Raw genomic sequence first — 144,179 nt, 5'->3', positions numbered from 1 at the left:
GGATTCCTTCCTACCTGACTCTGGTGACACCCCTAGACCAACACTCCAAGGTGGCAAGAGGGACAGAATTTATTCTAGGTGACACATCTAGTTTAAAAAAGGCAATAGCACAACCATAAACAAATTATTTCAACAGTGCACCAGTTAGCAATAAAGCAAGGTGAGATATGCATGCAATAAAAACATACATTCACCCTCTTCCCCAGAACTCAACAGAAGAAAGTCTTGACATTCAAACATGCATAAAGAAGGCAATATCAATGAGCAGTAAAGCTTTACAATGCAGCAATACAAACATGGGATAATGCAATGTTATTAAGCAATAAAAGAGTCATAATACAACAATACAGATATGAGAAAATGCAATGTCATTGAGCCACAAAATTCTTGAAGACAGCAGTACTAACACGAGCAAAATGCAATGTAATTGACCAATGAGGATTTATAATGCAACAATACAAATATGAGAAAATGCAATGTCATTGAGCAGTAGATTCTTTAAGGCAGCAGTACTAACATGGCAAAATGCATTATCATTGAACAATAAAGATTTATAGTGCCACAATACAAATATGAGAGAATGCAATGTCATTCAGCAGTACTAACACCCTCTACCTGATCAATTCTAAACAGACCAACTATGAAACACTCTATTATACCCTGTTCACTAGTCAGTGTCTATTTACAGTCTTGCTGCTGGCATGATGGGGCCCAAGTTGGAGCTCATATGGATCCCAGTTATGTGTAATCCACAAAGCATTTTTGGGAGGGAGAAAACTACAATCTTATAAAAATATAAAAATGACAGCCAGAGCCTCTTACCACTTCATCGAGAATATCCTAGTGACCAGGTGATGTGGTTCCTCTGATGAGAAAAGTAAAAAATCACCTAACAGAACTCTGGTAATCATCTATGGCTTCTCGGTACTAGGCCCAAGGGAACTCCTTTTCTTGCTGAACCATAACAGGCGTGGAGCTACTGGTTTCAGACTTCTCTCCTGATTCCACAAAATACCATCATCCAGGATTTCAGCCAGAGACAGACAGAATCTGCTACTTCACTTCCCTGTCTCAAAGTACTAGAAAAGAAAATCCAGTCATGCTGCAAGGCCCTTTTCCCTTCAGCTACATGTTTCAGTCTTCCCTCCTTCAGCTAGTGTTCCAGTCCCCTCTTTCACTTTTGAAATTGTCTTTTATATTCCTGAAAAGGAGCTCCACCTTGTGATGTAATGGGAAACTACAGTCTATTAATTCTACATGAAATACAGTGGGCCCTACACATCAAAGATTGAATCAATACTAATTTCATGAACTTTAATCATACCCTTACTTAGGAATGAAGTTCATTCCTATCATAGAATTAGAAACTCAAAAGACTTGGAGAAATTAAAGTGGAGATAGGGTTGATTAAATTGTTTTTTTTTCTTTTTTTCGCAGAGAAGCTTTTTTGTTTACAAGGCACTGACCAATTTACCTTGCTGCTCTGACTGCCACTACTGTACCCATCCACCAATCAGTTTTCCATACCTTCAAAATAAAATTATCAGTGTTTAGTTTAAACAATAATCCTTAATAATCCTTAACAGTCCCAAATTTTAAAAGATTTAACATTAACATTGAATGACACAGATGTAATTCTTTCTCTTTTTCTTTACTTTGTAGGATGCATTTCTTATCACTTCCCTTTTTTGCATCAGAAACATTTATTCACCTGTTGCTGTCTTCTTCTGATCTACATTGTTCATGTTCAACAGTTTTGAGCAAAATTGTGAACTTCTGTACTACAGGAACCCCCAGTGGACATTTATTTCCTTTCACAACTCCACTTTTGCATGTTATAGCTATGCTTTCTTCTTTACATAGTACTATAGAAACTGCATTATCTTGGGTCTTGGGAAAATTGTTACTATTCACTTACTCTTCCTTTGCTACAACCTATTCCTGCATCTTTTCTATAAGAACAAATTGTATAATTCTGCATCAACATTCATGTTACATTCATTTTTGCACAGTATTGAACTCAAGTCCTTCTATGTTGCATGAATTACACTACACCATTTTACAGTGATCCTTCTCATCATGTTCTTCTCTGCACCACAGAGACAACACCTGTAACCTTTTAATATTCCCTGCTTTCCACAATAAAAGCAAGATTTGGGCTGACAAGCACTGAAAAAGACACTTGTCAGAACAAAAAATAAAATTACTTACAGGTAAATACTTTTTAGCACACCATCCCTAATTTTACGTTTTCATTTAATTTTCCATTCATCATTCCTATACCCTTTGGTATCAAAAGTAGATTTGAGATCTCTTGGAACATAACATGAAGTTTACAACTAAACTTTAATAGCAACAGTTAACACAGACTGTGACTGAAAAAAAGAAGATTTACTTGATTTGTCAAATTACCATAGTCTTTCTAGTCACTCCCTTGGGCATGAGAAAGGTATTGAAGAGAAACATACAAAGCAATCTTTGTCCTGAAATTTACTTAAATGCATGTTCTTCTGATATATGCAAGACTGCCTGTTTATCTGTAGTCTTCACATCCCAGTCTTCTTTTAAAATGTCTCCCCAAAAATAGTCTATTTTATAGTTCACTCACTGTCTCTTTGTGGAAGAGACTAACAATGCTTTACCTTGTAACAGTAGAGTTCTTATTCATACCAGATGATTTACAATGTCGGCACATAATATAGACATACAGTCTTTCTTTCTGGATACCATTATACATAAGCAAAGAAAGACTGGCAACAGCCACACTTGGAATTTGATAGGTTATCACTCCAGATACTTCTTTGTCTTCTGCCATGCTTAAAGATAATTAATCTCCCCAAGAAACAGTATTGTCAGCAAATCAACCACTTTTCTTAAAAAAGGCAGCATCGATTGTTCTAAAATATTATGTAGTTTCTGTTGTAAAGAATTAAATCAGATTGAAAGCCTCATCCTTTCATCCCTCTGTTAGTATCTCTTCTGGTATCTTGCCTACAGACACCACTGACAGGAGGAAGGAAATAGTGATGCAGGAGGAGACAGCTGGCATTGGTGGTATCACACACACACGGGGTAGTGGAAAGATGGAGGTGAATAATGAGGTCTTGACATATTGGTCATTGAGTAATGACAGAGAGGAAGGGAGAGAATAGTGGTCGATATAATGGAACAATCAGATGTTAGGGCTATTACCAGGAGAAGGAAGAGCACCACCCTATGAATGGGGACATGCACACCAAGGATCAGAATCTACTGCACCCTCCCATACAGTTCAGCTATTGAGAGAAGGGGGATGTCCTGGAGCAGTGGTACAGTGTATCAGACCCCAAAACCTAGAAGGATGATTATAATGATGATAGGCTGAGAAAAAAAGAATGGGGTAGGAAGACAAAAGTTGGTTAATTTTAAAGGAAAATACTCAGATATCCCATGTTCCAAGGCAAAGAAGAGGTGAGTGGTAATTGAGATGTTGGACCATGAGGTGGTTCTGCTCAGTCAGCTAGTGCAAAATTGGTCTAGAAATAACATAATTATCTGCGTGGTCCTAACCAAGGGATTATAAAATGAAAATGCAATTAGCCAAAGTGATCACATTACTGTGTATGTAGGAGATGGAGGAGGGTAAGAAACCAATGTCAAGGATGGTGATGTGTGATTTCACAGGTTACAGTATGCTGATCTGCAGTAGGAGTGTGAGACAGGAGACAAGGCAAACTGAGAAGGTGAAAAAACTTTAAGAATGGGTCAGTGGCATAGTTTTTAGGGATATGGACAAGGCTTTGAGGAAGTGAGAAAAAGAACATGATAATATGGCCAAAGAGAAATGCAAGACTAGATATTAAGGAACAGACAGGTTATGCAAGAAATAGAATGAGGAAATGGTGCAGAGGGGAAGGAGAAATAGTACAAGAAGGCAAGTTGAAAGGTGACACAGAAGTAAAAGCAGATGTTGAAAATGAGCTGGAAAATGAAGTCAAGAGAAGGAACAAATGCTTTTAGGTCTACTTTCTAAAGGAGGAAGGAAGAGACACACCTATCCAGGCTGAGTATGGATGGGAAGGTGATCATGGAAGACTAAGAACAAACAGATATATAAAATGATTTGTTTGCTGTAGTCCCCATAGCAAGTGAAGGCTGTATGAGAAGGACAGATGGCAAGATACAGATGGAGAAGATAGAGAAGAAAATAGCTGCACTCAGAGACAATAAGGTATAAGGATCAGACAGGCTACTTTCCAGAGTCCATAGGAAATTTAGCAAAATGCAGGTAGGTCCCCTGAGTACAAAGACAAAGGAAGATGGGAAGCATGGTATCTCTGGACAAGGGGTGCAGCTAGGATATCTGGGAATTGTAGACCTGTCATCTGTTCTGGAGTGACAGGTTAGGTCTTAGCGAAGGATGGTAACATTCTTAGAAACAATCATAAGGGCCTCTGCTCATTGCCAAGAGGAGCTGACAGTAAATCTAATTCATTTTGCAGCTGGGCTACAAGAGAACTTGACAGAAGAGCATCATTAGACACAGTTTACCTGGGCTTCAGCAAGGTGTGGGCATGTTTGCAGTGAGTCTAACGTAGGATGAAGACTGATGAACTGGAATGATACATGGTGTTGTCATTACAGGGTAATTGGTAATAAAGGAAATAACAGGTAGAGAATTAAACATCAGATCAGGTACAAGTACTTTTTAGTGGATTCATTATAGACCTATAACCAAATTCATGAAATATTTATGAACAATTTTATATGGGTAATTAATAGTCTTGATTATTCTTGTCTAACAAAACTTAGTCACCTGATACATTTATATATATATGTTAAATGTGAGCTGTTAATCATTTTGTCAGTTCTGAAGAAGTCCCTGATTGATGGATGAAAGTTCTAAACTGACTGAATAAAATGTTTTATTTTGTCAAATTATGGAGTGCCATGTGGTCCTTGTACATTATCATGTGAGGTGTAGAATAACCTTTTATGTTTTTTCATCCCAGATATATCTGAGGGAACAGAGAACAAGATCAACCTACTTGCAAATGTTGCAAAATAATTGCAGAGGAGGAAGATTGGAGGATAGTCCGATGTATAATTTTGAAACATTGACCATGTGGTGAAATCTGCAGGTTCAACATTCTGTTTGGTTGCTTCAAACAGTATTGTCTTTTGCTTAAAACAGCTGCAAGGGTTACTGTCATTGCTCCTGTGATCTGATTCCTGGCCACGCTCACATTCAGACTGATCCATCTGGATTTCTCCGTCCTTTTAGCCAATAACTCATAATCAAAGCATGCAAATCTCCACTCCACTCTTGAGGACAAAGTGCTGTTACTATAAAAAAGCAGTCCTTTGAATTAGCTGCAAGGGAAAGCGGTATAAGCAAATTACACCATCCATTCTGCACTTGCTTCTTGTTGAAATTAAAGCTCAAAGGTACTATACAATTTTCAGGGCAAAAATAGTTATACCTTACTAATTCCAATGAATGCCACAGCTTTGGTGATATTAGTGAAACCCAGAGTTCTTTAATAAATATCAACGTCTGATTTATGGTGATCTTTGTGAAAATTTTTATATTAATCTTACGCTATTTTTTAAGAAAATATCACATTGTAAAATGATTAATTATGGTGTTGTCATGTTATAGTATTATCTCACCTGGCTTTATTTTTCTCTGATTTTAAGAATGTGCCTTAAGAATATAATCATATTTTTTCAGAGTAATAAATTGTATTATTGTACCGCTCAATTAAATGGCCTACACTATGGCTGGCGAATGTCAGATGATACAGAGCAGAGAGCAGAGTGCAGAGTATAGAGCACAAAGTACAGAGCACAAATCACAGAGTACAGAGCACAGAGTACAGAATACAGAGTACAGAGTACAGAGCACAGAGCACAAATCACAGAGTACAGAGCACAGATCACAGAGTACATAATATAGAGTACAGAGCACAGAGCACAAATCACAGAATACAGAGCACAGAGTACAGAGTACAGAATACAGAGTATAGAGTACAGAGCACAGAGTACAGAGCACAGAGTACAGAGCACAGAGCACAAATCACAGAATACAGAGCACAGAGTACAGAGTACAGAATACAGAGTATAGAGTACAGAGCACAAATCACAGAATACAGAGCACAAATCACAGAGTACAGAATAGAGAGAACAGAATACAGAGTACAGAGTACAGAGCACAGAGTACAGAGCACAGAATACAGAGTACAGAGCACAAAACATAGAGTTCAGGATACAGAGTACAGAACACAGAGCACATAGCACAGGGTACAGAGCACAGAGCATAGAGTATTTGCTATACTGTAAGTTGTAGATGAGTGTTTTCCAAATGTAACCATACTGCAGATTTGTGCATTCAGTGTATGACCTTTTTCTTTATACCAGTGGTTTGTAAGGATTAGTTCTAGCTGTAGTGATTTCACAGCTGGAAGAGACTGAACATTAGCACCCATTTTAAAGTTATTGGCAAATGTTTGAGTTTATGGTATGGAGGTCAAAACTGTATATTACAAAAAGGAGGGAACACAACACTGAGCTCTGATATACTTTGTTAGAAACTTTATTACTTTTTGAAGTGGCATTTGCCATCTTAATTTTGTGGTTCTGTTTATTAGCCAATTTGCAATCTATCTAACCATATAAGGGTCTACTTTGAGGTCTCTTAGATTATATACAAGGCAGTATAGATTACACTGTCCAAAGAATTGGCTAGATCCAGATAAGCAGTATGCACTAAGTGACCCCTTTCCACTGTGAACAGTTTGAAGAAATTTAGTATAGTAAGTAGTCACAACTTATCTTTGATAAAATCAAACTGTTGTGAGTCCTTTTGCATGGGGTTTTGAATATCTTACTTTATGAAGTCAGAAACAATTCATTCCATGGTCTTGAAAATTAGGCAAGTTAGGCTGATGGGTCTATAATTCTTTATATCTGTGGCATGGCCCCTTTTGTGAAGTAGCATTAAAAGAGCTGTTTTATATACCTCAGAGATATACTCTGTAACTAGGCTTAAGTTAAGCAACTACAAGAGAGGTATGGTGTGTACTATTTATTAGGCATTCTGATAAATTGTCTGAGCCCAAGGTATATTTTTCTTTTTTTAGTCTTTGATAGCACAGGCAGGACCTGCCATGATGAACTTGTGGATTGTATGGGGCACAGGGAGTCGTGGAATATCAATGACTGTTTATGGGGTAACGTTAGCAGTAAATTTGTCTGTAAGATAAGTTAGCTATATCTTTATGGCCAGCATGGTTAATGACATTTAGGTAAGTTCAGAACATTGCTAGATTTTATTTCTCTTATTTTATAATGTAATTAAACAAGTATTTGTAGTTATCCTTGTCTTTTGATGGTAGTTTTAATTCCTGTTTAGTTTTGACCTTCCAGATTGTTGCTTTTAGTTACTCACTGAGCTTTTTGATATAGAGTCTTTATTGTAGGTAGCTTTTAATTTACTATAGGACTTTATAAGTCATTTACTTTTGCTAAAGATAACAGACACACAAAATATCATGACCAAAGGAGTCCAAAATATCAACCAAAAAGAAATATGAAATACAAAAGGATTCCAAATCAATACTTTTGTATTTCGTATTGCTTTTGCCAAAGAGCTTATTTATACCATTGTACCACTAAGTGGTTTATTTTTAATTTCCCTTTGTATTTGATTCTCGTGGGACTGTTAGATCTATACATGTATGTAGGTGGGAATATGAATCAGTTGCATAAGTAGCAGTTGAAGCTACATGGTGAGGGTTGATGAAATTGGAATTAAACTTAGAGAACTCATCACAAAACTTAAGTAGTTTCATTTATTTAGAGTCCTTCAATTTAGAATTGTTTACAGAAGTGAGATTTACAGCTTTAAAGGAGAAGGATACCAATTTGTCACCTTACTTGAAAGAATGAGATCCTATAGGCACTGTATACTTGGGGGTATGTCAGTAAGGACTAAATCAGGAATGTTCTGATCCTTACTGCGCTGATGAACTATTTGTTCTAGGCAGTTATCATTTATTAGGTCTGGAAATCTTTGAGCATAATACAGTTCTGAGGTGTAGGTCACCAGTTAGTTGAAGGATAATTGAAATGTTCTAAAATACAGTCATTTTTCCTGAAGGTAGTTCAGTGAGTATCTTTCAGAATGACTAATGGTGTTCTGAGATATGGGCATTATCCAATAGAAGACTATTTATTGATAACTTATATTGTTAAGGGTACATTGTAGTTCAGTAAGTTTAGTTTGTGGATCTCTGGTAATCTTCTTAAAGGTGAAATGATGTCTGACAAATGTTGAAGCACCCATGCAGGTACCTTCAGGTCTGAATCCATGGTAAATACTAAACCCAGGTAAGGAGGGAGTTCTATCTTTACAGGGAAACAACGTGTCACTTATGATGCAGACATGAATATGTTCAATTTGCAAGAGAGCTTCAAGGTCAGACAATTTATTATTAAGATGTCTGATATTGAGAAAAACAGCCTTGATGTGATTAAAAATTGAATTTGCTGCTGCTGTGCCTGCTATGGAGGTTCAGTTGCCAGTTGTAACCTAAAAATGGGCATCAAGGGCTTTGTCTAGTAAGCTGAAGCCATGGAATGAGAGGACCAGGCAATCCCTTGCAAAGATGACACATACAGGATCCTCTGAAATGGCATCAACTACTTAGACAATTATCATATGCTTGCATTTAGGTATCATTCTGGGAGAAAGTAGGATTCCATGCAGGATCAGTGTCTTGCCTGTATTTAATGCATGCTTGGTGAAATCCAAGATGTCTGTCTTCATGGCCCTCAGTACTGAGCACTACAGGTCATTCATACTCACATGAACTGTCAACAGCTTCTACACATATGTGGCTACTCTAAGTCACTGAAGAACCCTCATAGCACCACAGATCCTGGTGATAAGACAACTAACTGTCACTCTATCATTGTCCAGCCTCATTAGCATGGAGTATGTGTACATGACATTGGAGTCAACAATTACTAAGGCATTTCTGTTTGCATTCTCCAAATTAGACAGTGTAAGATTTACAGTCTACAGACTGGTGACTCACACTGATATACGACATGGTGGTGATACTAACATTCTGCTGTAGAGATTGAGCTTTCCTTACTCTAGGAGGCTTACGGGTGGCTTTCTAACAGCTTCATTATATTTTGGCTTGGTAGGTTTATGAAGAAACATGAGTAATGTAGTGCTCAAAGACCATCTTTCTAAGTGAGTCAGTTGCCTCTGTTGTGAAGATACTTGCACTTCTTACAAGTCATGATATGTATGTCAAGATTTTTGACCAAGTCCAAAAGCATAGTCACAGCAGGAGATCTGTTGAACAGCTCAATGTAAACCAGCAAATTGGAGCCCTGTAGTTTAGACACAAGGCAAACTAGCTAGACAGCCAGTCAGTTTAACCTCCTTTGTTTCATGGCTTAATGGACCTCCTTTGTTCCATGGGTTAATGAGACCCCTCAAAGTACCAACAAGTTATTTCCCCTCCCAAAACAACTTTTAAGCACAAAAAGAAGACTTTCCTCCTCATACAAACTAATTAAAATACAATTATTTATTTATCTATTGACATTTGTTTACCTGGATAGTCCAAATGGGTTGCAAGTGCTCATTATGTATTTCAAAAATAAATAATATTGTAAGGCATAGAGGTATACTAAAAATATGTTACAAAGAGAACAATGTATACTAAAATATGTTACAAAGAGAACAATGAGAAAAAGCAAATTAAAACAGTAGATACAATTATGTAGAGCATCCTTTTTGGCAATTTACAGTAGTAATAAATAAAAGTCCTATGTCTGGTTTAATTGTAACTTTAAAGGGGGAGAGAAATGAAGACAGATTAGTATAAATGGGGAGGAGGTGATAGGAAAAGGTTATCTAAAGTGGTAGATAACATAGGATAGCCAGATGAAGATGAGGAAATGTTGATGAGCAGGGAATCTGTACAGATAAGGGTGGAGAAAAGTAGACAAGATTTATGTTCAGCTGGGGGTATAGCATGAGTAGAGCCATGAGTTTGTTAGGTGGCCTTTCAGAAGATGCTTGAAGGATGGTAAGTTGCAGTTCTTATAGCCTGTGGAATAAAATTCCATTTTTTGGCAACAGAATATCCCTGACCTAAAATTTATGGGTTTTTTTAGACATTCAGTTACCTATCCAACAAATTAGATATTAAAACAAGAAGGATGCTTCATACTGACCAAATGATCTATAAAAATCAGTGCATACCAAGATTATATATTCCCCGTTCTGAAGGAGGGATGGGCCTCCTTGAAATTGATTACATGTACAGATCTGCAATCATGCAACTTCACACACATCTGCTGACCTCACAAGACCCAAATGTAGTGAAAGTTTTGAAACATGAGGCGAATAAGATGACTTCACTGCTTAACCCAGCAGAAGCATATCGCCTTCAAGCAGGAATGGAAATCAAACCAGAAGTAGATAAAAATCAGGCAGCAACTGAATGTGCCAAAAGACAAAAGAAAGAATATAAAGTGAAGGACCAGATGAAAAGGCAAGAATTGTGAAAAACACATAAATATAGTTGCAAAACCTCTAGAAGAACCTCATGTTGATCAGGAACAAACAAAGGAATGGTTAAGGAGAGGTGAATTCAAATCAAGAGATGAAAGGTTAATATTGGCAGCTCAAGATAGTGGGCTACGTACATGCTGGTTTACAAAGTCCATTGAATGTGTGGGAGAAGCAGACAAATGTAGGTTTTGTAAAACCGAACTGGAAACAGTCGCACACCTCATTGCTGGTTGTGACATACTAATGGCAGAAGGACTGTATACTGAAAGGCACAATAATGTGGTGAGACTGTTGTACTGGGGATTGTGCAAACATTAAAGTTTTGAAGTGGCTGAAAAGCACTGGAAACAAGACCCACAAAGCATCATAGAAAATGATGAAATCTACATCACATGGGATCATCCATTACCAAGAATTCAAAAGATACATGCTAGAAAACCGGATATAGTGGTTCAGGAAAAGAAGACAAGAGTAGCATTGATCACTGAAATCACAACACCCAGTGACTACAGTGTCCTGTGCACAGAGAGAGACACAAAGTAATAAAATATCAGGATTTACAAGCAGAAATGAGAGCAATGTGGAAGAAAGATCCCTAAATAGTTCCAATAGTAGTAGGAACAATGGGTCTTATAGAAAAGAGTCTAAAATCTTATTTAGATGTGCTACCGATACATGTAACTCTGTATGAATTTGAGAAGGAGTCATTACTTGGCACATTGCGGATGCTGCAAAGACCAATTTTGGCTGACATCAAAGAATGAAACAATACTAATTTCATGAACGTTAATCATACCTTGACTTAGGAATGGGGTCCATTTCCATCATGATATCAGAAATCCAAAAGATTTGGACAAATTATGTATGGGTTAAGGTTTACTATCACATTGTCGATCACACTATGTGCGAGCAACCAATGTGCGAAACTCAAGTAGCAGAACCGGAATTGTGATTACTGCATTGTTGAACCTTACAATAGCGAACATTCACTATAGCAAGGTTCAACAATGTAGTGCAGATTGCACTATAGTGGGGATCAGGAAATGTACCCTTTCCTCAGTGTAGTGCGATGTTGGAGTTTGTATATATAAGTGGGGGGTGGGGGTGCGGGCTTGCCCCCTGCAAAAACTGTCGTAGAATGTTAAGACGTACTACGTGGTCTTTCCTGTTTTGACTATGGCTGTTCGAAAATGTCGATTCGATGTCTACAAAAAACACCATTCAACAATTTTATTGTTCGGTCATCTGTGTTCCGTACAAATGCATTGGCCATATCATCTTCCAACTAATTTACACTCGGACATGTGATAGTAAACCATGGGTTAATATTATCTTTGGTGAGTTGGTCAATAATCCTAACATGGGAGACAGTGTCAAAGTCCTTAGCAATGACCAGATGAGCAGTATGGACTTTATGACCTTTATTCATGATTTCAGTAACCCTTTCAAATAACTCAACAAGATAGTGAAGGCGTAATCTGACTTTCACAAAGCCAAACTGGTGTGTATCCATGGATATAAGGTCACATCTATCATTGTTTATTAGTTCAGCTATAGTATGTTCCATATGCAAGTAATACTAGTGAGACCTGTAATTCTAAAGGTCAGGAGAGGGACCACCTTAATGTTAAGGGCATCACAACTGCCATTTTTCTCCTCATGAACATACCTAGTGGTGAGAATCAGGTTGAAGAGTTGATGTTACTTTATAGTTCTCAGCAGCTAACTAGGGATGGAGGTTTGGTATAATGATGAAGGAGTTTACCTCACAAACAAGAAGTACAGGGTGCAATTCTCACCAAGGGAAAATTGGCTAAGCTTAAAATGATCCACAACGGTAGTTAGCCTAGTCCTTCCCTATGTTTAAAGAGTTTCATTGCTTCTGTTTCTAATTCATGTTTGGAGGAAGACTTAGGTTGGGGGTTGGTATAATGGTTAAAGTGTTTAAAGAGCTAAGGATAAAAGATAAAGATAAAATTCCTTTATTGTCTTGCACAGAGTACAACAAAATGTGTAGCAATCCTAAAGGTGCCTTCACATATGTTGTTGTCTTTCGGCTTTTCCCAGTTAGGGGTCGCCACAGCGGAACTCCGGTCCGCTAATGATTGGCAGTAGATTTTCACGGTGCTGAGTTGCCAGCTCGACACCCAACCTTCAAAGAAGGCACGCCCATTCACGCATGTCTTTTGGAACGCCTTCACATATAATGGACATAATTAAATAGAAAGGAACAATACAGTACAATAGAGTAGCTGAGTTATTGCACTTGAATATATTGCACATGTAGAATTGAGATTGCAGTTGCTAGTATTAAATAATGAAATAAGGTGCAAAAGACTGTAAACGTACTTTGTAGTACAAGATTAATTGTTGTTTGTGCTGGTCAGAATCAGTCAGTGCAAGCGTTTGGCATTATTCAGTTCTCGTATCTCACCATCTCAATATACAGGGTTTGATTCTCACCTTGGAAGGAAAATTGGATAGGCCTAAAATGGCCCACAAGGTTAGTTAGCCTAGTACATGCCTATGATGTTATCAGGGCCAATGGAAGGAATGATTTTACTTTTGCAAAGTGTGAAAATTACTTGGTCTAAATTGATCACAAGAGGTGTGCGGAGGAAGGGAGGGGGCAGAGGAAAGGATGTGTGGAGAGAATTTTGAAGAGAATTTATCTACAAGAATATTAGGAATGTCCATGGGATTGGAGAAGGTGGTACCATTGAAGATAAGTTCATAACAAATCTTGTGACCTCAACGAACAGATTTTGATATATTTTTGGATCTTTTATTTGCCTAGGTAGTGATGTGAAAAATTAAGGTAATAAAAAATTGTCTTCTTTGGTTTAATTCTGTCCATGAATTTGATAATACTCTCAGTAATTAGGAAGTGTTAATATGGTTGATTGCAATGCTTACATTGAGAAAACAAATCAATTTACAATTCACAGTCTGATATTAGTAGCACTTTTCAAAATATTATGGTAACAGAGCATGTTATCTAAAAATACAAATTTGTAAGTGTTTGCTTTGAAAATGCAAAAAAATTACATCTGCATAACATTTTTGCCTTTACATCTACTAGACTAGACTGAGGATGCTTACCATTTTGGAGATGTCAAGACATCAAGGGAAATACATGAGATGAGATCTGTTGCATTGTTTTGTTATGCTCTCATTAAATAGTGGGAAACAAGATATTCATAAAAGAAAGAAATTCTACAGAAATTCATGTCAATGGTGCCAGAAACCAAAACAAGCCTCTGATGTCTGTCAAGTTTACAGTTATAGATAATTAGCTCTAACACTAAAATGTGTTTAGTTACAAATAATGAGAGACTTTTGGAAAATATGTAACATTGTTCATGTTTTGTGTCCAAATTTCACAATACTTAGCATAAACTTTCAGCCCCAAATACAAAATTAACTCAAGATATTGTTACTAGAAGAATATTAACTTTGTTATATTAAAATGTTTTATTAAATAAACAGATTTTGTTTAGTATCTTGAGGAATCATCTGTTACACCCAGCTAAGGCAATCTGGAAGGCATTGTGAATACAGTTCTCAAAGCATTTGAACACCTAAGCTAACAAACAAATTAAATTCAGATGCTGATTACATGTCATTTGTCTTTCTTAGAGTAATGATTATAAACATGTGTCTGCATTTTCACAGTAATGAAGAACACTGACAGCAATTCAGTATCTGCCTTCCAAGTTCAGCCATTTCTGTATTATTAAAAACAGCAAAGTCAGTTCCCAAAAGAAGGTCTCTTCAACATTTTGCAGACTTATGCATTTATATTATTAATAATTGTATTTTTTTAAATATTATTTATTATTGAAAAAACAGCAAATGGTAAGAATGTCTTTATATGTGTTATGTTACAAGTTCTAGCAGTCTGCCACAAGCAGCTTTATTTATTTAGTTAGTTTGGTAGTGCACTAATCTCAGCAGACCGTTTGGAGGCACAGTACAAGTAAAGAAATTCATAAAAATATTAAAATGGACCAAATTCAGCATAGAGTAATCACAGAAGTTAGGTAATTGCATAGACAATTGAAACAATGAGCAAATATTATTAATAGATGAGACAAACAAATGTGGATTAATTCTAGTAGTAAATATGAGAGGTAAACAACAGGTAAGAACAGAGGGTGGAAGTAGAAATGATGTAGGTAAGGTAGAGTTATTTGTTCTGTCCAATGGAAAATCACTTACAGCCAGACGTTTTCTGTAGGTGTCGTGAGTTATGCTGTGAAAGTGGAAAAAAAAGATTTCTTTAAATTGAAGATGGTCGGATTACCAGATTTTGGGTGCAAGAATGGAGAAGGAGTGATAAGTGCAGTGCAGTTCAGTTTGGGGGTTCAGGAGTGGGAAATGTAGAGGTTGTAGGGGTGGTTTTACTATAGTATGGCAGCAAGGGGCAGGAAGGCACCTGAAGAGATCCCAGGAATAGCTGAATCTGTAGGAGACTGGGAGTCATTTGGCTTTGGAGAGGGTACTGCAGTGATGTTCTGGTGTGGGGGGGTGAATCAGTAGATTTTGTTTTCAATGGACTTCAGAGTGGATTACTTTTTTTAACATATTCTTAACATGGTTCTTAACATGACTATTTGTGCAGTTGGTATGTTATGCTGTATCAGTAACACACTGTTTAGAAATGATTAACTTATCAGTTAACTTAACCAAGATCAGGCACAGTTAGATTTTTTTTACATGTACTTCAGTACATACTAGTGAACAATAATGCATCTTCTAAATTAGAAGTGCAAAACCAAATATCTTAAATGACAGTTTATACAGGTGAAGCTACTTAGGAATTACTTTATTGTTAAGGAAAATATATTGAATTGTAATAAATCTGCCACCTTTAGATCCTCACCTAAAGAGCTGTTCATGGTCATGAAGTCAGCCTGCTGGAATAAGTGTTTTGCATTTGAACATGCCGCCCATGAATGAAGTTTGATAAATAAGATACTGCCTGAATGGCCCATCTATGGTTGAGTGGGACTGAGCAACCCCTAGCCAGATCTCCATGTGGGGATAGTGGTTCGGGGCTGTAGGTGCTCCTACAACTTTAAGGCAATGTGTAGGCCAAGGGTACAGCAGTGTACAGATTGAATGATGCTACAGAAGTTTGTCATCATACATAGACATATCTAAAATGAATTCAATCTAAAATGAATTCAATCTGCATCATTATAGCTTTAACGCAGTGTGGACTACCAATAATTCTGGAAAATAATTGGTTGTCATTATAACCAGCTACCACAACTCCTTCCAAATGGTGGCAGGTAAGGCAATCTTTGTGCTGCAAATTACAGAGAAGAGTGGCATTCAGAGAAGGGGTAGCAGGTTAGATATAGAGGATATCGCAGAATATCACAAGGAAGACCTATCTCTCTCTCTTGCTCTCTCTCTCTTTTTTTTTTATACATTTGCTAACCAGGTAAGTGAATTGTTTCTAGGACTCTTTTTATCAAACCCCAAGCCAGAAGGTAAACACAGACATTTGTATTATTTTGAGCTACATGACAATCAGTAATATTTATAGCATGCTTACATGCATATTCAGGATGCATAGACAGTCATACATGATGCACAGCACATTTGAAGGCACCTTTAAGCAATGCACTGTTTGCAATACAGTTGAATATCCAAGTTGTGAGCCACAGGATAAAGATTTTCAGTACTAACCTGAGTCACAAGATATTTACAATGTATCCAGATTGTATGCCAATTAGACGTCTTGCAGTAAACATGAATAAAATTAAATAATTCATTGATAATCATGTAGTCATATAACATATTACAGGTTTGCTTTACAATCTACCTTACCTTCCACCAACTCAAGCAGATATGGCCTCAGTTTAACATCTCATACAAAGGACAACACACACAGGAGTGCAATACCCCCTTATACTGCACAGCAGTGGCAGCAGCACATCTCCCTGGAGTGGGAATAGAACCCAAAGCTATCTGTTGTACCACTAATACTAATGAACGATCCAATTATGGAGCAATATCAAAGGGTGTCTAGCTTCTTTTTGTGTCTTTGTTGTAGCTTAACATCTTACAAAAAAAAAAAAAAAAACGCAGACAAAACATTTGCTTTGGCTAGGCCTATTATCAAATATTGCTTCACAGCCTCTCTTAAATTACTTCTGGGAGGACAAGTTTGTCTTTCAGTTAACTTTCTGTAACTGATAAAACTTAATGAGCAAATTATAATATACATATCTCCAAAGCGGATACTGCAAACACTCATATTTACAAAAGTAAGTAGTGTATGTGTTGTAAAAGATAGATATTGGGAATTTGTGAGTGTTAGCTGGGATCATCTGTGTGGCTGCAATGGGAGTCTTAACTTCTTTGCTCAAGATTCATGGACAACACCAAAAGAAATGGGGGACTGTTAGAAAAATGTGTATTTGAATATATGAGAAATGCTAGTTTAAAAGCAAAGTAGTATATAATGCATTTTATTCTATTAATCATATAACAGAAAGGATTAATTCATGTGTAAATGTAAGTAGTTTTGGAACTGCAGTGTGGCTTGAAGCAAGCTGACATTCGACCCTGGCAGATGCTAGCTTAGCAAGTTTTAATGTTTATGCTTTTCACAAATGATTATCTGCTGGGTCAGGAAATTAAATGTGTGAAATAATGAAATCTTCTGCTCTTTCCTGCTGGGATGATTTGGCCTTGTATATGTGTTACTAAGATAGCATGCAGCTGGTGGGAAAGTGTAACAGTGAACAAAGATGTGTATTAGAAGACTGAATCTGCTATTGTATTCGAACTGATATGAAACCTTGAAAAAGCAACTTTACAGAAAAACATTATGTCTGACCAGGTGGATAGCAAGGCCATATTGTTACCAGAGGAAAACTTTTTTTTTTAAATATACAGCATCAGCAGTTTTTATGAATAGAGGACTGTAAGCTAAAGTGATGTAGATGCCCTGTGGCATACCACGTCAGTAAGGTGGGCACAGCTTGAATGTTAGAACTATATAAAATTGAGTGCTTCCTGTTTCATGTTAGACAAAATTCTGTACTTGCACGTTTTTTGCCTCCTGGTGTACACTAATAAACTTTTAAACCTGAACCTCCTGTGTATTGAATTCTTGATTTTATTTAACAGGGACAAAGACCCAAGATCAGGGACATTTTTTAAATATTACTCTAAATCACTTTAAAAAAGTTAAGGGAACAATAGCTTTTTCCGAACAATAAAAGGTATGAAACTCTAATATCCGGCATTATGATGATCTGTATCTCTCAGTGATTTGCAAGAAAATAAAGCATATTATAACAGACAGGGCAAAAATATGAGGCAAAGTCAGGGATATTCTGTAAAAATCAGGGACAGTTGAAAGCTATGACAGGGACTGAAATTTAAAATAAAAATAAGAAGCAATGCTTGCCACGAGCCAATCCAGTCCAGTGACCATTTGAAATGTTGGGACCCATTAAAGTGAATCCCAAAACACAGAGACTGAATGACCAAAAAAACTGTCTTATATATATTAAGTCTGAGATTGTCTTTTTCTGGCATATTCCCTTTTCTCTGAGGTATGATGATCTTGGGGTTAGTATATGTAAGTTCAGGAGGGTGTAGGGGTTTGCCTCCTGCAAATAAGTTTGAGACTCACTCTTCTCCTGTAGTTTTATTCTTTTTTTCTGTGTATTGTCACTCTGCATTTCAAGTGCTGACATTTATACAGTATAATGAATAACCACATGTGGGATTCCAGTTTACATATAAAAAGTAGGTTGAAGATATATTTTGCTTAGAGAACTACAATTGATTGTACTGAACACAGTTATAAGCACTGTCTACCCAGGACTACAGGAATGCCTAACGTTCTCACTACTTTCATCAATATTATGTTTGCTGCTGAAGTGAGTACCAGTGCTCTGTGGTTTATTGCATAAGCTAATACAATTGAGATTATGGAATTTTGCAAGTGTTTTTTTTTGGGGGGGGGTGAGAATCCAGCCTTTGTTATTAAGAAATGTTCTGATGTTCCAGAAATGAGCTCTAGATGTCTTGTTAAGACTATGGGGGGAATTTAGTAAAGCCTACATGGTTGTTTTTACCATGTAGGCAATGTGACAAGCTGCTTACATGAAAATAAGCATGTTTGCGATCCAGTAAGCAGTGCTGAGCAGTGCACACGAGCGCGCTAACAAGGGAGCTTCCATGGCATGCAAATCACCTCATAAGGAGGTGAATCTTATGCAAATGAGGCATGTAGAGTGATCCAGCAAGTAGATAGGCATCCCTGCAGACCCTGTGTCAGTGTCTGTAGTCTACATGGAAAAATTCCTTGTACAGGATATCAGACAGACATCTGAAAATACTTTATTAATTTACTACAGCAGCTTAGTTCAGACAAGCAAGAGATACAGCCATACTGGGATTACACAGCTTTATTTCTGAATCATCAATGCTGATGCTCACATACTTGCTACTGAGTGTAATATTCTGTGAGATCTAAACACAATATCTTCACATATGGGCTAACTCACCTATCACATTTTAATGTTCGTGGGTAAAGAGAAATTGTGAGCATTACCTGACTGCTACTGAAAACATAGTGCTGCATAGCACTGGATTCGAACCCAGGACTGTGTGTGGCAAAATGGACTGTGTATAAGGAATTTAACGGACTGAGCTACTGAGGCACTGTTGACTAAAGGGTGACTGATACTTGCTTGGAGACCTCCAGGAAGCATACTATGAATTGTACAATACACATTACAGGACTTTCTTCTAGCATTCTAGTACTATTACAGTGTTTTTCTAGACTGCAATGCCAATAGAACACACATGCATGGTATACAACCATACTGCATATATTACTAAAGCTTTATTTCACTTTCAACAATACAGGTGAACACATATTACTGTTATTGGTTTTCAGTATCTGTGAAGTCAGCACACACAATATCTGGCCATGGAGTGTGCTACCTCACCCATATACCTCTATTACCTGATGTCTGTGGAAGACAGACCATTATGTGACTACTACTGGCCTAGAGAAAGCCTTGAACAGTACTATGAGTTAAGCAATACTGTTTGCAGTCATTAGATTTGCACTCTACAGCTAATACAGTGTTATATTTGACTGCAGCAACCTTACTTTACTGACTCAATGCATACAGCTCTACTGCAATGGTTATGACAATACAGTTATGATGTACACCATTTTCCTTGCTGTTATTGGTATTATTTCTTGTTTTTTTACTGAACTACAGTTGTTATTTATTGCTCAACAGCTCTAATTTCAACTTTATTGCACTATAGACTTTATTGTATATACTTTATTGCAGTTAATGCTTTACTCTTTCTTGCTTATTCCACTTCAGTTGGCATAACACATCCATACTCACCACGTACACCGTGCAACTTGGCCAGGCGCCCAGCAGGAGACTGTACATTGTGAGCCCTCTCAGCTACAGCTGTTGGGAGAGAAGCACACCATTATGCATTCCAGTTTTGCAGACATTCAGATTACATATCGGTAAAACAGAGGAAAAAGTACTTACATACTTGTGGGGCATTCCCTGCCCTCGCTTCTTGGACCCAGGTGTCAAAGGTTCTCCTCTTTTGTCTTTTCAGGTCATCATGATGGTGACAACACTGCTCACCTGTGTGGGAGATACCACTAACATTGGTAAATTCTCTGGTCAGCCGGTCCCGGGCCTCCACCTTACAATCCAGGCCCTAGAAACCATTTTGCAGCAGCCTATCAACATGTTTTTTCACAAGGAGCCCAACCATGACCTTGGACTCCAGAATTCCCCACTGCTGCACATGAAAGTGCACACCTTCTCCAACACCACCAACCATATCGACAGATGATAGATTCCAATGGTTTCTGAAAAATTCCCACCTAGTGCACTTTATATAGGCTGTTTTCCCACCCTTACACATCATTGAGCAACATTCAAAAAAGTGCCGCATTGCTTAGCAGTGGGCAAACCAACCAAAGAGAGCTGAGCAGTGTGCAAACATGCACAATCATGGCTTTAGCGAAGCTGAGCACTACACAAGCATTGGCAGCCATTAACATGTTGATGTGATGCTTAGCATGAATGAACAGTGCTTAGCAGAGCACAGTGGAGCCATATTTTAAAAGTTTGTCCATAACGTGTGCAATAAAAATACAGATAACTTCCATGTATTCGAACCCTGGACCTACTACACATACAGCCATAACTCTACCCATTAAGCTATGTGGATATTAAGAAATCCAGTATACCTTCACATATACCACTGAGCTATCTGTTAGCAGTGCTGAGCACCATGCCACTCCCCACAAACATGCTTAAACACACCAATAAATAAGTAATTAATTACATCCAGTTTCTATTTTTAGATATCTGGCAGGTATCTGCCATTTATGTATGCGATCCACTTGGCTTAGCTGTGCTCCATGTCATGCCATGCAAATGCCAAATTTAAAAAAAAATAAAACACAAAATATCTTTGTGCTTATTAATTACATTTGGTTTCTATTTTTAGATGTCTGGCAGGTGTCTGCTTTCTACACGTGAGTGTAGCTTGGCATTGCTGCACTCTGACCCGTGCTGCACAAAACATGCATTTAAAAAAATCAGACTATACTGATTAAATATCTGTGTTCCACACACCTTTCCCTCAGGAGTGCACCATCATTAATATGCATGTGGTGCTACTAAGGGGGAAACGTGGCCGTGTACATGGATACATTCGGTATAGGGTCTACACTGTGCCTACACTGAGTTTATTAAATCTAGGGTATGTGTCACATTCACAGTTATCCTTATTGGTTCATAGGTTCATAGATAGGTACTAGGCTATTGGCCCAAGGGCTTAAGTAAGCCTAGCCAACAAGGTTCCCCTGGCTTATGTCACCAAAGAAAGTTATTTTCCTGTGCCCCTGTCAAGCAGAGCCACAGAAGTGATCCCTGGGGTGTATTTCCTATTTCGGATCTGCTCATCAAGAACATTGCTTGACATAGATGGGTAGCTTGTTCCAGAGAATGGGAAGTCTCTGGGACAGGAATCTATCCCACCAGCATGTCCTGTTTATTGTGGTGACAAGGTTTAGGTCCCTGGAGCGTGTAGCTCAGAGGGATTGGGATTTCTTTAAGTGCAGCATGTCCAACAGCTCTGGGTTTTACATAGCTTTATATGTTAGGCAGAGATCACCTCGGAGTATGCAATATGCTACGGAGTAAAGCTTGAGTTTTTTGAGACAGTCGGTGTAGGGCATCTGCTTGAGGCCAGTAATCCTCTTTGTGAGGTACTTTTGTGCTCTTTCCAGCTGCTGTAGATGTCTTGTGAGGTACATTCCAAAAGGGGCGCTGTACTCTATAATGGGTCTAATGAGTGTCGAGTAGAGGGGGACAATGACCTCTTTTACCTGGATGAGAACCCTTTTGTGATGAGGTGTGCCATGTAGAAGGATTTCCTGACTACTGTGGCGATGTGATTATCAAAGGAGATACTACTGTCCACCTGTGTCCCAAGGTCTCTTATCACACATTCAGCATTAAGTAGACTGCCATCTATGTGGTAGTTCATGGGTACAGAGTTGTTACCAAAGGGGATAACAATGCACTTTTTGGCATTGAGCTTGAGGCCATGGCTCTGACACCAGTCATCTGTCTCAGTGAGGCCCTTCTGTAGGATATCTACATCATTTGGGGACTCGACTATGCCTCCTAGTTTGCAGTCATCTGCAAACTTTGTTAGCCAAAGGACTTCTGTTAGCCTGTACTTCAGAGTCAGAAAAAGGATTAATAAAATATGTCACTGATTTGCTGTGGAGATCATTACTCAGCCCTATAGCAAATCGTCTCTGGCTATCTCAAACAAGCACAGCCAGATCATGAGCAAATGTGGTCATAAGCAGGGGGATGGACCAAGCCCCCCCCCCCCCCAGCCATTCTGGTGTCTCACAACTTGTCTCTCTCCTCTTATTTATCATAAACACTGCTCATCTGGCAGCATGCATATTATTTTCTTCTTTACTTTTGAAATAAAGACAGAGATATGGGTTGAATTTAAAGCTTTAATTTAAATATACTTTGTTGACCAGATTAGTCCCACTAGGCTAGTAGCATTTTTCAAGGGAAACTCTTGGTGGTATTTATTCTACTAGGGGAAATTTGGCCGGGCTTTATGGAACTTTTGATAGTTCAGGTGGATATAAGAGCTCTCACAGCACCTACCACTAACACTGAGAGATGGAGCCTCAGTCATTGAAGATTGTTTGCTAAGCGTGTGCAACAGTAAACTTCTCTTCCCTTGAATCTCACATTCCTTAAAAATGCCATGAAGCTTACATTCCTTGAAAATGCACTGAAACTCACATTCCATGAAAATGCATCCCTGTAGTTTTGAAGATTTTTTTCACTTAAGCAGTGAAACAAAATGTATGAATCGATAAAATACAAAATTACCCATTTCAGCCTATTTCAATCAACTCTGATGACTAAGTGAGCAGTCTGGTAGTTGTAGAGGATTAGGGCTTTTGCTTCCTGTAGCCAAGGTACAAGGTTTGACCCTGAGCAAGCTAAATAACTAACCTGACATTCCTAACTAGGCCATTACACACACACACACACACACACACACACACACACACACACACACACACACACACACACCATTCCATGCATTCCAAAAGGAAAGCAACAGCATTTCCAACAAACTGGTCCAATGTTAGAGAAATTACAAAAGGATGGTAGCAAGCAGTTCAATGCATGTTTGAGGAAATAGGAAGTTCATGTTAGACAAATTCAAAAAGGATAGTGGCAAGTAGTCCAAACTGCATTTGAGAAATAGGAAGTTCCAACATGTGTTTTTATCTTGTGCATTGTTGTGCCTATGTCGAACTAAAGTGCACACACAGATGTGGAGTATGTCCTTGCAGAAAAAATGTAAAACTGTTTTGTTTCATTAAAAATTAAATGTTGTGGTAACCCCCAGCAGACCATCCCCCAAGCCAGCAAGCCCTAGGCAACTTCCTAGGTCACCTACTACTGGATCCAGCTCTGCAAACATTTCCTTCAGAGTTTCAGCACTTGTGCATATAATGTGTAGTTTAAAGGTCACAAAAAAATTTAAAATGAAAATAACTGCTTCATTGAAATCCAGCATATCCACAGCTAGTGGGGTTTGGCTTTATTGGCCTGAAATTGTCCATTAAAACGATGAAGCAAGTCATGGGCATTCAGAATCACCAATTAGCTGAAACACCTGATGTTCATAAGGGTCATTTGCATATATCCCATGTGCCTCTGATACAAGAGGTTTGGGAGGTCACTCAGTGGAAGTTCTAGCTTTGCTGGAATTTTCATTTTGTTTTTACCGATTGTTTTTAGTGACCTTCTCACTTATTGTTTTAGTTTGTTATTTGGGATATTTTTGTAGTGACCCTAATGAGAATGGACATCAGCTGGGTATAACAGCCCTGTGTTTCTTATGCTTAGTCAAACACTCTGTTTGTGCTGTACTGAGGAAGTTATAACAAGGCTGAAATATGCATATCCACAGCTAGTGGGTTTTGGCTTTTGGCTTTATTGGCCTGATATTGCCACTTAAAATTATGAACAAGTCATGGACATTCAGAATTGCCAATTAGCTGAAACATCTGGTGTTCATAAGAGTCATTTGCATATATTCAATGTGCCTCTGATACAAGAGTTTTGAGAGGGTACTCATTGAAAGTTCTAGGTTTGCTGGAGTTTTCATTTTGCTTTAACTGATTGTCTTTTTAGTGATATTCTCTCTTATTGTTTTAGTTTATTTTATCTAAGAAAAAATAGTATGCGTGCTCCCTTAGATGCCTATAACTGATCTGACACTGCTTGGGTTATGCTTGCTTTTCTGAATTCAACTATAGTCATAGAAATGAAAAATAAGGACAGTGGAAGAAACAATTTATTTTTGACTTGTTAGAATGCACAGACTTATTACAAAAGGTTGACAGCAGAATATTTGGTGGGACTGAACAGTTTGTAATTACATACGTCTGAGAGAACAGTATATTTGTAACACAGGTGAGACAAACCTATTTGTAACAGGTTTTTGGAGAACATAATATTTGTAATATATGTGAGACAGAACTTTGATAATATCATATATCTAAAAGAGCAGAACTTTGTTATACAGATAATACAGAATTATTAGTAATTACATATGTCTGGGAGAGTTACAGTTATGTGTATCTAAAGCTCATTTCATCAGCAACAAAAAAAATGTGGCACATTTCATCAAAAAAAATAATTTAATTGAAAATTGTGTAATGTGTAGAAAATGACTGCTGGTACTGTTTTGTATCATAGGAATTACAAAACAAATTAGTGTTAATCAGTATTTGTAACCTGCTAATGCCTACTGTTACGTTGTGCCACCATCCCTAGAAGCATCTGTATGTGAACCAAAGTGATCAGTGTGTGTGGCGCATTAGCTTTTCTTATTGGGTGTGTGTTTGTAGAGTTAGTATATTTATGTTAGGAGGTGGGGGTGAAGGGGGTCTTCCCCTACAAAATAAATTGCTGGTGTAGTGTATACAAAATTTTCATTGAAATGTGTTTCAGTGATTTGTGGTTTTGATGAAGTTTGTTTTTAGTGAAATGTGCCAGTGTTTTTCCATGAAATGTGCTTTACAGGAAAGAAATAAAATTATCTGGGGCACATGCTGTTATATGTAAGGCAAGACTGTTGTTGTACATAATACGCATATCCCCTTCTGTGTTTCAAGTTATCTCTATAAATAGTCTCTCGTGGTAAATATACATATTCACTTGTCAGAAAAATAAATAAATAAATGAGAAATATTTGTGCAGACCATTTTAGTAACTTATATGTTATGGCACAAATGACATTTAGGGTATTGGCAAATTAAACTATGGTTAACTGGTAGGTTAAGGTAAAAGGACTAAGTTAAGCCATGACAGTTGCAACCTTTATTAGGCTGTTAGCTTTATTTGTTCGATGATATACCTAGTCAAAACATTTAAAAAGCATTACTAAATCTTTATGAGATTCTTGTTACCCCATCACTGGCAAATGTTTCACAGCATGTGAAAGTTTGGAGAAATTATTAGCAGTTTAATGCTTTATAAGATTTGCATCAGTAACAACTTTGCACATAATTGGAAGAAGAATTAGTTAAAGTGAAACAACTGCTTTGATCTGAGACTCGCAATTATGGTAACCTATCAAAGGACTGGCTCAAATTTCAAGGCTCAATATAATCATATGTCATAAAACAATGAATAAAATGTCAAATGCTGTGATAAAGTCTTTGGCCCAATGATTTTTTTTCAGTAAGTAAAGGTTTAAACCATGAGTGGCTATTAATGCTTAAGATTAAGGGTTGAAACTATACCTTAACAGAGTTAACTGCACTCAGTAAAAACTAGGAGGACTGCAAAGTTAACTACTGAATTTTTACACTGGTCAGAGTTTGTACTCTAGCTGGAAGAGAATCACAGGAGTAAGCTTGCCTTGTACTAAATTAGTTTTGTTAGGCTTATAAAGCCAAGTTAGGTCATGGTAGTGGTTGTAGTTCAAAATCAAGGCTAGTGGATAATAATGTTTTGCCCTGGAGAGCTGGTTTCTTGGAATACTGAACCACAGCATGCTAAACCAACCATCTAATAACCTCAGCCAAATAATCAGTAGGTTGATAGGGCTGTTTTTTAACAAATGTTGAAATAATAGATGCAAATGAGAATAAATGCAGAGTTGGGCACACATTCATTGCAAAAAGATTGCTTAATTGTGAAGGTAATACTGTTTTATTAATTTTTCCATTTGATTCCTGAGTGTTCAAATTAAAATGCGTCAATTCATTCATAGAGCGGCATATATTACAAGAAAATAAATGCCTTTCTCATTGTAACATAGTATGTAAGTCTGAGATGAATAAAGTCCACATTCTGTGATATGGAACATGGTTGATTTCCAGATTATTGCCAAATTGCAGATCATTGAAATGATCTGATCAAATCAGCAGTTCAGCAAATTTTGCAGCCACACATGAAAGCATTTTTGTGTAGTTCTGGGCTTGTATGCTTCTAGTTTGTAATTATGATTTCTTAAAATAAGGTATTGTCTTTGATTTACTAAAGTGTGCTAAGTAAATGAGCTAAATAAATGTTGGGGTTTTACAAACTATAATTGTCGTCATAATACTTGGGATACTACTGAAATTAGCAACATTTTTTTACAAAAGTTTCTTAACCGTTTTGTAAAGAAACAGGTTCAGACTGTGATAACAATCCACATTTTTTAAATAAATAGTCTCAGGTTGTGAAAGAAGATTTTCATTTCAAAAATAATTTGTTTCAGACAATGTAACAGTTTCTTACATTACTGCATATACATTAGATTGAAATGTGAACAGATTGCACAACAAAGATTTGTACTGGTATCTTTAGTCAGCTCACAATGGAACACCACATTATCCTTCCATAACAGTCCAGTGGAGTCTACCTGATTAATCCTTAAAGGCACTGAAGGTGATTGGGGTGTCGAAACTAGAGTAATATCATCCATTGTTCTCTAATTTGCCTTGTGGCCATTTTATAGAAATGTGACACTCTGGTCTGCTTATGCAGGTGCCAAGTATGTGCAAACCAAATGTAGGTGAGTAGAGGAATACTCTTTTAGTATGCAACCTCTGCAAAATATAAGTAACCACAAGCAACTAGTTCCAAGTTGTGTACTGCTTTTATCGTTTCCATATGAAAAATGAGACATTGTTAATATTTGCTACATGAAAAGTGCAGTTTTCCTATATAAATTGTGTGTGTGTGTGTGTGTGTGTGTGTGTGTGTGTGTGTGTGTGTGTGTGCGTGTGTGTGTGTCTGTGTGTGTGTGTGTGTGTGTGTGTGTGTGTGTGTGTGTGTGTGTGTGTGTGTGTGTGTGTACGCACGCTCACACGTGTGCATGTGTGTGTTTATGTGTGCTTTCATGTTTCATATGCATACTCTCTGCTGTAGACAATTCTGTGCTTCCCTGTTCAGTTGGAGTGCCAGGACTATGTCTCATATCTTCCACAGTTTAGGAATTTCTTATTTAATGTCCACTTGTACCTCTTCAATACCTCTTCATCTGTCCTAGTAATAAATAATTCCCAGTCTGTGTCCCTTATATCATTTAAACCAACCCAAACTTCATACCCAAAATTTTAACATAACCAGTTTTCTCTCTAATTTCACTCTGTGCACTGCTTTGAGTCATAAAAATATTTCAGTTTTATCTCTGTTCTTTAATTCTTTCATTTTTCTGCTCAGTCCCACAAACATCTTTCACTATCCTGGCAGAATCTTAAAATCCCAAGAACACAGGCATGTCATTCACAGAAACTGCTATTAATTTTTCCAAAAATATAAACACATCATCCATACCTTCCCCCTTTTAAAATACTGTACATTATCTAAATGTTCTATCTTTTCTAGTAACACTTAATGTTATATGTTTAAACACCACAATGTTTCCAGGCTTTAATGATAGCATTTCACTGCAGCCGTTCCTTAAAGTTATAAGCATTAAGTATTTAAGTATATGGATTTGTTAATACATTTAGGGCTGGATTTACAAAAGCTTGCATGGAGTTGTAGAGTAGAGTAAGACGTCAGACAGCCAATATGTCTGCCGAGCGATCCAGCAACACCCGGCAGGGGCGTTCATGAGAGCTTCTAAAGCTAGTCTTGCACGGACAATGTCATGGTATGCAAATTACCTCATTTGCTGCTGAAAGCTATGCAAATGAGGTAAATTTGCAATCCAGGAAACACTAACCTGTCTGTGGAAGAGTAGTGTTATCTGCAGAAATGTACTCCATTGGTAACAGAGTACCATTCTGCAAATAGCAAAATGGAGCTATGACAGCTCCAAATAAAGGATGCATCCAGTTGAGGAAGCATGCCAATGGCCAAATATAAGGCCATTGGCATTTTAAAATGTTTAAAATTATTAAAATCTACTTTTTTCCCCGATCTCCGATGTTTAAGCATAGCGCAGCACCGCACAAACGTGCGGCGCTTAAAAAAACAAGAAAATAATTAAAAAATAGCCAAAAATAGGCATTTTCACTAAAAAGCTTATCCTGCCATGCAGGTGAATGGCAGGCTGAAGACAGCATGGCCACTGAGTACTGGTTGCTAAGGGGGGAAGCTCAGTGTAAGAGATGTAACCAAGCATTAGTAGGCAATCCTATGCAAATGAGGATAAGGATAGTGAATCCCAATTTTCCCCAGCATGTGAGCCAAATCCCAAGAGTGTAAGTGTAGGAGTAGGTGAGTAGTAGAGTAGAAGATAGGTGACATCATGAGGGGGTGTGTCAGAAAGGCTGTATGCTTATTGGAGCACAGTGTCTTGTGTTTGCCCTGAGTTGCTCAGGATTGCAAGAGGCATGTCTACAGTTGTCCTTTTTGAAAACCAGAAACCAAAGGTGTACGCTGTGAATATATCTGAAATTTCTTGCAAACATGCACACAGCATGTGCATGCGTGTGCGCGCGTGTGCGCTCATTTGCGCGGCGCTTCCCCAGGTGGAAACAGAAAGGGAAAAGGAAGGAAAAGAAGTAGTAGGAAGTTAACCAAGGAGAACTAGCAGAGCTGCCAGGTGAAGTATATCAGAATTAGCTAATTACACAGGCAGCAGACTAGCCCAGCCCAGCACTTTAAACTCTGCAAACAGCAGTCTCCCCTGTTTTTTCCCAAGAACTCTGCAACACTGCAGTATACAATGAGGGAAAGCTTAAAAAGCTTAAGTCAGACAAAATGTTAGGGGCTGCTCTTGCTATTATAAACCAACATGTGCAAGGTGCTGAGGGTGGTGATGTTGTGAATGCTGCTGAGCAACCCACAGTGAGGAGACGGAGAAGAGTGTACAGACCCAGGGTAACCTACCAGGGGCTACATGAGCTGGAAATAGTGGAGCACTATAGGGTGGACAGAGACCTCCTGCAGCAAATTGTTGAGCTGTGCCGGCCACGCCTCACACACAGAACCAACAGAGGGGAACCCATCCCAGTGGATACCAAGGTATGTGTTGGCCTAAGAATACTAGCTACAGGTACCTTCCAGAGACCAACTGGTGATATGATGGGGATTTCACAGGCATCAGCATCCAGGATACTGCATCAGTTCCTGGATACCATGTCAGCACATGTCGGTGAGCACGTATATTTCCCCAATTCCCATGAGGCATTGGCCAGCAATATGCGTCTTTTCCACCAAATAGCAGAATACCCTGAGGTAGTGGGTGCAATAGACTGCACGCACATACACATCAAAGCACCACCCGGTGAGTGGGGTAGGGTCTACATCAACTGCAAGGACTTCCCCTCCATCAACTGCCAAGTCGTGTGCGATGCCCAGGGCATAATAATGAATGTGTGTGCTGGCTGCCCTGGAAGCTATCATGATTCCCACATCTGGCATCTGATGCAGCTGTACCAGAGATTTGCCAATGGGGACATCCCTGACGGTCACCTAGTGGGGATGCTGGATACGCACTGGAGCCGTGGCTGATGACACCCATCAGAAATGCACACACACACGAACAAGAACTCCATAATGAGGCACACGCACAAACAAGAAACATTAATGAGCATGTGTTTGGGATGCTCAAGTCACAGTTCCGGTGTCTGGACACATCTGGTGGAGCCTTGCAGTACTCACCAACTACATGTACCCAAATTGTCATGGTATGTGCCATGCTACACAATATGATCCTGCGAAAACAGCTGCAGCAGGAACAGCATGGGGCAGTCCCAAACAGCCCCCCACCATTGCCAAGGCCTGCACAGGCACAGCGTGACTCAGAGGAGGAACACCCTGAGCCTGCCCCAGTAGGCAGAAGGAGGCGTGCCCAGTATGCCCTGGCCTTGGCAAAGAGGCAACGCATAGCACATACACTGACTCAGTAGGAACTCTGGAAATGACACCTCTCTCTGACTCGCACATACAGTAAAAGGGATGCCTAACTTGACACTACCTGTTTTCAAACATGTATAGGGAGTGTACTATGTGCATCCGACATAGGCAGCCCTGCAGCACCACCTGAGGCATGAGTGCCCTATTTTAAGCAATATAAAGCACTGCTAAGCACATTTTACCAGCATTGAGCATATTTAAATACAATTGCGTGTAGCTGTGCACCACGCTAACCAGCGCAACGTTGTGCAACGTCGGGCAATGTTGGGCAAAGTCGGGCAAAGTCGGGCAAAGTTGAGCAAAGTCAGGTAAACACGCTTACACCTACTTTAGTGTTCCTTAAGCAGTCTGGTCTGCCCAGCAGGAAAATAAAAAGCAGTGACAGGGCTCGAACTCAGGATACTGTGCACTATAGTCACAGTACTGAACCACTAAGCCATGACAGCATTTCACTGGCACAGACACAACTTAACTCACTCACACATACCAGTTGGGGGGGGTCACATACCTAACAGTCACAGCCAGCAAGACAAATGTAGACAAACGCAAACACAAACAAATGCTGTATCATACCGTCTGAAGAGGCATATGAGTAACCTCCACCCAGGCCTATGCAGACAGATAACAGCAGGCCAGGCAGTGTGATGTGGGTTGGGTAGGCTATGAAGTCATAAACTAATATGCGTGTAATTGGAAGCTAAGGTCTATAGTACAGTGGTATGCCTCAAGCCAGTACGACAAGCAACAGTACAGACTGAAATGGAGTACCTGACATAGCAGTGCAGGCCTAGCAAATGTGTATAAGTGTCGGGTAAACCCTTCATCTTATGTACACCCACAGTAACAATCAGGTGTGCCCCCCGGGTAGAAATGTACAAATAATAGCTGCCCCCACTGTATGTAGAATGACTCATGGAAGCCCTGCAGGCACACTGTGCTTCCTGTCGATGTACAACACAAAGGTGAGCCCTGAAGTAAAAACCAACTTGATTTTCACACACATATAGTATATATGCTCATAGTGGGCATGCTCACACACTTAAACAAATTTAGCAAATTTCAGTCAGCGACATACTGAAAGGTCATACTGGGCATGCTCACACACTTAGGCCATGTCTGAGTACAGCAGTGGGCCATACATATCTGGCAGTTGCAGTTCTTACTCCAGACACTTGTCACTATTCACCAATCCTGCCTTGTGCACACACTGATATGAAAACAGACCCATATAATATATTGGACACCTTTCATAATCAAACTATGTACTCCAAGTATTTAAGTTGTTCAAAGAAAGTGAAAAACCAAAGAAGATCAATAATTCCCGATCAGTATCATCAAGAAAAAATGAGCACTACTAACATTATCCAAGCCATGGTCAAAGAGTCCATAGAGAACCATGAAGCTTTCTTTCGCTATGTCATAAATATCAATGTAAACTCATATACGTTCTGAGTCAGTGCAAATTGTAAATGAATACATGTACATGACTGACATTGCCAACATCTTGTCAGACAGGTTCATACATATTTACCCCCTTCTCACTGACAAAAGGGCCCATTATCATACCTGGAGATTGTGAAAACCCAGAAATCACATATACAATGGTTAAACAGCTCTTTCCAAACCTAAAAACATGGCGTGTATGGGATAACATGGTTTCCCTGGCTGTGTCATATGTGAACTCCAAAACAAACAGACCCTGCACCTGAACAGTCTGTTGAGACTCACCGTCTGTACAGGATATGAAACTGTTGAATGGGTTACAGCAACATTTGGCACATTTGTGCACAACAGACCATGGGAACTATTGTCTTATAAGCCTAATAAGCCTGATGTGCAAGACCATGGAGTCCATCATTATGGAACTCATAAACAGAGCTATTGAGAGCCTACAAACACCCAACCCTACCCATTTTGGTTTGGTCAGGGGCAGATCATGGTTCCTAAACCTGCTAGACAGTTTTCAAGGCAGTCACCCAGGACATGCATCAATGAAATGAGCTACACACGGCCTACATAGACCAGGCAGTCACCCAGGACATGCATCAATGAAATGAGCTACACACGGCCTACATAGACCTTGAAAAGCCCTTTTCCAACATCCCACACACATAGTCATATCCACAAAATCAACAACCTGTGCATAAACACATATGTCATCTGATGGATTGCCAACTGGGGCACAGATAGATCCCACAAGGTAAGAATTGTGGTCTCCTGTTCAAGCTGGTATCAACTGCTGTCCCCCATGGCTCAGTTCTGGGACCCCTCCTGCCTGGTGTATACATGTCAGAAATACAGTCAAACATGAGGGCTATTTTTAGCAAGGTTTGTGGATGACTGCAAAAAGGTTGTCATAATCGATGTTTGGGACAACAGAGACATCCTTAAAAAGGGTCTTAGACACACAGATGTGGTGTCAAACCTATGGGCTCGAGCTACAGTCATACAAATACCACATAGGTGCCAACACCCTAAATATGGAGGTAATAATAAGGGATCTATGGACACATGTGGATAATCATCACTACTTCCAGAAACACATTCACAAAGTGGTTAGAAAATCATGCTATATGTTCCCACAAACTGCCAATGTCTTTGCATGTAGGTTAAAGGAGGTTCCCTCTACTCATCTGTCATCAGACCCATCATAGAGTACCACAACACACTTGCGATGAATCTGACTAGGCACCTTCAGCAGCTGGAAAGACCACTGATGTACCTCAACAAGAGCATTACTGGTCTCAAACAGTTGCCCCATGCAACAAGACTGAATTTAACTCAGTCTGTACTCTGTTGCATACTGTCTACTCAGGTGATCTCTGCCCAACAGACAGGTCCATGTCCAATGCAGAACGGATGTACATGTGCTATCTGAAGTAACCCCAAGCTCACTGTACTACATGCTCTAGGGATATCATCATCACAACAATAAATAGAACATGTTGGAGGGATACATTAATAACTCACAGACTTTCTTTGGAACAGGCTCCCTCCCAACCTACACTAAGCTGAGTCCCTCACTGACACTCTTCCAGAGGAGCCTTGATGAGTGTATGTGAAACTGAACTGTCACACCATGGATCACTTCATCAGCTCTACTACACAGAGGCCTAGGGAACTAACTCCATGGGTGGTGATAGCTGCACACTCTGGCCATACTAATATATGCCTTCAGGCAGATAGCCTATTACCTACCTATGTACATATATATATATATGTAGGGGGAACACAGTATAATAAGCCAAAGATGGATGGGTAGAAATGTGTATAAGAGGGTGACCATGACAGGGAGCCATCCAGGACCGTCCCACGCAGCACACATCCCAATGGCACAAAAGACATGAGGTGCACATCTCACCCAGTGTACATAACAGCCACCAGTATCTGTAAGCATTACAGTGTATGCGGTCCATATGCCTGCTGTACAACATGACGGTACAATGAAGTACACATCTACTATCTGTAGACATGTACCTGTCACATAGTCTACTACATATCTATGAACCTATCTTCAATAAGGCATATGTTAGCCTAGGCAAGTTGTGCAGCTTTCACCACCCCATTGGGTAGTCTCCCAAGCCCTCATTCTAATATTTAGTACCCTAAGCCCCTTTCTAGTGGGGCTGCTGATGTGATGGCTGGTGTGAATTGTCTGTGTCCCATCCACTCATCAAGGTTCCTATTGAAGAGTGTCAGTGAGGGGCTCTGTCTTATGTACATTGGGACTCTGTTCCACAGTAAGGCAAGTGTCTGGGATGGTACTCTATCCCACCAGCATGTTGTATTCATTGTTGTGATGAGGTTCATATCCCTGGAGTGTGTAGGGTGACTCAGTTTTGTTATCTGTAGAAGGAGCATGCTCAGCAGTTATGTGTTGGACATGGCTCTGTATGTTAGGCAGAGTGTGCCTCTGAGTAGGCGGTACGCAATGAAGAACAGATTTAGTTTTACCAGTTATGTTGCATAACACAACTGTTTGAGGCCAGTAATCCTCTTGGTGAGGTACCTCTGTGGTCTCTACAGCTGCTGGATATGCGTAGTCGAGTACATCCAAAATGGTGTATTGTACTCAATGATGGGTCTGATGACTTAAGAGTAGAGGGCCACCACTACATCTTCGGATTCTGATGCAAACCCTTTGTTGATTAGGTGGGCCACATAGGATTTCCCAATCACTTTGGCAACATGGTTGTCAAAGGAAAGATGACTATCTACTTGTGTCCCCAGATCCCTTATTACCTTGTCAGTTTTAAGGGGGTAACATTTATGTGGTAGTTTGTGTATACTATGCATTCCTCCACATTGAGCTTGAGGCCATGATTCTGACACCACACATCTGTCTCATAGAGTCCCTTCTGGAGAATATTTGTGTCATCCAGAGAATCTATTATGGCAAACACTTTACAGTTCCCAGCAAACTTAGTCAACCACAACCCTCCTGTGTTGGCATGTACATTTGAGAAGTCTATACCAAATAGCAGGGACCCCAGGACTGAACCCTGGGGGCCACCAGTTGTTACCGGTGTAGAGTCTGACATGTAGCCAGCAACTCTTAATTTGTGGAATCTATCTGTGAGCCAGTTTGCAATCCATCTTGTGATGTATGGATTCAAGCCCAGGTTGGTAAGTTTATCTATGATACCTGACTGGGGAATGGTGTCAAAGGCTGTACTGAGGTATAGGTAGGCTGTGTTGAGCTCATTTCAATCATCTGTAGCCTGGGTAATGGTCTCAAAGAAATCCACCCAGTTCAGGAGGCGTGATCTGCATATGATGAAGCCAAACTGGGTGTGCTCAACTGTGTGAAAGTTCACAATCTCTTTATTGTTGACTTCCATTATGATTGGCTCCATTGCCTTAAAGATCAGACTCATCAGGCTCATAGAGCATGAATGCCAAGGGGTTTTTGTGGCCCCACCCCTGTGGAGTGTGAAGAATGTTGCTGTGCAACATTCTATGGGTACATATCCTGTACAGAGCATGTAGAGAGAGGTGTAGGTATCCTCGATGAATATGGATACATCCTCACCCTATGTGCTATGATCCAGGTCCTGATGCTGGAAGGTATGGAATGAGTAGTATTCTGGTAGTGCTGGTGTGCTCTCTGGAACCTTGAACTAGGTTTCTGTTACTGCACAGATATCAATATTCTCCATACTGAGATGTGCCTCGAGTGTGTGCATCTGGAGGCTGAGACTTCTGGCAATGAGTAGCATTTAGCTAACTTTGTGGTTATTTGTGTTGGTTATGGGGTTTGGTTTGTCCTGAGTGACCAGTGTTCCACACCTGAAGTCAACACCTCATTGGTCCCATCTGACCATAAGCTAATTACCCTACATATCCACATTCTGGATCCACCCCCCACCCCCCCATTAAGGAAACCATGTTAAAAATGTCTCCAAAGCCAACTTCATGCTTCTTAAGACAGAAGTGCTGACCTTCAGGACACCCATGCAGATGAACAATACTGTTACAACTACTGAATCCTTCACAATTGCACTTTATAAGCACTTACATGAGTGTATGCATCATGCTATCCCAAACAGAACCAAGACACTATCCTCCAAGAAAAGGAAGCCAATCTGGTGGTCCCCTGCCATAAACAAACTGCACAACAGAAGGAAGAAACTGTTGCAAAAGAGGGTAAAATCCCATGAGTGGAGGAGCTCCCTGGTCAGCCTCAGACAAAATCTGCGATTCCTGATAAAATCCTCCAAAGCTAGTTATGAAAACAAGGTTGACACTGATTCTAAAGACAACCACAAAGCATTCTATAGCTATGTCAAGAATCTCAATGGCAACACTCAGATCTGCTCAGAGTTACAGCACAATGGCACTAAATATACAGAACCAACTGATATTGCCAACAGCCTGGCAGATAGGATCCATGCTAACTTTACCCCCTCTCTCACCCATGAAAGAACACATCTCTATACCGGAAGAATGCAAAGTTGCTGTCATCATGGCTGCACAGGTAAAAACCACTCTCCAAAGACAGGAACACAGCATCCATGGGACTAGATTACATCCAAGGCTGCGTTTTACACAAACTACAGAATGAACTGGCACCACACCTACGTACCATGTTCAATCATAGCCTCACCTCAGGCTCTGTGCCTGCTGAATGGACACAGTGATGGTTATCCCACTACACAAGGGGGGAGCCACCACAGACCCTGGGAACTAGCACCCCATTAGCCTGATGAGCCTGGTCTGCAAGGCCATGGAACTTATCATCATGAAACTTATAAACAAAGACATTGGTAATCTCCAAACTCTGGACCACAACCACTTTGGGTTTGTAAAAGGCAGATCATGTCTCCTAAACCTGATAGACTTCTTTGAAGCAGTCACCAAAGCCGTAGACAAGGGTAAGGTGGTTCACACAGCCTATCTAGATCTTGCCACGGCTTTTGACACCATCTCCCACTCTGGAGTTATGGATAAACCCACTAAACTAGGTATAAATCCCTATGTCACAAGATGGGTTGCCAACTGGCTCACTGACACAACCCACACCGTGAAAGTAGCAGACTCCAAGTCTGACTTCAGACCAGTGACAAGTGGAGTACCACAGGGTTCAGTCCTAGTTCCTGTCCTGTTTGGTATCTACTTCCCTGAAGTACAGGTTAACATGGAAGGTCTCGGGCTAATGAAGTTCCCAGATGACTGCAAACTAGGAGCCATAATCGAGACTACTAACAATGTGGACATCCTACAAAAGGGCCTCACTGAGACAGATGCCTGGTGTCAAAGCCATGGCCTCAAGCTCAATGCCAAAAAGTGCATTGTCATCCCCTTTGGTAAAAACACTGTACCCGTGAACTACAACATAGGTGATAGTATACTTAACACTGAAAGTGTGATAAAGAGACCTTGGGACACAGTTGGACAGTAGACTCTCCTTTGATAATCACATTGCCACAGTACTCAGGAAATACTTCTATGTGGCACACCTCATCACAAAAGGTGTCTCATGCAGAATAAAAGAGGTCATTGTTCCCCTCTACTCATCACTCATTAGATCCATTATAGAGTACAATGCCCCCTTTGTTATGTACCTCACAAGACATCTACAACAACTGGAAAGCCTGCAGAAATACCTCACAAAGAGGATTAGCGGCCTCAAATACATGCCATACACAGACCATCTCAAAACACTACAGCTTTACTCAGTCGCATATCGCCTACTCAGAGGTGATCTCTGCCTAACATACAAAGCTATGTCAAACACAGAGCTGTTGGACATGCTCCACTTAAAGAAATCCCAATCCCTCCGAGCGTCGGCCCCAAAACCCAGACTGAAATACAAAAGGAGGGGGTGTATCCATTTTCACAAAGGATACCCACACCTCCAGGTTAGTGGCACAGCACGAGGCCTTGGAGACTATGCAAGTGCAACTAACAGTGGGCAAAGCTGCTTATCAGATCGTAGCCTGCTATAGAACACATACCTTGTCTCAGGGCCCTCACTCACTATTCCTGAGAACACTGGGAAATATAAAGGTTCTACCAAACACCATGATATGAGGAGATTTCAACTACCCAAACATTGACTGGGAGAATTACTTGAGTACAAAGTCCTTTGTCCAATGCTTCCTAGAGTATATAAACTCAAACGGCCTGGAACAGCTGGTCACCACGCCCACTAGAGGTGACAACATACTGGACCTGATCATCACCAACATGGGGGATCAGTGTTCCACACTAGAGGTAAACCCCTCCCTGGTAATATCAGATCATGAAGTAATCACACTGGACATCCACATCCCAACTCCCCCCCAGTCAACAAAACCACTGTGAAAAACTTTTCAAAAGCAAATTTCACACTTCTCAAGACCTAAGTGGAAAGTTTCAAAGCCCCCTTGCTACAGGATAATACTATCCAATCTGCAGAATCCTTTACAAGTGCATTCTATGAGCAACTACAGGGATGCATGGATTGAGCCATCCCAATTAAAACCAAGACTCACTCCTCCAAAAAGAAGAAACCAATCTGGTGGCCCTTGCCCATAAATAAGCTATACAACAGAAGGAGGAAACTAACACATAATAGAGCAAAATTCCAAAAAGGAAAGGCATCACTGATCATTATTAGCAAGAAACTACGATCGCTCATAAAATAATCCAAGTCCAGTTTCTAAAGAAAAATTGCCAAGGAATCTAAAGATAACCACAAAGCCTTCTTTAGCTATATCAAACATTTAGGTGGCAACTCTCAGATATGCTATCAGCTACTGCAAAATGCAAAAAATACAATGAACCAACTGACATTGCCAACATCCTGGTGGACAAGTTCAGTGCAAACTTCACCCCCCCACACCCCCAAAAGGGCCCGTGTCCATCCCAGAAGAATGCAGAGTCCCAGACTTCATGGATATTCAGGTAAAAACAGCCCTCTCCAAAGCTAAGAATACAGCATCAATGGGACTGGATGGTATCCCAGGCTGCATCTTACACAAGCTCCAAAAGGAACTAAACCCTCACCTACATTCACTGTTCAGACTCAACCTTAACACAGGCTATGTACCCAAAGAATGGCATACAGCAACAGTCATCCCGCTCCACAAAGGTGGTACCACAACAGAACCTGGGAACTATCACCCTATAAGCCTGACGAGCCTGGTCTGCAAAGCTATGGAGCGAATTATCATAGAACTCATAAAAAGAGACATTGGGAACCTCCAGATACTGGACCCTACCCAATTTGGCTTTGTTAAAGGCAGATCCTGCCTCCTAAACCTAGTTGACTTCTTTGAAACAGTTACCAAGGCCATAGATGAGGGGAAGGAAGTCCACACAGCTTACCTGGTCCTCACTAAGGCCTTTGACGCCATTCTCCACTCTGGCATCATAGACAAGCTTACCAGCTTGAACATTAACCCCTATGTCACGAGATGGGTGGCCAACTGGCTCACTGATAGAACACACATGGTCAGAGTTGCAGGTGCCATGTCCGACTCTAAACCAGTCACAAGTGGCATCCCACAGGTCTCGGTCCTGGGACCCCTCCTGTTCAGTATATACTTCTCTGAGGTACAGGCAAGCATGGGAGGACTATGGTTGACCAATTTCCCAGATGACTGTAAACTGGGGGCCATAATTGACTCTCTGGCTGACACAGACATCCTCCAGAAGGGTCTTACAGAGACAGATACCTGGTGTCAAAACCATGGCCTCAAGCTGAATGCCAAAAATTGCATAGTCATCCCCTTTGGAAAAAACAAAGTGCCCATGAATTACCACATAGGTGGTAATCCACTAGGTACGGAAAATGTAATTAGGGACCTGGGGACCCAGGTAGATAGTAACCTCTCCTTTGATAATCACATTGGTAAAGTGGTTAAATATTCCTTCTACGTAGCCCACCTAATCACGAAAGGGTTCACCTCTAGATCAAGAGAGAGATCATTGTGCCCTTCTACTCATCACTCATTGGGCCTATAATAGAGTACAATGCCCAATTTGGTATGTACCTTAATTGGCACATGCAACAGCTGGTAAGACCACAGAAGTACTTCACCAAGAGGATCATGGGCCTCAAATAGATGCCCTATGCAGCTCGACTAAAAAACTCCAGCTCTACTCAGTTGCTTACTGCCTGCTCAGAGCTGATCTATGCCTGACGTATAAGGCCATGTCCAACCCGGAATTAATGGACATGCTCCACCTCAATAAAAACAAATCTCTTAGAGCCACATGCTCCAGTGAATTAAATCTCAGCAAAGCAATAAACAGGACATGCTGGAGGGATAGATTCCTGTCCCAGAGACTTCCCTCACTCTGGAATAGAATCCCAGTTGATGTTAGGCAGAGCCCCTTGCAGACTGTCTTCAAGAGGAATCATGATGAGTGGATGGGAAATTGTAAATTTACCCCTGGGATCACTTCAGTGGCCCTGCTAGACAGAGGCCCAGGAAACTAATTTAAAAGGGAGGCAAAAGCCAACACATTCTGGCTAGGCTTATAAATGCCCTTGAGCAGATAGCCTAGTACCTACCTATGAACCTATGAACCTACACGCTGTAGGGGCCTAAACCTTGTCACCACAATAAACAGAACATACCGGAGGGATAGATTCCTGTCTCACAGGCTTCACATACTCCAGAATAAACTACCTATCTATATCAAACAAAGCTCCTCATTAGCACTCTTCAAGGAAAATCTTGATTATTGGATGGGAAATAGGAAATTCACCTTGGGGATCACTTCTGTGTCTCTGCACGACAGTGGCACAGGAAAATAAATTTCTTGGGTGGAAAAAGCCAGGGTACCTTTTTGGCTGGCCTTGTATAGGCTCCAGGGCTGATAGACTAGTACCTATCTATGAACCTATGAAGCTTTGAGCTTTGCCTAAAAAAGGTAATATGGGGACAGCACAAGTCTTGGCCAGTATTCAGAAGCATAGGGGCGACAGGTGCAAACATCTGTAGTGAAGCAACAAGGCTTGTCTATCATGTCATCACAGGCAGACAGACACTGGATTCCCTTTGAATGACATCAGAAGCTCAGTCAATTGTTGAAGTTTATCATCTTTCTGTTATATTGCAGTATCATGTAGGTGAAGGTAAGATGCTACTCAAGGTTTGACCCTGTGTGTGCCAGCATGTGGTGCATCAAACCATATATGATATGGTCATGGCCTGTGCATACAATACACTCACAATACACCTAGTATGATAAGCCTGCTGAGGTTAGCAAATGTGAAAAAAATCCTTGTGCAGACTGTCGGCAAGTAATGTCTGTATTGCACCCTGTAACTCCATATTGCTTGCTGAAATGTAAAGACGTACTTAGTTTGGATTAAGAACACCGCACTTGCCAATTGTGTGTGTGTGTGTGTGTGTGTGTGTGTGTGTGTGTGTGTGTGTGTGTGTGTGTGTGTGTGTGTGTGTGTGTGTGTGTGTGTTTGTGTGTCTCCCTGGGGAGGAGCAACCTTTTTGGAGACTACTCAAACTCCTTAAAAGTGGTATACTCATCTTTGTCAAGTGCAGTGATGTCACCATCCTATAAATATGCCTGTGGAAAGGTGAAAGCCCAGTAATGTGTCTAGTGTGTCATGTAAATGCATACTGCTGTAATATCATAATGTAGTTTGGTACGGGTTTAAATCCTTTACTTGCCAACTGTGTGTCTCCCTGAGGAGGAGCAACCTTTTTGGAGACTACTCAAACACCTTAAAAGTGGTATACTCATCTTTGTCAAGTCCGATGATGTCACCATCCTACAAATATACCTGTGGAAAGGTGAAATCCCAGTAATGTGTATAGCACATCGTGTAAATGTGTACTGCTGCATTATCATAATGTAATTAAGTAGGGGTTTGAATTCTGCACTTCCCAACTGTGTGTGTCTTCCTGAAGAAGAGCGACCTTTTTGGAGACTACTCAAACTCCTTAAAAGTGGTATACTCATCTTTGTCAAGTCCAATGATGTCACCATCCTACAAATATGCCTGTGGAAAGGTGAAATCCCAGTAATGTGTCTAGTGTGTTGTGTAAATGCATACTGCTGTAGTATCATAATGTAGTTAGGTAGAGGTTTGAATCCTGCACTTGCCAACTGTGTGTGTTTCTCTGAGTAGACGCAACCTTTTTGGAGACTACTCAAACACCTTAAAAGTGGTATACTCATCTTTGTCAAGTCCGATGATGTCACCATCCTACAAATATACCTGTGGAAATGTAAAATCCCAGCAATGTGTATAGTCTGTCGTGTAAATGCATACTGCTGTAGTATCATAATGTAGTTAGGTAGGGGTTTGAATTCTGCATTTGCCAACTGTGTGTGTGCCCCCCCCCGGGGAGGAGCAATCTCTTTGGAAACTACTCAAACACCTTAGAAGTGGTATACGCATCTTTGTCAAGTCCAATAATGTCACGATCCTACAAATATACCTGTGGAAACGTGAAATCCCAGTAATGTGTATAGCATGTTGTATAAATGTGTACTGTAGTATCATAATGTAGTTAGGTAGGGGTTTGAATCCTGCCATTGCCAACTGTGTGTCTGTCTCCCTGGGGAGGAGCAACCTTTTTGGAGACTACTCAAACACCTTAGAAGTGGTATACTCATCTTTGTCAAGTCCAGTGATGTCACCATCCTACAAATATACCTGTGGAAAGGTAAAATCCCAGTAATGTGTATAGTGCGTCATGTAAATGCTCACTGTTGTAATATCATGTAGTTAAGTAGGGGTTTAAATCCTGCACTTGTCAACTGTGTATGTGTCTCCCTGGGGAAGAGCAACCTTTTTGGAGACTACTCACACACCTTAAAAGCGGTATACTCATCTTTGTCAAGTCTGATGATGTCACCATCCTACAAATATACCTGTGGAAAGGTGAAATCCCAGTAATGTGTATAGCCCGTCGTGTAAATGCATACTGTTGTAGTATCATAATGTAGTTAGGAAAGAGTCTGAATGTCGCACTTGCTGACTGTGTGTGTGTATCTGTTCTTCAGGTGTGTGACACCATTGGCCAATGTAGAGTGGGTTTTGATTTTTCTAGTGTATGACATATCACAATGACAACTGTATGTGCATTACACATGTAAGGTAGCTGTGGGGCAAATCCATATACATACATGTGACCTCAAGTATTTCATAGGTGGGTACTCTGCTTTCTCCATGAACGCATGTGTTATCTTTGCCAGAGCGTGCTGGCACTTTCCAGACCTTAGGTCACTTCTGTATGCATGTGACAAGCTTAGCCACTGCAGTGATCCCTGGACTACGGCTTCCATTTCACATCCACTCATCATGGTTTCTATTGAAGAGTGTGAGTGAGGGTTTATGCTTGAGGTGTATTTGAAACCTGTTCCAAAGCAAGCAAAGTCTGGCAAAGATGACTAATCATTATAGGTGTGCAACAACCTCTGTGGATCTGCATGCAAACCCTTTATTGCTTATGTGCTCCACAGAGGGATTTCCAAAACCCTTTGGTAATGTGATTATCAAAGGGGAGATGACTTAACACATGGCTCTATGTATACATTAGTATCTGTTCCACATTTTGGGTGCTTCTACCTATGTGGTACTCTGGGGATACTTTGTTTTCTAAAAGTGGATAACTATGCTTTCTTAGGCTTATAACTTTACAGCATGAGTTTGACACCAGGTATCTATCTGTATGATACCCTTTTGGAGTATGTGTGTGTCATCTGGAAAATAAAGTATAGCCCACGGTATGCATTTTCATCATACGTGGGAAGACATATCCCTACTGTGTTTGCTTGTACCTAAGAAAGCTATATGCCAAACAGGAGTGGTCCCAGGACTGAGTGCAGGTGAATACCACTTCTTACTGGCATAGAATAGTACATGGAGGCTGCAAATGTTACTGTGTGTCCTACATCTGTGCATCAGTTGTCAAGCCATCATCTAACAATCGTTTATGGTCAGTCTGTTGAGGTTATGTCTAATACCAGTATGTGAGATGGGTATGATTTGCTGGTGAGCTATAGCTTGGCTGTGTTGACCTCCCCTCCCTCACCTATAGCCTTGTTGACTGGCTTGAAGTCTCCTAGGAGTAGGAGCCATGATCTGGCCTTTAGAGAATCTAAGTGGGTATGGTGCAGTGTTTGCAGGTTCATAATGTCTCTGTTAATGAGTTCCATAATGCTGTGCTCCACAGCCTTCCAGATAACATTGGTCTGGCTTATAGGGTGAGAGTTTCCAGGACCTGTTGTAGTTCTACCCTTAATCAATTTATGTTAACATTTGCACTGGGTGTGACGAGGGTGGACAGGTTTAAGAATATGTATATTAAAGGGTCAGGCCAGGTTTGAAGGTTAGTAGACCATGCCAGATAGGCAGGATTAACTTGGTTTGTACATGTGCTGAGAAGGGATGCAGAGTATATTGTGAAATAGATGCTAAGGATGAAGCCGCCAGGTAACAGGAAAAGAGGAATGCCTAAGATGAGGTTTATGGCTGTGGTGAGAGAGGACATGCAGGTGGATGGTATGATAGTGCAAGATGCAGAGGCCAGAAAGAAATGATGTACTGTGGCAACCCCTAATTGGAGCATCCAAAAGGAGAAGAAGAAGAAGACATTGTAGCTCAACCCTTGTGGACTATGAACATCATTACCATGTGTCATGCCACAAGTATGTAACCTGTATAGAGGCTGCATCTGGACAGAGCATTTAGGTGAGTGGTGACTTCATATGTCGGCTTGTGTATGACACAGCCAGGGACACTGTCCAGTACCATTGCCACTGTGGTGTGTACTTTGTTAAAGAGATGTTTTAACTAGAGTGTCTGTGAATCATCAGGTTTTACATTCTTCAGGTCTGGAAATGTGGCCCTTGTGTAATGATAGGGTGGTGAAATCCGCATTCAAACTGTCTGACAAGGAATTGGCAATGTCAGTCAGATAAGTGTACTTTGTGACCATTTACATTAACTGTGACCCGATCTGAGATTTCACCTGTAGATTATGAACAACACTGAAGAAAGCTTTAGTGTTGTCTTTGGAATCCTTGCCATTTTGAATTTTGAAGCTTGCCTTGTATGTTTATTGAGGGATTGTATTTTCCCAATGATACTGACCAGAGAGGTTATCCCTTCTTGGTATGTAACTCTTTTGGTACAACTTCACACCTTCTATTATATATTTAGTTCATGGCAGGGATCCATGCGACTAATGCACTTTTACTGTATAAGTGAGAATTGCTTGTGTTTGTGATAGCACGGTCCATGCAACCCTGTAGGTGAACAGTGTGCATTAATAAAGGATTATGCAGCTGGGACAGTGTTAACCTTAGTAATGTAAACCAATAACAGATAGCAACAACAGCATTACCCACAGCACAGTGTCACCCCATGTCATACACACACATGCGTACTCAAGTTCCAAAATGTGTGTGGTACAATGCATACTGGCCACCAGTAGAAAGTATGGAGTGTTAATACTGGCCAATACAGGGCATGTCACCCTGCCCACGTGTCCAATATGCACGTACATGCAGACAGTGCACCTCCACCATGTTCACAAATGTACACCTGCAGACCTGTGCTGCACACACACCACACTTACTCTCCACTGTATAATGCATGACACAACTACACACATCAGTCAAGTGGCACATGGGCAAACAAAACACAATTGGAATAAACACTGGTGGAAACAATACAACATTGCTAATTACAGCTTTAATGCATCATGCCTGCTCAGCTACAACTTCAAGGATACGTCACCCTGTGCATCAGCACCATGTTAGCCTGTTCCTGCATCAATGTTACAGATGACAGGAGGTGGCACAGGTTTCATCATATGCACAGGGTGTGTTATTGATTTGCCAGAGGCCTACACTGAGCCATACAATCGACATGTGTGTGTGAGTGTGTGTGTGAGGGCCATAAGTACTGTTATGGGCCAATGTTGATGTAATGTGTGTGGGTATGTGTTTGCCCTAGGTTTCTGGTTTATGTGTGTGTGTCTGCATGCACACAGTTCCACCATGTGGCTGCCATATACAGGGATTTGTGAGACAGCTACAGACTGTACCTGGCAGGATTTATAGATCACCGTCTCTGGCCACCGATACGGAACCTGTGCCTGGCAGGGGTGCTACAGACAGTATCAAGTATTAATCCAGACTGGGTACTATCCAAAGAGGTTAACATATGTCCACTGGATCCAGGTCCCTGCTGGGACTGACCAGAGCCACGTGCACGTGGTCTTCTAGGACGGTCTATGGACAGCCTCCCCAACATTGCTGGGGCTGGTACTGGCATTACGGGAGTGGCTGTGACTTGCTGGATGTTCACGGTGACCTCCAGCTGCTGATGTTGCTGGCATACATCCACGTCGATGTCTCAACCATCCCGCACTGTCCTGACACATGGATATGACATTGTGGAGGACATCCAATGTCTCACCCCAACGTCTATCAATGACCTCAGTGTAATTACGTATGGCACCTGCTAGGTCACTGATACTGTCATTTACAGAGGTGTTATGAGCCCTCTGTGCCCTTAGTGCCTGTCTGGTGTACCGCTCCATTCATGTTTGTGCCTCCATGACAGCCTGGAACATGCGTGTGGTAGAAATAGGTGTGGCACGTCTGCCAGGGGCATGATGACCAGCAGTGCTCTGACGAGAACCCCTGGGCATCTGCCTATGTGGTACCATTCCAGACATCAGGCTATGGCTGCAGTGTCCTGATACATGTGCCATAGATACCACACTGTCCTGGCCAGTGCCAACCATACACTGTCCCTCAGCTAAGTGCAATGATGATGATGGATGTACAGGCATTATGACTGTGTGGATGGATGGGGTGGAGACTTGTGTACTGTCAATTGGTGGCCCAACAACATACCCTGACAAACCTGCCTGTGCCTCAATACACCTATCCTCATGATCACTGTCTGTCTCAGTGACATCAGGTTCCCTGCTGTACTTAACCAGCCCCACTGCAGCACCTGTGAGAGGAAAACAGGAAACACACTTCAAGACCTGAACATGATGTCAGACCACATGGGCACATGCACACATGCACACATGCACACGTGCACACATGCACATGCACACATGCACGTGCGTGCATGCACGCATGCATGTGTGCATGCGCACATGCACACGCATGCATGCATGTGCACACATACACGTGCACACATGCACATGCACACATGCACACACATAAATACACTCCTCCCTAAAGCAGACACACATACAACACCAGCAATCTCAGAACATACACAATAGCAGGTGATGGTGGGGTACAGTATCACAAGCAAAACAGTCATATCACACATGTCAGCATGCAGGACATGTGTTGCTCAACAGCATGCAGTGCAAGTGCAGACAGTCCTTGTTACTAACAGTATCCATGGCTTTGATGCTTGTGTTTTGTTATTAGGTGATTGGCCTCCCCCTGGAATGCAATGCATACATGGACACAACATTGCTGTGCAAGTATTCAAAACTCTGTAATGTACTGTGTACCATAACTCACAGGTCTACATACCATGGCTGGATGTGTATCTGTGTGTCACATAGGTATCCAATGCTGATTACAGCCTCTGTGTCTTTAGCAAATAATTGTAGACACAGTTTTAGCAGATGCATGATGAGTATTCACACAACATCATCAGCGATGCATGTATAATTGATGGAATACTATTCGTCCACATACCCAATGTACAGTAGTTATGGTGAGTGTAGATCATATTATGGACATGCCAGTGTCATCCATGACATGGCATGCTAAAACACAGCTGCATATTTAAACATCACACATACCCAGTGTGTGTCATATGACCTAGCCACTCAATAGCATCACAAGACATATATATGTCAGTTGTGCAAATGGTGATTGGTATGCATATTGTTTAGAGGTGCATATGTTTGCACACACACAACATTGAGATGTATAGCAATGAAAGCTATGTGTAGTACTGTGGTTACAATAACTGGATGTGGTATAGTACCATAGGCCATCATCATGAAGCATCTTGTGGTCACTCAAGGCTACAAATGTTTCCCAAGCCAGCACTAATCATGCTGTACCGGAACTGTACTACCTTGGCTACATTCACCATTTCAGAACCAGTTGTTACATGGGTTTGTAAGGATGCCAATAAGGGGCATTCCCTGACATGAATGTGTAGTGTGTTGCAGAGTGTTTAAATGCCCCATAATAGGCCTCTACCCCTCAGGTATATTATGTGTAATGTGTGGATGAGATTTTGGATACTGGAGTGTGTCTTTACAGAGATTTTGTGAATCCTTTATGTGGCATGATAAAATGCTCTGTGTATGACATAGTTGTGTATGTTATGTGCATGTTGAGTATCAACTTTGCCTATCCAATGGTCACTACAGTGTAGCCACATTTGTTTGAGATGGTCTGGGTATTGCATGTGTTTGAGGCAGCTAATCACATTAGTGAGATGTGCGTGGTCTTACACCAAACATGCACAGCATGCATTATGGGTAGGTGTGTTACATGTGTATATGGCCTACACCTTAATTATGACATGCACTTTTTATTTACAATAATAAATGTAGAACACACTCACCAGCATCTGTCTGCTGCCTTGATGTCACCCCAGAGGGACCTACATAGAGATGAGACAGTGTGTCAGTGGTCACAACTGTGGCATTGCTACTGTGTGTTTGCAATCTGACAGTAGAACAACTGTTTACATTCACAGGCCTACAGATTATGTTCCAAATGATCAGTATTGCACAACAACAGGCTTCACATCTTCTAACTACACACTCCACATCTCACATATGCATGATCTACAAATACAGATAACAGTAGTCTACAGATATGCCATGTTACCTGCATGCTCCATGTGTGCTTGCTGGGTGGCTCCAACCTCCATCATGGTGTATGTCTGCTGCTTTTGTTGTTGGGCAGGTGCCATGAGACTCAGGAGCAGCTCCTCCACTCTGGTGAGGGGGGATGGATATTAACACCACCTCCTGTTGCAAGCTGTTGTCTCCGCACATCAGAAGCACGCTGATGGACATGTCTGAGTAGATCACTACAGTGGTGGCGTACCTGCGCATATGTCCGGTTATGCAGGCCTACCTCATTTACCCTCTGGACAACATCTTGCCACATTGCAGTACGCTCCTGCTGGTTCTGGCTGGTTCATGAGAACATTAGACTATAGTGCTGAATCTTACAGCTAGTAATGATCTCATCTTCAGCACTACTATAGCTGGGATTTCTGTGATGTGCCATGATCCCTGGAAGACATAAAGAAAAAATATGTCTGAGCAAGTCATATGGCACATTTAACATTATACAGTACAGATATCAATGAACTGCCATATATAGCAACCTATTAGCTAACTGAGAGTGAAACACTTTAACTACCACTTATCACTGCTCACCCCACAACTGCTTGAAAGTGCCTGGCTCACTCTATCTAATGAACCATGTTCTGCACAGCAACAAAATAAAATCATTACATAAGACTATACAAGAGTACCTGGCACACTGTATGCAACACAATGCACCAACTAGCCACAGCAGATATACATCAAGCTGATGTGTAAAGAAATATGTCATCCATCACAATGAGTGTAAGGTCCAGTAAATGTATTACTATTATATTAAATGTTGTGAATTGGATGTAAGACATGTGAACATCTATAAGAACAACAGGAACCCCTCTACTAATATGACTAACGATGAAAGGGAAACAATGCATTACCTCACCACTCAAGGGCTTAGATTTTGTAAATCCGATAAGGGTGGTGGACTGGTTGTCTTCAGTATGAGTGACTATCAGGATAGGATGAATGGGTTACTCAATACTGAAGCATATGTACACAGTTCCCGTAGTGAGGTAAATAGAGCCTATAGTACTATTAGGAACTGTATTGAGGACCTGTTCATTGACGGTCAGATAGACCAAAGGACATACAACTACCTGGTAATGTCATTCCCTAGATATCCTTGTATTTTTGGCATCCCTAAAATCCATAAAAGTATTGAGAATCCACCATTGAGACATTTGGTGGACAGTAGGGGATCTCCCACATATTCTTGTGCTAGGGTTTTGGATGCCATTTTACAAAAATATCTGGCCAAGGAGTCCCAAATTTGTAAGGACTCTTTGACCTTTTTGAAGAATATAGACACCTTGCCCTTTGACAAGAACTACAACTTCCTCACAATTGATGTAAAGGATTTGTACACCAGTATACCCCATGAGGTAGCACTAGAATGGGTAGGACTCATGCTTATGAAACATAAAGCCTCCACTAGGGAAATTGACCTAGTATCCATCCTAATGGACTTGGTATTAACAAATAATTACTTTTTGCACAGTAATGAATTCTATTTGCAAAAAATAGGGGTCGCTATGGGTTCGCCTTGTGGGGGAAGTGTAGCAAATTTGGTAGTGGCTTATTGGGAATCAGAGTTTGTCTTTAAAGGCAACATGTTTTCTGATTCCTTTTTGTTTTATACAAGGTTTCTGGATGACATTTTTATTTTATTTAAAGGTAGTGAGAGTGATGGCCATCAAGTCACTGAATACTTTAATAACACCACTGAGTTCCTGCAATTCACTTACACCTTTCATTGTGACACTATTGATTATCTTGACATTCATTTAAGTAAAAATTACAATTTAAATGCGTTTACTGCGAACATCTTTAGAAAATCTACATATTCCAACACTTTCCTCCATTACACCAGCTGCCACCCTTACCAACAGAAGAAATCTGTTGTGAAGGGGCAACTGGTTAGAGCTTCTAGAATGGTTAGTCTAGATGAGGATTTTATAAAGGAATGTGTCCACATACAGAAAATGTTCACCCATAGAGGTTACCCAGAAACCTTTCTTGACCCTATAGTTCGGGAGGTAATGGACAAAAGACACAGTAATGTGTACGTGCCTCTTTTGAGGGCTAATATTGTAATATCTACTGATGACAGTGGTGTTAACTTGGCCGAAAGGAATCAGTGTGGCCAGAATGAGGGTGCAGTACTAAACAGCGAACAACTTAACAACAACATATCCACTGTCAAATTTATTACCACCTTTAGTACAACAAGTACCCTTTGTTTATCCATACTGAAGAAAAACTGGGCCTTGTTTAAAACACAACCCGAGTTACATGAAAAACTAGGGGACCAACCTATGGTAGTCTACAGGAAAGGGAATAATATCAAAACTCTGTTAGAAAGGCATGACATGCCTACAGTGAGATGTCCTGGTATGCATAAATGCTTGAACTGTAATTACTGTAAATATGTCCATGAAGGCAACTCGTTCAGCCTGAATGGACAAGAATTTAAGTTGAGGTACAAATTTGATTGCAACACTACTTTTACTACCTACATAGCAAGGTGTACATCCTGCCTAGCATTCTATATCGGTAAAACCGAAAGAAGATTGCGTGAAAGGACGTATGAACACCTGTATGCTATTAGAAAAAGGAAACTGGAGAACGCACTAGCAAAACACATGGCGGCTTACCCTAACCATGGTTTTAGATTTATGGCAATTGACCATGTAAGAATTGACCCGAGAGGAGGCCCTAGAAACTTGAAATTGGAGGAATTGGAATTAAAATGGCAGGTGAAACTAAATGCGTATAGCTTTCCTGGACTAAATGAGTCTTGTTCAATAGGAAGTTTATTAAAATTGAACAGTCTAAAGAGATGATGGCCTTGATGTTAAGTTTTTATGTGTTTGTGTATGACATTTTGAATTTTTGATATTTCCAGTTCTTTGATTGTACTGTCAACATGTTTGATATGACAGTTGTAATATAAGGTATGTTTAACTCATTACATATTGTATATTAACTATATATATTAATTTTATTGAATTTATAGCTTATATACACATATTCTTTGAGAATTACACATACCTTTTGTGAATTTTATAATAGGCTATGCTACATATAGGATTATCTCACTTCCCCAATGGAAGTTGAGTTTATTACTATTAAAATGTAAAATTTTTTAAAAATTTGGAATTTTAATGAGGGGTTAGTACTATTAACAATATGGGAATATAAATAAACATGAATATAATTCCCTCACGTAAATATGTCTTGATTACACTTATATACTTATACACATACACATACAATTATCTTATACATAAAAACACATGTTTTTTATTTTATTATAAACACTTTTTACGTAATTTAGAATAATCTTGTCTTCTAGAGTTGTTTATATTATATAGATGCGATTCCTGTGACCTTTGGACTAAGAATTAATAGTACATTATATGTATACAGATTATATGTTGAATTACGTTATTACCAACACTCTTTTTGTATTTTTTAATATTCAACAACAATCCACTTAAACGTCTTGACATTACTATATGACTTTTAACTTAACTAGTGGATTTGGTTTACATACTTTTTGCTTTTAATCTGTATTTAGACTTTATATACTTGTCACTAACTATGGCTCTTGTCACTTTAAAACTTTTTAAAGAATTTTTTAAATTGTATCAACAAAGTTAATTGCATGACGTAGGCTGATTGTTCAGCCTTTTTAGATGCTTATGTTGTCAGTGGTTCTGTTTCTGAAGAAGTCAGCTTTACATGTGCTGACGAAAAGCGCTTAAAAATAAATACATTTTTTGGCTTTCTTTCGCTGTCCACGGCTTTTCAGTTTTACTTGTTTGGTTTTGTTTAAGGTTCTTACTATTATACCACACAACTTGTTAATGGAAAACCCGTGGCCAAAATATGTGCACAATTGGGAATATAGGTCGCATACTGCTGTAGTCCACTATAAATGTTGCTAGATAAGCAGTTATATGTTTTACCACACATATGACAGAGGACATGTTACAGACATACCCACGCACACATCAGACATAATTACAGGACACAAAGGTATGGCAACCCAGATAAGCTTCATGTGTGTACTATACAGTACTGTGTGTCAGTACTTACAAAACCTTAATCTTGAGGAATGTAATCTGTGATGAATACAGGGACCACACAAAACAGTGGATGCAAGCAATGTGGACATACACCATACTTTGCTGTACAGGCCCAGAGCTTCAAGTAGTACTACAGTACACACAGGATTTGGATTCAACATCAGTACCAATCAATAATCATAGATGTAGTGCTTTAGCCTCTAATGACACACCCCAGTTAAAACCAAGGGACTTAATCACATTGTATGCTATAGCACTTTTTCTGCCTAGCAACAGAATACACAGCTTTTGCTGGGATCAAAGCAAGGACCCATAATACCATGACATAAACAGTTTCCCACTAAGCTATCCCACAAATACATATCTTTGACGTATTCACAAACACATTGACCATCACAGTCAGTCAACAGTACAGAGAATCTATTGCAACAAGTAGATGTAGGTGTGTATGAGTATATATGACTCTCTCTCTCTCTCTCTCTCTCTATATATATATATATATATATATATATATAGATAGATATATATAGATATATATACATATACACATCCATTGGTGTACATATACATATATATGTAGGCACATATACATTTTACCTTTCATAGTAGGAATATCAATTATACAAAGGATGTGAGGTGTACAGTAATGTAATAATATCGCACAGTCTTGTGATAAATGCATTGAAAGTGTTCACAGCCCAGGTAGCTTTAGCAGGCCTCACTGGCTTCAACATTGCAAACTGAACAAACCACCCACACAGTTTAACCACCACATGTCATATACCAGCACTGTATGCTGTCTTGTTTGTCACACACTAAAACCTACATACAAATATGCGCATACTAACCTTCACCAACATAAATATATCTCCACCCTTCACAAACAGTTGCAATATGTCCCCTGCTCTATGCACATATACAGATGTGAATATATATGACACATATATATATATTTCTCCATATGTGTGTGGCATACACACACAAGTTCCACACTGTTGTAAGTCCCTGGACCTCACAGCTGAACTGTTGGGCCTTGCTGCAATACAAACAGGTGTCACATGTGAACACACACTAACATTAGAGGGGGTATATATAGCTACAAATGCTAGATAAGCATACTAGACTGCTACAGCAGTTGCCAATGCTAAGTTACACTTTAATATGACTATCATGCATGTGTTGTTCTGTCACACCCATGTTTATATAATGGCAGCGCTAATCCCCCCAACAGCCATTGGCCACACTACTGTACAGAACACAGATAACATGGATCAGATCTTTGACATTTAATGCTGAGCTACACATTTCACAGGTATGTCCCACTGCCCACAGGTACACACTGTATTGTCCATAGCAGTAGTTAAGCAGGACATCTGTGCATAGATAAGTACTGCTGCCACATATGAATGGTTCACATTATGTAGACTACTCTTCAAAAACATCTACTACATGCCAGTAAATACATATGTGTCACATACCTTTCCTTTGTATGATTTGGTATTATTTCTTTTTTTTTTTCTTTTTCTCTGTCTCTTTCTCTCTCTCTGTCTCTCTGTGTCAGTCTCTGCAATAGAGTGATTGAGTTTGTTGGCAGCGATTACAGCCTGCTTTTGTAAGTATTTGCACATGAGCATGTGATGGCCTCTGCACCAATTAGTGGCCACCATTTGCTAATTGCATGCAGCCTGCTGTGTAGTAATTGCAATAATCACTTTCATACAACCCAGTACTATAAATTGCTAACTTAGGTAGGCGTGGCCCTTTCAGCTTTCCAAGATGGAGATCATTCTTGTTTGCTGTGGACATCATTGTTTAAGACAGAAGGTTGGCATAGTTCTTATATCAGAAGCCAGGGGTGTAGCCAGTGATTTACATTTTGTACTCAGACCTAAATGTTGCTGCTTCCAGTACACACTTGTCAGTGTAGAAATGTACTCACCCCTCAAAATGCCAAACCCAAGATACATGGGAGGATGTACTTTCTTTTCAAATTTTACAATTAACTGCCATACAAAGCTAGTTATTGAGATGTATTCCTTTGGCACAAGAATTGTTTGTGAACTGCTACACTGTAAATATTCATTTACTCAGTTCTAAACAGTTTGTTCTTTTTCAGTGTTGACATTAGCACAAGCTGCTCAAGAAAACTGGACACATGTCAGTACTGTGAGTATGCTTACCTACATCCTTGGGAGAACCTGCACACACAGGTGTATTCTACATTTGGGTAGGGTGCAGAAGTACAGAGAGTGTACATATTATTGTGTGAATTTTATCTTGCTGGACTTAACAGGGTTGCTGTGTACATGTTAGTTTATCAAGGCAAGTAGTCTGTCTGCGTAACTCCCAACTGTGGACCTATCCACATGGTAGACAGAGATTAGCCTGTTATTCTTTGTCTGTGCACCACACAGGTCTTTTCAGCACTAGAGCAATGGCATTGTTACAGTTGGTTGTTACCAGTACATGGCTACATCCTTTTGTATTTCAGTGTTGTATTCCTACATAAGGGTATGCTTCCAGAACTCCTTCCAAAGCTATTTGCACAGTGTGTAAGAGCAGAAAGGCTGATATGCCTCTGTATTTCTGCCTCTGCCAGACCTCTCAAACACTCAGGTACATATTTGAACAGACTCAGGAAAAAGTAGAGAAAAAGTCAGGGACACCTTTAAAATATTAGTGCCACTAAGTTGAAACTTTGAGAGAACCAGAGCATATGGATTAATACACCTTTTCTGAAGTAAAAGAAGTGTCTAACTCTTAATTATTGTCATTACTCATTACGTGTAATTCACCACCTTTCTGGCCAAAGTCAGTGGTTTTTGGAGGGATTCAGAGGGGCAGAGCTAAATTTTGTTTCAAAATTAGTGACATCCCTGAAAATTAGGGGCAGTTGGGAGGTATGGCCTCTGCCCTAAACAGATATGCCAGTGTTTGTCCTGCTATGATATTGTGTGGGGGTTGTAAAGTGATGGTGAAGCATTATTTCCTGCTAGAATGGCTGCTTCTCTTATCACAGTCATGTAATGTAATCCCACAATAACTGTTGGTAAAGATCCACAGAACACGTTGTGTGGTATAGCATTCCTATTTTTCCTTTATATTCACTCATTCTGATGCATGATATATTTATTTCAGCACCAACTTGTTGTATATCTACCATGGCTTAGTGGTACTTCATGCAGTGTAGTGGGTACAAGGTCTGGGGTTTGAGACTGACAGAGGTGTTTTATTTTGCTCTGAGCAGAACAAGGGCCCTCACATGCAGAGTGACTAAGGCACTTTTAAGCAGTTGTAAGCGGGTTTGCGTGGGTTTGTGCGATGCTTAGCAATGCTTAGCTAAGCGCAAACAAGTGCACACTCATGTAAACCCACTAAATACTGCTTAATGGTGCTTACTCCCGCTAATCCCCACTCTCATTTCTTTGAAAGAAAAGTAAAATGGGGAGATAGGAAAGTGGTGAAAAAGGGGCACAAAGAGGGAAAGACAGTATGGAAAGTAGTTCGGGATGTGCAGGATGGGTGTAGGGAAGGCCCATAGCTGCCCATTTCTTTAACAGCAACAGCTGTGCATATGGAATAAATTTGGAGGTAAATATGAAACCTTCAACGCCTGAGAAAGGGGTGAGGACAACAAAGTATGTTGTAATGCCAATTAAATTACATTTTATGTGTCCAGGGAACATGTGAGCAAAATGGGCAGCTATGTATGGGGCGTAATTTATTTTTGGGAGCAGATTGCCCTTTTTTTTTCAGGTGAGAGTGGAATGTGGGGTAGGGGAAGTAGGTATATTTGGGGAGGTAGGTTGGGGAGGTAAATAGACAAGACAAACAAGACGCATACAGGGGCAGAATAGTTGGGGAGGTAAATAGACAAGACAAACAAGACGCATACAGGGGCAGAATATGACACATGTGGTGGGTGAACACCATTGACGGGGAGGGATGTTTGGAAATTGCAAGCCCATGAGCCCACAGATGGCAACAGTGGAACTGAGATCCTCACCCATGGGCAGTCACCACTGCACCTTCACAGCCCAGAGGGTGGCTGTGCTGGGGGCTGTGTAGGAGGGGCAGGCTGACACAGGAGTTGTGCCACTCGTGCCTCAAGCTGGTGTAGAAGTTCTGCAACAGAACACTCGATCTCCCTACGCACCACAGCCCGGACCGTTTGAAGGGTGATAGGTGGCCCTCCTCCACCCACGCTTGCATGGGGGGGCCGAGCCCCATCCCCTGCAGCGCTTCCACCCAAAGGTGGCACAGGGCCAACAGAGGAGGAGGTCCCAGGCTGGGCACCGGACCTGCTGGTGCCAGGTGCCATGGCCAGCTGAGGTGAAATTGTTGTGAAATTCCAGGATAGGAATTCTTCTGTTATGTTAATATTATTGCCATGGGTCGGGTATAAATAGTTCTATCATACAAAGGCTTTTGTGAGTGTTCAGCTTTAGGGAGGTTGCTCAGATCTCTGCATTATTTATGTTTGGAGTACTGGTAAGGGAGATGAAAAGATTAATCAGGTTTCTGCACAGAATTCCTATATCACCACCCTTTTTGTTAGTTCTATCTTAGCACAAGATATTGTAGCCTCGTGGTAGGATTTCTTCTCTGATTTGAGGTTGCCATCAGGGTGGGTTTGACCTTTCCAGGCATGCAAGTATGCCAGTTTATTGTGAATGCTTCATAGATTAACTGCACAGCTTTAATATAATTTTAGTAATCACTACAATGTTAAATCACTAAATAACCCAACCAGAAGGTTGCAAGACAAGAATGCAGAGGACTAGTTGTTTGAACAATGTCAAACATTGATTCTCCTGACCTGCACAGACTTGCACGTACACAGGAACAAGTGCTAACATAGGTCCTGAAGGGCAACACAAGTCCAGGTGTTTTGTACAGTAGGTTGGTGTGTTCATAAGGCTAGTCCTTAGGGTGAAGTAAATGTGGGAGAATTTGGGGGGATATACATAAGCATGGCTGTTGATTTTGAGTGGATTTACAAGTAAGTGTTCATAGGAGGTGATGTAAGCAAGAGATGAAAGTGGTATTATCTTAAGTAACAGGGTGTGCAGTGGTATTATCTTAAGTAACAGGGTGTGCAGTGGTATTATCTTAAGTAACAGGGTGTGCAGTGGTATTATCTTAAGTAACAGAGTGTGCATTCTATAGTTAGATGTGGTTGCTGTTGGGTAAATAGTTATATTGGAGGTTCAGGGTAAGGGAAAATATATTATTAAGAGTAAGAATGTAGGAGAATAGAAGGGTGATATTTTACTTGGAAGTAGCTATATAATGGTACAGGAGACTTCACTTTAGAGATAATCATCTTGTTGAAGAATTGTAAATTGTGTTGTAGATTAGATAGGCTATAGAGAGTGATGAGAGGAGTTTGTTTTAAATCTAGGTGTAGGTGGGGGGTGAGAATTGGAGGTACGGTAGGGGAGCAGAGTGAACCCAAGTAAAGTGAGGGCGAACAGAGTGGGCTACATCAAAAGGAAAGTTGTGCAGTTCTTCTAAAAACTATCTGTAAACATGTTGCTAATAATAGGTAACTGAAGGTGCTCCTGTAACAAATTACATATAATACCAGTCTAATTAGCTGTAAAAGAGTTTGCCTAACAATACTCTGAAGTAGGATATTTTACTGTGTGCAAATTCAGTATAGTTGCGTGTTTATGGATATTATTCACACATCAATCCTTTTGTTTCTTTAATGGTCAGCTTGGCATATATTTGGTATTTATGCATGTTTTATGCAATGGAACATTATAAGGACATATTTGTGTTATAATGCATATTTCATTTAGGCTGTGATTGATTATGCATCTTGTCATTGTCCACAACATCTTGCAAAGTAGTGACTGTGTTATGTTTACATATTAAAGAATCATACTCTGTCATACAACATGTCATCAGCTGTCATTTACCTTTATTTTGAAATGCTATATATGTACATATTCCCACAACTTTCTCTCTGTATATACATATAGATAGATACATAGATAAGATATTGTTGCATCTTTATATATATATATATATATATATATATATATATATATATATATATTTATATATATATATATACATATATATATATATCTATATATATATATATATAAAACTATATATATATATATATATATATATATATATATATATATATATATAAATAGCTATATCTGACCTCCAGATTCAGCAAATGTCAGTGCAGGAATAACTAATTCCTGCATGGAATGGACCATTCCCGTGCAGCACAGTAGCATGCCATGCATATGCATGAAGGTGCGCTGCCATGTTCTAAAATGGACATGGTTCTTTGTGCGAGCACAGGGGGAGTGTCTATGCAGAGCACAGATACTAACTACATCCCCTGTACTCAGAAAGTGCTGTACGACACTTCCTTAGCTCTAATATTATGCTAGTATTTCAGTGTCTGTGGACACTGAAATGCAAAATACAAGCATTTCAGTGTTGGCAGACACTGAAAAACAAAACGACAGTAGGAAAGCAATACAGGGGGTGTGTCACAGCCTCTGTGACACACCCTCCTGTATTGCTAAAGCACCGTATGGCACTTCTGCTGTCTCCAGAAGCAGAAAATGTGTGCAAATGCACACATAACAGGGGATAAATCCCCTAAGTGTTCACAAGCACAACTCCAGACCCACAAAATACATAAAGCCCATACTGTACATGTCATGCATCAGTGTGAAACATGCACAGAATCTTGAAAGCCCAATCATTGCAGCATGTCACAAACACAAGTCCCAAATAATTGTCACAGCACCACAATACACACCCCATAGCCTACAGAAAATAATAATAATATATCCTTGTATATAATGCCCTAAGGGATGTTTAAGTGTAGCTAAGTGGGTGTGTACATTACAGCTTAAACATCCCACAGGAGTTAAATGAAAATAGATAAAGAAAATATCCAAGATGTTATAGTGTAGTGGTTAGCGTTGTAGCTTTATATGCAGGTATGCAAGGTGTGAGTCCCAACACCTGTCATTTATTTTATCATGTGAAACTACTGTTAAAATTATAGTAAACATAAATTATGTAGCAATTATTTTTTGTCAACCAGGGTAGAGTAGCAGTTCCAAAAGTGATATACCAGTGTAGAAAAGCTGTGAAACCCCTATATAAACACATGTGCCCCATACAGTATAGTCACACAAAAATGTAATGAAAGCACATAGGGAGACGTCATGGAAGGTAAATGTAAAAGTATAAATGTGTATGTAAATATTTAATTTTAAATCATACAATGACTGGCCATTAATATACAGAAAAGAGTATGCTAATTGGCCAGCCCAAACAGAGTGCCTGTTGTAACTCTGAGAGTATGCAAATGGAAAAAGGTCCAGATGCCTGGACTATTTCCATTTGTATATCACCTGTGTGTATTTCCAGTCTGCAGAGATAGCAATGGGGAAATGAAAATCTCCGCTGTATTTTGAACATATCTCACTGTGATGAGTTGAAGAACTCGTATAACATAGCAAGATATCATAAAAAAATGCAATGGAGATCTTCCGCTCCACAGAGGGAAAGGAGGATCTCTGTTGCCTTTTTAATATATCTCACTATGTTATACGAGTTCATCACCTCGTATAACATACCGAGATATGTTAAAAAAACAAAAGACATCCCCCTATTTCTGTCGCTACCTCTGCACAGCACTGATATACTGCTTAAGTGTGGGAACACTTCCCTTACACATGTGCAGTACATCAGAAATGGCCCAGGATACTGGAAAACTGTGGAAGGGCAGCATGGAAGTATGATACAATGACATTATCTAAGAAAGGTAAGTATTGTCTACTTAAATAATGTCATCGTATAATAGCAATAACCCACGGCTGGGTGTGGGTAATGCTGGACTTACGGTTGGCATTGTATGGTTGTGAGGTCATTGACCTTGTGGCCACCCACAACAACTGTGGGTAAATCCAGCATTACCAACACGCAGCTATGGGTTACTGCTTAAATATAACATTATATGTATAATATGCATAAATGTGCCTTAATCAGTTTATATCCCTCAGAACTTGTTCTGCCCAGCAACAAAATAGCCAGTGCTGCCAAGTTCCAAACCCAAGACACTGTCCTCAACAATCACACCAACATACCAGTATAACATCTGACCTGTGAGATGAAATAGTGCTTTAACGAACATATCCCACAGTCAGGTCATTTAACATTAATAAAAAAAAAAAAACAGTCCCAAGTGTTGAACCTATGACTCTAAACAAGAGAAATGTACCAGTACACCAGCTGAGCTGCAAGAATTACTGTTGCTTTTTCAAACACACACACACACACACACACACACATATATATATTATATATATATATATATATATATATATATATATATATATATATATATATATGTCAGATGAAACATATATATGTAAACGTACAGTCATAATATAGATATACATATATTAAATATAATGGAAGGAAAATAATATATATATATATATATATATATATATATATATATATATATATATATATATATTATATGTGTATGTATAAAACATGCAGTGAAGTTATTTATCTGAACCACCCCTCCCAACCTGTTAGTGCAAGGAACCTGTGCAAAGACTGTAAAAGGGGGTAATGGGCCACATATATGGACATAGTTAGAAAATTGTTGTTACAAATGAAGACGTGTTACAAAAACAGTGTGTGTTTCAGCAGACAATCACCAAATGATATGATGATGGGAACTGACATGTCATGTAACATATTAACTGAAATAAATCCTTGGATCATCACTGTGATTTACCAGACAAATAGAAATACATTGTGGAAGTGAAAAAATGTATGGACCAAACATCTGGACATTCTGTGGAAAATCTGGCTGTGCAGAGGTATGCACGTGGATATGAATTTGGACCAAGCCTGACAAAGTGGGTGAAAACAGGGACATGTACAAAATATGTCAGTAGATAAGCTAAGACTGTTCATGTAGTAACAGTGTATGTCCTAATATATATCAACTGAAATATCACAGTACCAGGACTCAATCGCTTCACATTAGTGACTGACCTCAGTCCCCACATCACCCCATTGATGTGTCATGCATACATAACAGTTATGGGGACCAGACCAAAGATATTGGCCATACAACTGGACATCCTATGAATATGTGGACATAACACAACAGTAGAGAAACTACACTGAGCTACCGATCAATGTCCAGACTATAATCAGACTGACATAACATGACCAAGGTCCAGCTCTGGGGCTGTACACATGCAGTAGCAAATATAACAGGCAGTACAGGGATGTAATACTAGTGGAACAGAGACACTGGTGTGAAAGTGCATACCCCCAAACAAGTGTACCACAGTGACAGCAACATAGCAGTAAGCAAACTGTACATGACAGTATAATACTGTGAGAGCAACCACATACCATTTGCCACTCACACATTACCCCTACATATACTATCCCAATACGCAGTGCACCGGGAATCCGCAGGTGTTACATGACAGTCACAGTCTGCCCCTACAAGCATATAGACCTGATAGACCACCAGCAACTGTAGCAGCATGCAGAGTTAGATAGGTAAAGGATGTATGGCACTCACAGCTGCTCCTCTCCCTAACCAGGCTAAAAAACATAAACACACAACACTGCTGCACAACCTTGCCAGTCTGTTCACAATGGCCAGACAGACATACTGCCATATGCACAGATTTCCACAGAATTACCAGGGTGTGGATGCATAACCCTGGCCACCACTGCATACCATGGCCAGGAGTCCGCCAGTCAATGTCATGCTAACTGGTGTTCATTTGGTAATTAATGATATACCATACCTCTGCACCTCATAGTGCATGACATCTGGACAACGCATGGCATACGTATGGGACAGGGGGCTTGAAAGAGGGACATATCACACATACTGGTGTTACAAATTGATACAGTAGCTGCTGTTACATATGTTGTTGTAACATCACATCCCTGAAGGGAATGATGTGTGGAACACCAATGGATGACAACATGTACTGACTACAATCCTCACATGATCCTACCAACCCCAGAAAAAACAGATTTTGGTCGAGGAACAGACCAAGCATAATAGGCAAATATCTGGCCAGTCTGTGGACAACATGCCAGTTGAGAGCTATGTCAGAGGCATATCACTGTCAGATGTCGTCACCCTGTAAATGCATGTCCAGACAAACCCTGTCAATGTAGCCACCCACTATGTGTATAACAAGATTAATGACATACAAGCTGTACAAAACTCTGGAGCATTGTCCCCCATGTTGCTGGGCTGTCTCCACGTGTCCTGTCCTGTGAGGTAATTCCACCTACTGTATGCGAAGCTGTAGCCCCCACACCTCTGTAATGTCCCCTGCACAGGCCAGGTAAATGGGCAAGGCCCACATGAGGGGCATCCCATATGGTGGAACTAGCAGCTGTATCCAGGCCCACTGCACAATACCTGACAGGATAACATCAACCCCCTCAAGGTAGACCGAATACATGTGGTGGACAACAGCAATACACAAACCAGTCCCTAGATTAGCTGTAAAGGCCAAATCAGGAACATGCACCAACCTGGCATCAAGTCAGCTTTTGTCTGATCAAAAATATATAGTCACAGGTGGAGTACTGTAAAGCTAACTATTAGTGCAAATTGGACACATCCACCAAGGCCAATCACAAGGCTATCTTCACATATGTCTGCAGTCTGTAAGACCACATAACAGCCCACTCTATAATGGTGGCCAGTCAGGCCACATATACACACAACATAGCTATAGGTAACCTGCTCCAGATAGTTTTAGGACAAACATCACCCCCTGGCTCAGCAGCACTATAGCTCGATATGCACAGCACCCACACCCCTCCCCTCATCACCAGTAAGCAGGTACATATTGCCTACTGAAAGTCAAGATATAGGTCTCTATGGAACCTGATAACATCCCTGTCTGCATCCTACATGAACTCAGGCATGTGTACCTAACAATATTACACACCGTAGTCACAACAAGGCTTGGCAGCATCCACACCACATCCACATGGAAGATAGCCAGTGCCAACCCTTGAGACAGACATAAATGAGGAGTACAGGAGTAGGAAATTAAGTAGGCCCCATTGGGGGGAATACGATACCTCAGAGCCAGCAGTGCAATGCACGCAGATACAGCGCTGATATGTTACAGGGGTATGGTGTGTTTGTGATTAGTGGCTACTGGTATTCAATGTAGATGTGCAGGTTCTGTACATATGTTTACCAAATGTATGAGGTCCTGTGATGTATCTCCCTTGTTATGTCTCCCAGGTGCAATGTCGCATCAGCAAAGGTCAACATTCTCAGTGGCTCAGACAAATATAATTATAGAGGCCATACTACACAACCATGCCATAATGTTTGGCTGGAGCCACCAACATCTGCAGGAAAGGACTGGCCAGTGAGACAACCTTGTCCACAGGGTAAATGATGTTGGCCTGCACGCATGTACTTAGGAGCAAGTCTAGCATCGTGAAAGTGATCAAATATGCCATGCCTGGCAAAGGGCTGCTGCGGTGAACAGGGACTACACAGGCGTGGGCATCTCCTTGCAACCCCACTGGCACCCACCAGGGACCTTCACCTGTACCTTGGGGCACCCATCCCAGTACAACAGCAGAGAACCGACCCCCCCCCATATACTAGAGGTGGGTGGCACCCAGACAATGGACGAGGAGTGTGCAGGTAAGGCCCCAGTTTAAATTACTAGACTAGTGTAGCAGACATACTTGTAATTGTGGAGTATCTATGTACATGTGTCAGGTCAGATTGCAGTTGTGGATGGAGTATTCTAATGCACAGACGTGCACATCTAAGGTGAAGGTGGTTCACACAGCCTACCTTGACCTCGCCAAGGCTTTCTACACCATTCCCCACTTGGGTATTACAGAAAAACTCACCAGCCTGAACATAAACCCCTACGTCATGAAATGGGTTGCCAACTGGCTTACAGACAGAACTCACACAGTAAGAATAGTGGGCTCCAGGTCCGACTCTAAACCAGTCAGAGGTGGTGTCCTGCAAGGCTCAGTCCTGGGACCCCTATTGTTCGGCATATACTTCTCAAAAGTACAGGCAAACACAGGAGGACTATAGCTAACCAAGTTTGCCGATGACTGCAAACTGGGAGCCATAATTGACTCTCCTGCTGACACGGACATCCTCAAAAAGGGCCTTTCTGAGACAGACACCTGGTGTCAAAGTCATGGCCTCAAGCTAAATGTCAAAAAATGCATAGTCATCCCGTTTGGGAAAAACAAAACACCCACAAATTACCACATAGATGGCAGCCCCCTTAATACAGAAGAGGTAATAAGAGATCTGGGGACCCAGGTAGATAGTAATCTCTCCTTTGACAATCATATAGCCAAAGTAGTTAGGAAATCCTTCTATGTGGCCCATCTAATTACTAAAGGGTTCACATCTAGAAATAAAGAGGTTGTTATAGTGCCCCCCTACTCGTCAATCATTAGAGCCATCATAGAGTACAATGCCCCATTTGGGATGTACCTCACAAGACACTTCCAACAGCTGGAAAGACCACAAAAGTACCTCACCAAGAGGATTACTGGTCTCAAACATATGTCCTATGCAGCTCGACTGAAAAAACTCCATCTGTACTCAGTGGCATATCGCTTACTCAGAGGTGATCTCTGCCTGACTTACAAAGCCTTGTCCAACTCAGAATCGATGGACATGCTCCACCTGAAGAAATCCAAGTCACTGCAAGCCACGCGCTCTAGTGAGCTAAACCTCACCACAACAATAAATAGAACATGCTGGAGGGATAGATTCCTGTCACAGAGACTCCCCATGCTTTGGAACAAAATTCCAAATTACATCAGGCAGAGCCCCTCACTCACACTCTTCAAGAGAAACCTTGACGAGTGGATGGGTAACAGAAAATACACCCCTGGGATCACTTCATTGGTTCTGCTTGACAGAGGATCAATTAATTAATAACTAGGGCGGCAAAAGCCGACACACACTGGCTAGGCTTATAAATGCCCTTGGGCAGATAGCCTAGTACCTACCTATGAACCTATAAGGACAGCAAATTGTGTAGTATTGGGGGTTGTACTGAACATGTGGACATATGCTGCATCCATCCTGTACCAAAGCCTCTTGCTGCTAACCATAATCCCCTCACACAACTACCTAGGTCCCTCCTGTCTGCATGTGGGACAGCGGCCTGTAGCTGGTGAGTATGCAATTGTACTGTTGTGGTTTGCCAATACCCCAGGCATGTGAAGGCCATGCAGTGTACCATGCACACAACTATCACTCATAGCCATATTGCTTTATGTGCATGTTCACCTGTGTTGGGGTTGACTGCATTGCATCACAGTGGCCAACACGGGGGTCATTCTGATGAGAATGTATCATCCCTGTAACATAACTCATGGCATGTCAGTGCAAAATGTCTGGACAGAGAGCAGCACACTGGGTGGACAAACAGCCTAAGGTAGGGACAAGTGTGAAACATTACTGTCATATAGTGGATTTAAACAGTGTGCACACCCCTGTTAAGATGCCAGGTGTTTGTGATGTCTATACAAATTGAGACCACAATATGTCAGTACTCATCTTTTCATAATTGTAATGTGACCTATGACATGAACAATCCCCTGTACAAACAATCAATCTGTTGGCCACCAAATATGGAGTATACAAACCTCACAATATGCTGGATGCATATGTGTGTACACCCTTCAAAGAATATGTTGTTGCAGCAGCTTGTGATTTACTGACAGCATACAGTCTGCTTGAGTACACAACAGCCATCAAGTAAAGGCACTCTGACTAACACCAAATAACAGTCTGCTGTCCAAGTGGGATAACCATGACATATACTCAGTTGCCTGCAACAGCAACATCCATGGGGCAACAGCAACAGCCATGGCTTGCAGACAGTGTAAAAAAGCAGCAAAGGGATCTCATATTTGAAAGATATCAGTCATGAGTGGGGTACAACAACATTACCACAACAGTGCATACACCATGGAACACACTGGAGACAGTTGTCAAAAGGTGGAGTGAATATGGGGCAATAGTGCTGTTGACAAGGACCTGATGTTCCTCCAAAAATTATGACAACAAAAGTCAAGACCTGCCCAGGGAGGTTGCCAGGGGACATACAGCAACACCGAGGGAGTTGCAGGAACCCCTTGTTAGTAGTGGTGTTCTGTATTTCCTGTGAAAACACTCTCCTATATTCTGCATATGTCTGGCCTATGGGGTAGGGTAAGAAGATGGAAGCATATCCACACACCAAAAACAGCCAGGGGTGGATACAAATTGCAATACAGCACATCATGTCTCCCAAAGAAAGGTGTGAAAATGTGTTCTGGTGTAATGAGACTAGGGATCGACCTCACAGCTGCAATACCAACAGGTATGTGTGGTGCACAAGCAACACCTCTCATAACCTGAACACCAACATCCCCATGGTGAATCACACTGGTGGCAGCAGCCTTCTGTGGGGCTGTTGTTTCACAGAAAGAACAGGGCCTGTAGTCACTGTGGTGGAAATTCTGAACATTTCGTAATAACACCCACTTCTGCTCAAAATCCATCAGGCATCTGCAAGATCGCTGAGGATGAGGAGGTGTGTTAACCTTCAACATGACAGACAACTGCAGCATACATCCAAAGCTACCTAAGAATGGCTGCACCTGTACACAAACATGGGTATGGATTGGCCCAGCCAGAGCCTAGACCTACACCACATAGAAAACCCTAGTGTGACCTGATGAGGGCTGTGCACATGAGCTGCCCTTGCATGACCTTTGCATGGAAGAGTGGCCAAATAATGCCAAGTCAGGATGTGCCATGCTGATAGACACCTTCACAAGAAGAGTGAGTGCTGTAAGCCACTTACAAGGTGCTTCAACAACGTATCATTCTAAGAGTGTGCACACATATGCAATCAACATATTGTACATATTGCAGTCATCATATTTTGCACGAATCACATTTGTTTAGTGACTGGATTGCATAGGTTATATTTATTTTATTTATTTTTTATTTATTTTATTTTACATTTGTTGACCGGGCTAGTCCAGCTGGATCAATGTCCATTTTCAGTGGAAGCCCGGGGAGAAAAGCACCATTGGTTAAAACAAGATTAGAGAATACAAATACACATAAAACAAAAGCATTAAGCATAAAGGATAAGAAGATTTTAGTATAGGTAATACACATCTAAGAGTAAAAAAATGTAAATGTTATATGTCACATGGAAGGTGGGTGACATACTTGAATGTATTGTTGCGGCCTCATCTTCTATATTACAAGAACATGGCATGTTAATGGGGTTGTGTACACCTATCATGTCCACTGTAAGCTTACAAGGCTAGTAGTGTGACAGGGATTGTGTGACCATACAATCACTGCTTGTTTGCAGATCTGACACTCACATGTATGTCATTAATAAGTGATGTCACTCCTCAGATCATCCCACATATGTCATAGAGAAACACAGGGGTTATGAGAAATAGAGCAGACATATGACTCAGACTGCTACACATCCTGTGAGGATATGTGCAGTTGTGAGGTATGCTCTGTAGTACTTGCCACTGTGCTATACAGGTGGACAACAATGATGTGTACATGGGTGCAGTCTGTGCTGGGGAACAGCCATCACACACTAACATGATTCACATATCCCAGAGCTCTATATTGACAGTTACATGTTGTACAACTGGCTGAAATGCATGATGTTGACAGCCATGTGTCATGCATGTCACCATGTGAATAATGTGTGGTCTGTGTATCAGATTTGTTCCACCTCACCTGTAAGTGTGCGTGTGTGTGTGTGTGTGTGTGTGTGTGTGTGTGTGTGTGTGTGTGTGTGTGTGTGTGTACCAGCCAACATCAAAGTGCAGGTATTAATGTACATATGTTGTCTTCCTCTCACAGTTGGCGATGGGGTCTGGGTCCCCCCCCCCCGTTGAAACAATGTCAATATCTCTCCAGACTCTGCCAATGACGATAGGAATACTAAGGTACAGGTGGGGTTGTCAGGGGCTGAATCTGTGCCATTAGTTGGCGTCCCACCCTTGTGCACACCATCACTGCACACAGTGACAATGCCCACATATACCCCATCACCAGTGGCCACAGATGATGGACAATTGGCAGGTGGTGGCATTGAACAAGCTAGTGTGATGGCTATGACAGGTGTGACAGTAGATACTGGCCATAGCCAAACTGCAGGCAAGGCCCCACACAGGTGGATGGACAGGTGTGCTGCAGGAGGAACACTGCTCATCGGGCCATTGTTGCAAGTGCCACAGAAGTAGTCATCAGACGCATGTTCCAGGCTGTCATGGATGCACAGGCACATAGTAAACACCACAACACACAAATACTCAGGGTGGTGGATGCAACTCTCCCTGATGTATGTGGTGACATACATGACCTTGTTGGGTCCACACATCAAAATACAAACTAATCACCTTGGGAATCACCATCCCTCCCACCCCCCCCACCCCCCCGCAAATGTAACCACCATAACAAACACCTCCAAAGCTAACATTGGGCTCCTTAAAACAGAGGTGGCTACATTCACGGCACCCATACAAATGAAGAATAGTTGTATGACCACCAGATCATACACCAATGCACTGTTTGAACACATACACATATGCATGGATCTCGCCATGACCAATACAACCAAGACGCTGTCCTCCAAAACAGGAAGCCAATGTGGTGGTCCCCTGCCATACACAAACCCAACAACAGAGCAAATAAACTGATGCTGAAAAAGTTGAAGTCCCAAGACTGGAACAACTCCCTTATCGGCCTCAACAAAAGGTTGAGATCACTTATCAAATCCTCTAAAGCTAGCTATGAAAACAAAATTGCAGCAAATTGGAAAGGCAAACACAAGGCCTTCAATAGTTATGTGAATAATCTCCACGCCAATACCTCTGTGCTCTAAGCTACTGCAGAATGGTACCTCCTATACCGAGCCAACAGATATTGCCAATATACTGGCCAACAGATTCAGTGCCAACCTGACCCCTCTCACCCCCCAAAGGACCAATCACAATACCAGTAGATTGCCAGACACCCAGTGTTACTGCTGCATAGGTTAAAATAGCATTGTCCAAGGCCAGGAATACATCTTCTATGGGACTGGAGAATATCTCTGGCTGTGTTCTACAGGAACTACAGAGTGACCTGGCACCACACCTGTGTGCCCTGTTCAGTCACAGCCTCACATCAGGCTTTGTCCCTACCAAATGGTGCATTGCTACAATCGTCACTCTCCACAAAGTAGGAGCGACTAGAGACTCTGGGAACTATCACTCCATTAGCCTGACGAGTCTCATATGCAAAGCTATGGAACACATCATCATGGAACTACTAAACAAGGATATAGTGGATCTCCAAAGTCTGGATCCCACAAGATTTGGTTTTGTGGAGGGTAGATCATGCCTGTTCAATCTGGTCAACTTCTTTGAGTCAGTCACCAGAGCTGTGGATGATGTCACAGTGGTTATACAGCCTACCTTGATCTGGCCAAGGCCTTTAATACCATTCCCCATTCTGGAATCATAGAAAATCCACCAAAGTAGGCATCAACCCCTATATCAGTAGGTAGGTTGCAAACTGGCTCACAGATAGACCCACAGTGTGAAAGTAGCTGACTCCAAGTCAGACTGGTGACCAGTCATAAGTGGGGTACCACAGTGTTCGGTCCCGCCCCCCCCCCATTTGGTATCTACTTCTCTGAAGTGCAGGCCATCACAAGGGTACTCTGGTTGACAAAGTATGCAGAATATTGCATGTTGGGAGCTATTATTAACTACCCAAGTGATGTTGATATCCAGCAGAAAAGCCTCACTGAGACCAACATATGCTGTTAGAAGAATGGCCTGAAGCTCAATGGAAAAATATGTGTCAGTATCCCCTTTGTGCACAGTTCAGTTCCCATAAATCACCACATTGATGGTAGTCCACTGAACAAAGAAGGCATTATAAGAGATCTGTGAACAACCTCTCTTCTGACCACCACATTGCCACTGTGGGCAGACAGCCCTTCTATGTGGAACATCTGATTAATAATGGGTTTGCATTCAGGAAGTAGGGGGTCATTGTCTCCCCCTACCTTTCCCTCATTAGGCCAGTTATTGGGTACAATGCCCCATTTGGCATGTACCTCAATGGACACCTGCAACAAATGCAGAAGCCACAAACGTACCTCACAAAGATGATCCTAGGCCTGAAACAGTTGTCCTATATGGACAGACTCAAAACACTCCAACTATTCTCTGTCTCGTATCGCCTACTTAGAGGTGATCTCTGATTGCCCTACAAAGCCATGTCTGACCCAGAGCTGTTAGAAATGCTACATCCAAGGATATCCCAATCCCTCTGCACCACATACTCCAGAGACCTCAACTTCATTACCACAATCAACAGAACATGCCAGAGGGATGGGTGCATAACCCAGAGACTACCCATGCTATGGACTAGACATCCCATACATGTCAAACAGAGCACCTCACTGGCCCTCTTCAAGAGAATTCTTGATGAATGGATGGGAAATAGAGAATTCACCCCAGGGATCATTGCAGTGGCTCTACTCCACAGAGGCAATGGAAAATAATGTCAGGTGGCACAATGACAGGGTAATCCTCTGGCTAGGCTTGTAAAGGCTCCAGGGTCATTAGCCTAATACACATCTATGAACCTATATACCTAAACAGCTGGATATCCCATAAACATCTGTACAGAGGACTGGAATGGTCTGCACAATGGTTTAACATGCTGCATGAGAGGTAGATGCCATTACCACGTTATATAAGGTAATGCCATTGGGAGGTGGTAAACAGGCATGGATGGTACACCAATCAAAATGCCATCAGCCAAACAGGATATGATCTATGGCCAAAGGAATGAGAATAGAATCCCTACCTGTCTAGTTATTTCTGCAATAGTGTTACACAGTTATCAGATGCACCACAGAGCTTACATGAGTTCTCTCCTCCCAAGTAACTTCTAAGGTGAATGACATCAGCAGACCTAGTAAAGTAGGGTGAAAGGACAATTGCAGGGTTGTACACAAATCAAAATGGTATAACCCACACACTACATGATTCTTAAACACATGGACTCACTTGCCAGCATTGGGATTAGAAATCCTGCCTATCTAGCTATGTCTACTATAGTGTTTCCACAGTTACTGCACACGCTACAAAGCTTACTGAGTTTTCACAATGCCAAACCTGCTGATAACTGCATAGCTGAGGTAAAGTATTACAGGTGGCAGTAAGTCTGCCTTCTGTTCCATCCTTGTGGATGTGTCCTAGTAAAGACAACCACAAGGCCTTATATAGTTATGTAAAGAATCTTCGCATCAATACCCAGATTTGCTCTGAGCTATTGCACAATGGTACATCTTATACCAAGCCAACAGATATTGCCAATATACTGGGAGAGAGATTCAGTGCCAACTTTACCCCTCTCTCCCCCCAAAGGACCAATCACAATACCAGTAGATTGTCAGGCACCCAGTATTACTGCTGCACAGGTTAAATCAACACTTTCCAAGGCCAAGAATACAGCTTCTATGGGACCTGACAATGCCCCTGGCTGTGTTCTACATGAACTACAGAGTGAACTGGCACCTCACCTGAGTGCCCTGTTCAATCACAGTCTCACCTCAGGCTTTGTCCCAACCGAATGGAGCACTGTTACAGTCATCCCTCTCCACAAAGGAGGAGCAACTACAGACCTCGGGAACTATCAGCCCATTAGCCTGACGAGTCTGATATGCAAAGCTATGAAATGCATCATCATGGACCTCATAAACAAGGATATAGGGAATTTCCAAAGTCTGGATCCTACACAGTTTGGTATTGTGAAGGGTAGATCATACCTGTTCAACTTGGTCGGCTTCTTTGAGTCAGTCACCAGAGCTGTGGATGAAGGCAAAGTGGTTCATACAGCCTGCCTTGATTTGGCCAAAGCCTTTGATACCATTCCCCACTCAGGAATCATAGAAAAACTCACTAAGCTAGGCATTAACCCCTATATCACTAGGTGAGTTGCAAACTGGCTCACAGATAGAACCCACAGTGTGAAAGTAGCTGACTCCAAGTCAGACTGATGACCAGTCATGAGTGGAGTCCCACAGGGTTCAGTCCTGGGTCATCTCCTGTTTGGTATCTACTTCTCTGAAGTCCAGGCCAACACAAAGGGACTGTGGCTAACAAACTTCACAGATGATTGCAACTTGGGAGCTATCATTAACTCCCCAAGTGATGCTGACATCCTACAGAAAGGCCTCAATGAGACCAATGACTGGTATCAGAAGCATGGCCTTAAGCTCAGTGCCAAAAATGTGTTGTCATCCCCCTCTGGAAAAACCCGGTTCCCTTGAATTACCACATCGATAGCAATCCACTGAACACAGAAGGCATTATAAGTGATCTGTGAACACAGGTTGACAGCGACCTCTCTTTTGGCCACCACATCGCCACTGTGGTCAGAAAGTCCTTCTATGTGGCACATCTCATTACTAAAGGATTTGCATCCAGGAAGAAAGGGGTCATTGTCTCCCTCTGCTCTTCCCTCATTAGGCTAATCATCGAGCACAATGTCCCATTTGGCATGTACCTCACTAGACACCGGCAACAACTAGAGAGGCCGCAAAAGTACCTCACAAAGAGGATCCTAGGCCTTAAACATTTTTCGTATATGGACAGACTCAAATGACTCCAACTATTCTCCGTCTCATATCGCCTACTTAGAGGTGATCTCTGCTTGACTTACAAAGCCATGTATATCCCAGCTATGTTAGAAATGCTAGATCTAAAGAAATCCCAATCCCTCTGCACCACATGCTCCAGAGCCCTCAACTTCATTTCCACAATCAACAGAATGTGCTGAAGGGACAGGTTCATAACCCAGAGACTGCCCATGCTATGGAATAAACTTCCCCATATATGTCAAACAGAGCACCTCACTGGCCCTCTTCAAGAGAAATCTTGATGAGTGGATGGGAAATAGAAAATTCACCCCAGGCATCATTCCACTGGCTCTACTCGACAGAGGCACTGGGAACTAAGGTCGAGTGGCACGATGCCAGGGTAATCCTATGGACTAGGCTTGTAAAGATTCCAGGGCCATTAGCCTAGTACACACATATGAACCTAAGTGCCACCATCTGTGCATTACCGCTGAGTGTGGGCTATGTCCAAGGCCAAGACCATGACTGGTGTGAACATATAAGGCATTTTAAAGAACAAAATCTGCACTTGTGGCAGTAGAATTATCAAAGTCTCTGCTTAACAAAAGACATGGCAGGGATGGAACATCTCATCAAAGATCCAACTTCAGATCAGAGTTCACTTTTTTTAATTTTCCAGATGTTTTGTATTTATAATACTGTAGCAGGAATGGACCCCATTACTTTTGCTTCAGTCTTTGATTGTAGCCAGGAGTATTCAATATATTTAGAATGGTCTTCTGCATTGGTAGAATATTTAAGTATGCTTGAAAATTATTTCTTATTAGTCCTGTTGTTCCTACATCTGTTGGAACTGTTTGCGTGTCTTTATCCCACATTCCTGTAGAGCTTATTTGCAAATCATGGTATTTTATGACTTTGTGTCTCTCTCAGTGCATTGAACACTATACCTGCTGGATGTAGCCATCTCAGTGATTAATGCTAATTTTGTTCCTTTTTTCTTTGACTACTAGGTGTAATTTTTAATTCTGTTTTCATAATTGTTGGTATTGCACGATCCCATGTGATTAGAACTTCATTTTCAGTATTTTTTGTAGTTCATGTTTCCAGTGCTCCTCAATTACTTGTATACTGCAGTGTTTGTACACCCCCAGTGCAACAGTCTTTCCACATTATTATTATTATACTCAGCTATGAGTATATTGCAATCAGCAATGAGATATGCATCTGGTTCTAGTTCTGTATTACAGAAACATTTGTCTGCTTCTCCCAGTTTTTCTATAGTCTTTGCAAACTGACGTGTGTTGCACACTATCCTGATCTGCCATTATTATCCTTTCATCTTTTGGTATGAATTCTCTTATCATAATCCAGGAGTTCTTTATACTTGTCACTATATTTGTGGGGTTTCTACTTTTCTTTCCTTATTTTCATCTACTTGTGGTTTGATTTTGTTTCTCACTCCTTTCTGAAATGTTTCTATTAAATTGAGAAAATATGTCATCTTAGATTTCTTCTCTTCATTTTTTAGAACTTTCCTTATTTTTGGATCTGATAATGGCACCAAATGTATGTAGTCCAACAAATGCAGACCTATACCTATACATATAGTCGGTTTCATTGAGGCCAATACCTACTTCAGAACTCAGGATATACAATCTTCTTCTTCTTCTTCTTTCGGCTTTTCCCGGTTAGAGGTAGCCAAAGCGGATCACCTGTCTGCTCATGATTGGCAGTGGAGTTTTATGGTGTTGAGTTGCCAGCCCGGTGCCCAACCTTCCACAGAAGGCACACACACACAGACACACACACACACACATACACACACACACACACACACACACACACACACACACACACACACACACACACACACACACACACACACACACACTCACACCTAGGGCCAGTTTAGAGTGTCCAATCTATTCCAAAGTACTTGGCTAAAAAAAATCAGTTCAGAGATGTAACAGATAAGTAAACTATGAAATTCTTCATAGCTCTCAATGACAGATAACGTCACACTGCACAAGAGATCCTAGCAAAGTCAACACTGGAAATGAAACACTATCACAAGTTGAGGGTCCCATTCTCTACATGCAGACACACACACACTCTCACTACCAATTGTTTTTCTGTATCATTTGGTAAGCATGAACCACTTTTCTTGTTTTATTGTCCAACTGATTTAATATTGTTTAGGGCTAGTCAATCATACAAAAGCTGTAAATTAGAAAAGGAAAAGCAAGGTGATTTATAGCTTGATTGTTATTCCTAATTGTCAAGGCAGTTTTCAGTATTAAACTTTTGAAGTATTCATTACTAGGCTTTCTTCTCATTTGCTCATGTTTTATTGTCAACCCTTCATCTATTCCCAAATATTTATGTACATGCTGCTGTTCAAATTCATTTATATTGAATTTCTGTCCCAGGTTGATATTTTCTTATTGCTGCAACTTTCATTTTATAAATGTTCCTTTTGTACATTTATCAAGACAAAATGTAATTCTTGTATCATCTGAGAAAGTTTTAACAATTTGTAGCTGTGCTTTCAGATCCTAATCCAATGAGCTACAGACTTTTATATTTTTCACAAAAAGTAGATGAGGTACATATTTTTGAATATGTTGGGTTTCTAGAAGGTAAGCTGTGCCCATAGCATGGCCTATTTAGTAAAGAGCTTACTGGAATAAGCAGACAACATGCACAGAAACCAAGAAGCAAAGGCACAGTCCTCCACCAGGCAATAGGCAAATATCCAACAATGTAGGATTACCTCAAAAAAGGTTATTCAGGATCTAGAATTAGAACAAATGGTAAAACATTTAAATTTGGTAGATGCTCACAGTGTTCACATATACTTGAAGCTACAGTCGTTCATTTGGCTAGCTATCGTTACACTTTCAGTCCCAAGAAATGTTTGTGTGATACCAAGAGAGCAGATTATAATGCCCTTTGTCAGCAATGCAGCTCATTTTATATTGAAAAACAGAAACAGCAATCGGCGATAGAATATATGAACACATGAGGGACATTAAAAATCAAAATTTGAACAATGCCCTCTGGAAGCACATTAAAGAGCATTTAGACCACTATTTTTTTTTTAATTCTTTATTATAGGAACCTTAGAATGTGACCCAACAGGATGGCCTTTGAAGGTTGCATGAGAAGTGAAGGAACTGGAATGGCAGGTTAGAACTAATGCTAATTGTTCTCCTGGCTTAAACAATTCTTTATCTTTTTCTTGCCTGCTGAAAATGAAGCAACTTACAATGAAGTAATAGTGTAATTATTCTTATATTTGAAGAATGTGACATTTTATTTATGTTACATTTGATATAATTCTTAGTGACACACTTTTTTTGTACTTCCTCCACATATTGTATTTTTATAGCTAATGTAAATTGAATGTGTAAGATTTTTGTACATATATTTATATATATTCTTTTAGATACAACAATATCACTTTAAGTTAGTTGCCTAGTTGGGCAATGTTTTTAATCAGCTCTCATTTAAGTTTTCGCATAAAATTATACCCAGTGTCATATGCATTACACTATGATGAAGTCCCGTTCAATACAGCCTGAGATGAAAGCACTTGGTCTGTTTTAATAACATACTTAACTCAGTTGTTAAATAAATTCTGCCTGTCTACGTAACTTGCCTACAAACATTTTTAACTACATCATTGGATATTTTTCTACTGCCAAGTGGGGGACTAAGCAGTTTAATGGGTTAAGTGCAAGACAAAACAGTAATGGTGAGAAAGAATCACCCTGGAATACTCCCCCTTTGGATTCTTGTACTGGGGATAATAATTTGCCCTTTATCATGACTCAGGTGAAGTGGGTTACCACTGTATCATATTCAACACAATGCAATTGAGCTATGCATTGTGTCTTATACATCTAGAAACATCATATTATGAAGGAATATGGGATGCTGTTCATTTTTTTTCAGTCTATCAGTGCCATAGTTAGATTTCCTCCATTTTTACAGATGTCTATTATGGCTTTGTTAACCAACAAATGATCCTTTCTTCTTTATGATATTCTTCTATTACCTTTTTGTTCTAGTGCTATAATTTATTTTCTTTTATCTAGATGCCTAAAAAATCTGCACCAATTCCATTATATAATTTGTATATTGTTGGAGGACAAGTTTTGATCTGCAGTTCTTAGGATGGCTTGCAAGTTTACTCTTTAAGTAGGAGTATGTTTTTTCCTTTTGTTAATCTTTTGCTGTCTGTTTGGGATGTGCATATGTCGCTTTTACTCAAGGCTAAATCTCTGTGATATTTTTAGCCAGAAGTTAAGTCCTTAAACTGGACCTAGGGTTATCCATTTAGGAACTTTTATTAAATTTGACTCAGTTTGTCTGCTTGTTATTTCCTCCCATTTCATATCATGTATATTAGAGCTTCTTGTTGTTTCTTTTAACTCTTCTATCCATTCAGCAACTTTGTATGTGTTTGACAGGGTCTGCATAAATCCTTCACTAAAATGCAACCTTTTCTACTTTTTTTGGTTGTGTTTCTATTGTTTCTTTGTTTTGTTTTTTTTTTTCTAATTCTCTCTAAAGCCTTTTAGGATCTTCAGCGAACTGCTTATTTTGCAGTTTTCCTTTAAATTTATATGAATTTCTTCAAAGTTTTTCTGCTTGTGTTATTTTTTTGTTTATTATTTAAATAGTGTATGATCAATCTTGGTTTGCTCTGATATTATGTGTTACTTTTACCACGTATATATTTTTAAGAATTTTTGATTATCTATTCCTTTTCTGTATTCCCCCAACAGTGATACTTCTTGTCTTAGTTACTTTGTAGTTATTGTTGCTTTATGCTTCCATGGTGACATTCTGCTTTTTATTTGTTACTGTACACTTCTGTGGTAATGCTGTATCTGCAATTAGTTTAATTATACAGCAGTTTATTGTATTTATTTCTCTTACATCACATGACGTTCTCTTAATTATACCAGTTGCTGCATTCATCTGTTTAACCAATCATCTAGCATTTTGGGCCTTATTCACTTTCTATAATCTATTTTTTTCATCTGTCTTAATATATCTGTCCCATCATCCAATCAAGCATTCTCTTCAAAACTGAGAGTATCTTCTCTCTGCTTTCTGTTTCTTGCTTTTTCAGTGCTATGGAATTCTACCTGGAATTTCATGTGAGTCTTCTATAAAAGGTTATCCCTTGTTGTGCAATTCTAGCTGGATCTTTATGTGACTCTCCTACAAAAGGCTCCAGAACATCATTGTGTATTGTATCTACTTCATATGCATCCTGTTTCACCTGTTTCTCTTTTAGCTGGGAATTATTTGCCCATCATGTTGCAAAATTACCTGTGCAGGAGTTTCCACACTAAAACTTTACCTTTATAGATGTTCTGTCACTTTAATTTCTATTTGTTTTATTTCCATCTTGCTAAATTTATTTTTTTTTCAATTACATTACACCTTTGTGATCTTATTTTTTAATATGAAATTTACCATATTTGGGTGGCTGTCTGTATTTCTTTTCAAATATCTTTGGAGCTACATTTTTATATTGATCAGTCTGGACTTCTTTTCTGTATAAATATCACATTTCCATGCTGTACAAAATACAGTCTGTATATTGGTATTGTCTTGGTGAGAGTTTGTAAAAATAGGATCCACCATGTGAAGGTGCTCTCCAAGATGAATTGAGTTCCAGCAATACTACTATCCTTCTCTTGCTGATTCCATCTCTCCTTTCAGACCTTCTCCATCCAGACCTCACTTGACTACCAATACAGCCACACCAATGTCCTATGAGGGCCTGTAGTCCTGCTGTGTCTGGATATCAGAGTGGTTGCAGTGCATGGACACATGGTAGCTCCCCAAAAGGTCTACAGAAGAAATCATGTCTAGCACTGTTACCAGACTCAAATCTGCACTTTCATCCATTAACTCCCTCCTTCACAGGTTGTGTAAACAGTCATGTGTCCTCATGATCTTATTCTGCCATGCAAATGATGACAACCATGACCTCCACCACCCTCTCTCTGCATAATATAAATGGATATTTCTGGTGCACATTGTAACTTGATCATGCAGTGTAAAGAACAGTGCTTAGATAACACTGCATGCATTGCTATGTGTTACACTGTCTAGCCCCTGTGTACATGGCAGGAACCTTAGCGGTGGACTAGATGTTGCCACTTTATCTACACTGCTGTATACTCTGTGGAACACAGTCAAGGGTGGTGTTATGACCACTGGTTGCGTTTTGTCAGCATTACTATATTTGCTGCTGTGGATGTTGTGCTAAAGGAAACTACAGGGATTGCAGTTGTAGGTGTAGAGATTCCCCGGACTGTTGGTTGGGCTGCACTGCCCCCTGGCGTGTCTGGACAGCATAACTAGTCATTCAGCAGAACAAATACTAACTCTAGTATAGTCTTGGTATGTTCATAGGTGATATTAGACTGGTGTTTGGTCATGCTCTTTCATTTCTATGCCAGCATCATCACCCAGGGATCCAGGTGGTTTTCTTTACTCTGTGTTTTACTTGTATTCTGCTTTGAACTGTATATTACAATTTGAAAAGAGACCACAGCTCTGTCTCTTGTGAGTCAGACAGACATTTTCCCCACCCTTCCACCCTGTTACTGTTGTGTTCTTAAACACCACTGTCTTCCTAGTTGCCTGCCCTTGTGTTAATTTGACCATATATCTTGTTTTCTCTCTGCTTTTCCTAGCTGGTGTGAGTAAGCACAAAATTATCATTTTGTGAAATCAATCCCCTTCAACTATTTTTATTGGCCACCCTACTGTATTCCATAGTACCAGAATACAAAAGTGCCCACCCCCTTTCAATCTATTTTGCTCTTTTAAAATAGTGGCTCTCCACTAAAACTTATCTTTTTAGACAGGTAAAACTTAAGTTACCCACTTTCATATCTAACTACTTAGTGCACACTGCAGTGTTTAGGATAAACCATTTTTTTTTCATCTTACCTTTAAGCATCTATTGCAAGACCACTAGTTATTGGAGAGCCCACATTCTGCCTCTCAGTAGTCATCTTAGGATTAGTGCTTCTGTTTTCTCCTGGTGAGAGAAGGAGTGCAGTGACATTATTTTCTGGTGACTGCTAATCACCAGAAAGCTTAATAACTGCTTTATAGTTGAAAGCTTGGAATTTGTGATTATATTCTGATCCTGGTGACAGTAAGAGCAGAGTGCATTGACTCCTGACTCTTTCTGGTTGGAGAGTAAGTGTCTGTGCTTAACATACCTGATTGATCTGGTTGCTATTCGAGGCATCTACCAGAAAAAGGCTACAAGCCTACAGACTCTTGCATCATCCGAAACAAGGCTGTGGATCACCAAACAGGCTCATACCATCCTGAGACACATATATCAAAAGCTCTATGATGCATTTTACCTTCAAGGATGATGCCACAATACAAACAAAAATGATTGACGTTAATAATTGGCTTAGTTTCTGGTGTCATTCTAAGGGGGTGCAATATTTGTCAGCATGGAAGGAGATGGACAACAGACCATGCTTCTTTGCCAGGGATGGTCTGCACATCTCTCCTCTAGGCTTTCGAATACTAGCTAAAACATTGTCTTCCCCCATAGTTGCTTTTTTAGGCAATGCCAAACTGAAAGTATATCTGACATAGCAAAATAAAAACCAAGAAAATCTATGCTCAATGCTAGCAGCCTAAACAAAAAATTCCACTCCCTGAAAGCACTCTTTACTCTAGAGAATGCTGATGTCTGTGCAGTCTCAGAGATGTGGTTTAAAGCCATGGACAGCACACCAATAGTGCAGGATTATAATGCCTTTCACACATTTAGTCCAGCTACTTCACAGGCAGGGCCTAAAGGTGGAGGTGTCGCTATTTACATCAAACATAAACATACTTCAAGGCTGGTCAAACAGGGCAATGCACGTGAGCTGCTCAATGTTCAAATCACAATAGGTAAAATCCAATAGCACTTCCTTGCAAGTTATAGGTCCCTCTCTATGACACAGGAAACCCTTGCCATGTATTTAAACTTATTAGAAACACTAACCATCCAACCCAATACCATATTCATGGGTGACTTTAATTACCCCACTATTAACTGGGAATCCTATACGACATCAAACGTACATGCACAGAGATTCCTGGATTTTGTAAATACAAACTCCCTGGACCAGATAATCAATACACCAACCAGGGGTGCAACCATACTGGATCTGGTCCTCACTATTATGGGAGAGTGCTGCACACCCCCTACTGTAATGCCTTCCCTGGTAAGGTCAGACCACAAAACGGTCCCCTTTGAAGTAAAAATCAACCCGGACCCCCAGCTAAACCGGGAATATTCAGGAACTATTATAAGGCTAACCTCCTGCTATTAAGTGAGAATCTGGCAAATTTTCAAGCCACTATAAACCCTGAGAGCACTTCTGCCTATGCAGAACTGTTCACAGAAACCCTTTTCAAGCATATTAATAGCTGCATAAAGGCATCTGTACCGACCAGAAAGAAGTACAGAACTAACTCAAAAAACAAGCCACCCTGGTGGAATCACAAAATCAATCAAATGTATAACAGGAGGAAAAAAATCATGGCAAAAATTAGGAGGTACAGCACCCAGCAGGACAAAAGCACTCTCATTAAACTAAACAAACAACTGAGAGGACAAATGAAGTCTATCAAAGCCACATTTGAGGTAAGTTTTGCCTCCCAGACCAAGGACAACCACAAAGCATTCTTTAGCTGTGTCCACATCTTCAAAGGCAATACACAGTTGTGGGCAGAGCTCTTTGTAAATGGAGCCACCTATACTGAGCCAGAAGAAACTTCCTGGCTGATAAATTCAGCTCCAACTTTACTCATCTCTCCCTCTCAACTTTCCCTCAGGAAATATCATCAAATATAACTCCCCCTACTATCACTAGGGAACAGGTCCTTAATGCTCTCTCTAAGATCAAGAACACTGCATCAATCGGCCCAGACAATATCCCAGGATGTCTTCTAAATAGCATGAAACATGACCTATCAGGACCTCTGGAATTGCTATTTAACTGTAGCCTCCAAACAGGCTTCCTGCCTCATGAATGGAGAAAAGCAACAGTCATCCCTCTGCACAAACATGGGCCATCTACAGACCCTGGAAACCACAGACCCATAAGTCTCACTAGTCTTATATGTCAGGGCATGGAAAGAATTATCATGGAGATGGTTGATAGAGATATAGTAAACCTCCAGACACTGGACCCAACCCAGTTTGGTTTCATCAAGGGCAGATCATGCCTACTCAACCTGGTGGACTTGTTTGAGAAGGTCACCAAACCAATGGATGAGGGCAAAATTATTCACACTACCTACCTTGACCTGACCAAGGCATTTGACACAATCCCGCACTCAGGCATTGTTGACAAACTCAAGAGGTTAGGTACAAACCCGTATGCCACCTGGTGGATAACCAACTGGCTCACAGACAGGGCCCAGGAAGTTTGAATTGGGGAGTCCACCTCTACAAAGTAGCCAGTCACAGGTGGAGTCCCTCAGAAATCAGTCCTTGGACTGCTCCTTTTTGGCATTTACTTCACCGAAGTCAAGGCCAATCTCAGTGGTCTCTGGCTGACGGAGTTTACAGATGATTGCAAATTAGGAGCTGTCATTGAATCCCACACTGACACATATGTTCTCCAGGAGGGGCTGACTCAGGCAAACAACTGGTGTCAGCGTCATGGACTAAAACTAAATGCCAAGAAATGCATAATAGTATCCTTTGGGAAATCATCCATCCCTGGTAATTATCAAACTGACAACACACCCCCTTAGAGTTGACCCAGTAGTCAGGGACTTAGGGACACACATAAATAGTAATCTAGCCTTTGATCATCACGTGTCTACAGTGGTGAGGAAATCATTCTATGTCACACAACTTATAAAGAAAGGCATGTCATCTAAGTCCAAGGAAGTCATTGTTCCACTGTATTAAGCATTCATCAGACCTATCATTGAGTACAATGCCCCCCTTTTGTATGTACCTAACCAGGCATATCCAACAACTAGAGTGTCCACAGATGTTCCTCACTAAAAGAATACAGGGCATAAGCAATATGTCTTATGCAGACCACCTTAAGGCCTATCCCTGTATTCTGTCTCCTACAGGCTTTTGAGGGCAGATCTATGCCTGGCATACAGGGCATTATCAGACCCCACTCTGATGGACCTCCTACATATCCACAAAACAAACAGTACCAGAATTACCTATTCTAAAGACTTAAACCTTGCCTGTGATATAAACAGGACCTGCTGGAGAGATAGATATGTATCCCAGAGACTACCCCATCTATGGAACAGGCTCCTCATCCATGTGAAGCAGAGTTCCTCCTTGATCCAATTCAAGTACAACTTGGACAATTGGATGGGAAACCAGTAATTCATCCCTGGTTTGGCACCAATGTCTCTGATGCCAACAGGTAACCTGTAAATGGTTCATCTCCCAGACCTATGTTTACACTTATCAAGGGTATCAGAACTAGTCAGAGATGCAGGATGCATGGCTAGGCTTAAAAAGGCCTTTGTGGTCATTAGCCTAGTAAATACATTTGAGCCTGTGAATCTATCCTGCATCACCTGCAATGTGGTAAATGTAAGGCATCCATAATGTCTGTGCCTGCAGACGGGTCATTCTATGTCACACAACTTATAAAGAAAGGCATGTCATCTAAGTCCAAGGAAGTCATTGTTCCACTGTATTAAGCATTCATCAGACCTATCATTGAGTACAATGCCCCCCTTTTGTATGTACCTAACCAGGCATATCCAACAACTAGAGTGTCCACAGAGGTTCCTCACTAAAAGAATACAGGGCATAAGCAATATGTCTTATGCAGACCACCTTAAGGCTCATCCCTGTATTCTGTCTCCACAGGCTTTGAGGAGCAGATCTATGCCTGGCATACAGGGCATTATCAGACCCCACTCTGATGGACCTCCTACATATCCACAAAACAAACAGTACCAGAATTGCCTATGCTAAAGACTTAAATCATGCCTGTGATATAAATGGGACCTGCTGGAGTGTTAGGTATGTATGTATCCCAGAGACTTCCCCATCTATGGAACAGGCTTCCCATCCGTGTGAAGCAGAGTTCCTCCTTGATCCAATTCAAGTGCAACTAGGACAATTTGATGGGAAACCAGAAATTCATCCCAGTTTGGCACCTATGTCTCTAATGGACACAGGTAACCTGTAAATGGTTCATCTCCCAGACCTATGTTTACACTTATCAAGGGTATCAGAACTAGTCAGAGATGCAGGATGCATGGCTAGGCTTAAAAAGGCCTTTGTGGTCATTAGCCTAGTAAATACATTTGAGCCTGTGAATCTATCCTGCATCACCTGCAATGTGGTAAATGTAAGGCATCCATAATGTAGACCCCTGCAGACACATGGATGCACCAGTGTAACTGAACTAGCCCTGTAGGTGACCCTGATTAATTAACTCCCCAAAATTTAAATTTTAAAATTTAGGAAATGTAATATTACTGTCAAGGCCACACTTCTCCAAAAAATAGAAGAAAAAAACTTTCTCAGAGTTTGCACCAGCAGCTTGGAACTCATTACTTCAAAAGTAAATATCTAAGTATTGAATACAAGTGCTGTTATTTTGACACAGGCTAAAACCCTGATACCAAGCAGCATTAAGCCACAATCAGCAAATCTTATAATATATCGCACAGTATTCCTCATGTGCATCTAAACTGTACAAATTTCATTTTCATCATTAAGATATTATTATTAATCTGTGAATATAATTAGTTGTTCTCCCATTTGCTTCTGTATCTAATGATAGCTATTATGTTTGTCTGTATGTTTCTGATAGTAAGCTCTTGTCATTATTATATCTAACACATGTAATTATATCTTGATACCTGTAACTGACACACTGGCACAGGACATGCCCTGCTTCAATTATTTTTCACTGATCTGTCAAAGAAGGTCATTTCATTGTTATCTAGAAAAAGGCATTCACTGCCCTTCTGTAAAGTCATTGCTCTTCCACACATTGAACAATTATCCCATTGTAGCCCTTCTGTCACCTCTTTAAAAATCATAGAATTGTGTGTATTCCTACTTTCTGTGTTTAATCATCTCAGACTCGATTTCAAACTCTCAGTATGGGTTTAGGCAACAATGTGGCAGAATTCTGAATACATTTCTTAATAACTAAATTCTGGCAGACTTTTAGATGCACTCTTTATGTCCCCCCCCCCAATACTTTTTTATTGGTTACACACATTCAAAATTATTAAATACACAAAGAAACAATTTCATTCTAAATTAGGCATATCCGTTACATATCATCAAAAAGGATGGTACACCTGGTGCACTTTCTGATCTCTGAAAAGCTCCTAAAACAGTTTTCACACTAATCTTGAGGAGTTGTTGGCTGGCTGTGGGTTTACTTCCCTGACAACCTGAACAGCAGAAGACAGGCAATGTGATGGAATAGTCATCTGTGGTGTACATCTAGGATCTGTGTTAGGTTTTCTGATGTATAAAACCTTTGACATGTCAAGACTGATCACTGGGAAGATCTGGCACTTTCTCAATATGCAGACAACAGCGCTAGCGTGTTATTATCCTAACAAATAAATCACTCAAATGTGTTAATTTCAGGCTGTAGTCCAGCTTCCAGTCCTTGCGTCTGTAGTTTAATGTAACAAGGGTACATTTTAATGTCATTACAACAAAGTAACATTGTTTTCTTCTATGAATAGCTTGTGTAATGATGCAGACTATTTAAAACTCATAAAAATATCATAATTTGAATCAATCAATATTTTGCTTTCATATAATCTTGATTGACCAACCACCCATAATAAAAATGTCACCTGCTCAATGCTCATTGTCTGTATTATTGACAATCAGCTCAGGATTGCCAAATGAGTCTAATGTAGAGACCAAGGCTAATCAAACAATTGGTATTTTGTTTGTACTCAAAATATTTACCCTATATCAAAACAGGGAAGGTTGTCCACACCCAGTTCATACTTGATTTCATCTCTCCTATACTCTGCACACTGCTTGCCAACTCTTCTCTCATCATTCCACCACAAACTGTAACAAACATACAACAGAACAGCATTGTTTGCAGAAGGTCACTATGGGGTAGGACCGAGCTCTGCTTATTCTTATGTAGCCTAAAATGGTTAGAACTAAAACATCATCCCCCCACCTCTCAGATCTCTCTCTCTGGTCCAATTAAAATTTCCTCATAAACTCGTATGCAATGCTGAGTGCTCCTTATATCTACTTTACTGAATGGAAGATAGTGTAACTCAGTGCAAGCTCAGGGCATCTGTTGATAAGCTTAGAAGTCTACTGCAAAAGAAGAAAAAAAGCTATTTTGTTGCTGCATGTAACCTTTTTCTTGATAGGTCTTGGACTTGTCTTCCACATAATCTCAGGTATTGCCTTGAGGAAAAACTTTCAAATCTGAATACAGAAATATAAATTATTTACATTTACAGTGGAAATTAAATTATGGGATGGCATAGCCTATATTACTTAAACATTAATTACACTTCCACTGTTCACAGTGAATTTTTTGCATGTATTACATATATATATATATATAAGGAAGGGCCAGCCCAGTGACATAAAAGGATAAAGCCCCGGCTATGACCCAAGCAACATGAGTTTGGTTACTGACCCAGGTGATTTACAGTGCTGGTTGTGAGGCTGCATTATTTTTTTCTCTGTGTGTTGTAGAGATTACCAAGCTGGACATCTCTCTTCCATTGCTCTGGCAGAGGTAAAAGCTCAAAGAGAAAATGCTGAGCTGGAGGTGGAGAGAAGACAGATAGGTATATTGATTACTACAGACCCAGGTGTGGGACATGTACTCAAGCTACTCCCTATTGCCCAACCAACTTGATGGTGCCATTAGCACATGGTGGGTGGAAGTCTAGCCAGACAGAAAAATAGCGCGAGCAGCACTATGACTGTCCAAAATGGCACTGTCTTGCTCTATATGTCTGGCAAAACATCTAATTTCATTATCATGTGCAGGAAGAAGGACAACTCCATGCTCAGTTCCTCTCCCAATACAGATAGCCTCCAAGTGCAGGTCACACTAGGGAGTTGCCAGGATGTGAGTTGTGGGGATCAGGGCTAGATAAGCAAAAAGGGTTTGAGATCAACAGCAGTGACCATAAATAGTGCAAAAAATAAATAAATAAAAATCAAATAAATAAATTTTATATATATATATATATATATATATATATATATATATATATACACATTGTTATATGTAATTATAGACACACACACACACACACCATTTGTGTGTGTGTGTGTGTGTGTGTGTGTGTGTGTGTGTGTGTGTGTGTGTGTGTGTGTGTGTGTGTGTGTGTGTGTGTGTGTGTGTGTGTGTGTGTGTAAGAGAGATGATGCTTTTCAGCTGCTAATAATTTAAGGGTTTAGCAGCTGGATTTCAACCATTCCATCTACTGCCAGGCAGAACGTGATGCATGGGGGTGGACCAGCATTCTGGCAATGCCCAAAACCCACATATCTGGCATACAGGCTCACTCTACTGCCTCTTCCTGCATGGTAAGATGTCCCTTAGTAACCTTGATTGCAAGTGAAATTTTTAACTATGATTATGTTGTAAGCATAGTTTTGAAAACACTAGAGTAGCTGCTGAGGAAAGGTTCAATACTGCCCTGTCCCAGGCACGGATTGTCACTGAGCAAGTGTTTGGCCTGCTGAAAGCACATTTCCCTTGCCTGGACAAGTCTGGGGGTGCCCTTCAATATGACCCTGCTACTGTATGATGATGTTTACTGCATGTTACATTGTGCACAAAATGATCAAGCATCAGTCTAGTAGTGAAGAGGCCCATGATGGGAGCACATTACCCACTACTGTCCCTCCACAAGTGACAACAGTGTTGGTGGCCAGCCAGCAGCAGTAGTGAGGGATCCCATGCAGCAGGCATGTGCACAGTATGTGGCTACACAGGCAAAGAGGCAATGTCTAGTCCAAAACTGTGGAACATGACATTCAGGGTAGTGTTACCTTTATTAGAAAAAAACATCAGACATTCCTGTCTATCTTTAAAGAAATTCTTTTTTTTTAGTACAGTTTTCTGCTTTTTCTATCTGTTTTGTTTCGTAGTAGCATACATTCACTGTCATATCTGATTGTTCACTTACATCTGTGCAGTGAATTGCACTGTCAGGAAGGGAGGTGTTAAATATTGCAATTTCTACTGTATTGTTGTATGTGGTTCGTTTAGGGGCTTGTAGTGAATTATTCAGGTCACATGTTTAGCAGTAGTACTGCTTATGCAGGAAAGTTTATTAGTGGAGAACTTCTCAGGGAGGATTCCAGTTGGTAACTTGAAGAAACTTGTGTATGTAAGCATGAATTGGTACTGTATTCCATATTGTGAATAGGAAGATGTGTCCACTTCTACAAAATCAAATTACATTTATTATGGTATGTTCTGCTGTTTCTGTATTTCTTTTATGATAAATAAGAATTACTTTTTCTATTAAGGTTATGCACATTGCATTAATTATTTCTGTCAGAGGCACCAACCCTTGTATTATCAGAAGTACCGGCAATCAGCATTTGTGCAGTGCTGAGTCGATCTCCCCAGACAAGTTTATTTACATACTTTTGCTTGCAGCTGGAGACAGTTAGGGAAAAGATGATGTAGAAGAGGCAGATGGATTGGGTATAGTATTTACAATAAATGTCAGCAGAACAGTATAGACAGTAGAAATGAGGAGAATAGGAGGGGGTAGTGAATATGTAGTTTAAAGAAGGAGAAAGGATAAAGTGGTACTAGCAAGCTAGACAGTGTTGTAAAGTGAATTATAGACACACTAGGCAGGGTTAAGGCAGGAACGGAGCACTACTGAGACTTCCTTTTAGTAGCTTTTTAAAATTATGAATGTTTGGTATGGATCTGATGTCTAAGGGGATTTCATTCCAGGCTAAGGCCACTGTGTATTTGTATAAGCTGTGGCCTATGGCTCTTTTAGGTTTATAGATATTCAAGAAAAGTTGGTCACAGCTCCAGAGAGAGTAGTTGAGGATAAAATAGGTGATGATGAATGAGATAGAAGAAGGATGGGCAGGAGCTAGGTTTATTTAGTATGAAATGTGCAAGAGCTAGTTGAGAGAGGAGGAGATAGTGAGGTAGTTCAAACCAGTTTAAGTTTTTTAGAGATAGACAGTGGTGTGAGTTGAAGGGCTGGTTAACAGAAAATCTGGAAATTGTATTACGCCGAGTTCCATTTTTTGTTTTTAGAGTGGCTTGTATGTTGGTTAGAATGGGACAGGCATAGAGTAGAGTGGGAAGTAGAAAAGCATTACCAAGACAGAGTCTACAGTCGCTGGGTAGGAATTTTTTTTGATCTATAAAGCATGCCGAGTTTCTGATGAGTTTTTTTTATACAGTTTTGGATATGGAGATCATATTTAAGTTATCATCAATGACAACACCAAGTAGTTTGGCTTGTGACACTACTGCTGTTTTGGTGTTATCTACAGATGTGATAGTAAAGATTGGTTTGAAGTGGGATTGAGTTTTTGGGAGAAATAGCAGTAGCTTGGTTTTATTAGGGTTGAGTTGAAGTCAGTAAAGTAAAGCAGACTTTTACATATGTGAATTACGTGCAGAGTAACATGTTTTTACTTCTAGAATCAGGCATCTTGAGCAATTGAAAAAACTATATCTGTACAGGAAGGCATTCTACTCCATCAGTTACTATGTACCCTGCAATGCAGGTGGAATGGTTGCAACTACATCCAGTAAGCATTTTGGGAGTGTGTGCAATGGCTGCATATGGTGAATGAGTAACCAGTGTCTGATATCCATTCAGGACCATGTCCCATTGGGACAGCATGTTGAGAAATATGTGTGCAATATTGAATAGGTGTACAAATGAAGCAGAAATGTCCCAAGTGTAATGTGCCAATGGGACATAAATGGTAATTAAACTATGATTACTATCTATTTTACTATCAATGTTGTACAAACATGTACTGATGGAATACATCATTTTAAATCCTGAAAGTGGGTTCATGTGGCTGGATCTCCCAGCACAGTGATTTGTTACTGACAAGAACAAGCTATTAGGGATAATTCTGGAGTGAGCTGCCCTGCACAGTATTTGGCTATAATGCATTATGCTAGCTGGATCGCACATGGTGCTGGAAGAAGATGAGTGCAGCAGATATCATGATGCTAAGGAGAAGAATGATGAGGAACCACCACTAACTGCACTTGTTTTACTCCCCTGTTCTGTAGTTTCAGTTAATTCTGCAAGGCAACAGTCCTGTCCTCAGTAACAGAATGCTTAGATTTATACTAAGTATGAATACATTAAAGAATACCAATGTTAAAAGCAATCCCTACAGCGCTCTACTTCTAGTCGCTGTCTCACTTGATAGCACCTTGTTTATCAATATATTTTGCATCCTCCATTTCTGCCATATTTTTGCCCATCTTCCAATACTATTCACTAGACTCATCAACACAATTATTTTAGCAGTCATTTGTGAGTAAAAGAATGAAGTGCTGTACTGAATTCCAGGTATACAAAAGGTACTGGTTTTGCACTGTGTAACTCTTTTGTTATTCAGCAGTGAGCCAGTATCAAGGTTGGCTGTTTTCTTAGGTATGATGTCTTTATGTAAACTTAAGTTTACATCTGGCAGAATATCACTAAATTGTTAATATATTTCTTCCTACAGTCAGGGGTACATGGTTTGATTCCTTCTTCATCCATTTGGCTTTTGTGTGACTCTAAGCAAGTCACTTGGTCAGACAGTGCTCCTGAACCACCTCTGAAATGGGGCAGTTATGTCCAGTGGGTTTATCTGGTTAACAGATTTAAAATAAAATATGATTATAGAAGCTAGTAGTTTCTGCTTTTGTCACTTTATGAGCACAACCCCTCACTTCTTTCCTTAGAAGAAAGACAGGTACACTTTGGCAGTGTAATCCCTCCTTTCAAGATGACCTTCCATCTCCTGGATTCAATAGCAACTCGCAAGACACAGGAGCTGAACTTCAACAAAAACACAGAAATATACAAATATACATTTTGATGGCAGATAAAAATGTTTAGCCATATCATCTGTCCATTTCTCTACATAGACTTGGCAATTCAAATTCTGAAGTACACAGAATCATTACTATCAATGGTATTCAAAAATGTTTCTAGAGTAGTTTCTAAGCAGTCTTTGAAGTTGGGTCCATAACTTAACTATAGTTAAAATTAAGTTGGTGGGCTTTTTCATAAAAGACAATTATGCCACATTCAGCAGAAATTTGGCATAGCTGAACTAGTAAAAAGTTGCATAATAGTCACTGTGAAAGTATTGCTGGAAAAAGGTACAGTTCATGTAACTAAAGAACATTTCACAGAGACCCATCTTTCCTTGAACAAACATTTTCTAAACATCTGAGTTTTTGCCCTCATAAAATAGGTGTGTGCATGTGTGAAGTGTTTTCTCAGAGTAAAACTGTGTTTCAGTTAGTTAAGTATACAATGTTTTACTGCTGCTTATAATGTGGTGATGTAGTGATTAATAATATGGTTTAAAAGTTACATTGTGTTCCACTACTATATAATCATAAGCTGAATGCTCACTCCAACTCTGCTCATTATAAACAATTATTCTCCCTTCTTTGTATTGTTCTCCCACTTCAGAATATCTCAGCTGCATAACAAAAGCAATAGTCACCATCCTGTAATGTGTCAAGATAGTGCAAGCATAAATTAAGATGTATACAAACGACCAACAAAATAAATAATATACGTAAACAATAGGCTACTAGCCCCCAAAAAAGTCTATTATAAAACTTTAGCGTCTCGGCTCAACAGCCTTCAAGAAGTAACAAACCATAGAAAACATCCCCATATATAATAAACTAACACTAATTAATGTAATTAATCAATTAAACAATAAAACAATTAAATCAAATATTTCCAGTTAATCTCACAGGTTAAACTATATGGTCCCAAAGTATTGTACTTCAATATAAAAAGAGAGTCTTTAAAAAGAAGTCTATTTTTTAACATACCATTGTCTCCTAATTTAATATGCACCTTTTCAGGAATAGTCCCTTGTAGCAATGTGAAATCACTATTATTATGTTCTTTAAAATGAATAGCAATAGAGCTCTCTATTTTTTTACTTCTTAATGTCCCTAACATGTTCCTGCAACCTGGTCCTGAACATTCATTTGCTTTCTCCAATGTAGAACAGGTTGCAGGGACATCTAAGGGTATAAATAATGCCCTCAGTATTACAAGAAAATGTTCCAGAAAGATCAAATCTCACATTATTAATCTTCTTAAAACCAGATACTATAAACTGACAAATATTGCAATTATTACAAGGAAAAGTACCCAGTAACTTAAGAGAAATAGCAATATCTATATTAGGAGACACAAAATAAGCCCAAACAATTATATATAAATTAAAATATAGATTGTCCACACTGCTGTCATGAGAATATAATGCTAAGATTTCATTTCTTGACTTCAGTGCCTTTTAGGCACAGTCTGCACATCCTGCTTTTATTAATATTTATTTGCATGAAATGCTCCATTTTTATCACACCACACAAAGACATGCTGTAGGTAAATTGGCATTCATTCAAATTGCTCATATGTGGACGTGCTGTGAGACAGTAAGGACATCTGTGCATAGTGATTTGGGTCGGTGACCCTCCACTCAGGACAGCTTTTCTTCCTTTGCACCCTTTCACTGCTGGGATAGGGTCTGGCTCCCTCTGAACTTTATTTGGGTTATGTAAGTCACCAGGAAATGGATGAATGAATTTAATGAATAAATGAATGAATGGAAGTCTGTCATTTTCAACTGACATTTTGACTTCTTTATAATTGACCTTGTCATTGACGACCTTGAATTATAAAATCCTCTGTAACAGTGGCTGAAAAGGGTCCCTAAAATAGTCTGCCTGACATGTTAATAACCAAATCAATAAAACAAGCTTCTCTATATTTCCCCATGTCCCTAATCCATCAGATGTGAGTGTGTTGAATTCAGTTCCCAATGCTGAACTGACAGATCACTTTTTCCTATAGGAAATCGCTGCTGATACTCAATATAGGGCAAGACTCTATGGAAAAAACACTTGTTTTTAATATTATTCACTGGGCTGAACCCCTGCCAGTTTAACATGGCAATCTGAGCCCTTGTCAAGTTAAACAAGGGGGAAACAATAAAATGTTTACATTTCAGATTTATTTTTATTACAGCATATAAAAGGAAACAGCTCAGTTTTTCAGCTCAGATTTAATTTTTGGATATAGATTTTGTAGGAAAGAGACCTTTCGTAATCTCTAAATTTTATAGCTTGTTTTCAGACTTATTTTATTCTATCTACTTCTGACTTTGATATTAAGTCTGTGTTACTGTACTCCAGATGTGCCCTTCAAATCATCAGCATACTCATATCTGAGTTTGAAATGCTTGTTAATTGCACAAATTATTTTTGGCTTTATTTTTTTTTTTGCTTACAGCATATTCCATATGCAGTTTATTAGAGGTGATTCCTTCCAGATATTTTTCTTATGTGCTAAATTCAGTGGTTTACTTTTTAACATACAGCTTGCCTTATTGTTTTTCATTCCAAGCTGCAGAACTCATTGCTTACGATTCTTAAAACTTACAATTCATAAAATATCTCTTTCATTATTTAATGTGCCACTACTACGCTGATCAGCCTTCATTTGCAAATAATAGTTTGGTAAGTTTTTCTCATTTTTACATTTATTTGCTTAACTTTCTCTAATTCATCTGTTGCTAAATACAACAATGAAAAACAGAAATGGCCATTGAGACTATGGAGTTAGTATACATATGTTCCAAGAGTGATGGAAGAAACACTTCTTTTTAATACTATTTAGTAAGTCAAATCCCTGCCAATTTAATACAACTCATCCTTTTTCTGAGTATTATCAAAATAATACTCAATATTTATTTTCCAAAATATTATTTAGCTATTCAGATTCATATTGTTATTAAATTATATCACATATCTGTAAGGGATGGTTTAATAATATTATGTATGATTTTGGAACACAAGCTAAAAGTTAACTGCTCATGAATAATCACAGCTTTGGATAACATAATTAAAACAGTATATAAATTGACAATTTTTAGTAGTTTACGAGTTAGCAGTCATACTACAGAAAAAAAAGACTACTTTGGTTTGTTTGAATGTGCCAGATCTTTACACGACGTAAGTTTGTTTCAAACATTTTCACTGTGTATCTTGCTTCAGATTAAGTGACATTACAGAAATCTGTCTGATAGTAGAAGGAGGCAATATGTGCATCTAGTCTTCTCTTTAAGTACATTTTCACCTTCCATTTTTGCCTGCCTTTCCCTCAATCCTAACTCTTCCTTTGATATCATAAGTGGTTTTCCTAAATGTAGTCAATGTCTTACATGTTAGCTATTATACTCATGGTCTTATAATGCAATTTCAATGTAGTTATTTTTCCTTGACTCAGTTTTCTATTACTCTAACTTGACTTTGGGATCACTGCTCATGGGGCTACTAGGTTCATCCTCGCAGAGTGTTTCCACTTTTCTCCACAGGTGTATGGGGACAGAGATAGTATATTTAAGAAAGGGTAAGGAGTGGGGGGGGGGTGATGAACAAAGTTCCCAACCATATGGAACCCAAAGGATATATTTTTTGATTTCTAGTGTTAGAGATATGATTCTAATAACAGTCACTGGTGTACAAAGTGGTAAAAAAACACCAAGAACAGCCAATTACCACTCCAAAACTAGCCAAAAAAAAAAAAAACAGACTCAAAGATGCTTTATAAATGTTTAATTCCACAATCAGATAAAATCGCCAGAAAAATAGTAGAATCCAAAAAAGAAGAACACAGTCAAGCGCTTTCGTCATTCAAGACTTCATCAGAACAGTTTTTGGAGTGGTAATTGGCTGTTCTCAGAGATATGATTCTGATTTTGAATATTAAATTTGTCTTTAGGAGGTTTAGGTGATGTTCTCATAGTTAACCCATCTTGAATACCCCTGTGGACTCTCCCACCACCTTCCATTTTGGAAGTTCATTCTGTCATTCTACCATCCTCTCTATAAAGTCCTTTCAGGCCTTCAAGGAGAACTCAGTTTCTAAAATATTTTAACTGTGATGCATCCAACACCCTGTGTTTTTCATTTTCAGGTTGATGCTTTCTCCTTTGCCTAATAACGAACTTGATTCCTTCCTCTTCCGTTTGGACAGGTCACACTGTCTCTTCTGGTCCCTTTTGACGGGATCTCTATCTCCTTTAGTCTCTAGTCATATTCTTTCTACTCTTCTCCACATTTCCTTCTTGTGGCTTTCATCTGGAATGCTTCTGGCATTGTATGGCCTTCAGTACTGCACAAAGTACTTCAAATATAGCTCGACCTGATCTTGACAAAGCAGAAACATTGCCTCTTTACTTCTGAGGTCTGTTCCTTTGAGGATATATTCCAATGGGTCTACTTTAAAATATCAAAAGTCAACAATATCGAAGACCAAATTGTCAAGACAAAAGCATCGAAACCTTACTTCAGTGAATGACTGAATCAGTCATACCACAATTAACAAAAATGAAATTGTACCATCTCCAACCCACCCAGGTGGGGGGGCTATGCCTTCTCACACCTCCCTCACCCCTAACTGAATATACCAAGTCTGAGACACACTACAGTTAGGAAAAGGGCAAAGTCCACCTTGTTGGCCAACAGGTTACCTACTGTGGAAATGGATTTGATGATCCAGTCGTTCACTGAAGTGAGGTTTCGTTGTGTTAGTCTCAACAATTTGGTCTTTGATATTGTGGGCTTTTGATGTTTTCAGGTAGACGCATATTCCAACATTTTGTTTCCTGTTGTCATTTTTGTTCTTGCATTACCTTATGTAGTCCAATGCATGTGTGATCATTGAGTCCAGATCCTTTTCCTTGCTACGTCCCCCATGTTCACATCAGTGATGCTCTTCCTGTGTTTACATCAGTGATTTTCCTCCAAAATGATTCATTACACCATGGTTGTTATGGCTTAAGTGCATTACTATGCATTTTCGTACACTGTACCTTATGTGTGCACCCTGCTCTGTATCTCTGTTACTAACTATTGATTGATGAACTGTACCTGTCCCTGTATATTACAGTACTGATGCTGGTCAAGGGCTTTTCTTAAAGAGGATGTATTAGAATATTTTTTCAGTATCCATTTTTCTAACTTCTTAATGAGTTTTCTTCTCGTCTACTTCCATTTTGTCAGCTTTGCTCTATCTTCTACTACTCTCATCACATTCTCATTGTAATAATGAAGTGTGCACTTTCTCTCTCCTTTCCCTTGTGAGTGACTTCCTGATAAACAGAATCCATAGCTTCATAATAAATATGTGTTGACATATAATAAATGAGACATTGATGGATTGCAATGCCAAGTCTGATTTCTTTCTACCTGCAGTATCTACTCATTGGCTATCTTTTAATTCGTAGACGAGGCACAGGTCATGTCATGCTTTCCCTGAGTTTTCTATTTTTCCTGAACCCCTTCTGAATGGTCCACTATCTGTTATGTGGAATTATTATTTTCTACTCTGCTATTCTCTTCTCCTATCCTTCTCTGTCACCATCATCTATGCATTGTCCCCTACCTATGGTCCAACTTTAATGTCCTTTCCACATGCCTCAACAAGTTATAAGCTTAGTGCCTTAACTGTACATTGCTACTTCCAGGTGCAGATTCTAATCATCTACTATGGAGCATTTAAAGTACTAATTAAAATAATTTGCATGCGCAGCCTAGTTTTGACAATGCACCAATAATTATTGATCTTCCTAAAGCACTGTTATTGAGCGCATTACGTCAGCAAACAGTAATCTCCATTTGAAGGTATTTTCCAGCTCTCCAGTTTCTTAAGTTCTCTGCAACTTTCACCAGTACCAGTAGAGGTGTCTCATTCTTCTTTTATTCCTTCACCTATATCTATAACTTCTCCCTTCTTTCACTCCTTGTTTCTCTTTTTGCAGCCTTTGCTTGTTGACCATTTCCTTCTTCTGTAACGTTACTCTCCTCTCTCTCTCTCTTTGTTATGTTGCCCTGTGCCCCCATTTCATTCCTTTACTTAATTACCATCAATTTGTATACAACTGCCTTGCCTGTTTTCTTTTCATTTTCACTTCTTTCCATTCCTGGAAAATTGCCTTATACAATCTTATACTCTGTAAATCATCCTTGAATTAAATGTATCTTAAGCTGAAATTTCCTCTGATTCCTAACTACTGACTAAAATTTCTCAGTGTTTTAAAAATAATCCAAGGAACAAAACCAGTATCAGTGTGATGATAACTCCGGTGCACTTCAGGTTTAAATCAATCGGGGAAATGAAAGTGACCAGAACCATGAATAAAATAGAACACATTAATGTTAAACCAGAGTAAAGTCACAAAAAATGCAAGTGCAAAAACACTTTCACCATATGGCTTTAACAGGTTAATGACAAACAAATCAGCAGAACTCATCACTCATCAGACCAATGATTGAGTACAAATGCCCCATTGGGATGTATCTGACCCGACACCTGCAGCAGCTGGAGGCCCCAGGTCTCCTCACCAAAAAAGGATAAGGGTCTCAAAAATCTCTCCTGCTGCCCTGAAAGAAGAACAGCTCTATTCAGTAAACTTACAGCTTAGACAAGAGGTGACCTTTGCCTAATATACAAGGCCATGTCAAGCCAGATTTGATGAATATGCTTCACCTCAAAAATCTAAATCCATCTCAGCCACAGGCAGGGCTTAAACCTAGACAACGTGCCGTGGCGTAGCTGGAGGATAGACGTGCAACCAAAAAGACTGCCAAAGACTCTATGCTGTGGAACAAAATCCGGTTACACATGTGCTGCAGAGCACCTCGCTGGCCTTGTTCAAGAGAATGAGATCGAATGGATTGGAGAAATATACCTATACCCCAGGGATTACCTCAGTGTCACCAAAAAAATGGTATAGTTAAATAATATAATAAAGGGCCCATGCTAAACTAAAAGGCGTAAGCCAAGCTTGTAAATGCCCTCGCTTGCTAAATGCCCTCGCTGAACCTATGAACCTATATGTGCAAAGATAGTCACATGAAATGATTAAAGTAATTAGTATAATTAAAATAATTAAAAATTCAATGAATTTGATTATGTAATTGCCTTAAGTGGGGTTTTAAAGTCTATAAAACATTATTCTCTTACAGACCTCTTTTGCATTCTGTCTTTCATTGCTGAACATGAGGCATGCTTACGTCAGCCAGCATGATGCTTACTACTTACCAGCTAGATCTGGCTACCACATAACCACATATGAACCAAATTGTTTGTTTTAGTTTTGATTCCTACAATAATTGTTAGTGTATGTAGTGAATCCCCTTCCTTAAAGTCTGTCTGAAAATCTTTGGTCAGGTATCAGGAAAAAAAAGGAATACATCCACACAGCAGAAAACAGCACAGACAGCATGAAAAAGCCCATCAGTAATTAATTATGCAGGAGGGGTGGCATAAGGCAAAGATGACTGAATGGGCAGTCAGTTCACTAGCATGATGTAAATAGGTCATGCAGCAAGCTGTGCTGTGCTGCTATGAGTCACATGACCACATCAACACAATGACGTTCAATTCATGTGCTTATGACATTGCTCGGTTATTGTAAGCACAGTTAAGAGAACAGAAGAGGGATACACAGAAAATTCCCTACTAAGTTTTATGATAGCAATGGATGGAAATGGATATACAAGACAAGTAGAAAGAGGAAACAGCAATTGTGGGAATACACAGAAGGGTCAGAAGGGTGAGGGGAAAGGAATAGTGGTATGAAGGTTTTATATATATATATATATATATATATATATATATATATATATATATATATATATATATATGTGTGTGTGTGTGTGTGTGTGTGTGTGTGTATCTATATATATATATATATATATATATATATATATATATATATATATATAGAGAGAGAGAGAGAGAGATAGATAAATAGATATAGAGATATTAGTGGGACAGGTACTCATTTTTTATATTAGTGAAGGTTAGAGGGGAAAGGATGAATAGGAAAGGTATCAATAGAAATAAGGGTATAAGGCTGGCAGCAGAGGCAGACACGCAAAAATATAACAAAGATATACTGACAGTGGAGGTGCTGACACATATGTGATAGGAAACACATAGGTCAAAGACAGATAGGCAGACAGGGATAGGACAATTGGTGATGGTGAGGAGTGGCTCAGACACTAGAGTAAGAAAGAAAACAGAAGGAAACAGAAAGAAGGGGAGCACCAGCGTGTTCAATGTTGTGCCCAGCTAGAGGTCAGTCAATTGTATAATTAACAGTAATGCTAATATCGACAATGAGGCAGGTATATATGACATATGTAGGTATAATATGAATTCCCTAAATGCACTCTGCTGTTTGGATAGGCGGGCTTGCCTCCTCTGGTGTATCAACCTCTCTTCCTCTATTTCAATAGGTGCTGCAAAACAGAAAACAAGCATAAGTCAATGAACAACAATAAGTGTATACAGATGTACAGGAATGGCCATGTATTAGCAATAACCACTTACCACATACATAGCACAGACCTCTTGCTTACTCTCCCCAACCTCTTCCAACTACCAGACAAGATAAGGATGGTTTCTTCTCACACTGTTGTAATGATGCCGGTACTGCTTACCAAAGCTGGTGATTCTTGTGGCATCACTCACTGCCTTGACAAGTCAAGCATCCATCTTGTATTTGGGCCCTCATGAGACCTCCATTAACCACTCATGGCGGTACTGATGCAAAAGGTAGAGCAACATTTTTTTCTCTCCCTCTTGTACTGCCTGTGGCCCTTCTACAGTCACCCCCTTCAAAAGTCATTGACACTTCACAGGGTACTAACAAGAGAAAAATAACACCAAAGCCATGTCCACAAATTGCAAAAACCATATGACTTGCAAAGATGGACAATAGGGCAGCATGAATTAGCTTAATTGAACTGTATCATGCCCATTGATTACAGTGCTAACTTTGAGGTGGTCATGGCACAGTGGAGGTCACAGACATCATCATACCCCATTGAAGTCTGTGATCATGTAGACAAGCAGGTGTGAGCCCCGTAGCATAGCTTAAAGTGGAAACACCATGCAGTAAATGTGTGATTCACCAACCTTTCCCTGTGATTACCTTATTATCATAATAGGCATGCTGCAAACCCTGAAATAGTTATGTAAACTGCCATCATGACTCATCATGTGGGTTATCTCTAATATACATCAGAATATTACATTAAAGTACTTCCTCAAACACATCAGATATTATGCTATTATTTATTGCACTAAACAAGACTAGTCTTATTCTCTTTTTATTTTATTGACTGTATGTTAAATGCCACCATAGGCATGTGACAGTTTTCATCCATTACCCAGGCTACATGTAAACACAAGTACAGAGTTAAAAGTATATAAACATGTACAAACTCGCTGTGATGGTGCAGCGGTAGCGTTGTTGCCTCACAGCAAGAGGTTCTCCCATTTGATTCTCAGCTAGAGCGCCTTCTGTGTGGAGTCTGCATGTCCACCCCATGGTCGAGTGGCATTTGGAAGACATGCATAGAATGGGAGTGCCTTTGTTGAAGGTTGCGCATCGAGCTGGCACCTCGGCACCGTAAAAATCTACTGCCAATCATTAGTGGACCGGAGTTCCGCTGTGGCGACCCCTAACCAGGAAAAGCTGAAAGAAAAACAACAAACTACCCACTAATAAGCTAGTTCTTGCTGAGAAAGCACTTAGCCTGTAAAATTAATGTATACAACACTATCCAATTTGCCAAATGGCTGCTTTTACAATTACCACAAATGTTCAGATTTTAGATTTTAGATCTTGGCCCAGTCAGATAGTAAGATACCAAATCCACAATGGAATCAGTCAGAACCAGACGGAAAAGTATATATGTGACTTCTTAAGTAAAAATCCAGCCCGTTCAGCTCGAAAACCACACAATTCAAAAGTTGAAGTATATCCACTTTATTGACAGTGACAACCAGCCGATATGGCTCAAAAACAATAAACAATAAAAAGTAATGAAAAGTAATAAAAGTTGAGTGTGCTTTCCCTTTGTCCAAATACAAAGCTTCATCAGAACTAAAACCCTCACATGACCCACTTGAATATATAACATTTCCAATTCAATTAAACTATCAAATCAATTGAATAATTGTTCACATACTCTGACAATGCAATTAATGTTAAAAGCCACAATACCTAAAAAATACCTATAAAATATCTTATATTCACCTAACTCAGTAAAAATTGTTTGTTACAAAAGGCATCTCTATTCATATATACCATCAGTACAAAATATCATGTTTAAAACAATCCGTCTATGTAAATGCACTCAAAGTATATAACCAGTAGATAAATGTACTTATAGGAATATATTCAGTACAAAAGAAAAACACTGGACATACCTAATGTTAATTAACACATGTGAAAATAGCATCATATATAATGAATTGTAAAAAAAAAGAAGGAAAAGAGGATAAAAGGATAAAAATTAATATATCCCTACCTAACAATTAGTAATAGTACTAATAATACTGTCTCCTATAACCTATAAGTTGCCTTACATATGTTTCTGCAATAAAAATATATAATAATGTACAAAAATACGATGTACAAATATATATATACATATATAAATATATAAGTATACCCAAATAAAATCAATAAACAAAACCGTTTATGTTGAATTAAATTTTTCACAACTTGGCCTGTCTTAATTTTAAGACACTATTGATACTAATATTGTCATTAAAGCCTGGGTGTCTACTGGCATCTGTTCTAAGCTGCCAAAATAATTCACGCAACTCCACTCCGCCGGCAATGTGTATATATTTTACAAGAAAGAAAGATTTGGATCCCTTCTAGAAGAACGAAATTTGTTACACCAGGGAATTTTAATTGTGGTACAAAAGGCATTATTTATATTGGTATTTGTATAAGTTGTAATAGTTTTTATATAGGGAAATCAACACGTACTTTGAGGAAAAAAAAATATACAAACATATTTATGAAATTAACAAACAAAAATAATCTAATGCGTTCTACAAACATTCTTTAATTTGTTGCAACATGAATATTAAGTTTGCTTTAATAGAACAAGTCAATATTGACCCAAGGGGTGGTAACTGGGAATCTAGAGTGGAGTTTTGTGAATTATTTTGGCAGCTTAGAACACATGCCAGTAGACACCCAGACCTTAATGACAATATTGGTATCAATAGTGTCTTAAAATTAAGACAGGCCAAGTTGTGAAAAATTAAATTAAACATAAACGGTTTTGTTTATTGATTTTATTTGGGTATATTTATATATTTATATATGTATATATATTTGTACATCATATTTTTGTACATTATTATATATTTTTATTGCAGAAACATATTTAAGGCAACTTATAGGTTATAGGAGACAGTATTATCAGTACTATTACTAATTGTTAGGTAGGGATATATTAATATTTATCCTTTTATCCTCTTTTCCTTCTTTTTCTTACAATTCATTATATATGATGCTATTTTCACGTGTTAGTTAACATTAGGTATGTCCAGTGTTTTTCTTTTGTACTGAATATATTCCTTTAAGTACATTTATCTACTGGTTATATACTTTGAGTGCATTTACATAGATGGATTGTTTTAAAAATGATATTTTGTACTGATGGTATATATGAATAGAGATGCCTTTTGTAACAAACAATTTTTACTGAGTTAGGTGAATATAAGATATTTTATAGGTATTTTTTAGGTATTGTGGCTTTTAACATTAATTGCATTGTCAGAGTATGTGAACAATTATTCAATTGATTTGATAGTTTAATTGAATTGGAAATGTTATATATTCAAGTGGGTCATGTGAGGGTTTTAGTTCTGATGAAGCTTTGTATTTGGACAAAGGGAAAGCGCGCTCAACTTTTATTACTTTTCATTACTTTTTATTGTTTATTGTTTTTGAGCCGTATTGGCTGGTTGTAACTGTCAATAAAGTGGATATACTTCAACTTTTGAATTGTGTGGTTTTTGAGCTGAACGGGCTGGATTTTTACTTAAGAAGTCACATATATACTTTTCCTTCTGGTTCCGACTGATTCCATTGTGGATTTGGTGTGTTCTTGGTTTCGAGGTTACTTTCATTTGTGTTTTTCAGATAGTAAGATAACTTGCATTACTCTGCAGTCTCAGTCCTAGCTGAAATTGTTGAATGCACCCTTAGTATATGTATCTTGTCTTCAACTGAACAGTCTGTCTTCTGCTTAATCAAAATCCACAAACACTGGATGACATCACCCTCTCAACCTCTTATCACAAGAAATTTGAACAAAGTCAAAAAGAATGGGAGGACAAAGGCCCAAAATAGGGACAGTTTTTGAATATTGGCCTTATAAACTTAGAAAGTTGATGACAGTAATAGGTCTGGCATTAGAATACATTTTCTGAAGGATATGTAGTCTGAAATACAAATCTAAGACATTATTTAATGACTTCAGTCCTCAATGATTTGTCAGAAAAAAAAAACACAAATTTTTTGAGGAACAAACTAAAAACATGAGACAAAAATCGGACATCCAGTGAAAATCTGGGCAGTTAAAACATATGGTAATGGCATTCAAGAGCCTTGCTTCACGTCATTCTTTTATATATACTTTGTTTTCTACAGGCATATTTTGGCTTTGCAGTGGCTAAACACAGGTCTGGAATGTATAATAAGAATTCAGAAATAATGGGGATTTTGGGCATGAAAAGATTGATACGAATCTTCCCAACACAAAATCAGTCACATTTACTTAAATATATGCATACACATGCAAAAGTTAATATGTGCCTAGAGACACACACACACACACACACACACACACACACACACACACACACACACACACACACACATTCATAGGTGTATACTAGGCTAATGACCAGTAGGACCATTATAAGCCTAGCCATGCAACCAAAATGTGACCAACAAATTTGATTTTTATAAGGGGTGATTTACTGATTGCATCTGTCCATCAGAGAAATAGGCTCCAGATCAGGGGTAAATTTCTTATTATTTCTCCACTGGTCCAAGTTGTGCTTAAATAGGGTTAGGAAGGAATTCTGCTTCACACGGATGGGGAGCCTGTTCCAGAGAATGGGAATTCTCTGAGAGCCATAGCTGTCTCTCCAACATGTTCTATGTATGCCACAAGCAACATTATAATCTAATACTTCTGATGCAGCTTGTTTTGTGGATGTGCAAAAGGTTCATCAAAACAGGGTTTTGTACACCAATCTAAGATCACCCCTCAGAAGTCTGTATGATACCAAGTAAAGAGACAGGCTTTGAGAGGGGGGGGGTAACATATTTATTTATTTGGAAAAGCATGAAATGGAGCAGAATAAAATAATGGCTAGCAGTTATAAAAGTAAAACGTCTTTAATGGAATCCAAACATAAGTGCTTTCACAGTTACACAGACTGCTTCTTCAGACGATACCAGTATAATAACTGCTGGCCATTGTTTTATTCTACTCCATTTTATGCTTTTCCTGTTGGTTGTCCTGTGGAGCAGGCTATTTATCTGGTGTATCTTTGTGCTATTGTGCTGCATATTTATTTATTTATTTGACATTTGTTAACTGGGTTGGTCCAGCTGAGCCATGAGCCCATTTTTAGTGGAGACCCGAGGAGAAAAGCTTCAAACAACAAATGCAGTTATGAAAAATATTTGACAAATACACAGTGGTCATACATGTGCAGTTATATAAAAGATGTGGTTCTCTAGACTATGATCTAATGGTCCAAAATATACAGTCACAGGCAAATAGAATTAAGATATAATTCACAAGACATGAAACAATAATAGAGTTAAATAGCCAATTAAACGTAGCAATGATAAATAAGATAAATTCGCTAGTAAAAAGCAGGATTAAGCTAATAAAAAACAGCATTAGAGAAAACAGAAAAAGGAGAATACCTTTAATTTGAAGAGGAGAGAATAGTAACGGAAACATATTTTAGTAAGAGAAAAGAGAAGAAGAGTGATTCATTTTAGTAGCGTATTAGGTGAGGAAGCATATAGTTGTCAAGTGGGGGTTTGGCAGGGACAGGACCAATTTTTTGTAGATAGAATTTCAATTCTTTTTTAAATTGCTGCTTTTGGGAGATAGTTCATATATTGAGTGGGAGTGTGTTCCAGATGTGTGCTACTGAGTACTTGTATAGGGACTGTTCTGTCTGAGTTTGTAAATATCAAGAAGGTACTTATCACTTGTACGAAGATGCCAAAGGGGGGAGTAGTAAGTTAGTAATTTGGAGTGGGAGGGGCAAGAGGAGGGATTATAGAGAATGGAGTGTGTGATATGCAATTGATGAAGCAGTAGCTGATGTTAGAATTCGGGCCATTGAATTGTTTTAAGGGCATGGCGGAGGTGAGAATTATGAGGAAGTTTTGCGGCAAATCTAGCTACTTTATTGTATGTTTGTTCATGTTGAGATAGAAGAGTAGCTTGACTATAAGTAAGAAAGGAGGGTAGTGTACAGTAGACAACGTAGAAGAAGAGACTGAGCCAAATAGAGTCTGGAGGAAGAAGTAAGGAATTTTCGATTTCTATGGAGTAGTCCAAGTTTCTGGTGTTTTTTTTTTATAGATTGTTAGGTATGTAGGTCATACTTTAGTTTATCATCTATAATGGTACCAAGTAGCTTGGTACTAGGTTCAGCTTTAATGGTAGTATTATTGAGGGAGGTGATAGTAAATGAGGGTTTTTGTTGAGCCAGTGTTCTAGGAAAGTACAGAAGGAGTTTTGTGTTCTAGGAAAGAACAGAAGGAGTTTTGTTTTTTTTTTTTTTTTTTTTGGATTTAGAACAAGTTGATTTTTTGAGTGCCATGATTCAACAGATGAGAAGGTGTTCTGCGGGAGTGCTAACAGATTAGGACTGGTGTGGGCAGTGGTGATAAGTATTGAGTCATTGGATATTGCACTAGCATAGAGGTCTTGCAAGCAGAATGTAGTTTGTTAGTGAAAATATTGAATAAGAGAAGGCCCAGAATTGATCCTTGAGGAACCCCAGTGTTGACTGGAAGGAAGGGGGAGAAAACAGTTTGCCAACACAGAGATTGTTGCCTATTGGAGAGGTAGCTGGAAAACCATCATATGGAAGAACTAGAAAGATTGAGGTCTGAGAGTTTAGATAAAAGTTTGGAGTGATTGACAGTATCAAAGGCCTTAGAGAGGTCAAGAAAAAGCCAGGAGATTAGCATGTTATTGTTACAGGCCTCAGCTACAGATTGAGTAAATGAAAGAAGTGCAGTTGATGTGCTATGGTGGGGCCTGAAGCCATGTTGGGTAGAAGTAAGCAGGTTATTGTTAAGCAGGTGTTTTATTAACTGGGTGTGTATGCACTTTTCGAGAATTTTGGAGATGGAGACAGGATGGCTATGGGCATTGTGTTTACTCCCTGTATTCTTTAGGTAAAGAACCTTTGTGGACATTCCACTTGCTGCATGTGTCTAGTCAGGGGCATACCAAATCGGGCATTATACTGTTTGATGGGTCTGATGAGTGCCAAGTTCAGTGGTACAATGACCCCTCTGGGCTTAGATGCCATGCCCTTACCTATATGTTGAGCAACATAGAAGGATTCTCTTACTACCTTGGACACATGTTGGTCAAAAGCTAGGTTAGTGTCTATATGAGTTCCCATATCCCTAACTAGCGAATCAACTTTTAGTGGTGTATTATTGATGACATATTTATCTGGAGTTGCTGACTTCCTAAAAGGTACCATAATGCATTTCCTGATATTGAGTTTTAAGCCATGGCTTTGACACTAAGCATTTGTCTGTGTCAGCTTACTAGACTGTTAACAAATGATTACTTGGTACATATTCAAAACTGTGTCATATAGTATTTTCTATTGTATAAAAAGCCTTAGTCCTCGAATTAAGAGGGTAAAAGTTTTTCACAGATGGAACATGTTTTTCAACTGAGCTGTAAACAAAGCATACACATGCCAGCATACTTGGAATCGTGTGACATGTTTAACATGACTAACAGTTTGTATCGGATATTCACCTTAATCCTCACAAGAGATTCAAAGACAAATTTGTCATGAGTTTATACTCTCAAGATAATATCATCATGATAATTACATGCTTAAGTTCATACTTTTTCTCCTGATTTGTCCTTTTTCTGTACAACAACTGAAAGTTACTATTCTCTCTGTCTCTATCTAGCTGCCTCACTCTTTTTCTTTGTCTTTCTCTTCAAAGCAGGCCTTATTTACTTACCATTTAGCCATCCACGTGAAGACTCACTGCATTTACATCTCTTCCAGTTTGTACTTATGTAACAGACTTGGCCCTGTTACTTTAAATGCTTCATAATTTCTTCCTCCATTTATCTGTCAAACAGACACATTGCTATAGTTTTACTCATACACATTTTATTAGGAGTTCACCATGGATTAATCTTATGCCAAACACATACCATCACACACCATCTCTCTCTGTTAACCAGCATAGTCCAACTTAAGTCAACAGAAAGAAATCAGTATTAAAGTTTTCTGGTAAAGCACAGAGTGATGAAAAGGAAAAAAAACTGGCGGCACCCTGTGTGGCTGTGTCAGCTTCTCAGAGAGATATCCTTAATCTGTCTTCTTTTTCACACAAAACTTGGAGAAAATCACTTTATGTGCTTTTAAATAGAAGTACATTAACTTACAACAGACAGAAGCTTCTGGAAATTAAGCAGTTAACAGTTTCATGCTGCAGGCTAGATTCCCTGCAGTCTACTGAGTTTCTGGGACCTACTACACTCACAGAAATATTGGAGCTGAGTATTTTAACCCAGCATGCCTTAAAGTATCTAAAACATGAGACAGAAGGTTCTGGAACACTCAGGACAAGACAGAAGAGGAAAATATGTCAGAGAAGCAGAAAAAGGGGCTGTAGGGCTAGAATTGCTACAAAGCTGAAAATTAATACTCACAGGCCTGCTCTGCCTTCATTACTGCTAGCAAATGCATGCTTGCTGGACAGTAAAATGGATGACCTGAGACTGGAACTCTACAGCAAAAATAAGGTAAGAAATGCCTGTTTATTTATGATTACTGAGACATGGCTGCTTAACAACAAGAGCAATGATAGTGCTGTTAGCTTAGAAGGTTCCACACTCTTTCCTGCAGACAGATGTCAAGCTTTATGTGGAAAGGCCAAGGGAGGTGGTGTCTGCATCTATGTGAATGAAAGATGGTGTAAGAACTGTGAGATTGTTCAGTCACATTGCTCTGATAATCTACAGTTCCTGCCCTTAAAATGTAGAACCTTTTACGCACCTAGAGAGCTAAACAGAATATCTGTAACAGTGGTATACATCCCACCACTGAGGCCCTGAGAAATCTTTATAACTCTATCTGTAAACTGCAGAGGAAAAACTCTGAATTTGTACATGTGGTTGCTGGTGATTTTAATCAAGTGGATCTGAGAGAGGTGCTACCCCATTACTATCAATTTGTAGATTTTCCTACAAGGGGTACAAACAGTTCTGGACAAGGCACATTCCAACAAAAAAGGTGCCTACAGAGAAATACAACAACCTAAATTAGGAAGCTCTGACCATCATACCATCATGCTTCTATCAGTCTACAAACCATCTTCGATCAGAGAAAAGCCCATAGTTAAGCAGATCTGGGTCTGGCATGAGGGGGCTTTGGAATGTCCCGAAGACTGTTTTGGTAGTAATTCAAAAAGCCAGCTATGTCAGATGAACAGGTGAACATAAATAATGACATGGAAGCAGTAAGAGCTTATATCACTAAGTGTGTTGATGATGTATCTTACATCAAAAGCATCACAATTAGAGCAAATCAAAAGCCATGGCTCAACAACAAAGTCTATGATCTCCTGAAGGCAAGCAATGCAGGAATCAGGGACAAGGACAAGTAGGATCTCAGTGAAGCTAGAGCAAACCTAACAAGTGGCATTAAAGAGGCCACGAGGGAATATGGAAAGAAAGAGGAGCAGTTGAGAGCATTCTTACTAATAGCTTCACAGTTTGGTTTGGGAATAGTACAATGGCAGAAAGAAAAAAGCTACAGAGAGTGGTGCAAGTTGTCAAAAAATCATGGGCACCAACTTACCATCAATCCAGGGTCTCTTCACAGCAAGAAGGATTAAATGTGCATCAAAATAATTCATGACCCCTCTCACCATGCACACGGCTGGTTTACACAGCTGTCTTCAGGCAAGAGTTTTTGGAGTATCCGCTGAACTACCATCAGTTACTTAAACAGCTTTTACCCAACATTGTTGGGACTTCTAAACTCTGATACCAGCCACTGATTATTTTAGTCAGTAATCATTCACATTACATAACTCAGCTGAAAAGTGTGCAATATCTTTTTTTTATTCTTTGATGATTTTCTTATTCATGTGCAATTGCTTGCTGCTTGTCTGATGCAGATGAACAAAGGAGGACAATCTTATCATGTGCAATCCTATTCTGTCATGCTGCTATGTACAGTATTCTTCTTATGACTGTCTAGGGGGCATGTGAGTTTTTGCTGTTATTATTGATTTATCTTTCTGTAGGTCTGGTATTGAATATCTTTTCTAAATTGAAATGTTATACTGTTGTTTTGTTATCCTTCCTTCCTATGTACTCTCTGGTGAGCTGATACTCAAAATGTTGTTTAGGCTGCTGTTGTGTAGTCCTAAATGACAATAAAGTTTACTTTGACTTTGACAACTGTCTTTCAGGTGATAGGATCTCTGATTTCTCAATAGCCCTTAAGAACATTCAATTTCACCTGACAAATATGACTACAACACAGTAGTGGTCTATGTGGGAGTGAATAATTTGGGATACAAATTACAATATCAGCAAGGACAAGTAGACAGACATGTCAGAAGTCTCCACTCATGTTATAAATTTAGGCAAGACACTGGTCCTAAGTGGAATGCTTCCTTCTCCAAGAATGATGTTTAGGTAAAAAGAAAAGCTAATTAGTTTAAAAAAAATAGTTAAATAATTGATGTCATTCCAGGAGGATCTAGTATACATCAGCACTGGATGAGATGCTTGACTGTCCTACTTACATTGCAAAAGATGGCTTGCACCTCTTGTGTGAGCCTCACACTAAACAGAAACAACTATCAGTTTTTAACATGTTACAGACATCCTCTCTATCCCCCTGAAAAGAATGTAAGGTTACTAAACATACTGGATGAATTTGCCATAAACAAGAAATCAATTATTTTAGGAGACTTTAACTACTCTTCAGTAAACTGGTGTATCTATTCCTCGAATTTAAGACATGCTCAGAAATTCTTAGATTTAAGAAACAAAAACTCTCTGGACTAGATTTTAATGAGTCTACTACAAGAGATAATATCCTTGACTTTGTCCTTACAAGTATACATTTTCATACATTGCTCCCCTGGTATCTCCTTACCCAGTTAAGTTGAACCATGAACTAATGACTTTTATCTTCAAATTTCCAGTATCTTGGCATTCAAGGATTTCAAATGTACTAACATCATCAAATTCTTTGACAAAGTTTCGAAATTCACTAATAGCAGCATTGGCCCAACTCTTAACACAGCAAGTAGCTTTACAAAGGAGTTCTACTCCCACTTATATAATTGTATAGTGCTGGCAGTCCCAACCAGATCTAAATGTAATAGAACATTCAAAAACAAACCACCCTGGTATCCACCACCATTAATACATTATGCAATAAAAGAAAAACTCCTACATGTACAACAGATCCAAAACCTTTCATATCTCTCATAACAAGGATGGTATCAGAAGTATTAATAAAAAACAGAAAGAAATAAGTCTACCAAACTAACCCATGAACTTAGGTTATCATATAAAATAAGAAAAATGAGAAATCCTTCTTTAGCTACATTAGAAAACAAAGAAATAATATTCAACAATGATCTGAACTTACGAAAGATGAGCCAAACAAAAGAAAGCGCTCCTATACACAAACCACTTTATTCACGATAATCCAAAAAGTCTTAAAGTGTGCAGAATACACATACACTTTTCGTCGCTTTAGATTCCAGCAACTTCCTCAGAAGACAAAATACTGTTATTCACGGTATGTTTAAATAGTAAATGTGAAAAATTATTATTGACTCGTTAATTGGTTAATTAATTACAACCAGTTCTCGTCACTGCTGATCAAGTAAAATTTAAAAGTCAAAAACAAGACAATTCCTAAGTTCTAAAAGAAAAGACATTATTAAAAAATACATTTAAAAACACTTAAAGGCAGTAAAGTACATGAATTCTGTCTTTCACGGTGAACTAATAAGGGGAACTAATCATTTCAAGAATTTAGGATAGAAATAATACATAAAGAGATAAGCAAAAAAGAAGAACAAGAAAAGGGTTTGTTACTCCCTTATTTACATTTTTAAAATACCACTAAAAACTGGCAAAGCTATTACCATCACTTATATTCAAAGCCAGTCACACCTGAATGAATACAACCTAATATTAAATTCACTTATAATTAAGTGCTATGTTGTCAAATGGTACAGACAATTATTTCATTAAAATGAATAAATCATGGAAGTAAATTGTTAATTATAAAATTAAAAATACTTATAATTAGTCATTACAATAAAAATATATAGATATAAATATAAAAATAAAAATAGTTGGAAAGGCTTTCAAGTATTATTAAAATCTTAAAATATTAAGTATAGTTATCATTAAGACATATTAACAAATATAGTAAATATATAAAAATATATAAATACAATAAATATAATAAATATAATAAATATATATAATAATATAATAAATATCCATCATAAATATCTATACTAGTGTATTTACAATAATCATTAATATGCAATTAATGTATTTCTATAATGTGATAGCATATTAATATATCATAGTACTAATCTACTGTGGAGGTAGATAAAATATAGTATTCAAATCGATTATTGTGTAATATGTTTGAGACATATTTAATTTATATATAATTAATATATAATTTATATACTTACTATTTGTATATGTTAATATGTTAATGTTACCTTTCCAAGTTTTTTAATCTTAAAATACATTTGATAGATGACATCTCATTGATACCAGGGAATTGATTGGCATTTGTTGTAAGTTGCCAAATTAATTCTTTCCGTTCTAGTTTTAGTGGTTCATAGGGGCACCTTACAAGTATACATTTTCATACATTGCTCCCCTGGTATCTCCTTACCCAGTTAAGTTGAACCATGAACTAATGACTTTTATCTTCAAATTTCTAGTATCTTGGCATTCAAGGATTTCAAATGTACTAACATCATCAAATTCTTTAACAAAGTCTCGAAATTCACTAATAGCAGCATTGGCCCAACTCTTAACACAGCAAGTAGCTTTACAAAGGAGTTCTACTCCCACTTATATAATTGTATAGTGCTGGCAGTCCCAACCAGATCTAAATGTAATAGAACATTCAAAAACAAACCACCCTGGTATCCACCACCATTAATACATTATGCAATAAAAGAAAAACTCCTACATATACAACAGATCCAAAACCTTTCATATCTCTCATAACAAGGATGGTATCAGAAGTATTAATAAAAAACAGAAAGAAATAAGTCTACCAAACTAACCCATGAACTTAGGTTATCATATAAAATAAGAAAAATGAGAAATCCTTCTTTAGCTACATTAGAAAACAAAGAAATAATATTCAACAATGATCTGAACTTACACAAAATAGCATCAGCTATTCTGAGTCGAAATACATTGCCAGCATACTATTAAATGAATTCAGTGAGAAGTTTACCCCAAAACTGCCATTCAAAGTCCACATATCCTAGAATCACTCAACTGCCCCCACCCCCCACCATCATCACCCTCCTTATACTATTTAAACTAAGTTTAGCCATGGGCTTTGCTCCAAAGGTTTGGCTCACAGTAGTAGTAATGCCATTCCATAAGGGTGGCCCTGCCACTGACCCTGAGCATTATGAGTCCATCAACCCACTGAATATCATCTGAAAAGCCACAAAACATATTATAACCAACCTGATAAACTAGTGATATCAAAAATCTTATTAGAGTAGACAGACAGCAGTGTGGCTTTCTCAAGGGTAGATCCTGTCCTATAAATGTGGTTAACTTTCTGGAGAAGCTGTCAGTGGTCATGCTGTCCACATGGTGCACCTTGGCCTGACTAAAGCATTTATCACCATCCACCATGCCAGCAATGTTAGTAGCCTAGCACTTTGAAAATAGATCCTAATGTGGTAAGATGGATAGCAAATTGGTTAAAAGACAAAACCCATGCCGTGCAAGTGGAAGGTGCCTTATCAGACAGTATGAAGGTGACCAGTAGTGTCCCACAGGGCTAAGTAGTGAGATTTCTTCTATTCAGCATTTATGTTTTGAATCTTCAGAGCATAAAGAGGTCCAAGTTCCCTTATATTCAGCATTGTTTAGGCCAGTTATTGAGTACAGGATATACTTCTCTAGACATACCAAACAACTAGAAAGAACCCAGAGGTTTTTGATAAAGATCACTGGTCTAAAAACCCTAAGATGCAAAAAAGACTGAAAATATTATTTTTATTCAGTATCTTATAGGCTCCTGAGGAGAGATATGTCCCTTGCCTTTCATGCGAAAAAGAAACCAGTGGCCCTTGTTCTCTTGCATCTCTACAAATCAGATAGTCCTGCCAATACCAGAACCAAGGTCCTAAATCTTCTCCAGCAGATAAATAAAAAAGCAATAAAAAGATAGGTTTATTGTACAGCACCTCTACAACTTTGGAACAGACTTACACTGCAAATTAAAGAGGGTGATATTTTCCTTTAAACAATAATAGGATGATTGGAGAAGTACTCAGAAATTCACCCCGGAATTGACTGGCCTTGAATTTTCTCTAATTCTGTGATTTAACATGTAGTCTAAACAATGAATGGGGTTTTCTGAGGCCAAAATACCATACCTTGTATGAATATCATGATCATCTTTAAAATTTAACTAAGTAAGTCCACTCCTTACCCTCTGCCCTCAGCTCTCAACTTAAAATTACAAGAAATGACCTAACTGATTACTGAACCTGAAAGAGTTCTGCATTACTGGTGTGAAACCACCTAAATATAATTTGGAGGTACACTATAAATGCTGACCATAAATGTCTGATTGTTGAGCATACTGTGGAGGATTAGACAATTAGCTGTCTGGCATATATAAATATATATATATATATATATATATATATATATATATATATATATATAAAATGTGCACACAGACACACACACACACACACACACACACACACACACACCACCCTCACCAGCAAAAGTTTAATAAATCATCTCCTGTATTCCATCTTTTCCTTCACAGAAGAGTAACACTTAGTACATTTAAGTCATTCTATTCTCTGATGGTTACTGAAGTGCAGCAAATTTATTTTATTTTATTTGTCTTTTGTTAACCAGGTTAGTCCAACTGAGCCTGGGGTCCGTTTTCAGTGGAGAGCCGAGGAGATAAGCTCCAACACAGTTAGGTACAATTCATACAACATAAAACTGAAAAGAAAGGAAAGTCTGACAATAATACATGAAAGCATGGAACAGAAATCCCCAAAAATTAATCAATTAGAAAAACATTTGTTATGTAGTAAATAAGTAACTACTACTAGTTATATCCTCTGAGATGAGACTACTACATAACTTTGATAACTGCCTTGATATACAAGTACTAAAAAGTATTAAAAAGGTCCTTACTTATAAGTTTACAAAGAAGTCATTGGTAACATCACATTTCAAGGTATGTGCATATACCCAGGAAGCAGTAGAGAAGTAGGTATGATTAGTGGATAAAGAGATTAGAAAGAGAGAGGGTGAAAGTGAAAGTTAGGTAAGATGTAGACAAGGGCAAAGGCTCATGTTCGCCAGCTAGTTTTTCAGCTCTTATTTGAAACTGTTTAAGTGTTGAATTTGCCTGATGTTAGGGGAGAGTTTGTTCCAGGCGAAGGACACTGTATGTTTGTAAAGTAGCTTCCCTATGTTCTTATTAGGTTTATAAATGTCCAAAAGAAGCTGCTCAGAGTTGTGGAAAGTATGAGAAGGAGTGTAAAGGGATACTAGAGAGGAGAGAGAAGAACAGGAGAAGGGTTTGTAGAGTAAGAAGTGAGTGGTTTGTAGTTGAAATAGAAGCAGCAGTTGAGGGAATTCTAGCAATTGTAGTTTTTTAAGGACGAGGCAGAGGTACAAGATATATGGTAGGTAGCAGACAAATCTAGCAATTTTGTTGTAAGATTGTGCTACTTTGTTTATTAAGGAGGCTTGTAGGTTAGTAAAGATAGGGAATGCGTAGAGGAGGCAGGGAAGGAGAACTACTTGTGCCAGAGCAGGTTTAGTTTCTGGAGTTATATTTTTTTTATTTCTGTATATTAGTCTGATTTTTTTATTTGTATTTTTTATACAATGCTGTATATGCAGGTCGAATTTTAGTTGGCTGTCAATTAAGATGGCAAGGAATTTTGTGTGTGGTTCAGGTTTAATGAGGGTGTTATCTCTAGATGTAACAGTGAAAGTAGATTTATGGTGAGAGAGAGATTTAGGAATAAAAAGGACTGGTTCGGTCTTTTTGGGGTTTAGGATGAGATGGTTGACAGTAAGCCATTTCTCAATAGTGAGAAAAAAGTTTTGTGTAGTAGACTGAAGGTCAGTGATGTTTTCGGAGAAAGTGATGTGTCAAATCATCAGCATATTGTATCAGTGAGGAGTCAGAAGAGGATTTGTAGAGGCTATTTGTGAATATGTTGAATAGTAAAGGTCCTAGGATTGAGCCTTGGGAGACTCCAGTCAGAGTAGGAAGGAAGTGGGAGCAGGTGGTTTGTCATCTCACTGATTATTGTCTGTTTGAGAGGTAACTAGAGAACCAAAGTTCAGTAGAGGAGAAGTTGAGATCAAATAATTTAGTTAGGAGTTTAGAGTGGGAAACAGTATCAAAAGCTTTAGAAAGAGAAAGAAATAAGCAGGATATTAGTTGTTTTCTTTTATCTCTGGCCTCTGCTACAGTCGAGTAAAACATAGAAATGCAGTGGAAGTACTGTGATTTGGCCAAAATCCACGTTGGGTATGGGTGAGGTTTTCTTGAGTTAGGTAGTTGATTAGCTATGTATGTATACATTTTTCAAGGATTTTGAAAAGAGGGGAGAAGATAGCTATGGGTCTATAGTTGGAGGGGTCTGCGGAGTTACCACCTTTGTTAAGGGGAATGGTATAGAAAGATTTCCAAATGCCTGGGACAGTAGATTCTGAAATAGATCTGTTTACCAGTATATAGATGGGGAAGCTATGGAATTGGCAGCTAGTTTAAGGAAGAAGGGAAAAAGTTTGTCATAGGATAGGGAACAGGGTCTGAGTTTGCCAAGTAGAGATTAAATATAAGCAGTGGCTTCAGGTCTGAGAGAAGAGCAGAAGTTATGTTGGAGGGGAATGTAGTGATGGTATTTTTAACTTGATCAGTTCTTGTAAGTTTGCTAATAGATTCAATGAAATAGGTGTTACGAAGAGAGGCGGTTTCAAGTGGGGTCTTGTTTGGGAGGAGGTTAGGGGTAGAAGGACTTCCTGGGTGGAGAATTTTGTTAATTGTTTGCCAGAATTTATGGGGGTTTGAGTGGTGGGAAATTGGGCGTCTGAGTGGAAATTTTTCTTGTCAGTGTAGATTTTCTTTTTGGTGAGGTTTCTAAGTTCTTTATATTTTTGTAGTAATTGAGTCGATTTTGTTGTAAGCCATTGTTTCCAAGTAGCATCTCCTTTTTTCATAATGTTGCAAGTTTTTTTTTTTGTGAACCAGGGGTCTTGATTGGTTTTGATCCTTATTTTCCTAAGTTGAACTAATGAATTAAGAATGTCAAGGAAGGTATGGTTAAATTCTAGTACAACTTCATTGATGGGCAAGTGCCAAAGGCTGGGCCGGTTTACTAGCTATTAAAAATTTCAGCATTGAAGGAGGAGAGATTGTGGCCATCTCTGTAAAGGTGGGATCTGGGGGTTGCAAAGAGTGTCGATACACAAATGGGAAGGTGATCACTGAGAGAGTCAGGTAGTGTGCTGGAGTTATGGTAGAGTTCAGGGTTGGAAGTTAGGATCCACTCCAGGGTGGGGTTGTTATTATTGCTCTTGTTTTGGTGAGCAAAAAATTTAATAAATTGACTGAAACCATACAGGTTGATGCTAGATTTTGTAGAGTTGGTGGCTAAAAGATTCCAGTCAGTGTTGACATCCCCAAGAATAATAGTCTCAAGGAGTATTTGGAGTGTGATCCTTGACAGAATGGCTTCAAGGATGGGAATATTATTACCAGGAGGGATATAAACAGTTGCAGTGGCAAACCTTTTAGAGGGGTTTAGGTGACAATTAAGAATAAATATTTCTGCTGGGTGAAAATCTGGGAGTGGTGTAGCTAAGGGAGATAGGTTGGGTTGTTCAGAGTAGAGGATAGCTATCCACCTCCTTTCTTGCAAATTCTATCTTGTCTGTAAATGGTATAGCCAGGAGGCAGTATTTCAGAGTTAGAGCTATGAGGGTTTAACCATGTTTCAGATAAGATTAAGATATATGGTGAGTAGTGGGTATGGGTTCTTTGCAAGTCATCACCATATGCATCTTGTATACATACCCAGTGGACCCATTTCAACATTAATTAGTCTCTCTTTACCAATAGTAACTATTAACAGGTACCCTAACATTAGTATTCTCCCTAATCCCCTTTTTCTTTAAGTAATCACTATCATCCTTCTTGGCCATCATTCTAAATTATCCCATAGAATCAATCATTTAAAGCTAGTAATGCCTATCCATTCCTTCATGGTCTGTTTTTTTTTTGTATTATAACACTGATCGCTGATATTTTGTTAATTACATTTTATCCTTATTGGATTAGTATTTATCTTTGCCAGCACATTGTAAATATAGCCTAAATTCCCAAATTGCAAAAGATTTAAATGTTTTTTTGACTCTTAGGGACTTAGTGTGGCTTTATTTCAAAACACATTTCACTCCCACTCTGCCATGAATATTATAGTTTCCATGGATATACCACAAAAATTGACATGGAAAAAATTAAAAGTCTTATATTTCAGAGAGATAACTGAACATTTACTCAAATATTTTTTGTGAATTATGTAGGACTTTGTATCTCCTCTTCAATTTAATTTTTCCTGGTGAGCCACAAGATGACAATAGAATATGTAAGGTGAACTGACCTATCCTTTTCAAGATGTTTTAGACCAGCACACTGTCATAATCCTGCCAACATGCCTTAAGTCTGCCCAGTTCACTTCTCCCCATGGACCATACTCAGATGAACTTCAGTAGCAGTCACCCATTGATCATCCTTGATATGCATTTGAATGCTTTGCCCCCTTTGGCCTTTCTTGACCATGAGAAAAAAGAGTTGTGCTCTGAGGCTGTGCATTATCAAACTCCTCAGCCTGCCATTGGAAGCAATTTCAGTGGTCCTGTGGGAAACCCTAATTTCCATTGTTCATACTTGTGTTTTTTGCCACTGCTCAGAGTTTGTGACCATGGCATCGTTAGGGATGCAGATTGATTGATAAATCTAGAGCTTTGTCCAAAAACACAGCTTTAATATCCTCACAGCAAATCATTGAGCATTGACAAGACAATACTTTCTGCCATTTTGGTATGTCATTTTCATGATGATCCTTGTTGTCACTTATAAATAAGACCCTACTGTACCTGAATTCCTCCTCTAAGGGCTTCTGTTATCTCCAGCCTTAAGACATCAATTCAGTCTTTTGTAAAGTAAGATTTAACGGTGATGGTTCTAATCCCATCTGCTTGTCACTCAACAGTGAAGCCACAAGTGTGTGATAGTGGTCATGTTTGATGAGACCAACAGGACAACATCATAAGCAAGCTGCAGAAATGCCATTTCTAAGTCCTCAAACATGTCACCATCCCAAATGTGACTGTGGCTGGAGCCTCTGTCTATGAAAATAATAAACAACATTGGTGACGAGACACACCTATAATGGCTTCTGATGCATATGACTTAATATTAAGAATGCAATCTCATCTCTCACTTCATTTATACTTAGTTAGGATAGCATGTAGCAGTCATGTCAGTACCCAAACTCCCAAATGACTTTCCTAGCACATACCAAGGCAAACAGTTATAGGTCCTTTCTGTATCCACTAAAGAACTGTAAAATGGAATAAAAACTCAAACAATCCCTCACACAATTGTTTAACAAGCTGGTGTTCCATTTCAGAGATTGGACAGTACTCCAACAGAGGTGAATACATACTATACTGTATGGATGTTCATGGGCAACTAAGGATTTACTTACATAAGACTGAGAGCTCCAGGGAAGATGACTGCAAGTATTCAGTCCAAGTATGGAGTATCACTTCTAACCATAGATACATTACAAGTAGTGTCCCCAGGGTTCAATGTTGTGTCCCTTCCTGCTTGGTAATTACTTTTCAGGGGTAAAATCAAACATTAAGGGTTTATGGATAAACAAGTATATACACCTGTAAATTCAGTGCTGTGTTCAACTCATTCCATGTTACCACAATTTTCCAACAAGGCTTAGCTCAAACATATACCTGGTATTGTGTTCATGGACTCAATCTTACTACAAAAACGTGTAGCATAGTTACCTTCAGTAAGATCTGTATCCCATACACTTATCACATTGCTGGCATTCATCATCAAACACATCTTATTAGAGACCTGGGTACCCATGTTGACAGTGAGCTGTCTTTCAACCACCATTGCCTCAGCTGTGATCAGAAAGTCCTTCTGCCTCACATGGCTTATGTGCCATAGCATCTGTTCCATGCCTAAGGTTGTTCTTGTCCTTCCTCTCTCTTCAGTCCCATTATCTAAAATAATTACTCCTTTTGAGTGTACCTTTCTAAGCACTTTGTACAACATGCAAGATCCCAAGCATTGCCTAGCCAAATCTAGGGTTTACGCTACTTAGGATACCCAACAGATTAAAATATCTCTCTACTAGGTTTCTTACATGCTCCTGAGAATCAATCTTTACCTTCTGTTTTATGCTATAAAAGATACCTTATTTTTTGAATTAATTCACATTCATAGATTAGACATGTAAGTAATATCTACTACAAAGACATACATTTCTACTGTAAAATCAACAATAGCTGCTGGCATGAAAAGTGTCTTACCCAACACAACCCCATCTTTGGAACAGATTTCATCTGCACATCAAGCAGAGTGCCTCACTAAAAACATTTAAAGCAAACCTCAGTGACTGGAAGGGTGACTGTAAATTCATGCCTGGAATTAATGCTAATGATCTGCTATTCAGTGGAAAATAGTAAGCCATTATTATTACAGGGTCTATATTAGAACATCGAAGTTTCAGAACTTTGAATGTTCTAATATTAAACCCTATTCAGCAAATGCTGAAAATAGCGAAGCTGCAGAAAACTACATTTTTTCCCAGGGAAAGAATTTGGTTGTCTGTTTCTGTCGCTTCGCTATTTTCAGTGCTGTGATGGAAATTTACAGGTCAGATTCAGGTAAGTGTGCGATTGTGTGGACGTGAGGGTTAGGGCGGGTTAGGGTGTATTTCAGGTAAGTGTGCGATTACGTGGACGTGAGGGTTAGAGCAGGGTAGGTGAGTTAGGGTTAGGGCACGGGTGAGGTAAGTGTGCGATAGTGATGGACCTTAGGGTTAGGGTTTGCGTTAAGGTAAGTGGATAGTCAGTGGTGTATGTACAGTTTAGTGTAGGGTTAGATGTAAGATTTTAGGTGTATGTGTGTGGATTGCTGTTTGTTTGGTGTGCTTGTGTTGTGTGTATGTGTTTCGGAACAGCAAATTTTTTCCCTAGGAAAAATTTCGCTGTTCTGAATGTTCGATGTTGTCAGCGTTCGTTGAATTGGGTTCGATATTAGAACATTTGAAGTTCTGAAACTTTGATGTTCTAATATAGACCCTTATTACAAGGGTGATGAAGCTAAGCTTCTCAATGGTTTTCCAGAACTAAGCTTAGTATAAACTTACCAACCTATGAAACCATAAAGAGACATATTAGTCATGTTACACAATAGTGTCCATAGCACTCAACATCTTTAGATGGATTTTATCCACATCTGAGGCCTTACCATTATGGAAGTCTCTGATCACAGCAGTGACTTCAGTTACATTGGTGATACAACACACCACAGAATCAAGTCACTACATCCTGTTAGGAAGGCATGTCCACAAAGTTACAGACTTCCTGAAAATAATGTTGCTTACTACATCCTGGGTGAGGTCCTGCCTTCCCATTCTGAGGCAATGAATGATTTACCTGAACCTTCATTATGTCACCCACTAATCTCCCTCATGATATTGTCAAACCCCACCCTTATGAGAGCTGCTGTTTCATCAATCACAGCCTTGCGTTATTACTGGATTGTCAGTATATGTAGATATATCATTTGAGGTATCTGTAGCAAAAATTCAGCAATAAGTTCATTCAAGAATGTCAGTAACCCCAGTGTTGTAAGCACTCCCTTATCCTTTCAGTTCACAAAGGTTGCTCTTCTGCAGAAATGTGTAACTTCAGGCCTTTCACTATCCTCTCTCTGTTATCTAAGATCCTGGACAAATGTATGCACTTCCAATAGTGTCACTATTTAATCTCTATTAACATTCTATATCTATTACAGCATAGTTTTCATCCTCCTCACAATGCTGGCACAGCTCTTCTATCTTTTTTGCATATAGTTTACCCTCACAGAAATAAGAATGCCTTGGTATCTGAAGTTTTATTCTGTCACGTTAAGGCTTTCAACTCAGTCTCTCACCATAAACATCTTCAAAAAAACTTTCACATCTGAGAGTCTCATATTCTTCCCTTTCATGGTTTAGCTCATGCCTCTCCAACAGACTTCAAAGTGTTAAATGGTTAGATTCTACGTCCTCTCCTCTTGCTACTCCTGTAAGGGTTCTACAAGGGTCCATATTAGGTTTTTATCCTGTTCAGCATATTTATCAACTATCTTCCATTGTCTCTACCTTTATTCTGCATGCAAATGACTCCACCATTATCTGCTACACTATATCCATGCATGAACTACAATCTCAAAAAAAAAACTATAAACAATCTCTAACAATCTTTATATTCTGTATAATCTTGGCTCCGTGACTCCAACTTTGTTCTTAACCCCCCCAAAAAATGCTGCTGTTCACCCCAAAGACCAACGGCATTCTTGCAACCAACTTCACCTCACCTCTTCAAATGAGACCTTCATTAAGCAGGTTAATATTACTAAATTGTTGGGACTAACTCTAGATCAAAACATGATCTATATGCAGCCAATCATACTAAACTGTTAGGAATAACCATAGGGCAAAACATGAAATTTGACCTGCACATCCAATAAATCACCAAAAAACATAAAAACAGGGCTTACTATACTGAACCAAAACCTATCTGACTGAATCCACCAGAAAACATAATTGCAACTTCTTTACTTCTCGCCACCCTCCTCTGTGCTGCCTCCACTTTCACCAACCTTCAAACCACACTAGAAGGTTGGCATAATGGGTAAGGTTGTAACTTCATAGATACAAGGCACAGGGTTTGATTCTGGCTTTTGGATGGTGATGAGGTCTGTAATAGTTTGTAGACTGATAGCCAAGTTTTTACCCATGAATCTATGAAACAAATTTATAATCAAATAGCCAAATTCATATCCAGCTCAGCCTACTACATGCACCATTGCAAAGCTATCATAAAGTTAAATTGGTTTGAACTCCCTAATCTGCTTAGGTTCTAGCAGCTAAAACAAGGTCATATAATGCCCTATTTTCCAATATATTTATAGCACTATCTTCATATCATGGTACTCCCCTTGTTGAGCCCTGAGATCCTCTGACAAACTTCTTTCTACCATCAGCTTCTTCAGTAACTGAAATGGGAACGTCATCTACTCCTTCCAATTAGCCTTTCCTTCTGTGGAAAACTACAAATCCTCAACAATTCAATTCACAGCCAACAGGATTTTTCACTGTATATATCTCGATGTTGTTGATCTTCCACTTGCCTCTACAACTCCTGTCATCTCTCCCTACTTCACCCAACACCATACACAAATAATCCCACAGTCTCCAAAGATATTCATTTAAAGACATCCCTTTCATCATATGTCCTCCATCTCACACTTCCTGTCTACTCAGCTCATCCTTACCACTTTCACCCAAATCCTTCCAAACACAACATGATTGTCTCCTAACTCCACCACCACACTTACCAGTCTTCCTAAGTCTGTCCACTAGAAACACTAACTGACACGTGTTTGTTACTTACCAGCTGGATACTGCTTATATCATATGCATATATCTCCTTTAACTGTACCATGTATTTTTTTTTAAATCCTTTCATGCCATAGTTTTATGCTAATCCGTGATTGCTTTTTTTTCTCTTTTGTTCAATTATATTCAATATTTTTTGTTAGTCTGTACTTGTATTCTCTGTTGGAGATTTTCTCCTCAGACCTTCACTAAAAAGGGACTGTGACCACTTGGACTTTTTTGGCAAACAAAGGCAAATAAATAACTAACTAAATAAAACTGTTTCTTGGCAAAGTACTGATCCCAGAATCTATATTCTTGAATACAGCAGACATTTTTATCTATTTTTCTTGCAAAATCTGTAGAATAGATTAAAATATTGACCAGTAATGTTACAGGCTCTTTGTTGATTAGCTTAGAGATTTATGCAACCAGTTAACCAGTATACCTCAGAAAGAGATGGTACTTTCCTTTACCAGAAACACGGAGCACAAATCAGATAACTGCTAAAATTTAGTTAGCCTTCATTTAAACAATTCCTCATAAATGTGTACTTCAGTATAAGGCTTACATTTTATGATTTTTTTAGCATCAGTTGCAACACTTGATAAATGCATTCCCTTTATTTGTTCTAGGTTTTTGAAATCAAGTGTTGTAGTTTCTAACAGATATTAGCTGAACACATCTATAGTTTCTTTCCTTTCCTTCTGCTTATTTTGGCAAATAATAACAAGAGGTGTCATTCCAAACCATCAGAATTCATGTCTGGGTCCTTTCTGCATGCTAGCCCTGAGGTTTGAATAACTGTTTTTTTCCCATGGTTTCCTATAATAGATTTTCTAACCATGTCTGTCTGCACTTCTCTATGAAATGTCTCTGTATCTGTTGTAGTTATTTTAGCTTCAGACAGGATTTGCTGGAGAAACTTATCCAGCTTGATCATGTACAATAATGCATTTTCTTCATGTAACTGTTAAGCCACTTTGCTTATTTTTAACTCGTGCAGACGTATATGAGTTATATTCCATAGAATCTTGGCAGATATTACTTTTGCTCCCTTTTGCTGTTTAGCGAGTGTAAAATAAAAAAAAAAAGAAAAGAAAATTAAAAACGTGTGTGTATCTATCTGTCTGTGAGAGTGCATGTGTGTATGAGAGAGAAATTCACTGAGCCATTATTTTACACTCGCTGAGCAACACTTTTGCTGTTTAGCTACTGTAAATAAAAAAGGAAAATAAAATTAAAATAAAAAAAGTGTGTGTGTATGTATTTATGTCTGTGTGTGACAGTGTATGTGTGTATGAAAGTGAGAGAGAGAAATATCAATCATGCCGTTTACACTCGCTAAGCAGCACTTTTGCTGTTTAACCAGTGTAAAAAAATAATTCAAACAGAAAAAGGGTGTGTGTTTGTGTGTGTGTGTGTGTGTGTGTGTGTGTGTGTGTGTGTGTGTGTGTGTGTGTGTGTGTGTGTGAGGGAATGTTTGCTTGCTTGCATGAAAGCAGAAGGGTTTGTGTGTGTGTGTGTGTGTGTGTGTGTGTGTGTGTGTGTGTGTGTGTGTGTGTGTGTGTGTGTATATGTGTGTGAGAGAGAGAAAGAGAGAGAGAGAGAGAGAGGAGTGAGAGTGATTGAGCGATCCCTGCAAATAAGTTTGCATATCTTGCAACCACTTAGTTCAACATATGTGGACAAAGCCTAAAATAAAGGGGAAACAAAATCTCAAAATGCTAACACATTTTAAAGATTATGCTGATAAAATTAGACAGTTACTTGAATAACAGGATTTGTTTTAACATGCATTTTCTGAAGCACTTTGGTGTGTATGTGTGTGTAAGAGAGTGAGTGAGATCGGCCACTACCAGCAGTAGAGAGGTTTGCATACCTCTGGAACTTTAGCTGAAGAAATCTGGATAAAGCCTAAAATAAATGGAGAACCAAGGTTCAAAACTAGGAATACATTTTAATTGTTGTTCTTATAACATTACAAACTTGATTAAATAAAAGGTTTTGTGTTAGCATGAATTTTCTGAAGGAAATAAAAGTCTGTAACTCAGATGTATGTCACTATTTAATAACTTCAGTCTCAGATGACTGACAACAAACCAAATGTTTTAGGATTAAGGGACAAAAACTAAAGTAAATACCTGGATTTTTTTTTAAGTTTTATATTTTGGATGTAAAATGATTCTTCCAACACCATTAGCATATACTACAGAGAGTTTGAAACATTAGGCAGAGGAACTATTTCACATCAAAAAATATAAAAAATGATATAGTGATAAAAATAAAAAAATAAGTAAAATAACAACAATTTTACAGAAAGCCCATTCTCTAAGTGCAGTTATGCTCTCCAGGGTATGTGTTATTATGGAAATAATGTCCTTCCATGGGTGTAGAGGCCCTCCTCCTGCAGCATCGGCCTCAGAACACCCCTTGGTGGATGTTATTTCCACAATAATATACAACCTATTGGGCATTATTGCTTGCTTAGAATCTTGGTAGAAATTGCTTGTGGAATGTACACTGGATAGTACATTTAATATTCCTTATAGAATGGGTGACTTGTAGATTGCACTCATTGGAGAATGAACATTCTCCAGTAGGGTGTTAATCTACAGATGATGCCTGCTGAAAAATGAGTCTGCCACTTCATGGCAGAATATCAGGCTGCCGTGGAGCTTGGACTGAAAGTAACCTAATGCCCCTCCCCCCTTATTTTATGCTTACTAAGCAGCACATTTGCTGCTTGACGAATGTAAAATAAAAAGGAAAAAAGGAAAAGAAATTGAAAATAAAAAAAGTGTGTGTGTGTGTGTGTGTGTGTGCGTGTGTGTGCGCGTGCGTGTGTGTGTGTGTGTGTGTGTGTGTGTGTGTGTGTGTGTGTGTGTGTGTGTGTGTGTGTGTGTGTGTGTGTGTGTGTGTGTTCTGTAGCAACAGCAGCAGGTTTGCATACCTTTCGAATTCTTAGTTCACAATATCTGGATAAAGCCTAAAATAAGGGAGGAACAAAGGCTCAAAATAAGAACAGATTTTAAATAGTGCTGTTGTAAAAATCACAAAATTATTGAATAATAGGATTTGTGTTAGCATGCATTGTCTGAAGCACAAGTGTGTGAGAGTGAGTGAGATCAACGACTGGCAGTAGTAGTAAAGAGATTCGCACACCTCTCAACCTCGGCTGAAGAAATCTGGATAAAGTCTAAAATAAAGGGAGAACAGAGGCTCAAAAGTAGGAACAGATTTTAATTAATGCTGTTATAACATTACAAAGTTGCTTAAATGACAGGATGTGTGTGAGTATGCATTTTCTGAAGCAAATAAAGTCTGAAACTCAAATGTATGTCATTATTTAGTGACTTCAATCCCCAATGCCTGGCAACAAACCAAACATTTTAGAAATAAGGAACCAAAAAAAAAAAAAAAAAGTAAATAACTGGATATATTTTTTAAATGTCATATTTTAGAAGTAAAATGCTTCCTCGGACACCATTTGCATATAATGTTTGGAACAGACCAATTTGTCCAGGGACATCCTCAAGTGGGTCTAGATATATAGAGGAACAGAAATCAAGAGGATGGGGGGATAGGGTTAAATAGGAATGAGGGATGATTGGGAGGAAATGAGGTAAGGGTAGGGACGGGCTTAAAGGGTTGCAGGCAAGTGTAGCTGGAGTAGGAGTCACATTTTTGGCATGGACTTGCTATGGCATGTTCTGAGTCTGAGATGACCTGTAGGTATTGGTGTGGTCAGGTAGACCTTAGAATGGTTGTATGTGGAACAGGTGCGTAATGCTCACTAGCAAGGTGTGGTAGTAGTGTGCTGTTTTCTTTTTTTCCCCTTCTGTTTTGTCTTCTTGCCTGATGGTTTTGGTGAGGTACAACTCGGTTAAGTGTGAGATTCTACCCTTCAGGAGAATCATGCGGGTCCAATCCGGTGGTTTGATGACTTGCTATGTTGTAAGGTGTAAGGTGTAGATGGGAAGCTTGGGGTGAATGGTGGGGCTTCATCTCTCAGCAGTGTTCAGCATGGTCGGTTGTTTTGGCACCTCCCCCCCCCCCTTTTTCTTTTCTCTGTTTTGTCAGTAAGTGGTCCTTATTTTGGGCTGTTTTTGTTTTGGGTTACTTGAGCCACGTTTAAGGATGTTTGTTTCTTTTCTTTTATGGTGTAGTAGTTCAAAACACAAAAAGGAAAAAGAGGGAAAGTGAGAGAGATGGTTGTGCAGGTGTGTGTCGCCGTTGAGCCACGAATGGTTTCCCGGGCTACGGGATCTTCAGTCGAATGGCTCCTTTCTGAGCATGCAAGATGTGGTAATAATATTGCGAATAGGATAGGGGAATTCATCCCTTTATTGTCCTGCATGTGCAGAGTTTCATTTTGTTTCACCAAAACATCAAGACCTCTCATCCTGGTGCTTGCCTTTTCTTGAACTCCTCTTAAAAGAAGAGAAAAAAAGCTGTCCATTATCTTGTAGTTAGGATTAGAGCGTCAGGGGCTTTGGTGTAGTGGATACTGTTATCTGTAAAGATGGTGGTGGTTCATCTCCCAGTGTTCTGGCACTTGAAAGCTGTGTAGTGAAGCTGTGAACAACTTTCACGGGCTGCAAGCTTGCTCAGATAATGGCTGTGTTACGCACATGTGCAGTTTGCTTTAAAAAAATTAATCACATCTGGTGGTTAGACATTATGGAATAGGTATTAAAATTGCATGTTAATTTGTTTGCCTGGTGCTCATGAATATAGGTCTGGTATCTTCCTGGTTGGTGTATTTCACAGGCTTTTGGTTGGAAAGTATAGTGGTTACTAATGAGGTTTTCATTAGAGGCAGCGATAGCAGCGTTAGGGTTGTGGAGGTTTCATGCTCGTGGTTTTGCTCTTACTGTCCCACAAGCTTACAGCTATTGCTGGGTCTTTCCTTGAGTGGTGAAATGCCCGCACTCATTTTTTTATTTTTTTTTTCCTTCGAGCTGTGGAAGGTTAAAATCATTGGCACAGCATTTATGTAGGGGGTGGCTGTATTGTGCAGCCATCCTGTTTCTTCAGAAAAACATAATTTACCCGTTTATGTTTGGGTTTCTATATCTCACTGGTCCAAGGCCAGATTTTGTCTCATAGTTTGGTGTTACTGATGAGTGAAGTGAGTAAAGGATGCCGACACTTGCATTTCAGAACCTTCAGAAAAGCCATGTTAATACAAACTAGCTGTTCTCCCAACTTTTGGGATGGGTGATTCCTAAGTGGCTATGAGCCATATTTAATAATTGTCGGGTTTCTTGCTACAAGAGTTGTTAGGCATGTTAGTGCAGATCGCTGAGGTATAATGTTCACGTGCATAGAGTTCATTTCTCCAGATTTTCACAGAAGATCCATAGTGTAGATTATAGCAATAACCCACGCCTGGGTGTGGGTAATGCTGGATTTACCCATGGTTGGCGTGGATTGGTCAGGAGGGTGAAGCCCGAGTGGCCAAACAAAGCCAACCGTGGGTAAATCCAGCATTACCCACACCCAGAAGTGGGTTATTGCTATTATACAATGACATTATTTAAGAAAAAAAATAATTACTTTTCTTAAATAATGGCATTGTATAATGCCTCCTTGCTGCCCTTCCGCAGTTGTCTGGTATTCTGCGGCAGTTCTGATGTGCTGCGCATGCATATGCCTACGCAGTACATCAGGACTGTGGGCAAAAGCAATGGAGAAAGCAAGATCTCTGTTGCTTTTTACAAACTGTCTCTCTATGTTAAAGGAGTTTAACATAGCGAGACAGCTTTAAAAAAGCAACGGAGAATCTCTGTTGCTTTTTTTAAAGCTGTTTTGCTATGTTAAACTCGTTTAACATAGCGAAACTGTGTGAAAAAGGAGTTATAGTAGTAGAAAAAGTCTGGGCGACCGGACCTTTTTCCATTACTATACCTCTGATTTACAACGTGCATGCTGACCAATCAGCGTGCAAGTTTTTGAATATTAATGGGGGGAGTTGTATAATATAAATTGATCCATTTTGCTTGACCAGTCAGGTAAGGATAGGGAGGAGGTATTGTGCAAGGAGTGGTGGAGGGAGGTAGTGGGTCATGAAAGGTTTATTGGTGTTAGGTGGGGCGTTCGTAGGCTGTCAGGTTCCTGCGTAGTAACGGCTGTTGGCTGCACATGCGCATAGCTCTGTTAACAGTCAGGAGGGATATACTTCTCGCTGCCTTTCTCTTCAGCAGTAGTTCAAAAAAAAAACAGGATAGAGAAATAATAAGGAGAAAATGTTGAATTTCAGTAGGTGTCTGAAACTATTGGCAATACTTGTAGAACTGTTTTTGGGTGCTTTTTAAGTTAGTTGGCTATATTTGCTGGAGGTTTGGAATGGGGCATTTTAATTCTATTCTTTCAGTTCAGCTTGTTTTCTGCCAACATACTTGAAATGTTTATTAATGGAATGTGATCTGTGTGATTAATTTGGATCACATCTTAACAAGTTTGATCTATGATTAGCATTTTCAAGTCATGCTTCTTGCCCTTCGCAGATCAGAGACATCTCTGGTTTTGTTGCCTCATATTTTGGTCGTTACATATATACTTGGGTCCTCGTAAAATATGTAATTTTCTGAATGTTTGTGGTGATCACATGTCCTTAAGACTGCATGGTAATACAAGGCCTTTTATTCTAGCAACTTACTAAATGGTTATTGGATCAGTTGGGTGGGGTGTTCATGGTGGCTTGTGGTTTCCTTTTGCTACGTTCACTTGAGATGGGGGGGTTTTATGGTCTTTTGCTAATCTAGGCTGGCCTTGTGTCTTTACTGCTGGGGTGTTTGCTGAGGCAAATCTGGTTTAGTAATGGTTTCAGTCGCGGGAGGTATCATACCCATGAATATTGATTGAATACTGCTCATGTGCAGTTGAGCTGGAAACTGTTGGGAGATTTGGGGTCATTGGGGCTGTGGGGTAGAGCATGAGCCTATCAAATCATCATTAAGTCAGAAAACAATGACTGACTCTTGAGATTCAGGCTTATACCCTTCAGAGCATTCATGGTAGTACAGGATCTGTTACTCAAGTTTCAAGGTGCAACATTTAAGTGACTTTAGTTTGGGGCCTGGTCCTTCCATTATTGGTAGCTACAGTAATTTACTGCTGGTGGTAGGGGATGGGCTTAAGTATACTGTGCTGTTGCATAGATGCAAGGTACTGGGTTGATTGCCAGTTTTATTTGGAGGGGTTCACAGAGCTTGTAGGTAGGAAGGGGCTGAATTGGTGAACTTTGAGAATGATGGGGCACTCCTTCAAGAGGTGTTGTCTTGTTTTAAGCACTGTAACTTTATTGTTGAGTACAGGTTGCAGTTACAGCCTTTGTTCACACACAAGGCATAGGGTATGAACCTCATCTCTGTTCATTTTTTGGAAAGGCAAGGTGCTTAATTTTTTTTTTTTTTCAGATTGTGAGGTATGGAAATGGAGCAAACATTGGTTAGTGACCTGAAGGAAAGGGGTTCAAAATGTGATTGAGGCTGTTTCAATGGCTGTCCCAGTTCAGGTGGTGCACAGAGGTCAGAGATGCAGGAGCACAGAATGAACAATGGTCAGTGTCCTGACGGAAATGGAATTGAAAGGTAATGGATTCTGCTTGCAAGGATGTTGTGATTGTTGGAATGGTGCACAGGGGTTGCAGGTAATCTGTCTGTGTGGATCATTAGGGCACATCTGAGTTGGAGTAGTTTGAGGTGGGGGGGTGATGTAAGGGTAAGTTGAGGTGGAGGTAGATTGAGATATGGGAATGCTGGGATGGGGGTTGTTTGAGGAGTATGGGTTTTCCACAGAGGAGGGTGGAGCACAACAATCGTAGGATCATAGAAGGCAGCGAGTTAATGGTTCTAGTGCCTTGGTGAACTAGCCAAGCTCAGTTGTTTCCACATGCTGTTCAATTGTCTTTCAGGAAGAGCATGGGTGGGACCTCTGGGGTGACTTTACAGTAACCATCCAGTTCTCAGTAGAGAGCTAAGAAAGTGTTTGATATGAAGTGGTAGTTGTTCCAAACATGGTATTTTCAGGGAGATAAACCCTTTAAACAAGTTTTATTCATGCTGAATACCAGGTAAGGTTTTAGAGTGAGTAGCGCAAGTAACATTTGATTTCTGACTTCAGCTGGTAGGTATGTAGTACGGGGTATGACTTTTATGGGTAGATAAGGTTTTGATGGAGCATTATGGGTATGTGGGAGTTTTGAGGACATGGGTGCAGTCAGATATTTCATTGATAAGCAGAATTAAGCAGGTTTTTGCTAGGCATAGTTGGGATTCTTTGCAGCTGTATGACAATTTTACTTACCAGATATGAAGGTGCTAAAGGGAAGCTAGGGCCAAGCCACTGATTAAGGATGTTCTCAGCTGTGTGGGTCACTGACATTTCAGGTTAGTCAGCTTAATTAGGTTTCTGGGGATAAGGGTTAATAAGTTGGTGCAAGTAACTATTGTGTTGTATCTAGGAAATTTAAAGGGATGGCATTTGGGGCAGATGACTAAAGTGGTCCTGGGGATTTACCTTTGTTTATGAATGCTGTGGGAGGTGTTGAGTTTGCGGGCCTAATTTAGGGGGTGGTTTGTGACTTGTTGGATGATAGGATGGAAGGATAATGGGGATGTTGGTTATTAGGTGTTCTAATCTGGAATAGGTTTAGGGGAGTTGTTGGGGATTAGGGTTCATATGACAGTTGTGTGGGTCATGTTTGAGGTGTGTCAGGCTGCATTAAAGTTTAAAGCTTGGTGCAGGAGTTGGGGCTCCTTTTATTAGTAAAGCATATGGTAGGGCATTGGTTGTATGGGTAGATGTGTTTTACAGTTGGCTGTCAGAAGGAGCTCAGAGGGAAAGTGTTATTTGTCAAGAATGGGAGCAAGGTAAGGCAGTTCATTGGTAAACGAGGATGTTGCGAGTACAGGGATTGCACTGGAGGCAGGCCTAACTGAATGTACTAAATTGTAGCTCATTTCTTATTCTTTGGGCAAAAAATGGATGCAGTTAAGCAAGATAGCATGCAGTCTGGCTTGCCTTGCTTTGACGGCTTTAGGTCTGGTGTTTTGGTGGCCTGGTTTGGGTTTACTGTTTGTGGTGCATTTGGGGTCATACTGATAAAAGGCCAGGATGGTGCTTTGTTTCGTATTGCTTATAATGGGTATTTGGTGTGTTGGCAAGAGTTCTGTTGAATGGAATTTTTGAAAAGAGATTGCATGTGGTTATTCATTGGGCAGTTAAAATGGGGCTGAGATCTGATATGAGGGTATGCAATTGTCTTTGCATGGCTTCAAGTGATGAGATCTCATTTGGTTATTATATTCATTAGGCAGTGAAATGAGGTTGTACTGTGGCATGATGGTATGCAATTGCCTTTGCGTGGTTTTCAGTGGCAAATGGCTTAGTGTTTGGTTTTCCAGTTGGCTGGTAATCAGTGGTGGCTGGTGACTTTAAATTAAAGGAGGGCTACAGGAGACAGCTGGATGGGTGGGGCTAATGGGAAGGGGTGTGGTCAACTAGAAAAGGGTGGAGCTATGCTCAAAACCATAACTGGAACTTTAATTAAATATGTTGCCCTGGGTGCCAAACCATCATTATGAGAGTCCAATCAAGACAAAAAGAAGTGTAGAAGAAAAAATATTTCAATGCATTGGCTACATGACAACTTACTTAATATCTAGATGGAAACACAAAGGTTGTGAGGCATGAAAAAATAAATTACTCTTTTTACATACATTACTGGAATGCCAGTCAAAATCAAGTATAAAAAACAAGCATCCCTCAGCTCAAGCCACTTCTTCTTGCACTGCAGTTCTAATTATAATTTATATTCAGCTTTATAAAATTACCAAGTAACATGCTGAAAGTAGCAATCTCTGTGATAGCCCCACTTGTAAAAATGTTTATCTAACAAAGACTGCTGCCTGACGACAACTATCTCCTTGTTTCATGGGGAAGACATGATCAAAGTAAAAAAATGAACAGCAAACAAGAAACAAGCTCAAGATAAATTGCTTAAAGGATTACTGCAAGTTATGGACCACGCATGATAGGCTGGCATTCTGTTTAGCTTACGGGTAAAGCCTGCAAAGATGACTGCAAGTCTCCAACAAATGTAATGAGCTTCTGAAAATACTGTAATCCTGTCCTTTATTACAAATACTGTCATATGCATTTCAATACCTAAGGCTTCTACGTTATCTAGTTATGTAAATATTCGCTGCATGGCAACAACAAAAAGGCTTTCAATATTGGTAATTCTTTAACAGTATGCTTATTAAAGCTTACTTGCATCTTACAATCTCTGACAAGCTTACCTGATGGTTATTAAAGCATTGCTACTTAAACACAGAGCAACAGGGCACTGCAACAGCATTAATTTTCTGAATAATAAGAAGCATAAATCAACAGTATAAAAATATGACAGAAAACCAGAACATTCTGAAAAATCAAGGACAGATGAAAAGCCACAGTTGTACTTGTGGTCTACCTTGGATGGGGGAATACTCTGCACAGTTAACTCCATAACTGCTCCTTGCCTTGATTGGACACATCCAGAGCCACTACAATGGGGAATGGGGTGCAACAAGTTTGTCATAATTTGAAATGTCTCTGGCTGACGGTGATGGCTCTGACACTCATACCATACCTCTCAAACTCAGAGCAAGAAATCTGGATAAAGCCATACACAGAAGTGGGACACAGGCCCAAAAATAAGGACAGTGTTAAAATATTGCTCTTATAAACTTAGAAAGATAATAGAATAGTAGTAGGTCTTGCATTAGTATGAATTTTCTGAAGGGTATGAAATCTGAAACTCAAATGTCTGCCATTATTTTCTAACTTCAATCTTTAATGATTAGCCACTAATTTGCCAGAAAACCACAATTTTATGAAAAACAGACCAAAATGTGATGCAAAATTATAAAATTGCCACACAATACAGCTGGCAACCTGTCAAAGAAGGGACACCTTTTTAATATTAGTATTGTTAACTTGAGCAGCTGACAAAATAAGACCATCTACATGCATTTTTGAAATAAAAGCAAACTATAACTCTGATCATTACAGTTATAATTGTAAACCCTCCACGTTTTCTTCCAAAATTGCCATTTTGCGGCAGGATTATTAGGGGGAGAGCAACATTTTGAGCCAAAATTGGGGACAGTTGAGAAGTTTGGCTATTCCTAATTCTATAAAGCATTTTATTTGCACATACCTCTCAACTTCTTAATGCAGGAAATCTGCACAAGGCCAAATATATTGGGGGAACATACAAACAGTACTAAAAATTGCTCTTGTATAAACTTAAGACAGTTAATAGAATAACAGGTCTTGCTTTAGCATGCATTTCTCTGAAGGTTATTATGTCTGAAACTCAATGTCTGTCATTATTTAGTGACTTCATTCCTAAATGATTTGCCAGAAAACCACAAATTTTATGAGGAATAAAACAAAAATAAGAAGCAAAAATATATTCATTCTGCAAAAATCTGGACAGTTCAGAGGTATAGTTCAGCCAGGGCTGCCTGAGTTTGCTGCCCTTCCCCCCTCACACACTCATGGTCGAATGGAGCCTCCCCCCTGCAGCCATTTCAATGACCCATTCCTTGGTTATTTCACCCCAATTACCATAAACACTGTAATGTGCATATTGCTTTACTCCTGAGATGATTTGGATTTCATTTGAAAGTTTAATTTTACATTTTACAGAACAAACCCTAATAGATATCTGCTAAACAAAGCAATGCATTCTCACAATGAAAAATAGACTTGGCATTAAAACATTTCTGTCCTTGAAACTCACATTCATTGAAAGCATTGAAACCAATATTCAAAGAAAATACATTTTGCCAGTGGCAAGATTAACTTTGGGCTGTTTTCAAATCATAGGCCCCTTGAACACAAAACATACACATGCTCTTTGATAACACCTTCCTGATTGTATTCAATTATATTCTTTGTACAATACAGTACAGTTGTTAGATGGCATTTTACATTTATTGTTTTGAACATTTTTCCAATAAACAATGAAACAAAATGCATGAACCAATAATGACAAAACGGACCAATTCAGAACATTTCCATCATAAAAGTCTACTCAAACTTCTACAGTCCACCAGTATCAGTAAATATGCACAATCTCTGAAGAAGTAAAAGCCATCTAAATAATTCCGCATTAAAGAAATCTGTAACTAATGAAGAAGTTGCTGCTAGCAAATAACTTTATATGTCATTGTTTCATCTACAAATAAAGTGTCTGTTGCCCTTGAGGAATGAATTGCCTATGTTGCATTAAAAAAATGATAAGCTAGTAATATCGCAATAGGGAATGGATGGCAAACTGATAACAGGTTCATAGTTGCTAGGTATCTTCACCAAAAAGGACTGCAGCATCCACCCCCTTTAAAAGGCAGTACAGTATCAGCAATGTATCTACCTACTGTGGGAGTAGAACCCACACCCTTTTGCATCCAAAGCAAGTAAACTACCTGTTGTGCTATTAACAATGCAAGCTGACTCAGCATAAGCAGCACTACACTTTTGTTCCCCTGCAGCTCTCATCTCCTTGTAAAATCTACTTGACACTCAGCTGTATCTCTGAACTTTGCAGCACAACAAATCTGGAAAAAGCCAAAATTTATTGGGGGGTGGGACAAAAGTCCAAAACCCAGGGACACATTTTAAACATTGCTTGTATAATGTTGCAAAGTTGCTAGAACAAAATGCTGTGTTACCACCATACATTTCACTGCCAAGTCTTGAACCCAGGGGACCCTGTGCAAAACAGTCGGAGCAACATACCACTATGCCAAATCAGCTGTTTTGTGAACGAGAGGAAGACAAACTTAAATGGCTACCATTTAGTGAATTCAATTCTCACCATAGCTCTCAACCTCATAGCAAAAAACATGTGGACAAAGCCAGTAATGGGGTAATACAGCCCCCAAACATATTCAGTGAATACAGTTCTCATCATAGCTCTCAACCTTAGCACAAAAAACCTGGACAAAGCCAATAATGGGGGAATACAGTCCCAAAAATAGGGACAACTTTCAAATATCCATGTTATAAACTTAGAAAATTGCTGGAATAAAAGGTTTTGTGTTACCATGTGCTTTCTGAAGAATATGAAGTCTGAAATTCAAATGCCTTTTATTTTTATTTAACATTTGATAATCAGGAAAGTCTGACTTGGAACAAAAGCCAATTTTCAGCAGAGCAGGGACAAACATTCCAGACACATGTCTTTGTAAGATGGGAGGACATGTAGACTCTACACGGAAGGCACCACAGCCAAGAATCAAACCAGAGAACCTGTAGCTCTTAGGCAACAATGTTACCAGTGCATCACTGCACTACTGACTTTGCAAGTTAAAATAAACATACAGAAACTACAGATTTTATGAGGAGCAGAACAAATATGAGGCAGAAATCTGCAAACATTTTACAAATGGTGGTGGGTAGGGAATTCAGGCCCTTGCCACCTACACCCAAGGTACAGGGTTCAAGCCTGAGTATTCTCTACCCACCACAATGTGTTCTCTAGCCACCAGTATATAGCAACTGAGGAATTACACACACACACCAGCCAGTTTCCCTCTCCATAGTCTGCCCACAGTCCTGAATAATCTGCAGCAGCCCTGGATTCACACACCTTAATTTGGTCGCAGCAGCAGAATCAATGGCTGGTTTCCTGGCTCTGTGAGAGTAGGCTGCAGGTTCTAGCCTGCGGGTGATGCAGTCCTATGTCCTTCTGTTCTGTGTGGCCATCACTGCACAGACTTCTGGGCTGCAGGGCAGAAATGCCTTTCTCCCCTATCCGGACTGCCTAACACAGCAGTCTGTAGTTCTGTTAGTAGCAGGAACTCCAAGCACACATGTGTGGAGTTCTGGGACTCACGATTTTCTTGTGCATTTCATTTTTTTATTTCTTTTCTTCTTTCCTTCTACAGGTGGGGGGGGGGGCTGCAGTCCTATAGCATGAAGTGCCCCCTGCTGATAACGCCCTCAGAATTATTGCATAGCTTCCATTGGTTGTTAGATATGGATTATTCAGATCATGTGCAGTGGTTATGCTAGTTTATGAGGTTATGGTTTTGCTAATGTACCATAGGAAAGAGATCAGTGGTTTGCTTTCAGCTGTTTAGGCAACTGGCTATTTTTGTTAGTTATGTGATAGGGTTTTAGGAGGTGATGACTCGGATCCAGTTTGGTTGAAAAGGGTGGGGTACACCGAATGATGCTTGGCCTAATGCACTAATAGTGGCTAGGTTGCTGGAAGTTTGGTCGGAGAGAGGGGGAACAGCCTGGTCAGGCTGGTGGGCAGAGAAGAGTGGAGGCTTGCCCTCTTCTGTTCCCTTCAGGTGTTGGACATTCAGTTCAATAATCTGGGAAAGGAAAGTGAGTGGTTGCGCTGCTTGATAAATAAATAAGCAAGCGGAGGTAAGCTGCTTACTTGGTTGGAGGTGTAATTCAATAAATGGTAAATTAAGTGAGTGGTGTGGTATGCTGCTTCATAAGTAAGTGAGTGGATGTATGGACACTGCTTATTGATCAGGATGAGTGGGGTCACGCTGTCCTATGTTAATGTTACATGGATGTTATCTTCACCTATATTATGTTTTGGTGGAAATTAATAAATATCTGTTACCAAACATGTTTATGGAAATTTAAAAAAGGTCATTATAGGTTATTCAATGTGATGTGTTTACTGGAGGGGACCAGGACAAATGAGGTTTGGAACAGACCAATTTGTCCAGGGACATCTTCAAGTGGGTCTAGATATATAGAGGAGCAGTAATCGAGTGAATAGAGGGAAGGATAGGGTTAAATAGGAATGAGTGATGATTGGGAGGAAATTAGGTAAGGGTAGGAAGGGGCTTAAAAGGTCGTAGGCAAGTGTAACTGGAGTAGGAGTCACATTTTTCGTGTGGACTTACTACCCGCCTTCCATCCCTTTGTTATTAGTGGAGATTTGCGGTTATTTTCAGTTTAATTAGGGCAGAGAAGAGAGGAGGCTTACCCTCTTCTTTTCCCCCTCTGGTGTTGGATGTTCAATTGAATAAGCTGGGAAAGGAAAGTGAGTGGTTGCGCTGCTTGTTAAGTAAATAAACAAGCGGTGGTAAGCTGCTTACTTGGTTGGAGGTGTAATTCAATAAATGGTAAATGAAGTGAGTGGTGGTACGCTGCTTCCTAAGTGCGTGAGTGGTGGTATGGACGCTGCTTACTGATCAGGATGAGTGGGGTCACACTGTCCTCTGTTAATGTTATGTGGATGCTATCTTCGCCTATATCATGTTTTAGTTGAAATTAATGAATATTGGTTAACAATCATGTTTATGGAAATTTAATAAAGGTCATCAAATGTCATTTGGTGTGATGTGTTTATTGAAGGGGAATGGGACAAATACTACAGCAAGTTTAAAACATTAGGTGGAGGAAATATTTTTCATCAAAATATATAAAAATATAGTAATTAAAAAAATAAGTAAGCAAAACACAACACTTTTACAGTCTAAGCACAATAATGCCCTCCAGGGTGTATGTTATTGTGGGAGAAATGCCCTTCCAGGGATACAGAGGCCCTCCACCTGTGGCATCAGGCCTCAGAACACCCCATGAATGGGTGTTATTTCCACAATAACACACACCCTGTTGGGCATTATTGCTTGCTTAAAATACTGTAAATATTACTTGCGGAATGTACACTGGATGGTACATATGGACTTTGATGTCATTGCATATATTTCCTGGTTGACGTTTTAAAATAAAAAATTAGTGTTTGCAACCATCTGTCAGAACATACTTTTAGTTAGAAAGGTATTTAAATGTGCATTGTTATAAGTGAAATCAACTCAAAGAAAATATATTTCCCCACTGAGTGATATCACTGAGATCCTTCTGTTTAATTACCTTTGTTTTATCTTCTGGACTGAAGGTTTTATTTCTGGCTATACTTCTTGCCAGCTGCCATGGTGAGAACCTAAGGTCATGAGACAGAAACCAGCAGCTGTGAATGTATTGCCATCACTAGCCCCCTGTGGAGTGTTGCACCTTAATTAATAGTCCAAAAATGTATTCACCAAACTATGCACAGCTCAGTATCCTTGATCCAAGATGTCAAGTGTTCCCCTGCTGCTGCACAGTACTACCTTTTCCCTAAGCAGGTGTGTCCTGTTGCTGCTGAGAAATCACAGCAGATATTGGATTCATTTCACTTCTGTTTCATCTCCCTGAGATTAAACTGGTCAGACTTCAATATGACAAATAAATATAGCTGAAGCTTCACCCAAATTAAAAATCTTAAAAAACAAAACTTAAGCCTCTAGCATTGACCCATGTGGGTGACTTCCTACACCCCATTACTTATAAATAATAATTCTAAGGTCACGCAAAGTTTCCTGGCACAAAAAGCTAACACATTCAAGATACGGATATTAAGCACTCAAGCAAGGAAATGGTGCCAAATAAAATTCATGAAGCAGGCATACGATTCAGCCACCATGGGGAAGTGTTTAGCTCACACCACTAAACATATGTTACACCCTTTGAAGAATTAGTTCTAATAAACATATGTTACATGCTTTAGAGTATTAGTACCACAAAACTGTTTACTATTAGAATGTCGAAGTGAACTCCGTCAACTGTACTGTTATTTGAAAACGGTAATATCGAAGACCAAAAACCAACCTAGGAATAGGTTTTAACATGGGTCAAGATAGGGGAGAGGTTTGTAGTTCGGCAATAACACTGAACACCTATCTCGACCCATGTTAAAACCATTCCTAGGTTGGTTTTTGGTCTTTAATATTACCGTTTTCAAACTTCTGTTTTTGACAAGAGTACAGTCGATGGAGTTCGCTTCAACATTCTAATAGTAAACCCCACGGAACATGTTACACCCTTTGGAGCATTAGTTTTACTAAACATATGTTGCACCCTTTGGAGTATTAGTTCTACTAAACATGTTATACCCTTTGCAATATTAGTACCACTAAACATATGTTATACCCTTTGCAGTATTAGTACCAATAAACATATGTTACACCCTTTGGAGTATTAGTACCACTAAACATATGTTACGCCCTTTGTTCTACTAAACATATGTTATGCCCTTTGGAGTATTAGTTCTACTAAACATATGTTATACCCTTTGGAGTTTGCGCTATATTTTTTCAAATATATTACTGGAAAATTAAACTTCCAAGTGGTGTTGTGAGGCCTGACACATTTGGCAGAGAGCCATCTCACCCTCAAAACTCCAACCTTGAAGGGCATCATTAGACTTAAAAAATAACTTCTGCATTTATTTTCTTCATTGTTTTGTTTCATGCATGGTGTCTATATTGGTTTGGCAATTTTAGAAAATATATCCCTCTTATATCTTAGCAATATGTATTTTATTGTTTGTCTTGGTATATAGTACAATTACTTTGATTATAAATAAGGTTTACATTATTATGGACTTATATTATGAGGGAAGTTTATTTTAAATGCATTTTCAACCTTTTGTTTATTCATTTAAAACTTACTTTTTAGAGTCTTAACAAGGGGAAACCACAAGGTGCAATGCAACTCGTATGGCAAGTTTATGTTTAGCTAGGGGACCAATCTACACTTGAGCCATTTGTGTCTGACATGCTAATGTGCAACCACAAATGTAGGTCAGCTTGCCTTGCTTTTAAATATCAAGATTGCAATGAGTTAGAGAATTTACTTTTCTGCAAGTTACTGTGATCTAACAGTTAAAATATTTAAGCTGCAGGTGTGAGTAGACATGGCCCCTGATTTTTTTTTTTTTTTACGGGGGGGGGGGGAGTTGTACACAGTTTGCCACTCTTTCAATATACATAAAAAAATTATTGATCATATTTTTAGATGCTGATCACAAAAGTAATCTGTCTGTCATGAAGCCTTTTAATTAAATAGATACAGACTTTAGTGGCAACGCGGTGGTGGTGCTGCGGTAGCGTTGTTGCCTCACAGTAAGACGCTGTCCGGTTCGATTCTTAGCTAGTGCGTCTTCTGTGTGGAAACATGCGTGAATGGGCGTACCTTCATTAAAGGTTGTGCATCAGGGCTGGTAACTTGGCACGTAAAAATCAGCTACCAATTATTAGTGAACCGGAGTTCCACTGTGGTGACCCCTGACCGGGAAAAGCCGAAAGACACAGCAACAACAGACTTTAGTCATTTGTAGAAATTTTCTTAGTGTTCTGTCAAGCCTGAGGATAATATATCCTCCATCTGGAGTTAAATGAATAGTTGTATTTCAAACTGCCTAATGATTATCATCAGGGAACAGCATTTACTTCCAGAATGCTTTAGTAGTACATTTACCTTAATGTTTTCGTTTTTTGTTTTTTTTTATGAATATGTTTTAAAGCTTTAGTTATGCTATATTTTTACAGTCTACATTGATGGACAAAAAGAAGAAAACTCTCTTTGCAGTGGTATGCAATATTGTCACTTTGAGCTGCATTAGGTTTCGTTTCTCTTTAATGTATTTTAGGGTTCTAACATCCACATTAAACTTACAGCATGTGCCTTTATGCATTCTTAGAATTTTATTTATTAAATCCCTTACTGAGGTCTTCAGAGATTTTTAACATACACTTTGTCATTGTGTTTCCTTCATACATCTGTTCAGCACATGCAGTGCTTTTTAGCAGCATCCCTAACACCAGCATGCTTCTGACAGCAATCCACATTCTTTGCAAGGGGGAGTATTACAACTTAAAGCCAAGAAGATTTTCACACAGCTATTAATGTTATCTGTGGTTAATTTATCTGAATTCTGACTTTTTCAACCCTTTGCTTCAAACCGCATACCATTGTAACTGAAGTAGTTTGCAGTAAGTAAACAGATGTGGTGAACATAACATTTTTGAGAGCTGTTTTTACAAATATATACAAGAGATAATGTTTTTTAAATTTTAAAGATTAAAAAATGACTGTGTCTAGATTACTTTATCTGGAGATGTATTTTCTTTTGAAATAGCAGCACAACAGTCATATTTATTACTATGTTCGTTCATTTTAAATTACAATCATATGTGATTTTAAAGTTCTGCCTCAGAGATCCAGGTTTTGAGGTTCAGTCCTGACCTCTGGTAGCAATCTATGTGCAGTACACATTTTTTCCCCACTGGGTCCTCCACTTGCCTCCCATATCTAAAAAAACTGGCATTAATCAGCTACTGTTAACTGCCCAAATGTATTGCATTTACCCCTGTTCTTGTAGTTTGGATTATCCTAAAAAAGGCTCTTAGACACAATGGTTCACTTGCACATTTAAATAAATGATAGCTTTGCTAACTAACTGAAAGGTATAAGTGAATGTTGCGAACTTCTGCAAAATAACTGTCTATTCCTGAGCATTAATGGTACCTATAATGACTTGATAACATTTAATCCTGTTAGAAGCAAATTTGTTAACTTATGAATCAGTGTTGAAGCACTGTTTATTTTCAAAAACTGATAATATTTTATATTGCATCTTAATACATGCTGAGATGTGTGTATATATATATATATATATATATATATATATATATATATGAAGATATGTGCCTCTGGAATAAAAGTGGCCTCAGTTTATTAGTGAAGAAAGTACTTTTTACAAGCCTTGCTTCAATGTGAATATTTGTTGCATTATATAATATCTGTTTCATCATAAAATGAGGCAGTTATATAGTACTGTTAAAGTGCACTTTACATTCTGCCTCATTTCCATCCATTTCACATGACCTCTTGAATGTCTCCATAGATTCCTTCTGCACTGCACATTCCAGAAAACTACTCCATGAGCCCAGACACTGTCTCTGATGAAAAGTACTTTTACAGACCCAGAAAGCAATTGGTCCCTGCAACCTACTGCCTGGTCTCATCCATCCTTCCTTATCCATTCTCCACAACATGATGCTATGTAGTCATATCATAACTCTCCTGTCTCTTGTGATCATCTCAGATAGGCGCTCTTGTTTCTCTAGTGTCTGCTCATACATTCCACCTT

This window comes from Protopterus annectens, chromosome 10.part0 (genome assembly GCF_019279795.1).
Source record: "Protopterus annectens isolate FY-2018-M chromosome 10.part0, PAN1.0, whole genome shotgun sequence".
Lineage (NCBI taxonomy): Eukaryota > Metazoa > Chordata > Ceratodontiformes > Protopteridae > Protopterus > Protopterus annectens.
The sequence above is the reverse complement of the archived record's forward strand: the minus strand, read 5'-3'. Positions refer to the sequence as shown.